This window comes from Biomphalaria glabrata, chromosome 12 (assembly GCF_947242115.1).
Source record: "Biomphalaria glabrata chromosome 12, xgBioGlab47.1, whole genome shotgun sequence".
Taxonomy (NCBI): Eukaryota; Metazoa; Mollusca; class Gastropoda; family Planorbidae; genus Biomphalaria; species Biomphalaria glabrata.
Window position 1 is genome coordinate 37,363,913 of NC_074722.1, and position 143,092 is coordinate 37,507,004.

Below are 143,092 nucleotides of genomic sequence, written 5' to 3' on the forward strand. Positions count from 1 at the left end.
CTCAGCCACTAAACATAGTGAGAGGCCGGAGTAGAGCTCCACAAAGGAGTATTCTTAAAGTATTTGTTTTCTATGGACTTGTTATCAGCTTATCGTACAAAAAATATAACGATTTTTTTTTGCCTGGCCACTTTCCTTGCAGACGTGTCCTGTTTGCTTGTAATGACGAGCTCCTGCTGGTATAGCTCTGAGGGTCCTTGGGGCACCAGGATGTCACACTGTGGCAAGGGTATGTGCACCAGGTGGCAGATAATTTATAATCGGCTTAAACGTACTTGAGGAATTTTATTCAGTCATGGAAAATAACATTTAAATTACTAATACTGGCACGCGAAATGGAGAAAGATGGACGACTGATCATGTGTGGTGCCCCAACGGTCCAACAGACTGAGAATAAGGAGAAGGTGAAGATAGTAAACCAAACATATTTAATTTCTCATTGATAAAATAAAGGGGAAAAAAAATTATGGTGATCGAACCCGAGACCTTCGCGATATTGGATCTGAGTACTGACTTGCAGCAGCGCCACCTGTGAGCAGCTTTAAACGTGACCACCGCGACCCCGTGTCCAAGGCGCCGGCTTGAGCCACTAGCGCGTTGCCACTTTGTGCAAGCCTGTGACGTGGCAACAAGCTATTGGTTGGTTTAAGCTGTCGACAGGTTGCGACGTTTCTGGTCAGTTGTGGGGCCTTGTATAGAACGGTCTCGATGTAATCCACAACAATCGCGTGTTTGGTACGACAATCCAACCATATTTATATATTATGTTATATATATATTTATTGGCTTTTATATAGCGCTGCTTTCATGCTTATAGCATGCTGGGAGCGCTTTGGTCCAACCTCATTTGTGGACGAGTTGGGGGGGGGGGTATCTAGGGGTTGGTTTTTCGTGCTGCCTTTGGGCGCTCGGTAAGCACAACTCTGCCCGAGTCGAGTGTCGAACCTCAAGCCCCCTTCTAGGTAGCCAAGCCAAGCTCGCATTTGGATGTTGTATGGTCTGGGACTACCGTTGTGCGAAATTTTGACTTTAAATAAATAATTAATATTTAGGTTTTTAATATGGTTTTGAGTTTTTGACTTGATTTGTTGTTTTCACTAAGACAAACGTGTGAGCTAAGAGAAGGAATGTAAAGAAATCAACCAACAACTCATGGCACTACAGGATTCATTCCGCTTCACTTTTTATTCATTTTGTTTTCTCCCTTTTTTGCAACTCTTACGTTGAACGCTGAAGACGTCGATTTGGCTAGACGGACGGACATAGAAAACTACACCACCGTTTCGGTTACTGCCATAGCAGTTCGGACAGTTACGTCCAGTATGGAATCCACAAACTCGTCTATGTAGTCACACAGGGAGAAGAGGGCAAGCATCGTGAGGCCTGTGGAGAAGTACACCGAGAAGGTGCGTGGGGCAATCCCTTGGAACGCCCTGCGGCTCAGCCTGGAATAGAGATGTGAGGCAACATGTTTACAAAGCTGAAACTCTGTCTGGTAAAAAGTTTGTACAGGTTATCTCTCTTTTTTTTTCAATGAGAAATTAAATATGTTTGGTTTACTATCTTCACCTTCCCCCTAATCTCAGTCTGTTGAACCGTTGGGGCACCACATATGATCCGTCGTCCATCTTTCTCCATTTCGCTTGCCAGTATTAGTAACTTAAATGTTATTCTTTACATGACAACACAAGAATCAGTTTAAAAAAAATTAACCAATTAGTTAATTAAATATTGGTAATTAATTATTTTTTGTGGTATCTCGAACAATGGAAAGAAATTGTACTTGACTTAAGTGTTGGTTATAAGCTGTTATATTCTTCTTTAAAGGTCGTCGTCTGAGTCTTAGTGACAACATGAAAAATGGGTCGAGACTATAGAAACGATAGATAACTCTACAAACTTTCGTATTTCATAACCTCTCCTCAGCAGAGTGGCTACCGTGTAGGCTTGAGAAGCCTGAGAAGGCTTCAACCATGAGTTCTAATTCAGGTCTTCCCCCACCCCTTTTTTAAAATAAATGCTTTTTTATTGTTAGCCTAGATCTATTACAAATTAAATTACATGACTGATCTAACCTAATTGATACAACTATGCTTAATGTAAGCTTTGTTTTTGTTTTTTTTTTTACAAATTTATTGTTTATAAAAACAGTCATATAAAGTGCTGGGATATAGATGTGAAACAACAGATGCATATAGTCACTTGAATTTTTAACAGAGTTTTGAGGCAACACATAAATACAAGCAGATAAATACAAGCACATAAATACAAACACATAAATACAAACAGATAAATACAAACACATAAATACAAGCACATAAATACAATCACATAAATACAAACACATCAATACAAGCACATAAATACAAACACACCAATACAAGCACATAAATACAAGCACATAAATACAAACACATCAATACAAGCACATAAATACAAACACATCAATACAAGCACATAAATGCAAGCACATAAATACAAACACATCAATACAAGCACATAAATACAAACACATTAATAAAAACACATCAATACAAGCACATAAATACAATCACATAAATACAAACACATCAATACAAGCACATAAATACAATCACATAAATACAAACACATAAAGCGCTGGAGTAGAGATGTGAGACAATACAGGCACTTAAATTTTTAATGAATTTTGAGGCAACACATACATACACGCCATACATACACGCCATACATACACGCCTTTCTCTCCTGTCCAATAACATTGCCATTTCCCTCTTGTTACCTACAGCCAGTTCCCCAGATAAAATTCTTTCCACCTATCAATCGGGATCATTTTTTCAAAGTAGAACCGTCCCTCGTTTCACGGCCCTACTGTCCTGTAACACCGCCCCTTTTTTACTTTAGGGAGCGTCTCGTTACCTGTAGCATCATCCTTTCTTACCTGTAGACTGATGATGTCAGAAGGGTGGGTAAGATCACTGAAGCGAATCCATCGAACAGAAAGGTGTCGGCAATACGGATGATACCGTTTTCAGGAGCTCTCTAAGGAAGGGAGACAAGAAAAATGGATCACATTAAACTATCACATGCCATGTAACACAAGACATTCAGCCTACCTCAAGACTAAGACTGAGACTATGATAAAGACTAAGACTGCTTTGTTGAACCTTATGGAAATTTATTGTTATTACAAGGACCTTCTTCTCATATAAAGACAACACAAGAGAAACAGACACATAAATAGAACAGACACAACATAAAGAGCTCATTCAGTGACTACACTCAGGCATCTTGGTCCTTTTCATGTTTCCTGATCAACGGCTGGCGTTGATATAGTCTGACCGAGTAAGGCACGGACGAGTTTTTGTAACGCTCGGTTCTAGCCTTGATAGACAGAAGTCGCCCACTTCGCGACGACTTGACGTAGTTATGATGGCGCCGGTGGCTGTTGTCTTCCAAGATTTTTTCCGATTTTTTCCTGAGACATTTTTATTCAAATAGTTCATTTAAATATGCATGTTTTGTGCGTGTGACAGTTTAGATGAAGCAATGCCTTGCCAAGTTATTCCCTATGTTTAGCAGATTTTGCGAAGCCGCGCAGTAAAAATTATCTTCTTATTTAGTTTAAAGCTATTGATTTGGTATGGGGAAAAATAACCGCTGGGATGTTTTCTTAGTCACATTTCCAAAAGCTTTTTATCAATGATGACGCCTATATATTTATACGACTTGACTTGTTGACGCTTAAGTCATAATGGGTTACTCTTTTTAAAGTAACGTCTGTATAACATAAGATAAGAAGATAGGTTAAGTCTTTATCTGCAGTTCATGTATCATTTGTTAAAAAAGGGAAGATAATTTTAAAACAAAAAATAACAAGAGAAGATAATTTTTACACAAAACAACAACGGAAGATAATTTTAAAACAAAAAATAACAAGGGAAGATAATTTTAACACAAAACAACAAGGGAAAGATAATTTTAACACATAAGATAGCAAGGGAAGATAATTTTAACACAAAACAACAAGGGAAAGATAATTTTAACCCAATGACAACAAGCGAAGAGTCCACTCAATTCAAAGGGGTACCTGACTTCGAGAAAAGGCGGATGGATCATTGTGCTGGCCACATTACAAACTCATAAACTGTGGCCCATAAATACAGATGAGCTTTACATCATCTGCACCATAGATCGCAATGTTATTTAACCTTGATTAGGCCAATAATAGAATATGCATCCTCCGTTTGGGACCCCTCAACTCAAGAAAACATTAAGAAACTGGAACAGACACAAAATAGAGCAGTGCGAATCATAACAAACGAATATTCACATTTGACTAGAGTATCACCTTTAGTAAAATCACTAAATTTAGAAAGCCTTCAGGACAGAAGGCTCAAAAGTAAAGTAGCAATCATACATAAAACACTGAACCATAATCTTCAAATACAAAAACAAAATTTAGACACAAAGATAAAGGCACATTCCTCGTCCCAAATGCTAGGACAAATTTGTACAAATACTCCTTCTTCCCTAGTGCTATTAGAGCATGGAATGGGTTGCCTGAGCTAGCCAGGAAAACCAGTGACTTGGCAGAATTTAAGTCATTGGTTAATATGCAGGACTAAATGCACGGCGCGTTGGACGTAATTATCTTCTTTTTTGAAGTAACGTCTGTATTATATAAGATAATAGATAAGATGACGCATAGGACGTAATCATCTTCTTTTTTTTAAGTAACGACTGTATTATATAAGATAAGATCTCAACTTACACCATGTCTCGTTCTAATACGAAGAACATGTGTGCCTGTTACTATCTGCATCTTTTGCACATTTTTTTCTTTCTTCTTAATTATAAAAGACAAGTACAAATGCTCCTTATTCCCTAGTGCCATTAGAGAATTTAATGTGTTGCCTGAATCAGACAGGAAAACCAACGACTTAGCAGAGTTTAAGTCATTGATTAACAAGTATGACTTGGCAGAATTTAAGTCATTGGTTAATATGCATGACTAAATGCATAGCGCGTAGGACGTAATCATCTTCTTTTTTGAAGTATCGTCTGTATTATATAAGATAAGATAAGATAATGTCTTAATCCTGAAAAAAAAAACCGCAATCGGTCACTACTTACAAAGCCGTTCCAGACTGCATGACTGACAACATAGATCCCTGTGACGACATAGCAGAAGTTGATGTGCTCAGGTAATATAATCTCTATTAAAGCCTCATTTATCGCCCAGGTATGACCTGTTGAAGAAATGCATGCAAAATAACAAACTTTTCGGTGTATCCGGTGCAAAGTGTTGATAAACTATGGTTTTTAAAACAACAGAATTATTATTTTTTCTTCAGTTTTATACCTACCAGGGACAGAAGAAGAACTAGCTGACCTGGTGATGCGCATTGACAAATACTTCCGCAGCATATGGCATGCAAATAAATGCCGAAAAAAACTCAAATTATGACCAATAGCCATCAGGGCTTTAAAAGAGGCATCAGTATTGGAGGTTAAAAGCTAACTAGTGTTAACAGCTTCAAATACCTCGGAGCTATTGTCTCAGATGAGGGAACAAAACCCGAACTATTGGCCCGAATAGCACAGTCCACAGCAGCCCTTTCAAAACTTAAAATAATATGGAAAGATAAGGGCTTAGCCCTCGGCACCAAAATCAGACTGATGCGCTCTCTGGTCATGGCCACATTTTTATACGCTTGCGAGTCGTGGACATTGAATGCAGAGCTTGAGAGGAGGATCCTAGCAATGGAATTGAGATGCTACAGAAGGATCCTTAGGCATCACATTCAAAGACCGCATCACAAACTAAGAGATCAGAGACAGGGTTACTGTAGCGATCGGAGCCCATGACGACCTGCTAACTATTGTAAAAAGACGAAAGCTTAAAACCTTTTGGCCACATTACAAGATCTACGGGGCTCGCAAAGACCTTCCTTCAGGGAACAGTGCCAGGAAAAGAAGAAGAGGCAGACAGAAAAAGTGATGGAAGGACAACATTAAAGAATGGACGGGCCTGCCATTGAGAGAGGTTCTAAACAAGTCAAAAAAAAAAAGGGAGGAATGGAGAAAGACGGTCGACAAATCTTGCCTGGTGCCCCAACGGTCCAACAGACTAAGGGATAGGTAAAGGTAAAATACCACACAATAATTTAGTTTAGTTGTCTACCATCAGTTTGGTACTTAAAAGTCAACGGCCGTCAACAATACTTAGTACAGGATTTGGTTTGCTGTAGAGCTAGAATAAAACAAGCACACCCTTTGTTTAAAGTACCGATGTGCTCCGAATAAAATCCGCCTAAACTCGGAAACTCTCCGAATGATTATGAAAACTATAAATAACATTAAGTCGTTTATTTACAGAGGAAAATGTTGAGTCAGTCATCTATTTTGAGGCTCCAGTCACTTCTTGTAGCGTCTCTAAGCTTGTTGTATTTCCTGTATTATTCTATCTACTTTTTTGGTTTCGAGATTACTACTTTTTAACATCTATTAAATGTCTCCTAACGGAACAAGCACACACCCTTTGTATAAAGCAACAGAGCCGTCTTTAGGCAAAGGCAAACTAGGCAACCGATATGGCGGGGGGTCTGACATAGGACTAAAAAAAAAATTTAGAGAAAAAACAGCCAAACTTAGGTCAAATCTCAAACATAGCAAAGCTCTGATGCTTGATGTCTGCTAGACTAGCTCTCCGTGTTTTTACCATGACTCAAGGTTTACTAAACAAGAGTTTAGATTTACTTGTCAGACTACAAATGGTAGAAGACCTTTTTAGTGAAAATATCCAGACTTTTTTTTGAGTCTATGCATCAAAAGCTTAAAAAAGTGGTCAACGAATCGACTATTTCGTAGGAAAAAGTCATGAACGCTTTCACAGGAGATGCTGGTTCAAGAGATGCAGATGAAAGCGTTCGATTTGAATGATCTAGGCGTATGGCCATCTTCAATTGGCAATAAAAGACGTATTGAAAACATATTGATTGATTTCGATATAGATACAAATATGTTTTTAATTAACTGAGTGATTTTGTTTTTCATTTGGGGTCACTAAATTCACTCCGCCTAGGGACTCCAATTACTTAAAGCCGGCCCTGAAAACACAGACAAAATTACACACTTACCTATATGGCGCACCGGAAATATCCGAAACCCATCCATCGGATGGGATGAATCACTTTCATTACAAGGTGCGTCGATCAGGCAGCGTTCTTGACATAGGGTAGCTTTTTAAGTCTGCTGGACAACATGTATACACAAGGTTAATCAGCGTCATATACATACATATGTACTTATGTATAGATTACATATAGAATGACAGCACTAGGGACCACCCTTGTTTTAATGAGAGAAAATAGAGAATTCAATTTAGCGAAATGTTGGACAGTCTTGACAAGAGCACGGACCCTGCGATTCGACAACTCCGCCTCGCAGCAACACAATAGCGGACCTACAAACCACTAGACTCAGACCTTACAGACCCCACTAATCTTCTAATCGGTAGTATTCGGTCAGAGGTCAACGGTCACAATTGCTGCCTTCACCAACAATCTTAATACAGCCAACACATAGCGTCATTGATAAACACGCATGACTAGATTGACATAGGGATACGCTTAGGACGTAATCATCTTATTCTTTGAAGTAACGTCTGTACTTTATAAGATAAAAAAAGAAGATAAGCACACACCATCCATCCGATATTCTAGACTCGAAAGTCCTACTCTTGAAATCAAAGTCTATTCTGGATTATTTCTCATTTAGACTTTTAGAATTGTATACAATAATGGGTCCCATGATATAGATAGTTCCCTGATCTACACATTAGTATTGCCTTCACATGGATGCTCGAACCATAATGGAATAAACAAAATTTGCTGGGTCTAAAAACAGAAAGACTCAAAAGTAAAGTAGCCATTATACATAAAACACTGAACCCCATAATCTTCAAATACAAAAACAAAATGTAATAAAATACTCTGAAAGACACAAAGATAAAGGCACATTCCTCGTTCCATGTGCTAGGACAAATTTTTACAAATACTCCTTCTTCCCTAGTGCTATTAGAGCATGGAATGGGTTGCCTGAGCTAGCCAGGAAAACCAGTGACTTGGCAGAATTCAAGTCATTGTTTAATATGCATGACTGAATGCATGACGCGTACGATAAGTTGGTTGCCGTTCTTGAAGTAACGTCTGTATTATATAAGATAAGAATTTGAATTACCTTTTAGTTTTTACCATTGTTTGCATGGTTTGAAACCTGCAACATGTCGGGTTGTCGCGTCATATTAGACTTCATAGCCTCAAAATCACAAATGACACGATACTTATGTATGTCATAGAACCCATTGCCAGCAGGGGCGTACAGTCTATATGGGCATTTTGGGAAAATGCCCGGTGGGCTGGTACTTACATGGGCCTAAAGGGCCTCATGAATGCCACTTTGGCACGCATTAAATTGTCAAAGGTTTAATAATATTCTCAAATATAAGGGGCTACATGGGCGTCATGTTAAAAACATCTTTTACAGACTACTGTGTAATACTAATTTAACCATAACACATTTTTTAAAAATAATGTATAACCCACATCCGTTGACAGTGCTATTAGTTGGCTTCATCCTTTAAGGGCCTACAAACATAGCGATTAAAAAGCAACATTAGGCCTATATTTCTTATAAAGCTATAGAGCATGAATACAGTTATCGATACATTATTAAAAAAAATAACATAATGATTTTGAGAACAGATAGGCCTATAATTAGAGGCCCATCATATGATATACAATTTATGGGCTGTACTATATAGAAATGCCTTGGCCTATTTTGACATCCATTCAGTCCGCTTCTGATTGCCAGTGACAGATCTTTGTGGAGACGGCTTGCCGCCCAATGCGCCAAACGGCGCGGGAGGACCTAAGACAAAGTCTAAGTACTCTAAGTCTAAGTAATTAAGAACTCTTTAACTTGATTAACATAATAAATTCATTTCTTTTCTGAAATGTAGATCTAAATCTCTAATTGGTGGTCTTAGCTTCATTTAAATCAAGACAGTAGGTGAGTGTAGAGTAAATATAGTTAGAAATAGACCCAGAGGAAGCATCCGAAAGAAGGCTCAAAAGTTTAAAATGAAACTCCAAGGAGGCTTACGTACCCTATGCTATTGCCAGAGACATGTTTCCACTTGTAGACATTGCGAGGCTGTTCAGAATTGATGCTAATAAGCTCATGACCAGCCTTTTGGTGCGGACAAAATTTAAATTATGTGTTATGCAAATGCTTGAATACTTTATTAGCTCCTCACTTTTTCAGTCCTAAAGTTAAAAAAAAACAGAAGTATGTATTCTGGCACATATGCATAAGGCAAAGCCTAATCCATCTGTCTGTCTGTCTGTCAGGTACAAATCTAATACACGTTATTTTTACTACTTATAAATCTTGCAGTTTCGAAATATACAACAGTAATGGTGTAGTTCTTTCCCTTAGATAAGCCTATGTTTTATGCTTACGTTTTTATAAAACGCATTTTTCTTTTGTGTTTGTTTTTGAATCGCTTTTGTAAAAGAGTGCGCCTTTCATGGTTACATCATGCTCACTGAGCCATGGTCCAATGTCTTTTGTGAGCCAGTGGAAGGAGGGAGGGGGCTATCTGGGAGAAAGCGTTCGTGTTGTCTTAAGACACTCAGCAGACAAACAAGACAGTTCAAGACAGGTTTCGAGCTCGACGACCCTTCATAGGTAACTTCTTGGTCTATGCCTTTTAACTGAACCCGATGTTATTTTTAGACACAGGGCCTGGCTGGCATCGATGTTATTTTTAGAAATAGGGCCTGGCATCAATGTTATTTTTAGTCCCAGGGCCTGGCTGGCATCGATGTTATTTTTAGACCCAGTGCCTGGCATCGATGTTATTTTTAGACCCAGGGCCTGGCATCAATGTTATTTTTAGACCCAGTGCCTGGCATCGATGTTATTTTTAGACCCAGGGCCTGGCTGGCATCGATGTTATTTTTAGACCCAGGGCCTGGCTGGCATCGATGTTATTTTTAGTCCCAGTGCCTGGCATCGATGTTATTTTTAGACCCAGGGCCTGGCTGGCATCGATGTTATTTTTAGACCCAGGGCCTAACTGGCATCGATGTTATTTTTAGACCCAGGGCCTGGCTGGCATCGATGTTATTTTTAGACCCAGGGCCTGGCTGGCATCGATGTTATTTTTAGACCCAGGGCCTGGCTGGCATCGATGTTATTTTTAGACCCAGGGCCTGGCTGGCATCGATGTTATTTTTAGACCCAGGGCCTGGCATCGATGTTATTTTTAGGCCCAGGACCTGGCTGGCATCGATGTTATTTTTAGACCCAGGGCCTGGCATCAATGTTATTTTTAGACCCAGGGCCTGGCATCGATGTTATTTTTAGACCCAGGGCCTGGCTGGCATCAATGTTATTTTTAGTCCCAGGGCCTGGCATCAATGTTATTTTTAGACCCAGGGCCTGGCTGGCATCGATGTTATTTTTAGTCCCAGTGCCTGGCATCAATGTTATTTTTAGACCCAGGGCCTGACATCGATGTTATTTTTAGACCCAGGGCCTGGCATCAATGTTATTTTTAGACCCAGGGCCTGGCTGGCATCGATGTTATTTTTAGTCCCAGTGCCTGGCATCGATGTTATTTTTAGACCCAGGGCCTGGCATCAATGTTATTTTTAGACCCAGGGCCTGGCATCGATGTTATTTTTAGACCCAGGGCCTGGCATCAATGTTATTTTTAGACCCAGGGCCTGGCTGGCATCAATGTTATTTTTAGTCCCAGGGCCTGGCATCGATGTTATTTTTAGACCCAGGGCCTGGCTGGCATCGATGTTATTTTTAGTCCCAGTGACTGGCATCGATGTTATTTTTAGACCCAGGGCCTGGCTGGCATCGATGTTATTTTTAGTCCCAGAGCCTGGCATCGATGTTATTTTTAGACCCAGGGCCTGGCATCGATGTTATTTTTAGACCCAGGGCATGGCATCAATGTTATTTTTAGACCCAGGGCCTGGCTGGCATCGATGTTATTTTTAGTCCCAGTGCCTGGCATCGATGTTATTTTTAGACCCAGGGCCTGGCTGGCATCGATGTTATTTTTAGTCCCAGTGCCTGGCATCGATGTTATTTTTAGACCCAGGGTCTGGCATCGATGTTATTTTTAGACCCAGGGCCTGGCATCGATGTTATTTTTAGACCCAGGGCCTGGCATCGATGTTATTTTTAGACCCAGGGCCTGGCTGGCATCGATGTTATTTTTAGACCCAGGGCCTGGTTGGCATCGATGTTATTTTTAGACCCAGGGCCTGACATCAATGTTATTTTTAGACCCAGGGCCTGGCTGGCATCGATGTTATTTTTAGACCCAGGGCCTGGCTGGCATCGATGTTATTTTTAGACCCAGGGCCTGGCTGGCATCGATGTTATTTTTAGACCCAGGGCCTGGCTGGCATCGATGTTATTTTTAGTCCCAGTGCCTGGCATTGATGTTATTTTTAGACCCAGGGCCTGGCATCAATGTTATTTTTAGACCCAGGGCCTGGCTGGCATCGATGTTATTTTTAGTCCCAGTGCCTGGCATCGATGTTATTTTTAGACCCAGGGCCTGGCATCGATGTTATTTTTAGACCCAGGGCCTGGCATCAATGTTATTTTTAGACCCAGGGCCTGGCTGGCATCGATGTTATTTTTAGTCCCAGTGCCTGGCATCGATGTTATTTTTAGACCCAGGGCCTGGCATCAATGTTATTTTTAGACCCAGGGCCTGGCTGGCATCGATGTTATTTTTAGTCCCAGTGCCTGGCATCGATGTTATTTTTAGACCCAGGGCCTGGCTGGCATCGATGTTATTTTTAGTCCCAGTGCCTGGCATCGATGTTATTTTTAGACCCAGGGTCTGGCATCGATGTTATTTTTAGACCCAGGGCCTGGCATCGATGTTATTTTTAGACCCAGGGCCTGGCATCGATGTTATTTTTAGACCCAGGGCCTGGCTGGCATCGATGTTATTTTTAGACCCAGGGCCTTGCCGGCATCGATGTTATTTTTAGACCCAGGGCCTGGCATCAATGTTATTTTTAGACCCAGGGCCTGGCTGGCATCGATGTTATTTTTAGACCCAGGGCCTGGCTGGCATCGATGTTATTTTTAGACCCAGGGCCTGGCTGGCATCGATGTTATTTTTAGACCCAGGGCCTGGCTGGCATCGATGTTATTTTGAGACCCAGGGCCTGGCTGGCATCGATGTTATTTTTAGACCCAGGGCCTGGCATCTGTCACATCCTTATTTAGTTGTATTGTGACATGGAAAAGCTGTGAAGTACGGAATACACTCTATATAGGTGCTTAGGATGTTTCACGTTGGAAACAAGCGTCCACAGTTGAACTGTGGGGGAAAAAAAATCTCGTTTTGGTGAGTTGACCACATGGTTAGAGAGTCAGTAGTCGCCATGTTCTGAAACTCTATGGATGTCTAACGTAGTTGATATTACCAGTTGTGTACTTACAATATTTCATTGGATATAAGTTAATTTGTGAAACATAATATGTATTTCTTTATGGCTAGATTTGCCAGTTTAATATGTATTCCTTTTATGGTCAAGTAAATATTCTGTCTGCTGATCAGAGACTTGATTGATTAATATTAGTAATTGTTGTTCTGTGATAATTAGAGTGGATGTACGAGTCAAAAAGTAGTAGAGCTACTTAAGTGAAGCAAGGCATCTTTAATTATTCTAATATACATAACTTCTTGTCACAATAAGAAGTGACAGCATCGATGTTATTTTTAGACCCAGGGTCTGTCATCGATGTTATTTTTAGACCCAGGGTCTGTCATCGATGTTATTTTTAGACCCAGGGTCTGTCATCGATGTTATTTTTCGAGACCCAGGGTCTGGTATCGATGTTATTTATAGAGACCCAGGGTCTGTCATCGATGTTATTTTTAGACCCAGGGTCTGTCATCGATGTTACTTTTTCGAGACCCAGGGTCTGGTATCGATGTTATTTATAGAGACCCAGGGTCTGTCATCGATGTTACTTTTTAGAGACCCAGGGTCTGGTATCGATGTTATTTATAGAGACCCAGGGTCTGTCATCGATGTTATTTTTAGACCCAGGGTCTGTCATCGATGTTACTTTTTCGAGACCCAGGGTCTGGCATCGATGTTACTTTTTCGAGACCCAGGGTCTGGTATCGATATTATTTTTAGACCCAGGGTCTTGTATCAATGTTATTTTTAGACCCATGGCCAAGCATCGATGTTATTTTTAGACCCATGGCCAAGCATAGATGTTCTTTTTAGACCCATGGCCAAGCATAGATGTTCTTTTTAGACCCATGGCCAAGCATAGATGTTCTTTTTAGACCCATGGCCAAGCATCGATGTTATTTTTAGACCCAGGGTCTGGCATCGATGTTACTTTTTCGAGACCCAGGGTCTGGCATCGAAGTTACTTTTTCGAGACCCAGGGTCTGGTATCGATATTATTTTTAGACCCAGGGTCTGGCATCGATGTTATTTTTAGACCCATGGCCAAGCATCGATGTTATTTTTAGACCCATGGCCAAGCATCGATGTTATTTTTAGACCCAGGGTCAGGCATTGATGTTATTTTTAGACCCAGGGTCTGGCATTGATGTTATTTTTAGACCCAGGGTCTGGCATTGATGTTATTTTTAGACACAGGGTCTGGCATTGATGTTATTTTTAGACCCAGGGTCTGGCAACGACGTTATTTTTAGACCCAGGGTCTGGCATTGATGTTATTTTTAGACCCAGGGTCTGGCATTGATGTTATTTTTAGACCCAGGGCCTGGCTGGCATCGATGTTATTTTTAGACCCAGGGCCTGGCATCAATGTTATTTTTAGACCCAGGGCCTGGCTGGCATCGATGTTTTTTTTAGACCCAGGGCCTGGCTGGCATCGATGTTATTTTTAGACCCAGGGCCTGGCATCGATGTTATTTTTAGACCCAGGGCCTGGCATCGATGTTATTTTTAGACCCAGGGCCTGGCATCGATGTTATTTTTAGACCCAGGGCCTGGCTTGCATCGATGTTATTTTTAGACCCAGGGCCTGGCATCGATGTTATTTTAAGGCCCAGGGCCTGGCTGGCATCGATGTTATTTTTAGACCCAGGGCCTGGCATCAATGTTATTTTTAGACCCAGGGCCTGGCATCGATGTTATTTTTAGACCCAGGGCCTGGCATCAATGTTATTTTTAGACCCAGGGCCTGGCTGGCATCGATGTTATTTTTAGTCCCAGTGCCTGGCATCAATGTTATTTTTAGACCCAGGGCCTGGCATCGATGTTATTTTTAGACCCAGGGCCTGGCATCAATGTTATTTTTAGACCCAGGGCCTGGCTGGCATCGATGTTATTTTTAGTCCCAGTGCCTGGCATCGATGTTATTTTTAGAACCAGGGCCTGGCATCAATGTTATTTTTAGACCCAGGGCCTGGCATCGATGTTATTTTTAGACCCAGGGCCTGGCATCAATGTTATTTTTAGACCCAGGGCCTGGCTGGCATCGATGTTATTTTTAGTCCCAGTGCCTGGCATCGATGTTATTTTTAGACCCAGGGCCTGGCATCAATGTTATTTTTAGACCCAGGGCCTGGCTGGCATCAATGTTATTTTTAGTCCCAGTGCCTGGCATCGATGTTATTTTTAGACCCAGGGCCTGGCTGGCATCGATGTTATTTTTAGTCCCAGTGCCTGGCATCGATGTTATTTTTAGACCCAGGTCCTGGCATCGATGTTATTTTTAGACCCAGGGCCTGGCATGGATGTTATTTTTAGACCCAGGGCCTGGCATCAATGTTATTTTTAGACCCAGGGCCTGGCATCAATGTTATTTTTAGACCCAGGGCCTGGCTGGCATCGATGTTATTTTTAGTCCCAGTGCCTGGCATTGATGTTATTTTTAGACCCAGGGCCTGGCATCAATGTTATTTTTAGACCCAGGGCCTGGCTGGCATCGATTTTAGTTTTAGTCCCAGTGCCTGGCATCGATGTTATTTTTAGACCCAGGGCCTGGCTGGCATCGATGTTATTTTTAGTCCCAGTGCCTGGCATCGATGTTATTTTTAGACCCAGGGTCTGGCATCGATGTTATTTTTAGACCCAGGGCCTGGCATCGATGTTATTTTTAGACCCAGGGCCTGGCATCGATGTTATTTTTAGACCCAGGGCCTGGCTGGCATCGATGTTATTTTTAGACCCAGGGCCTGGCTGGCATCGATGTTATTTTTAGACACAGGGCCTGGCATCAATGTTATTTTTAGACCCAGGGCCTGGCTGGCATCGATGTTATTTTTAGACCCAGGGCCTGGCTGGCATCTATGTTATTTTTAGACCCAGGGCCTGGCTGGCATCGATGTTATTTTTAGACCCAGGGCCTGGCTGGCATCGATGTTATTTTGAGACCCAGGGCCTGGCTGGCATCGATGTTATTTTTAGACCCAGGGCCTGGCATCTGTCGCATCCTTTTTTAGTTGTATTGTGACATGGAAAAGCTGTGAAGTACGGAATACACTCTATATAGGTGCTTAGGATGTTTCACGTTGGAAACAAGCGTCCACAGTTGAATTGTGGGGGAAAAAAAATCTCGTTTTGGTGAGTTGACCACATGGTTAGAGAGTCAGTAGTCGCCATGTTCTGAAACTCTATGGATGTCTAACGTAGTTGATATTACCAGTTGTGTACTTACAATATTTCATTGGATATAAGTTAATTTGTGAAACATAATATGTATTTCTTTATGGCTAGATTTGCCAGTTTAATATGTATTCCTTTTATGGTCAAGTAAATATTCTGTCTGCTGATCAGAGACTTGATTGATTAATATTAGTAATTGTTGTTCTGTGATAATTAGAGTGGATGTACGAGTCAAAAAGTAGTAGAGCTACTTAAGTGAAGCAAGGCATCTTTAATTATTCTAATATACATAACTTCTTGTCACAATAAGAAGTGACAGCATCGATGTTATTTTTAGACCCAGGGCCTGTCATCAATGTTATTTTTAGACCCAGGGTCTGTCATCGATGTTATTTTTAGACCCAGGGTCTGTCATCGATGTTATTTTTAGACCCAGGGTCTGTCATCGATGTTATTTTTCGAGACCCAGGGTCTGGTATCGATGTTATTTATAGAGACCCAGGGTCTGTCATCGATGTTATTTTTAGACCCAGGGTCTGTCATCGATGTTACTTTTTCGAGACCCAGGGTCTGGTATCGATGTTATTTATAGAGACCCAGGGTCTGTCATCGATGTTACTTTTTAGAGACCCAGGGTCTGGTATCGATGTTATTTATAGAGACCCAGGGTCTGTCATCGATGTTATTTTTAGACCCAGGGTCTGTCATCGATGTTACTTTTTCGAGACCCAGGGTCTGGCATCGATGTTACTTTTTCGAGACCCAGGGTCTGGTATCGATATTATTTTTAGACCCAGGGTCTTGTATCAATGTTATTTTTAGACCCATGGCCAAGCATCGATGTTATTTTTAGACCCATGGCCAAGCATAGATGTTCTTTTTAGACCCATGGCCAAGCATAGATGTTCTTTTTAGACCCATGGCCAAGCATAGATGTTCTTTTTAGACCCATGGCCAAGCATCGATGTTATTTTTAGACCCAGGGTCTGGCATCGATGTTACTTTTTCGAGACCCAGGGTCTGGCATCGAAGTTACTTTTTCGAGACCCAGGGTCTGGTATCGATATTATTTTTAGACCCAGGGTTTGGCATCGATGTTATTTTTAGACCCATGGCCAAGCATCGATGTTATTTTTAGACCCATGGCCAAGCATCGATGTTATTTTTAGACCCAGGGTCAGGCATTGATGTTATTTTTAGACCCAGGGTCTGGCATTGATGTTATTTTTAGACCCAGGGTCTGGCATTCATGTTTTTTTTAGACACAGGGTCTGGCATTGATGTTATTTTTAGACCCAGGGTCTGGCAACGACGTTATTTTTAGACCCAGGGTCTGGCATTGATGTTATTTTTAGACCCAGGGTCTGGCATTGATGTTATTTTTAGACCCAGGGCCTGGCTGGCATCGATGTTATTTTTAGACCCAGGGCCTGGCATCAATGTTATTTTTAGACCCAGGGCCTGGCTGGCATCGATGTTTTTTTTAGACCCAGGGCCTGGCTGGCATCGATGTTATTTTTAGACCCAGGGCCTGGCATCGATGTTATTTTTAGACCCAGGGCCTGGCATCGATGTTATTTTTAGACCCAGGGCCTGGCATCGATGTTATTTTTAGACCCAGGGCCTGGCTGGCATCGATGTTATTTTTAGTCCCAGTGCCTGGCATCGATGTTATTTTTAGACCCAGGGTCTGGCATCGATGTTATTTTTAGACCCAGGGCCTGGCATCGATGTTATTTTAAGACCCAGGGCCTGGCATCGATGTTATTTTTAGACCCAGGGCCTGGCTGGCATCGATGTTATTTTTAGACCCAGGGCCTGGCTGGCATCGATGTTATTTTTAGACACAGGGCCTGGCATCAATGTTATTTTTAGACCCAGGGCCTGGCTGGCATCGATGTTATTTTTAGACCCAGGGCCTGGCTGGCATCTATGTTATTTTTAGACCCAGGGCCTGGCTGGCATCGATGTTATTTTTAGACCCAGGGCCTGGCTGGCATCGATGTTATTTTGAGACCCAGGGCCTGGCTGGCATCGATGTTATTTTTAGACCCAGGGCCTGGCATCTGTCGCATCCTTTTTTAGTTGTATTGTGACATGGAAAAGCTGTGAAGTACGGAATACACTCTATATAGGTGCTTAGGATGTTTCACGTTGGAAACAAGCGTCCACAGTTGAATTGTGGGGGAAAAAAAATCTCGTTTTGGTGAGTTGACCACATGGTTAGAGAGTCAGTAGTCGCCATGTTCTGAAACTCTATGGATGTCTAACGTAGTTGATATTACCAGTTGTGTACTTACAATATTTCATTGGATATAAGTTAATTTGTGAAACATAATATGTATTTCTTTATGGCTAGATTTGCCAGTTTAATATGTATTCCTTTTATGGTCAAGTAAATATTCTGTCTGCTGATCAGAGACTTGATTGATTAATATTATTAATTGTTGTTCTGTGATAATTAGAGTGGATGTACGAGTCAAAAAGTAGTAGAGCTACTGAAGTGAAGCAAGGCATCTTTAATTATTCTAATATACATAACTTCTTGTCACAATAAGAAGTGACAGCATCGATGTTATTTTTAGACCCAGGGCCTGTCATCAATGTTATTTTTAGACCCAGGGTCTGTCATCGATGTTATTTTTAGACCCAGGGTCTGTCATCGATGTTATTTTTAGACCCAGGGTCTGTCATCGATGTTATTTTTCGAGACCCAGGGTCTGGTATCGATGTTATTTATAGAGACCCAGGGTCTGTCATCGATGTTATTTTTAGACCCAGGGTCTGTCATCGATGTTACTTTTTCGAGACCCAGGGTCTGGTATCGATGTTATTTATAGAGACCCAGGGTCTGTCATCGATGTTACTTTTTAGAGACCCAGGGTCTGGTATCGATGTTATTTATAGAGACCCAGGGTCTGTCATCGATGTTATTTTTAGACCCAGGGTCTGTCATCGATGTTACTTTTTCGAGACCCAGGGTCTGGCATCGATGTTACTTTTTCGAGACCCAGGGTCTGGTATCGATATTATTTTTAGACCCAGGGTCTTGTATCAATGTTATTTTTAGACCCATGGCCAAGCATCGATGTTATTTTTAGACCCATGGCCAAGCATAGATGTTCTTTTTAGACCCATGGCCAAGCATAGATGTTCTTTTTAGACCCATGGCCAAGCATAGATGTTCTTTTTAGACCCATGGCCAAGCATCGATGTTATTTTTAGACCCAGGGTCTGGCATCGATGTTACTTTTTCGAGACCCAGGGTCTGGCATCGAAGTTACTTTTTCGAGACCCAGGGTCTGGTATCGATATTATTTTTAGACCCAGGGTCTGGCATCGATGTTATTTTTAGACCCATGGCCAAGCATCGATGTTATTTTTAGACCCATGGCCAAGCATCGATGTTATTTTTAGACCCAGGGTCAGGCATTGATGTTATTTTTAGACCCAGGGTCTGGCATTGATGTTATTTTTAGACCCAGGGTCTGGCATGGATGTTATTTTTAGACCCAGGGCCTGGCATCAATGTTATTTTTAGACCCAGGGCCTGGCATCAATGTTATTTTTAGACCCAGGGCCTGGCTGGCATCGATGTTATTTTTAGTCCCAGTGCCTGGCATTGATGTTATTTTTAGACCCAGGGTCAGGCATTTATGTTATTTTTAGACCCAGGGTCTGGCATTGATGTTATTTTTAGACACAGGGTCTGGCATTGATGTTATTTTTAGACACAGGGTCTGGCATTGATGTTATTTTTAGACCCAGGGTCTGGCAACGACGTTATCTTTAGACCCAGGGTCTGGCATTGATGTTATTTTTAGACCCAGGGTCTGGCATTGATGTTATTTTTAGACCCAGGGCCTGGCTGGCATCGATGTTATTTTTAGACCCAGGGCCTGGCATCAATGTTATTTTTAGACCCAGGGCCTGGCTGGCATCGATGTTATTTTTAGACCCAGGGCCTGGCTGGCATCGATGTTATTTTTAGACCCAGGGCCTGGCTGGCATCGATGTTATTTTTAGACGCAGGGCCTGGCTGGCATCGATGTTATTTTTAGACCCAGGGCCTGGCATCGATGTTATTTTTAGGCCCAGAGCCTGGCTAGCATCGATGTTATTTTTAGACCCAGGGCCTGGCATCAATGTTATTTTTAGACCCAGGGCCTGGCATCGATGTTATTTTTAGACCCAGGGCCTGGCATCAATGTTATTTTTAGACCCAGGGCCTGGCTGGCATCGATGTTATTTTTAGTCCCAGTGCCTGGCATCAATGTTATTTTTAGACCCAGGGCCTGGCATCGATGTTATTTTTAGACCCAGGGCCTGGCATCAATGTTATTTTTAGACCCAGGGCCTGGCTGGCATCGATGTTATTTTTAGTCCCAGTGCCTGGCATCGATGTTATTTTTAGACCCAGGGCCTGGCATCAATGTTATTTTTAGACCCAGGGCCTGGCATCGATGTTATTTTTAGACCCAGGGCCTGGCATCAATGTTATTTTTAGACCCAGGGCCTGGCTGGCATCGATGTTATTTTTAGTCCCAGTGCCTGGCATCGATGTTATTTTTAGACCCAGGGCCTGGCATCGATGTTATTTTTAAACCCAGGGCCTGGCATCGATGTTATTTTTAGACCCAGGGCCTGGCATCGATGTTATTTTTAGACCCAGGGCCTGGCTTGCATTGATGTTATTTTTAGACCCAGGGCCTGGCATCGATGTTATTTTAAGGCCCAGGGCCTGGCTGGCATCGATGTTATTTTTAGACCCAGGGCCTGGCATCAATGTTATTTTTAGACCCAGGGCCTGGCTGGCATCGATGTTATTTTTAGTCCCAGTGCCTGGCATCAATGTTATTTTTAGACCCAGGGCCTGGCATCGATGTTATTTTTAGACCCAGGGCCTGGCATCAATGTTATTTTTAGACCCAGGGCCTGGCTGGCACCGATGTTATTTTTAGTCCCAGTGCCTGGCATCGATTTTATTTTTAGACCCAGGGCCTGGCATCAATGTTATTTTTAGACCCAGGGCCTGGCATCGATGTTATTTTTAGACCCAGGGCCTGGCTGGAATCGATGTTATTTTGAGACCCAGGGCCTGGCTGGCATCGATGTTATTTTTAGACCCAGGGCCTGGCATCTGTCGCATCCTTATTTAGTTGTATTGTGACATGGAAAAGCTGTGAAGTACGGAATACACTCTATATAGGTGCTTAGGATGTTTCACGTTGGAAACAAGCGTCCACAGTTGAATTGTGGGGGAAAAAAAATCTCGTTTTGGTGAGTTGACCACATGGTTAGAGAGTCAGTAGTCGCCATGTTCAGAAACTCTATGGATGTCTAACGTAGTTAATATTACCAGTTGTGTACTTACAATATTTCATTGGATATAAGTCAATTTGTGAAACATAATATGTATTTCTTTATGGCGAGATTTGCCAGTTTAATATGTATTCCTTTTATGGTCAAGTAAATATTCTGTCTGCTGATCAGAGACTTGATTGATTAATATTAGTAATTGTTGTTCTGTGATAATTAGAGTGGATGTACGAGTCAAAAAGTAGTAGAGCTACTGAAGTGAAGCAAGGCATCTTTAATTATTCTAATATACATAACTTCTTGTCACAATAAGAAGTGACAGCATCGATGTTATTTTTAGACCCAGGGCCTGTCATCAATGTTATTTTTAGACCCAGGGTCTGTCATCGATGTTATTTTTAGACCCAGGGTCTGTCATCGATGTTATTTTTAGACCCAGGGTCTGTCATCGATGTTATTTTTCGAGACCCAGGGTCTGGTATCGATGTTATTTATAGAGACCCAGGGTCTGTCATCGATGTTATTTTTAGACCCAGGGTCTGTCATCGATGTTACTTTTTCGAGACCCAGGGTCTGGTATCGATGTTATTTATAGAGACCCAGGGTCTGTCATCGATGTTACTTTTTAGAGACCCAGGGTCTGGTATCGATGTTATTTATAGAGACCCAGGGTCTGTCATCGATGTTATTTTTAGACCCAGGGTCTGTCATCGATGTTACTTTTTCGAGACCCAGGGTCTGGCATCGATGTTACTTTTTCGAGACCCAGGGTCTGGTATCGATATTATTTTTAGACCCAGGGTCTTGTATCAATGTTATTTTTAGACCCATGGCCAAGCATCGATGTTATTTTTAGACCCATGGCCAAGCATAGATGTTCTTTTTAGACCCATGGCAAAGCATAGATGTTCTTTTTAGACCCATGGCCAAGCATAGATGTTCTTTTTAGACCCATGGCCAAGCATCGATGTTATTTTTAGACCCAGGGTCTGGCATCGATGTTACTTTTTCGAGACCCAGGGTCTGGCATCGAAGTTACTTTTTCGAGACCCAGGGTCTGGTATCGATATTATTTTTAGACCCAGGGTCTGGCATCGATGTTATTTTTAGACCCATGGCCAAGCATCGATGTTATTTTTAGACCCATGGCCAAGCATCGATGTTATTTTTAGACCCAGGGTCAGGCATTGATGTTATTTTTAGACCCAGGGTCTGGCATCGATGTTATTTTTAGACCCAGGGTCTGGCATGGATGTTATTTTTAGACCCAGGGCCTGGCATCAATGTTATTTTTAGACCCAGGGCCTGGCATCAATGTTATTTTTAGACCCAGGGCCTGGCTGGCATCGATGTTATTTTTAGTCCCAGTGCCTGGCATTGATGTTATTTTTAGACCCAGGGTCAGGCATTGATGTTATTTTTAGACCCAGGGTCTGGCATTGATGTTATTTTTAGACACAGGGTCTGGCATTGATGTTATTTTTAGACACAGGGTCTGGCATTGATGTTATTTTTAGACCCAGGGTCTGGCAACGACGTTATCTTTAGACCCAGGGTCTGGCATTGATGTTATTTTTAGACCCAGGGTCTGGCATTGATGTTATTTTTAGACCCAGGGCCTGGCTGGCATCGATGTTATTTTTAGACCCAGGGCCTGGCATCAATGTTATTTTTAGACCCAGGGCCTGGCTGGCATCGATGTTATTTTTAGACCCAGGGCCTGGCTGGCATCGATGTTATTTTTAGACCCAGGGCCTGGCTGGCATCGATGTTATTTTTAGACGCAGGGCCTGGCTGGCATCGATGTTATTTTTAGACCCAGGGCCTGGCATCGATGTTATTTTTAGGCCCAGAGCCTGGCTAGCATCGATGTTATTTTTAGACCCAGGGCCTGGCATCAATGTTATTTTTAGACCCAGGGCCTGGCATCGATGTTATTTTTAGACCCAGGGCCTGGCATCAATGTTATTTTTAGACCCAGGGCCTGGCTGGCATCGATGTTATTTTTAGTCCCAGTGCCTGGCATCAATGTTATTTTTAGACCCAGGGCCTGGCATCGATGTTATTTTTAGACCCAGGGCCTGGCATCAATGTTATTTTTAGACCCAGGGCCTGGCTGGCATCGATGTTATTTTTAGTCCCAGTGCCTGGCATCGATGTTATTTTTAGACCCAGGGCCTGGCATCAATGTTATTTTTAGACCCAGGGCCTGGCATCGATGTTATTTTTAGACCCAGGGCCTGGCATCAATGTTATTTTTAGACCCAGGGCCTGGCTGGCATCGATGTTATTTTTAGTCCCAGTGCCTGGCATCGATGTTATTTTTAGACCCAGGGCCTGGCATCGATGTTATTTTTAGACCCAGGGCCTGGCATCGATGTTATTTTTAGACCCAGGGCCTGGCATCGATGTTATTTTTAGACCCAGGGCCTGGCTTGCATTGATGTTATTTTTAGACCCAGGGCCTGGCATCGATGTTATTTTAAGGCCCAGGGCCTGGCTGGCATCGATGTTATTTTTAGACCCAGGGCCTGGCATTAATGTTATTTTTAGACCCAGGGCCTGGCATCGATGTTATTTTTAGACCCAGGGCCTGGCATCAATGTTATTTTTAGACCCAGGGCCTGGCTGGCATCGATGTTATTTTTAGTCCCAGTGCCTGGCATCAATGTTTTTTTTAGACCCAGGGCCTGGCATCGATGTTATTTTTAGACCCAGGGCCTGGCATCAATGTTATTTTTAGACCCAGGGCCTGGCTGGCACCGATGTTATTTTTAGTCCCAGTGCCTGGCATTGATGTTATTTTTAGACCCAGGGCCTGGCATCAATGTTATTTTTAGACCCAGGGCCTGGCATCGATGTTATTTTTAGACCCAGGGCCTGGCTGGCATCGATGTTATTTTGAGACCCAGGGCCTGGCTGGCATCGATGTTATTTTTAGACCCAGGGCCTGGCATCTGTCGCATCCTTATTTAGTTGTATTGTGACATGGAAAAGCTGTGAAGTACGGAATACACTCTATATAGGTGCTTAGGATGTTTCACGTTGGAAACAAGCGTCCACAGTTGAATTGTGGGGGAAAAAAAATCTCGTTTTGGTGAGTTGACCACATGGTTAGAGAGTCAGTAGTCGCCATGTTCAGAAACTCTATGTATGTCTAACGTAGTTGATATTACCAGTTGTGTACTTACAATATTTCATTGGATATAAGTCAATTTGTGAAACATAATATGTATTTCTTTATGGCGAGATTTGCCAGTTTAATATGTATTCCTTTTATGGTCAAGTAAATATTCTGTCTGCTGATCAGAGACTTGATTGATTAATATTAGTAATTGTTGTTCTGTGATAATTAGAGTGGATGTACGAGTCAAAAAGTAGTAGAGCTACTTAAGTGAAGCAAGGCATCTTTAATTATTCTAATATACATAACTTCTTGTCACAATAAGAAGTGACAGCATCGATGTTATTTTTAGACCCAGGGCCTGTCATCAATGTTATTTTTAGACCCAGGGTCTGTCATCGATGTTATTTTTAGACCCAGGGTCTGTCATCGATGTTATTTTTAGACCCAGGGTCTGTCATCGATGTTATTTTTCGAGACCCAGGGTCTGGTATCGATGTTATTTATAGAGACCCAGGGTCTGGCATTGATGTTATTTTTAGACCCAGGGTCTGGCAACGACGTTATTTTTAGACCCAGGGTCTGGCATTGATGTTATTTTTAGACCCAGGGTCTGGCATTGATGTTATTTTTAGACCCAGGGTCTGGCATTGATGTTATTTTTAGACCCAGGGTCTGGCATTGATGTTATTTTTAGACCCAGGGTCTGGCATTGATGTTATTTTTAGACCCAGGGTCTGGCATCGATGTTATTTTTAGCCCCAGGGCCTGGCTTCAATGTTATTTTTATGTTATGTTTCTTTTAGACCAAATGCCTTGTTGGCCGAGCCTTGTACTTGTCTAGTCCTCTGCGGACACAGAGAGTTGGTGCCTGGTATAAATGTTTGAACTGAACAATAGTGATATACCGCATTCTATCTAATCTAATACTTTCTTTTTTCTTCCGAAAGACCTGAAATACTGGTGCGGCTAGCGCTCGAAGTATGAAGCAAAAATCTTGTGATAAGGTGGGCGAACCCATTGTAGGTTCTTCAAGATTTCAGGTCGTGGGTGAATTCAATATATCTGAACGTAGGTAGGTTCAAAGATTTCAGGATGTGGGTGAATTCAATATATCTGTACGTAGGTAGGTTCAAAGATTTCAGGTCGTGGGTAAATTCAATATATCTGTACGTAGGTAGGTTCAAGATTTCAGGATTTGGGTAAATTCAATATATCTGTACGTAGGTAGGTTCAAGATTTCAGGATGTGGGTAAATTCAATATATCTGTACGTAGGTAGGTTCAAAGATTTCAGGATGTGGGTAGGTTCTTCGAAATTTCATTTCTAAAGATAATTAGTGTCGTCAACAGCCAGACATATATTTTTATTTAAAGCCTATTTTATGCTGTTTATGTAATAAAATGGTCTTATCTTATCTTATATAATACAGACGTTACTTCAAAAAAGAAGATGATTACGTCCTACGCGTCATGCATTTAGTCATGCATATTAACCAATGACTTAAATTCTGCCAAGTCACTGGTTTTCCTGGCTAGCTCAGGCAATTTAGCAACAAGTAAGTCCCCCATTAACGCTAGGTACCTATAACACTGGGTGGACTCAGAGGCGCCTCCCCACAAAAAAAATCCTATAGTTCAAAATCCCAGTCTTCATTGAGATTTGAACGCGAGACCTTTCCTAAGCGCTTTACCACTCATCCAAGACAAAAAAAAGCAAAGTAGATGAATACAAGACACAAGGATTTGTGGTTTGTTATTTTATTGCCGCATGTTATTATATTTTTGTTGATAGAATCAGTTCAATGCGTGTAAAACATTTAGATGCTCGTAGCACTAACAGATGTGATGAGAGAGTGGACCAATGCAGACCCTTGACACTGCCTCTGCGAGCTGAACTTAGTACAGAGTGCGCAGTGTCTCATCCAGAATTTTGTTCACCAGCTCATCAATGTTCTTGGACAGGATCAAGAGGAGCGTCACGCCGACAACAAAGGGTCCCCACTTGTAGATGAAGCGCGGCAAGGTGTCGAGCTCCGACAGTAGATTGGCCGTCAGCCTAAATAGAAACATGTAGATTTAAAGTGTTATTTTTTTAAACACGGTAACGCCGGAGTATATTATTATAGCTTTTATATAGCACTACTTTCATGCTTATAGCATGCTCAGAGCGCTTTGGTCCAATCTCATTTGTGGACCGGTTTGGGGGGGGGGGGTAGGGGGTATCTGCCTTTAGGCGCTCAGTAAACACAAGTCTGCCCGAGTCGGATGTCGAACCTCGAGCCCCCTTCATAGATAGCCAAGCCAAGCCAAGTTCAAGCGTACTTGAACGCTTCCCACCATAACTGATTAAAAAAAAAAAGATGGTAATAGTTTAGATGCCCAGAGACATTTACTGACCACCATGTTGTTTCTAAGCATATTTATATCCCTTATCTATATTAAACTTTTTTAAAAGAGATTTTTGTTCTTATGCTGTCAACTTATGCATTTTTACTGAAATGAAGGTCTAAAAAAATGTTAATAATAAATTGATGAAGTTGTTTCTTCATTTTTTCAATAACTTTTTTAAAGTGAGTTTTTTGTTCTTATGCTATCATTTTAAATGAATTTTAATATTAGATCTAATAGATGCTAGAAAGAAAGACAAAACAGCAACAGAAAAATGTTGGCAAGTAATTCAAGGGAGATAGTCTAGTATTAAGCCTTAAAACCGAAATGGCTATTTCCAATGACAATATATGGTAATAAGAAATAAAACTTAAAAATTTATATTTTAAAAACTATTTATCTCCGAGGAAATCAAATTACATATTTGTAATCTGCATTTTTTTCTGCATATTCTTAAAATATAAGAGAAACCTGATTTAGCGTTTCTAGTCTCGTATACTAATACCAAAAAGATATATTGCTTTCGTTGCATGGTCTGTGCACACATTGTAAGACATATTTACCAACGATAATAAGGATATTATTATTATTTCTTAGAAAGGTTATTGTTGTAATACCGATGGTGACACAGTTGGGGGTAGTGCCGTGTGTTTTTAGCCTACCCAAATCGCCACAGTCCAGCGCAGGACGAGCGGTCAACCGTGACCAGTGGACAGTACTCGCCAGTTCGGCAAGGACCAATGTCGTAAATATTACGCACGCAAGTCACGGCGAAAGAGATCAACTGGAGTGGTCAAGAAGGTTCGAGGCCAGTAGAGACACTATATAAGAGCGAGTGTGTTAGAAAGACTTCACTTCACGTTACCTCGCAATGTGACCAGTACGAGGCGAGAACCAGCACGGTGTGTGAAGTCAGTGCGGAGCAGAGACCAGGTTTTTGTAAAGACAGTGTTAATGTTGTTGCCAATTGCGATGTATTTGAAATTAAACTGACTGATACTGAGTTGTGAGGTTCTTTAGGTTCGTTGTGTCGTGTGGTGCAGTTAGCAGACAGTCTGGATAGTAGGAGAGACGTAACAATATATATTTGAGACCAACCGAAAATAAATTGCCGAAGACAGGTTTAGGGAGAAAGGAGAATCTAAACCGACCACCATCAGACAACGGTTATGTCTCCGCTAGATGTGGCAAAAATATGTTCCCATCTTAAGGTGTGACCACTAAACAGTGTCGACATGCTGACATTACGACCGTACTGACTGGTCACCTGTCAATCAATGAACTTTATGTGATGGACTAAACAAATGAACAAGGGGGGTGGTAGTTGTTCATCTCTACCTCTGGAGATATACCCGCACAGCTAGACAGACGCCTAGTCAGCGTGACGTAGTCAAGGAATATCTTAACATGTTAACTAACCCACTCAAAGGTCAAGACAAGCAAAGCAAAAAAAAAAATGCTGCTATGTATGTAGGGCCCATTTATAATATAAGTTTCATTTCAAATTATATTAACACGCCATGTCTTGTAATAAAGATGTTTGGTGCATATTCATATATTTTTAAGCTCATTGTCTTGTTTTAAATATAAACATTAATATATTCCATAATAAACATCAATTGAAACAACTTTATACATATTAGTAGAAATGTAGGTACTACTGTGTACTTTTTACTATCCTATTAGCAATCGCGAATAGGGCCAAATGGCCGGATATTTGGCCAGACCCTGAGCTACGATCCGGTGCATCCCTAATTGATATATGGGTCACATCTTCCTAAATAGGTCACACGGTCATTCAGAATTGTCATCGTCAGTTAAAATATTAATTTGAAAAGTGTGAGCTAATAATGCATTATGGCAAAAAAAAAAAAAAAAAAAAAGAAAACAACAACAAAAAAAACTCAGCTGGCCAATCTTGGGATTCAAACTCGAACCTCTAAGTTCGGCAGTCAATCGTTTAATTGCCCTCAGCCACACATCCCATTTACTAATACAACCTGAGCCTTGTTAGGGATATACAGTGATACGAAATGACATTTTTAAATTGCCCAGGAAGAAAAAAAAAACACATCAAGAAAGAGATGTCTCATTACTACGCACACATCGAGTTGAAACCTATTGATAAGTAGACAATCTTACATACGAGAAATCAAATTTACTTCGAGTTGACAGGCTCAACCTTTCATGAAGTGGAAATCAAATCTTACACATGAAATTGACAGGCTAATACCGCTTCATTCAGTGGCAATCAAATATACATCCAGTTGACAGGCTAAACCTCTTCATAAGAACAGTGGCGTAGCAAGGTACCAGTGGGTCCGGGTGCAAGAATATGTTGGTGGGCCCTCTTCCCCAATAAGATGAATGTAAAGTGAGACAGAACAATTGAGTCATTTGAATGTATTGGTAAATTTAACAATAGATATTTCAATGCAAGTAGAGTAGCCTTTTTTTTTTATAAGTAATAATGTCGTTTGTCGTCACGTTTGATTCAGTCAGGACTCAGACAATTTCTTAACAAAATTAAACGACTTAAAAGATGTTTCAACTGTATAAAGAAGTGTTTTATGAGTTCCACATTCGACACATTTACATTCCTAAAACACTTCTAGGTGTAAAACTGTTAAATATTGATACAAACTATAATCTAATTGTACTTCCATCATTTAACAGTGTCACAGATGCCATTATAGATTTATTTGTATATTTCACATTTAAAAGCTTGTGTGTAAATAGAAATATAAACCCTTGACTGAGCCTCAGGAATTACCCCACAAATCTAGACCCTTGACAGCGCCTCAGGTTTTACCCGAGACGTAATTACGATGTTGCAAATCTATTGGTTGATTTGAAAATAAATAAAGACATTTTTTAAAAAAAGTTAGCGCCAGAGAATTGACGAGAGTAGAAAGAACGCCAGTCGATGAAAGAATTTCCTAGTAGACAGTCACGCTTTCTAAGAGCTCTGGTTTAAAGCCTTTGTAATATTAGTTATGCTTGTTGATCTGTAACTTGTACATAAGCTGTACTTACGTTTTATATTTAAATAAAGTTCCAGAGTTGTGTTTTGACAAAGAATCTTTTATTTGTGAATCCTAGATCGTCATTTATTCAACTATTTTAATTCAAGTAAAATCCCCGGCACCACAACACACGTTGTGACAAACAGTAACTAGATCGAACATTTTTCTGGCATTCTAAGTAGCAAAGTCAGTAACCTGTGCATCTATTTCTAAACTTTTAGCTGCTTCTTGCTCTATGGAAAATATACAAAGTGATATCAACCTGATCTGTGTCGGATCGGTTATAATTATTAAAACATGTCATAAGTCTGTCAAAAACTTGTGACTTCGGTAAATTACAAGTCACGGAATCAAAAAATCTTAAATTCACGTATATTAAATATAAAAAATAAAAGAAGCAGATTAAGCTTTAAAAAAATTGAATAATTAGTAGTTGTGTCGAAATATTAATTCTTGATCATCAGGACTATCTCACTAGACCTAATTGTCATTGTTACTCGCCCCTTTCCTTATTTTTTTGTACAACACATTATTATTATCTATATCAAACTCTCTCTCTCTTTCTCCCACTCCATTCATTCTAATAACAGCCTATTAATGCTAGCAATGACTTATGAACATACATAGAAGTCAAGGGGACGATCTGGCAAACACTTAGGGCTAGCCACCACGACAATAAACCTGATGGAGAACAGTTCCTTACAATTGAAATACTACAAGCTGCTGGTATATTAACTCTAGCTTCGAACACATGGTTCATGTTTTGAAAGTAATATAAAGTTTCGTTCCACGTTTTGGATATTTCCAGGGAGCTTTTCAGATTCTATATGTCATTACTTTTTACAGAAGTGCAATTTTTTTTTCTTTAGTGTCATCTCTAAGTTCTCACGTGGGCCCCAACTGGTGAAGAGTTATGGGCCCAAGTGCAATCAACCCCTTTGCGCCATTGTTGCTACACCACGGGATGTGGGCCCCTAATGGTCGTGGGCCCGGGTTCATTGAACCCCCTTCACGCCATGGATGCTACGCCACTGCATAAGAAGACATCAAATCTTGTATATGAGTTGACAGGCTAAACCTCTTCATTTGGTAGAAATCAAATCTCACACATCAATTTGTCAGGCTAAACCTCTTCATTTTGGTAAAAATCAAATCTTACACATCAATGTGTCAGGCTAAACCTCTTCATTTTGGTAGAAATCAAATCTCACACATCAATTTGTCAGGCTAAACCTCTTCATTTGGTAAAAATCAAATCTCACACATCAATGTGTCAGGCTAAACTTCTTCATTTTGGTAGAAATCAAATCTCACACATCAATGTGTCAGGCTAAACCTCTTCATTTTGGTAGAAATCAAATCTCACACATCAATGTGTCAGGCTAAACCTCTTCATTTGGTAGAAATCAAATCTCACACATCAATTTGTCAGGCTAAACCTCTTCAATGAGAGGAAATTAACTTGGGAGCACCTACCTGCAGGCATGGTAGCACATGAAACACGGAATGATGCAGGAGGCGATGCCATCAAAGATCAAGGTGTCCAGAATTCTCAGAAGTGGGTTGTCATTTCGCTAGAAACAAAAATAAATACATTTTTAAAAAGTCTTAAGGCTTGAACCACCTCTTATATATTTTCTTATCTTATTATCAGTTAGAATTCAGGGGTTCTCAACCTGTGGGTCGCGATCCCCTTAAGGGTCGATTGACCATTTGCCAGGGGTCGCTTAAGACCATCGAAAATATGGATTGTTATTGCCTACTCCTCTATTGCTGTATGTGTGTGTCGGGGGGTGGTGGTGGTGGTGGTCGCGGCAGAGTGGGGGGGGTTGTAAAAAGGGGTCGCCGAGCTTAAAAGGTTGAGAACCGCTGAGTTAGATAGTCCTGTGTACACGCTGTACTAACAGGTTACAGAAGTAAAAAAGAAAAGTCGGAGTGATTCTGTCATTTTCTCCAATTTAGTTTTAAGTTCCAAGCGATTGATGGTAGTGTGTATCTGTGTATTTTTTTCACTCTTTCTTTACGCTATTAATAGGTTATATTAATAGCTTATTTTGGTAAAGGGGGGGGATGTGGTGATTGTATTTGTATATAGCATTCTAAACAACACTTGATAGAATCTTGGGTGTAAGATTTAAGGAGTTCTATGTTTATTTATTATTATGTGATTGGTCCATTGGTTGGGACAGAGTGACAGCGCTTAGTGTTTTCTCTGGTAACAGTGTCGAGGCCGGAGTCTTGGCGCCTAGTCGTATAGTAGAAGTAATATAGAAGTCAGCTTTCATAATTATGCATATTTAGTAGTTAACATTTAATGCGTTGTCTACAACTCCAGTTATCCTGATGACTTTTATTAAAGTTATATTTTTGTTGTTAATTCATCACTGGCGTCTCTTTGAGTTATTGAGAGAAGTACGTTTATGTGTCATGTGTAAGCCAAGTTAGGAGTTCACAACAGTAGCGAAGGTTGATGCGGCCTTCCCTATGCGTACTTTTTATTATCTCCTCTTCTAGCGACATTTCTCTCTATCTTTTGCCTTGCAGGCCTCTTCATTCTTTTATGTTGTCTTCCCATCGCATTCTCTTTCTGCCTCTTTTTCTTTTTCCTGGTACTGTTCCATGAAGGAAGGTCTTTGCGAGCCCTGAGGACGTTGAAATATGGCCATAGAGTTTTAGTTTGCGTGTTTTGTTTTGACAACACTTAGCAGCTCATCGTGGGGTCCAATCGCTGAACTAACCCTGTCTCTAATCTCTTCGTTAGCGATACGGTCTTTGTATTTGATACCTAGGGTCTTTCCGTAACATCCAAATTCCATTGCAAGGATCCTCCTTTCTAGCTCTGCAGTCAGTGTCTAAGAAACGCAAGCGTATAAGAGTGCGGCCGTGACCAGGGAGCGCATCAGTCTGATTTTTGTGTCTAGGACTATGCCTTTGTCTTTCCATATTGTTTTGAGTTTTGCAAGTGCTGCTGTGGACTGTGCAATTTGGGCCAGTAGTTCAGGTTTAGTTCCTTCATCTTAGACGATAGCTCCCAGGTCAAATGTTGTTTGTTTTACATGTTTCGGATGTTCTCTTCAGAGTTGAAGATAATTACTTCCTAGTCCAAACCTCCCGCAGGACGACGGGGGATGGGAACTGGCAGGGTTTGAACCCTGGGCCATCGATAAATGTGAACGACAGTCCAGCGCGCAAACCGCACGACCAGGCAGTACTTTAAACTACTACAGCGAACACCCTACGCGTTCAACTTACAACTGGATTTAAAAAAAACAAGAAAGAAGGAACAGACGGTTTTTTTTTTTTTGGTTATAAAAGACTTTATTTTATACTTGTTCGGATCTTTCAACTACCTGCAGAGATACCAGAACGTTGTCCCTGTTCAGTCTAGAAGGTTAAACTCAAGTAAAAAACTAGAAAAAAAAATACTATAAAAACAAAAAGCTTATACTAGGTGTAATTGTATCAATTAGTTTGGATCAATCGTGTGATTACATTTGTGATAGATCTAGACTAGCAATAAATAAACCTGTGCAACCACCTGCCAACTAGAAATATTTGTATCTATTGTTTTTGTTTAGCGCGATTCCCTGCTTTTAGCTTTGATTCTGTCCACTTGTCTGGCGCACTTAGGGGAAGTGGGTGGGGAGGGGTATCTGACGGACGGCACTCAGGCCACTCGGGCTCAAGTCTCCTCAAGGGAACTAATTCAACTTAAACCGTCACATCTGCCATGTAGGATTTCTTTCCCTTGTTCGATACCACACAAAAAAATATATATATATACCAATTTTAAAAACTATTTTTTTTTTATGATTTTTTTTTCAGGTACAAGAAATACTTGAGTGAAATTTTAACTTAAAACGTGTACATACTTTTCACCAGACAGACAGACAGAGTGAGATGAGTAGGCTTTGCAGTCAAATATATACAACTGTTGGCGCAATAATGTAAAAAACATTCACAAAAAGATTTTCTATAACTTATTAACAATATACGTACAGAAAGTGACTTTACAATTGGCCTTAAAATTACATATTCGATGTCATCTTTTTTGTTATCTTATAGATTCATGACTTAGGAAACTGATTAGCTAAAAGCATCTCAGACAGCACAGACTTTCTAAACGTGAAGCATTCTAGACATTCATAAACTCATAAATTAGAGCGACCGAGAAATGTATAAATTACAGCATCCCAGCTATTGCAACCAACAGTCCACAAGACATCCTTAACTTACAGCATCCCAGCTATTGCAACCAACAGTCCACAAGACATCCTTAACTTACAGCATCCCAACTATTGCAACCAACAGTCCACAAGACATCCTTAACTTACAGCATCCCAGCTATTGCAACCAACAGTCCACAATATATCCTTAACTTACAGCATCCCAGCTATTGCAACCAACAGTCCACAAGACATCCATAACTTACAGCATCCCAGCTATTGCAACCAACAGTCCACAAGACATCCATAACTTACAGCATCCCAGCTATTGCAACCAACAGTCCACAAGACATCCATAACTTACAGCATCTCAGCTGTTGCAACCAACAGTCCACAAGACATCCTTAACTTACAGCATCCCAGCTATTGCAACCAACAGTCCACAAGACATGCATAACTTACAGCATCCCAGCTATTGCAACCAACAGTCCACAAGACATCCATAACTTACAGCATCCCAGCTATTGCAACCAACAGTCCACAAGACATCCTTAACTTACAGCATCCCAGCTATTACAACCAACAGTCCACAAGACATGCATAACTTACAGCATCCCAGCTATTGCAACCAACAGTCCACAAGACATCCATAACTTACAGCATCCCAGCTATTGCAACCAACAGTCCACAAGACACCCTTAACTTACAGCATCCCAGCTATTACAACCAACAGTCCACAAGACACCCTTAACTTACAGCATCCCAGCTATTGTAACGAACAGTCCACAAGGCATCCCTAACTTACAGCATCCCAGCTATTGCCATCAACAGTCCACAAGACATCCTTAACTTACAGCATCCCAGCTATTACAACCAACAGTCCACAAGACATCCATAACTTACAGCATCACAGCTATTGCAACAAACTGTCCACAACACATCCTTAACTTACAGCATCCCAGCTATTGCAACCAACAGTCCACAAGACATCCCTAACTTACAGCATCCCAGCTATTACAACCAACAGTCCACAAGACATCCTTAACTTACAGCATCCCAGCTATTGCAACCAACAGTCCACAAGACATCCTTAACTTACAGCATCCCAGCTATTGCAACCAACAGTCCACAAGACATGCATAACTTACAGCATCCCAGCTATTGCAACCAACAGTCCACAAGACATCCTTAACTTACAGCATCCCAGCTATTGCAACCAACAGTCCACAAGACATCCTTAACTTACAGCATCCCAGCTATTACAACCAACAATCCACAAGACATCCTTAACTTACAGCATCCCAGCTATTGCAACCAACAGTCCACAACACATCCATAACTTACAGCATCCCAGCTATTGAAACCAACAGTCCACAACACATCCATAACTTACAGCATCCCAGCTATTGCAACCAACAATCCACAACACATCCATAACTTACAGCATCCCAGCTATTGAAACCAACAATCCACAAGACATCCTTAACTTACAGCATCCCAGCTATTGCAACCAACAGTCCACAAGACATGCATAACTTACAGCATCCCAGCTATTGCAACCAACAGTCCACAAGACATCCATAACTTACAGCATCCCAGCTATTGCAACCAACAGTCCACAAGACATCCTTAACTTACAGCATCCCAGCTATTACAACCAACAATCCACAAGACATCCTTAACTTACAGCATCCCAGCTATTGCAACCAACAGTCCACAAGACATCCTTAACTTACAGCATCCCAGCTATTGCAACCAACAGTCCACAAGACATCCCTAACTTACAGCATCCCAGCTATTACAACCAACAGTCCACAAGACATCCTTAACTTACAGCATCCCAGCTATTGCAACCAACAGTCCACAAGACATCCTTAACTTACAGCATCCAAGCTATTGCAACCAACAGTCCACAAGACATGCATAACTTACAGCATCCCAGCTATTGCAACCAACAGTCCACAAGACATCCTTAACTTACAGCATCCCAGCTATTGCAACCAACAGTCCACAAGACATCCTTAACTTACAGCATCCCAGCTATTACAACCAACAATCCACAAGACATCCTTAACTTACAGCATCCCAGCTATTTCAACCAACAGTCCACAACACATCCATAACTTACAGCATCCCAGCTATTGAAACCAACAGTCCACAACACATCCATAACTTACAGCATCCCAGCTATTGCAACCAACAGTCCACAACACATCCATAACTTACAGCATCCCAGCTATTGAAACCAACAATCCACAAGACATCCTTAACTTACAGCATCCCAGCTATTGCAACCAACAGTCCACAAGACATGCATAACTTACAGCATCCCAGCTATTGCAACCAACAGTCCACAAGACATCCATAACTTACAGCATCCCAGCTATTGCAACCAACAGTCCACAAGACATCCTTAACTTACAGCATCCCAGCTATTACAACCAACAATCCACAAGACATCCTTAACTTACAGCATCCCAGCTATTGCAACCAACAGTCCACAAGACATCCATAACTTACAGCATCCCAGCTATTGCAACCAACAGTCCACAAGACATGCATAACTTACAGCATCCCAGCTATTGCAACCAACAGTCCACAAGACATCCTTAACTTACAGCATCCCAGCTATTGCAACCAACAGTCCACAAGACATCCTTAACTTACAGCATCCCAGCTATTGCAACCAACAGTCCACAAGACATGCATAACTTACAGCATCCCAGCTATTGCAACCAACAGTCCACAAGACATCCATAACTTACAGCATCCCAGCTATTGCAACCAACAATCCACAACACATCCATAACTTACAGCATCCCAGCCATTCTTGGCAGCGTGACAGACGATGTAGACACCTCCCATACAGTTCAACAGGTCCACGGTGCGGAAAGTGAAGTTGTACTTGGCACATTCCCCAAAAGCAAAGCCGTAACCTGTTAGAAATAGAATGTTAGGTGCAACTGACTGAAGTCAATGTTTAGTTGTCAAGTAATTAATTGTTAATGTTTAGTTGTCAGTCTTTACTTGTCAATGTTTAGTTGTCACTGTTTAGTTTCGATGATTGATTTAGAGTTTAGAGTGATGATAAATGGGAAAAGTTTAGGCAGTCAACCCTGGGTAATCGAAATTCAGGACCTCAGGCAGCTTGCTGCAACCTGGCAAAGTCAATTTATATTTTGTTTTTGTTTCTTTTAACTTTTTGAGGCTATGAATAGTAGAAAATTCTTAGCTTTTTTATATTATTGTAGCTTTTTTATATAGCGCTACTTTCAATCTTATAGCATGCTCAGAGCGCTTTTGGTCCAATCTCATTTGTGGACCAGTTTGGGGGGGGGGTATCTAGGAGTTGGTTTTCCTTGCTGCCTGTAGGCGCTCAGTAAACACAACTCTGCCCGAGTCGGGTGTCGAACCTCGAGCCCCCTTCTAGGTAGCCAAGCCAAGCCAAGTTCAAGCGCACTTGGCCTTCTAGGCCACGCTTCCCACCTTTAGGAGTGTGGTACTGTTGCTGACTTGCCACATCATACTTACATTTTTCAATAGCCTCCTTTAAAAAGTGGAGAATAGAATTAATTTTGTTTATTGAAATAATCGCGATCCACGCAAAGCAAAAGGATGACCATTAGATCATATTTTAAAAATGAAATAAAGCTTTGTTGTTTTTTATTTTGGTCCCTTAGTACAGTCTTTATAATAAAGAAATTTATTTTGAACAGTATTAAAATAGGCAAATAAATAATAAAACATTCCCCTATACAGCACAGTCAATATGTCAAAATACAAAGCCTTTTTACCATATTTATGAGATTCATAATCGCAGATCATTTCTACGTACCACAAAATCGCAGAGGAAGAGTGGCAAACACGTCAGGCATGTTGAAAGCTGGTCAGTTGTGTCTTGCTACCTGTAAAAGCCCAACTGACCGTTATAACAAAAGACATTACAACTACTAACGATTGACTGTCATCGTGAGACAAGACACGACGACACAAGTAATGTCAAATGACGATCACCTCATGACAACACAAGTACTGTCAAATGACGGTCACCTCATGACAACACAAGTACTGTCAAATGACGATCACCTCATGACAACACAAGTACTGTCAAATGACGATCACCTCATGACAACACAAGTACTGTCAAATGACGATCACCTCATGACAACATAAGTACTGTCAAATGACGATCACCTCATGACAACACAAGTACTGTCAAATGACGATCACCTCATGACAACACAAGTACTGTCAAATGACGATTACCTCATGACAGCACAAGTACTGTCAAATGACGATCACCTCATGACAGCACAAGTACTGTCAAATGACGATCACCTCATGACAACACAAGTACTGTCAAATGACGATCACCTCATGACAACACAAGTACTGTCAAATGACGATCATCTCGAGACTAAAAATCCTTTTTGACATGGCTCGTCTTAAAGCCAAAATGAAATAATAATATAATAATAATAATAATAATAATAATAATCTTTATTGTCCGTATGGAAATTTGTCTTACAATTTGTGCATTACACCAAACAAAAAAACATTATAACTATAAGAAACCAAAGTGTACATTCACACCAGACTCACTCATAATTTACATGTGACAAAGTTTATACCAGATTGTTCTTATTTAATGATTTGATTGCCAGGGGAACAAAAGAGTGTTTGTGTCTGTTTGTCTTTGCTATCGGTGTCTTGTATCTCTTCTGTGATGGTAAAATCACAAAATCCTGATACAAAGGATGACTCTTTATTTCGAGGACAGCATATCGAGATTAATGACCTATTTTTCGCAGACGATGCAGCACTACCATTCACAAGAAGGACGTCAGGGAGTCCAGAACTTTGGCAGCTGTATGTCAGAAGTATAGCTTTACAATAAGCCTCCTAAAGATTGAATTTCTGGCACATGATGTCACAGGAGAACCCGTGGTAAATATTGGAAATTACACCCTTACGGTGGTGCAGGAATTTACCTCCCTAGAGTCAACTATTGTTAGCAGATTTAAATTTAGAAATCAAGGGGACCAATAAGAGTTGGGAAAAGCTTCTGGAACAATGGCTGTCAATCGTAACATTTAAAGCAGTAGTGTCAGTAAACAAAGTGGGGGAGGGAAAGGTGGAGGGAAAAAAAACAACAACAACATATGCGTTGCTGAACCGTAAACATTTTGGGACAATTAAAATGCGAAGGCTCCTTTCTTGTGGTGTCGCCAGGGCAGTAGCCCCCACATGCCCTGCCCCTAAATCCAGTCTTATAAGTAGTGTTTATGCATACTCTCTATCTATACTATGAGGTTTCAATTATGCTTGCATATATGGCATCATTGGTTGGAAGCGTGGTCGAGAGGCCAAGTGCGCTTGAACTTGGCTTGGCTTGCCTACCTAGAAGGGGGCCCGAGGTTCGACACCCGACTCGGGCAGAGTTGTGTTTACTGAGCGCCTAAAGGCAGCACGGAAAACCAACTAGATACCCCCCTCCCCCCCCACCGGTCCACAAATGAGATTGGACCAAAAGCGCTCTGAGCATGCTATAAGCATGAAAGTAGCGCTATATAAAAGCTATAATAATTATAATAATAAGATAGGTGTATCTATGTTTTGGGTTTTTCTGAGTATTTTATTAGGTTTCGTTTTTTCTTCTAGTCTAGATCTAGGCTACATTAGATTAATCGACCTAAAGTCTAGATCTAAATCGTATCTTATATAATACATTAGAGACGTTACTTCAAAAGAGAAGATGATTACGTTCTACGCGTCATGCCTTTAGTCATTCATGTTAACCAATGACTTAAATTCTGCCAAGTCACTGGTTTTCATGGCTGGCTCAGGCAGCCGACCCATTCCATGCTCTATTACTAGACTATATCTAAACAAAAAACAATATTTGAAATAGACCCGTATCTTGAATGAGAAAGTTCCAAAATTTATTATTTCTTGCAAATTTTCATTCTGAATAAGGTCAAAGGGTTCGGGTGCACGAGACTTAATCATTCAGGAAGGATAACCCGTCTACCTCTCCTCAAAAGTTTCATTTTTAGAGTGACCTCTCTTTTGCACTTCTGGCCATTTAAAGCAATTTACTAAAGTTCAATGTGTAAGTCTTGTTTAAGATCCAGATCTATTTAAGAATAAGAGCGTAGGTGCCCCGCTCGGCGAATAAGCTTGTCTAATAAAGTTCATTACTACTTTAATTGTTAGAATTATTTAAGAAATTACCTTTAGATTGCTCCAGAAAGCTGATTCTCTGCTATTCGAAACGGTTACAAACATTAGGACCTCACGAGACTTCCTGTTTTTGGTTGCTACGTATGCGAGTTTGACATTGGTGCAGTATGGTGCATTTCTAGGAAGCTAGCAGTGCGTAGTCACGGGAAATTTCACACCTCGTGAAGTCCAGGACTGGAAGGGAATTTCATACATGGCGGAAAACCTAAAAATAGCCAGCCTTTTTGGTGTATTCGGTGTTTTTAAAAAGGTTACACGATAGTCTCTGTGCACAGTTTAGCACTACAGAATGAAAGTTTTGAAGTTCTTCAATTTGTGGCGCTTTTTTAGTTGGCAGGTTAAAGTTCAGTTTAGCGTCCTTGGCATTCTTTAGTTGATAGTGAAAATCTCCTATATTTCTTAACTAGTGCCATTGAAGAATGAAACGGCTTCATTGGTGGGGCGTCTGTAATTTGAAGATTTGCATCCGAAATTTGGATTGTATTTTATTTTGTGCCCATGGGGATCCCGTGTAGCAAATAAGTGACCGCGGGGGGGGGAGAATCCCGTGTAGCGAATAAGTGCCCATGGGGGATCGCGTGTAGCGATTAAGTGCCCATGGGGGATCCCGTGTAGCGATTAAGTGCCCATGGGGGATCCCGTGTAGCGAATAAGTGCCCATGGGGGATACCGTGTAGCAAATAAGTGCTCATGGGGGATCCCGTGTAGCGAATGAGTGCCCATGGGGGATCCCGTGTAGCAAATAAGTGCCCATGGGGGATCGTGTGTAGCAAATAAGTGCTCATGGGGGATCGTGTGTAGCAAATAAGTGCTCATGGGGGATCGTGTGTAGCAAATAAGTGCTCATGGGGGATCGTGTGTAGCAAATAAGTGCTCATGGGGGATCGTGTGTAGCAAATAAGTGCCCATAGGGGATCGTGTGTAGCAAATAAGTGCTCATGGGGGATCGTGTGTAGCAAATAAGTGCTCATGGGGGATCGTGTGTAGCAAATAAGTGCTCATGGGGGATCCTGTGTAGCGAATGAGTGCCCATGGGGGATCCCGTGTAGCAAATAAGTGCTCATGGGGGATCGTGTGTAGCAAATAAGTGCCCATGGGGGATCGTGTGTAGCAAATAAGTGCTCATGGGGGATCGTGTGTAGCAAATAAGTGCTCATGGGGGATCGTGTGTAGCAAATAAGTGCTCATGGGGGATCGTGTGTAGCAAATAAGTGCTCATGGGGGATCGTGTGTAGCAAATAAGTGCTCATGGGGGATCCAATGTAGCAAATAAGTGCACATGGGGGATCCCGTGTAGCAAATAAGTGCCCATGGGGGATCCCGTGTAGCAAATAAGTGCACATGGGGGATCCCGTGTAGCAAATAAGTGCTCATGGGGGATCCCGTGTAGCGAATAAGTGCCCATGGGGGATCCCGTGTAGCGAATAAGTGCCCATGGGGGATACCGTGTAGCAAATAAGTGCTCATGGGGGATCCCGTGTAGCGAATGAGTGCCCATGGGGGATCCCGTGTAGCAAATAAGTGCTCATGGGGGATCGTGTGTAGCAAATAAGTGCCCATGGGGGATCGTGTGTAGCAAATAAGTGCTCATGGGGGATCGTGTGTAGCAAATAAGTGCTCATGGGGTATCGTGTGTAGCAAATAAGTGCTCATGGGGGATCGTGTGTAGCAAATAAGTGCTCATGGGGGATCCCGTGTAGCGAATGAGTGCCCATGGGGGATCCCGTGTAGCAAATAAGTGCTCATGGGGGATCGTGTGTAGCAAATAAGTGCCCATGGGGGATCGTGTGTAGCAAATAAGTGCTCATGGGGGATCGTGTGTAGCAAATAAGTGCTCATGGGGGATCGTGTGTAGCAAATAAGTGCTCATGGGGGATCGTGTGTAGCAAATAAGTGCTCATGGGGGATCGTGTGTAGCAAATAAGTGCTCATGGGGGATCCCATGTAGCAAATAAGTGCACATGGGGGATCCCGTGTAGCAAATAAGTGCCCATGGGGGATCCCGTGTAGCAAATAAGTGCACATGGGGGATCCCGTGTAGCAAATAAGTGCTCATGGGGGATCCCGTGTAGCGAATAAGTGCCCATAGGGGATCGTGTGTAGCAAATAAGTGCTCATGGGGGATCCCGTGTAGCAAATAAGTGCCCATGGGGGATCGCATGTAGCAAATAAGTGCTCATGGGGGATCCCGTGTAGCAAATAAGTGCTCATGGGGGATCCCGTGTAGCGAATAAGTGCCCATGGGGGATCATGTGTAGCAAATAAGTGCACATGGGGGATCCCGTGTAGCGAATAAGTGCCCATGGGGGATCCCGTGTAGCAAATAAGTGCTCATGGGGGATCGTGTGTAGCAAATAAGTGCTCATGGGGGATCCCGTGTAGCGAATAAGTGCACATGGGGGATCCCGTGTAGCGAATAAGTGCCCATGGGGGATCCCGTGTAGCAAATAAGTGCTCATGGGGGATCGTGTGTAGCAAATAAGTGCTCATGGGGGATCCCGTGTAGCAAATAAGTGCCCATAGGGGATCGTGTTTAGCAAATAAGTGCTCATGGGGGATCCTGTATAGCAAATAAGTGCCCATGGGGGATCCCGTGTAGCAAATAAGTGCACATGGGGGATCCCGTGTAGCAAATAAGTGCACATGGGGGATCCCGTGTAGCAAATAAGTGCCCATGGGGGATCGCATGTAGCAAATAAGTGCCCATGGGGGATCGCATGTAGCAAATAAGTGCCCATGGGGGATCCCGTGTAGCTAATAAGTGCACATGGGGGATCCCGTGTAGCAAATAAGTGCCCAGGGGGGATCCCGTGTAGCAAATAAGTGCCCAGGGGGGATCCCGTGTAGCAAATAAGTGCCCAGGGGGGATCCCGTGTAGCAAATAAGTGCCCATGGGGGATCGCATGTAGCAAATAAGTGCCCATGGGGGATCCCGTGTAGCAAATAAGTGCCCAGGGGGGATCCCGTGTAGCAAATAAGTGCCCATGGGGGATCCCATGTAGCAAATAAGTGCTCATGGGGGATCGTGTGTAGCAAATAAGTGCTCATGGGGGATCCCATGTAGCAAATAAGTGCACATGGGGGATCCCGTGTAGCAAATAAGTGCCCATGGGGGATCGCATGTAGCAAATAAGTGCTCATGGGGGATCCCGTGTAGCAAATAAGTGCTCATGGGGGATCCCGTGTAGCGAATAAGTGCCCATGGGGGATCCCGTGTAGCAAATAAGTGCACATGGGGGATCCCGTGTAGCGAATAAGTGCCCATTGGGGATTCCGTGTAGCAAATAAGTGCTCATGGGGGATCGTGTGTAGCAAATAAGTGCTCATGGGGGATCCCGTGTAGCGAATAAGTGCACATGGGGGATCCCGTGTAGCGAATAAGTGCCCATGGGGGATCCCGTGTAGCAAATAAGTGCTCATGGGGGATCGTGTGTAGCAAATAAGTGCTCATGGGGGATCCCGTGTAGCAAATAAGTGCCCATAGGGGATCGTGTGTAGCAAATAAGTGCTCATGGGGGATCGTGTGTAGCAAATAAGTGCCCATGGGGGATCCCGTGTAGCAAATAAGTGCACATGGGGGATCCCGTGTAGCAAATAAGTGCACATGGGGGATCCCGTGTAGCAAATAAGTGCCCATGGGGGATCGCATGTAGCAAATAAGTGCCCATGGGGGATCCCGTGTAGCTAATAAGTGCACATGGGGGATCCCGTGTAGCAAATAAGTGCCCATGGGGGATCCCGTGTAGCAAATAAGTGCCCATGGGGGATCCCGTGTAGCAAATAAGTGCCCAGGGGGGATCCCGTGTAGCAAATAAGTGCCCATGGGGGATCGCAAGTAGCAAATAAGTGCCCATGGGGGATCCCGTGTAGCAAATAAGTGCCCAGGGGGATCCCGTGTAGCAAATAAGTGCCCAGGGGGGATCCCGTGTAGCAAATAAGTGCTCATGGGGGATCCCGTGTAGCAAATAAGTGCCCATGGGGGATCCCGTGTAGCAAATAAGTGCACATGGGGGATCCCGTGTAGCAAATAAGTGCTCATGGGGGATCCCGTGTAGCAAATGAGTGCCCATTGGGGGTCACGTGTAGCCAATGAAGTGAATGTATATTTTGGCTTTCTATAGTTATAATGCTTTGTTTGGTGTGATGCACAAATTGTGAGACAAATTTCCTTATAGATAACAAAGATGATTATTATTATTATGTTAGAAACGAACGAGTATTCATTCTCTAGGGCGCTGCCAGGGTCGAGTTTCGTTAAAGGGAAACAAATTTCAATGTAGTCCTTTTGTCCGTGTCCACTGAAGAATTATCTGGTTATCTACTCATCTCGCTTAAAAAGTGGCCGAGATGAACTATAGTCGTCTAACGACAGAAGAGTAGCAAGTGTTCCAAAATAAACGGAATCGCTTATTTCTAAAGTATACAAATGAATCGTATTAAAACAGGTAATATGATAATGGCCTGGGGATTAAATGTAGCGAATAAGTATCCTGTAATAGGTAACAGGAATGAGAGATCTGAGAATCACGAGTAGAGGAATTTGTGGCTGTTATATATATATATATATATATATATATATATATATATATTTATATATATATATATATATATATATATATATATATTATAGAGAGAGAGAGAGAGAGACAGATAGATATATAAAAAAAAAAGCTTGTCTTCGGGTCCAAAGATTAGTGAGGAATGCAGTATTTCCCGTGGCTGCGCAGCCCCAGCTGTGACCTACATATTGTTACGATTCTCTCTTCTAATCAGGCCTTCTGTAAACACTTCTAAACACACAACACATCAACATATCAAAAACCTGACAACAAGAGCTCCACAATAATCTGGTACTTTAATAATAGTCAAGTAGATAACAGCCAATACTAGACAATGGACCTCATTCACCAATCGTAAACAAACAACATTTGTCACGTGATCTTATTGATAAAACAATGAAAAAACTGTCACGTGGCAACCATCATGAATTAAACATGAGAACGTAAATTATATAGAAGAGATAAAGCACCACGTGGCTAAATGTTGTTTGTTTACGATTGGTGAATGAGGTCCAACAAACACATCAACAACTAAAATGTTACTCTGTACATCAACGTACAAAACTCTACTGTCTCTATCTCGTACATAACACTTGATGACTCAACCAGGACCGACTTCATAGCCAGACTAACAGTCCAGGTCTCCTCTATCTCGTACATAACACTTGAGGACTCAACCAGGACCGACTTCATAGCCAGACTAACAGTCCAGGTCTCCTCTATCTCGTACATAACACTTGAGGACTCAACCAGGACCGACTTCATAGCCAGACTAACAGTCCAGGTCTCCTCTATCTCGTACATAACACTTGAGGACTCAACCAGGACCGACTTCATAGCCAGACTAACAGTCCAGGTCTCCTCTATCTCGTACATAACACTTGAGGACTCAACCAGGACCGACTTCATAGCCAGACTAACAGTCCAGGTCTCCTCTATCTCGTACATAACACTTGAGGACTCAACCAGGACCGACTTCATAGCCAGACTAACAGTCCAGGTCTCCTCTATCTCGTACATAACACTTGAGGACTCAACCAGGACCGACTTCATAGCCAGACTAACAGTCCAGGTCTCCTCTATCTCGTACATAACACTTGAGGACTCAACCAGGACCGACTTCATAGCCAGACTAACAGTCCAGGTCTCCTCTATCTCGTACATAACACTTGAGGACTCAACCAGGACCGACTTCATAGCCAGACTAACAGTCCAGGTCTCCTCTATCTCGTACATAACACTTGAGGACTCAACCAGGACCGACTTCATAGCCAGACTAACAGTCCAGGTCTCCTCTATCTCGTACATAACACTTGAGGACTCAACCAGGACCGACTTCATAGCCAGACTAACAGTCCAGGTCTCCTCTATCTCGTACATAACACTTGAGGACTCAACCAGGACCGACTTCATAGCCAGACTAACAGTCCAGGTCTCCTCTATCTCGTACATAACACTTGAGGACTCAACCAGGACCGACTTCATAGCCAGACTAACAGTCCAGGTCTCCTCTATCTCGTACATAACACTTGAGGACTCAACCAGGACCGACTTCATAGCCAGACTAACAGTCCAGGTCTCCTCTATCTCGTACATAACACTTGAGGACTCAACCAGGACCGACTTCATAGCCAGACTAACAGTCCAGGTCTCCTCTATCTCGTACATAACACTTGAGGACTCAACCAGGACCGACTTCATAGCCAGACTAACAGTCCAGGTCTCCTCTATCTCGTACATAACACTTGAGGACTCAACCAGGACCGACTTCATAGCCAGACTAACAGTCCAGGTCTCCTCTATCTCGTACATAACACTTGAGGACTCAACCAGGACCGACTTCATAGCCAGACTAACAGTCCAGGTCTCCTCTATCTCGTACATAACACTTGAGGACTCAACCAGGACCGACTTCATAGCCAGACTAACAGTCCAGGTCTCCTCTATCTCGTACATAACACTTGAGGACTCAACCAGGACCGACTTCATAGCCAGACTAACAGTCCAGGTCTCCTCTATCTCGTACATAACACTTGAGGACTCAACCAGGACCGACTTCATAGCCAGACTAACAGTCCAGGTCTCCTTCGTGTCCTCTCTTGAACCGCCGCCTTCTTACACACTGTGCCTCTAGTCGGCGTCTTCGGGGTCACGGAGGTCACGCTCTAGTCCACGCAGGCTTTCGATCACATAACCATAACATTGATCATATTTGCGTGTAACCGTAGTACTGTCCCTCTCTCCATCGCCTGAGTTCACGTGTGTCATCTGACCCTACAGTTAACCCTTTCGCGCCGCCAATAGGGTCATAACAATATTAACCACTGTCCGCAGGTGGTCGATTTAGATTTTCTTTTCGCCGTCTGCGTTTGTCCTCGGCAGCGGATTTTCCTTTGGTCTCAAATGTGTATCCCGCGGCCTTCGTGAGTGACCTCCAGCTGTCTCGTTCTGAGGCCGCATGCAGCCAGGTGCTCTCTTCTATGTCAGCCAAGGAAAGTTGACGCCTAAGTTGGTCTCTGAAATGTTTCCGTGGGGTACCTCTGTTACGTCGACCACCTTTTAGCTCACCAAAAAAAGACTGCCTTTGGCATACGTTCGTCTTCCATACGGGATACCTGCCCCACTTAGCGTAACTGAGGTAACATTATGCTAATTACTTACAGTAAGGTCACATCAATTCTCTCCCTTAAACCATAACTGAACAATAACTGCAAATACAAAAATATAACCCAATAAAGGCACATTTCTTATTACAAAGCTTATATCAACTCTGTCCGTCCGTCTGTCTGTCTGGTACAAATTTTGAACACGTTATGTCTCCTACTTCCTATTCTCTGATCAAGTTGAAACTTTGCACAATTATTCATTGTTTCTAGCCAAACATGAATCAATAAAAAATTTAATCACTTAGTTAATTAAATTATTTTAATCAATAAATTAATTTTGTTTGATCTCTAAAAAGGAAGTAAATCTTACAGTATTGAGAGCTAGGCTTTTTTTTTTTGTTTAATATTAAAGTATTTTTCTTTTATTCCGCTTGTTTCATATGCAAAGACAATAGTACACGTCTTCCTTTCCTAGTGCTATACTAGCATGGAAGGGGTTGCCTGAATCAGCCAGGGGAACCAATGAGTAGCATGTACAACTAGCCTAACACATTGATTCGTGTAAGACGTCTGTAAGATAAGATAAGATTCCTATCAAAAAGAAACACAGCGCTTCTCTTTTAGTTTGGGTTAGGCACCGTTCAACACCACATTAACACAAACAGCCTCACAGGAACAAGTATGGCAGAGCTTCTATGGACGACACTGATCGTGGAAGTTCTTGGAGCTGACTTGCAGAAAGCAAGTCCACGCCCTGATGGACAGAACTGACAGGCATCGGTCAAAGCATGTCGGACATCTTCAGGGACTACGAGTTCGTCCGTATCATAGGTATGTGTGTGTGTGTGTGATGCGTCCAGCGCTAGACGTGTACATCAAGATTCTAGATCTAAGTCTAAATATTCGGCTGTGCAGTCACCTATTACGAGTTGAGTTTTACATGATCAAAATGTACGTATCATTGGCTATCGTGATTACACGGTAGTATATAAAGCCAGGGGCGGACTGGGTGTCAAAATCGGCCCGGGCATTTCTATTCAATCAGGCCCATAAATTGCATATTATATAATGGGCATCCAATTATAGGCATGCATGTCCTCAAAATCGGTATGTTGAGTATGAGTATCGATAACTGTACACATGCATAAAATGAGCTCTATATTTTTACCAGAAATATAGGCCTTATGTTGCTTTTTAATCGCTAAGTGTGTAGGCCTTAAAAGGATGAAGCCTACTTGTAGCACTGTCTATGGATGTAGGCTATTACATTATTTCGGAAAATGTGTTAGATCAAATTAGTATTACACTGTAGAGAGATTTCTTTTAAAAACGATGCCGCTTTTATAAGATTATTTATAAGAATATTATGAAACCTTTGACAATTTAATTCATAGTGGCATCCATGCGGCTCTTTCGGTGGCCCACTGGCCCATTTAGGTACCGGCCCACCGGGCATTTGCCCAAATGCCCATATAGCCAGTCCGCCACTGCCTTAAGCTATCAAACTATCAGAGATTTTGGGGCCCCTCTTTGGTCATTTTTTCCTTCGCTCTTATTTCAAAATGATTGAAAATATCCCTGTAAGTATTTTGGGGGCCCTAAGCTATAGTATTTCTTTTGCTGCCTATATGTAAATCCATCACAGTATGGATACTATGGCTTAAGGATATTATGTTTGTCTAGGACTCTAGATATTGGATCATATAAATTAATTGTTCTAGTATTTTAGATGTGATGTTGGTGAGCAATACTTGTCTATAGTTTCGTAGATCAGATTTATCTCCTTTTTTAAAATAGGGGAGTCAACTACACTTCTTTTCCGATCCTTCGGTTGTCTACCCTGATTAAGTGATGCCTGAAAAAAGTATTTTGAACACTGTTGTTAGTCTGCTGCTTATTTCTTCCAGCAATCTATCTGGAATACCATCAGGCCCGGAAGCTTTATTTGTTTTTATGCTAGCAATTAGTTTTTCTTGTATAACTATATCTCCTATGTTTTCGACTAGGTTTAAATTTAACTGCGTGTCTTGGTTTATTTGGGCAGACGTTAGAAGTCCCGTGTCCGAGACAAGCGGTTCATCAAGTTGAAAGGTTATTAGGTGGTCAAAGAAAACATTCACTGTTTAAACGTGTTAGAAGGCAGACATCTTGGACAGGAAATGACGATCTAGGTTTGAACAAGTCGTCGATGATTGGCCGATAAACCTGTTGCTTGGATAAAGCGACCATCGACCAGCTCTAAGCCTCGAATCCTCGCCTGAGAGATATAAAGAAATACTATTGTGATGAAAAGAAAGTGGAAGCCAGATAAGCTAGCTAAAATAAGCCAAGATCGCCTAACTGGTATAACGAAGATAAATATCTTATAAGATCAGAGCTGATAGGCTTTCTCTGAAGTCCATAGTTATAAGTCGAAGTAATAGTGGCGTCCACGTTGTAGAGGATGGGGGCAACGTAACTAGACACGTGACATCTCAGCTGGGGCAATTGTTTCGAACAAGTTTCTTATAAACTACATACAATCCCCTAGGGCACTTTTTTGCTACACACTTTTATCATGGGTATGTTAATCATGGGCACTTATTTGCTGCACATGTTTACCATGGGCACTTATTTGCTGCACATGTTTACCATGGGCACTTATTTGCTGCACATGTTTACCATGGGCACTTATTTGCTGCACATGTTTACCATGGGCACTTATTAGCTGCACAAGTTTACCATGGGCACTTATTAGTTGCACATGTTTACCATGGGCACTTATTAGTTGCACATGTTTACCATGGGCACTTATTTGCTGCACATGTTTACCATGGGCACTTATTTGCTGCACATGTTTACCATGGGCACTTATTTGCTGCACATGTTTACCATGGGCACTTATTTGCTACACACGATTCCCATCGGCACTTATTAGTTGCACATGTTTACCATGGGCACTTATTTGCTGCACATGTTTACCATGGGCACTTATTTGCTGCACATGTTTACCATGGGCACTTATTTGCTGCACATGTTTACCATGGGCACTTATTTGCTACACACGATTCCCATCGGCACTTATTAGCCACATGTAATGCTACCTACATGTAATCCACAAGTCACCTTATTTCTCTGCTAGTTATTCCCCATGTCACTCATTCCATTTAGCCCCTGGCTACTTATTCGCTACCTGTAATCCCTAATTCATTAATTCTCTACACATTATCCCTAGATCATTCATTCCATACCTATCATTCCCATGTCTTTTATTCTCTATTTCTCGTCCACAGGACACTCATTCGCTATATCCGAGGCACTGGGCTTCTCAGACATAACAGAGGACACAACATCGATGCTAAACAGTCTGGCCTGCTCGTACATACTCTGCCACGCAGCTTACAAGGGATATAAAACTGTAAGGAGTTTGACTGGCTTTTAATATTGTAGCATGTAGCGCCGTTGTTATGTAAAACTATGACTATATGGAGGTGACTGAGCCTATCCAAAACAAGCTACTAACAAAATTAAAAAAAAAAAAATTTAAAGGGGCTAATAGAAAGGGAAGAACTGCAAAATAAATGTCATATATCAATACTGCATGATTAAGCTCCTTTTTTTCTTATAATAATAATTAATTACCTCTAATTGATGTGCTAATTAGTATTTTTTTTATTGATTAATGTTTGGTCGTCGACTATGAATAATTTATTTTGCCAATGTACATTTTGTACTACTGGCCAGACACAAAAATGTTTATTTTAAAATATCTCGTTGCGCATCCCCAAACAGGCTATTAGCAACACAAAACTATTCAAAAAACAGAAATGGAAAGGGGTTTGAGTGCTGGGACAAGTCTCAAAAAACCCGTGGAGTCTGGGAGCGCATGAGGCGCCCTGACCGCACTTCCCCGTGGTGGAGGCTGTCCAGGCCTGAGCAAGCTATTATAGCACAGTGCAGGACAGGCTACTGTCCTGTTGGCTCATATTTCTCACGACTATGGCCTAATTTCGATTCACGGTGCCCCCGCTGAAGGGGAAGAAGAGGAAACCGTGCCTCATATTCTGTTTGACTGCCCCAGACCTGCTAATCTCCGCCTCGATAGGTCTGAAAAAAACAAAAATTCTCTCTCTCTCTCTCTCTATATATATATATATATATATATATATTTAAAATAGTTTACTGGATATGTGAAGGCAACTGTACATTATGTGTAATTTTGTGTCTATTTCTAGAGACGTGGGAATATTGTGATGAGTACTGTGTTTGACACACTCATGTTTGATGGTCTGGCCTCTGCACTGATACCCAGGATCTTAGTCCATTGTGTCTGTAGGTATGACTTACCAGTAGGTCTGTTAGTCCATTGTGTCTGTAGGTATGACTTACCAGTAGGTCTATTAGTCCATTGTGTCTGTAGGTATGACTTACCAGTAGGTCTGTTAGTTCGTTGTGTCTGTAGGTATGGCTTACCAGTAGGTCTGTTAGTTCATTGTGTCTGTAGGTATGACTTACAAGTAGGTCTGTTAGTCCATTGTGTCTGTAGGTATGACTTACTAGTAGGTCTGTTAGTCAATTGTGTCTGTAGGTATGGCTTACCAGTAGGTCTGTTAGTTCGTTGTGTCTGTAGGTATGACTTACCAGTAGGTCTGTTAGTCCATTGTGCCTGTAGGTATGACTTACCAGTAGGTCTGTTAGTCCATTGTGTCTGTAGGTATGGCTTACCAGTAGGTCTGTTAGTTCGTTGTGTCTGTAGGTATGACTTAGTAGTAGGTCTTGTTAGTCCATTGTGACTGTAGGTATGGTTTACCAGTAGGTCTGTTAGTCCATTGTGTCTGTAGGTATGGCTTACCAGTAGGTCTATTAGTCCATTGTGTCTGTAGGTATGATTTACCAGTAGGTCTTGTTAGTCCATTGTGTCTGTAGGTATGACTTACCAGTAGGTCTGTTAGTCCATTGTGTCTGTAGGTATGGCTTACCAATAGGTCTGTTAGTCCATTGTGTCTGTAGATATGACTTACCAGTAGGTCTGTTAGTCCATTGTGTCTGTAGGTATGACTTACTTGGTTCATTGTGTGTTTTAATCGACCTCGAAAGGGGAAAAGACCCTATTAGTTTTGTGTGGAATGTCTGTCCGTACGTCCCGTTTAGATCTCATAAACTAGAAAAGATAATGAAAATCCGACATCATAATATTTTAGACCATTCAAAGTCATGGATTGAAGCTAGCTCACTTCTAGTCCTACGCGCTGGTTACTTTGGGGGAAAGGGACAATTTATGTCTATTCAAGCAAGTTTTTATTATAGTACTTGACTCTTAGCATAACAAAACATCTGTAATATTTTAGTTTCAATATCGTATTAACAAATGCTCTGCCATTGCAATTTATTTTAGGGTTACAGCCATCGTACTTAATGAAATCACTGCCGTTCCGGACATGATCAGAACTTGGGGCCCTACAGTGATTGGTTTGGGCGCTTTGCTGATTTCATACAACAGGATTGACTGGGAGGTATCAACTCTCATGAACGAATCGGTCAGACGGCTTTATTGAAGCGACTGGAAGCCCAACTTGAAGTTGTCCAGAGGTCAACAGTCCAGTAGTTTTATCGTGTCTCCCATGTACTAAATACATCAGAAATGTACCCCCAACAACTTAGAAGCTGGGTTTTATTTATTTACCTTACCGTTCTAATGTCAATAAATGTTAACTACGATGAAAAGAAGTAATGTCCTAAGAGATGTGTCTGTGTTTGAATATTCGGCTTAATTCTGGGTTTTTTTCATGAACATGAAATAAAATCACATGTCTGTACGATTTGGCAAACAGCTATTGGTCTAAACTGCCCACAGGTTGTGACGTTGCAGGACAGTGTTGAGGCCTTCCATAACGAATGGTCTCGGACAAGGTCATGAACTGCCGACCTTTAATCCGGAAATAAATAGTTTCATTGCGGATTTACTACACTGCAAGACTGCAGCTGCACAGAGTCTCAACCTTAAACATTTCAAAAACTATAACATCTGAAACAAGATTCGCGTATTAAATATAAGAAGGTAAATGAGACTAAATTTATAAGCAAAGCGAGTTCCCATTGCAGACCTTTACAATCCATGGGCCAGATGATATAAGGGTCATCTGTTTCTGTGGTCGACGGTTAACGAGGGTCTCATGTGGCCAGCACAACGACCAACCGCCATAACGTTTCCCCAACTAATGTCTGGGCTGGACTCAGAACTGCCATAAGGATCCAGAAATTAAAAATCCCAGGCTTTACCAGGATTTGAACCCGGGACTTGGAAGCCAAACGCTTTACCACTCGATCACCGCGACTACAAATGTGCGAGTATGTCATATTCTATTTCTTTCTTCACAAATATGATAAGCCTATAGATGTATTCATAAAGGAGTAGTAAATTTTCCCCTTTCAAACCTAGCAATCTATTTGGCAGATGATGTTAAGGTCATCTGTTTCTGTGGCCAGCGGTTAACGACAAGGGTGTCATGTGGCCAACACAACGACCAACCGGTCTTTACTTTCCCCAACTAAAGAAAGGTAACCATTTGAGTTGGGCGGACTCAGGGGCGCCCTAAAATTTCCTATAAAATACCGAAATTCAAAATCCCAGTCTTCACCGAGATTCGAACCCATGACCCCCAGGTTCGGAAGCCGACCGCTTAACCACTCAGCCACGTATTCATAGATAAATGCAGCTATATTGAAAAAATGGACGGGCCCGCCATTGACAGAGGTTCTAACTAAGGTAAAAGACAGAGAGGAATGGAGAAAGATGATCGACGAATCTTGCATGGTGCCCCAACGGTGCAATAGACTAAAGGATAGGTAAAAGTAAAGGTAAAAATATTGAAGCTTGAAGAGGCCTCCATAAAACTTCTGACCAGGGTCTCAACTTATTAAAATCTGGCACTGGCTTACATGTGCTTTATCTTCATCTCTCCGCTGAAAGAAAACCTTGTTATTTATATTTATAGGTTAGTGAACAAAAAAAAAGCCAATCAACATTTTTCATTTAGATTAGCCTCCCATTCCTTTCTTCGCCGGAAGTGAATGGAAACAACAGATGCCATCAATTAGATTGCACATTTGGCATTGTTTGCTAGTAACAGTAGTAACTTTCCCGCCACATTTATTTAAAGATTTAAGAATTTGTCATTTTAAGATTTCCTTTCGTTATGAAAAAAACATTGATTTTTCCTGTGCCCGCACTAGCAGCGCCATTTAAGAATGATCTTAGAAGCTTTATTTTGAGATTACCTCCCGATTATTTCCGTAGTTTGCCGTTTCGTTTTTTGGGTAAGTTTAATAAATATGTTATCTAATTTTGTATCTAGTTTAAATGTAGATCTGTCTTTTTGTGTTAAGTTATTCTTGGCTAGATCTACAACCTCATTCGCTGCGTACAGCTGTTAGTTTGATTGTTTTAAGTAATTTATTAGGATTCGTCTATGTTTGTACTAACGCAAATTGAAATTCTTCTTATCTTATGAAGTTATGCATTGCAGACGCTACTAACTAAATAACACACTTTTTTATAATATAGGCAAAATCAAGTTAATATGAAATTAACTAGGTGCGGATTTTAGTAATAATAGTTCTTTAACAAAATCTAACTCACTAGACTAATACAATCGTTCAGTCTCACGTTCTGGAGTCGTCTGCCCTAACTAAGACCAAGTGACGACAATGCCACCTATGTTGCATCATTCACAACCAATCGCAAACCTCTTCCCACCGTCACCATTTAAACACACACACACACACACCATAACAGGCAGTATAGAATATAGAAGCTCTAATTACCATTCGACAGCTGCGCTGGGTCGGACACTTATCCCGCTTGGGAGACGACAACATGCCATAGGCCAGCGGTTCTCAACTTTTTAAGCTCGGCGACCCCTTTTTTACAATCCCCAACTCTGCCGCGACCCCCCCCCCCCGCTCACACACACAGCAATAGGAAGAATAGATAAAACAATCCATTATTTCGATGGTCTTTGGCGACCCCTGGCAAATCGTCAATCGACCCCCAAGGAGATCGCGACCCACAGGTTGAGAACCCCTGCCTTAGGCGATCTTCTTTGGCGAGCTGAAAGGAGGACGGCGTATATGAGACTTTACGAAATTAAGCGCTTAGTGGATTCTATGTGTATAGGTTTGAATCGCATGAAGCTCAGAAACTATACGGAGAAGTGGGGGAGCCGTTCAGGCCCCGTGCCCTGCTAGGGCCGCCTATGATTACTGGTCTGAACTCTCCAACATGAAAAATGAGGAAAAAAGAGGAAGACTGAACTCTAGGGTTCCGCGGAACAAAGTTTGGAAAACACTTCATTATGCGGTGTGGGCACTAGTTTCAAGGGAATGAATCGCGTTGTTGTACCGGTCGTTGAATTTTAGCCCCAAACTGCTGGTAGACAACTAAACCGCTGTAGGCGTAATAGATCTTAACCAATAAAACTTCTAATAACTTGAATAACTTCCTTGAGAACAAAACTAAATATAAATTTATTTATAATATAGACAAAGTGGATGTGAAATCAAGTAAATGTAGTAGACTTTAGTAATAATATCTGTTAACAAAACATACTTCCTATAAAGTGCTTCCAATGGCATGCGTCTCAGATAGCCCCTGACAACCAGTCCAACTCCTGGCCTTCACGTGTGGCTTCGGGAGACAACCCTGAGGAAAAATCAGGAGCTGGTGACCCTTAGGCAGACTGTGGCACACCGTTCTACAGCCTGTCAGAGCCTGCGGCGCTACTGATCCCAAACTGTATTGGATATTCCGTTCCTTTGGTCACATCAGCTACGCGGAGAGGGGGGAATACTGTGTGGGCGACATCGTTCCGACCATAAACAATACAATGCCCAGGCTTTCATCTCACTATTTGCTCTGAGATGAACCATAGTCGTTCTACGACTGAAGGAGGCCAATGAATGAATGAATGAACAAAACACACTACAATAACACAACATTTCTGTTACACGTTCTGGAGTCGTCTCCCTTAATGCCACCTATGTTGCATCATCCCGCCGTCAGCATATAAACACACACAGACACACACACTCACTCCATAACACACGTCACAAGGGCCGCAGGTCGTAGTTTGGTTTCACTGGCATAGAAAAAAAATGATTGATCATCAAGTCACTATTGAAGACAGGTTATTGCGACACAGTCAACAAGTGTGATAGTTTAAAGAATAGTGTCTTGAACGCTAATGGTTCTTGTCATTCGATCCTAACAGGGTACGGTTTCGCCGTCGGGCACGCTCTCAATTACCAAAACTGGTGCAAAGAATCAGAACCTTTCTACATCATGGGCTGGACTTACTTCATAGGGCACTCACTGTATAAATTCTATCAAGTTATGGGGGTAAGTGATGACATTCTTTATATAAACCCTATCAATCAAAGTGGTAAGTGATTCTTTGTATAAACTCTATCCAAGTCATGGGAAGGGGGGGGGGGAGTATGTTGTGCTGGTTCCCGGTCATTTCATCCCCGGTCACTTCATCCCCGGTCATTTCATCCCCGGTCACTTCATCCCCGGTCATTTCATCCCCTGGTCATTTCATCCCCGGTCACTTCATCCCCGGTCACTTCATCCCCCTGGTCACTTAATCTTTAGCTAAGTACACACCCAGATTTACAATAGACTATAAGATTTCTCATTTAGAATACAAACTGAAAGAGGAAACACTGTAAACGCATTAGTAACAAGTCATAAAATGGCAAAAAGCATTCTACATAATCATATTTACATATAAAATATTTAATTGGGGATGAAATGACCGGGGATGAAGTGACCGGGGGATGAAGTGACCAGGGGATGAAGTGACCAGGGGATGAAATGACCGGGGATGAAGTGACCGGGGATGAAATGACCAGGGGATGAAGTGACCAGGGGATGAAGTGACCAGGGGATGAAGTGACCAGGGGATGAAGTGACCGGGGATGAAATGACCGGTCACCGTTGTGCTACATAATGACAATCTTAGTAAAAAAAAATGAATCAAGATATTGGGGTTAAATTACGACATTCTATGTATAGATTCTATCAAAGTAGATATCCGCAGTTACTCTGTAGACTTGATTGTGGTAAATAGAAATAAATGTTTCTTAAACTATATCTTTCTTTGTGTTGTTATGTAGGCCTACTGCAAAGTTCTTCTTTCAGACCTTGTGGTCTATAGGGCAGATGATGTAAACGTCATTTGTTACTGTGGCCCACTGTTAAAAAGGGGGTCATGTGGCCAGCACAACGACCAACCGCCTTTACTTTCCTATAAAGATATGGAGAATAAATCAAGCGAGCCCATTGAAGAAGTCTATCCTTTATTACATTAGTGGATATTTAGACTGTTGTCTTTAGCACTTGTAGAAGCTTGTTCATTTGTTCTCTGGAATTCGAACGCTCCTTAAAAAAAATAAAATTGCATCCTGGCTCAAGCCTCCTGCAGGACGGCTGGGGATGATTACAAGCGGGATTCGAACTCCGGACCTTCGTGGTAACAATTGGCTGCCTGGCTGTGTGGTATGTGCTATGGACTGTCGTTTGATGGTCTCACAGTCCTGCAGGAGGTTTGGGTTACGATCTTTAAGTCAGAAAGAACATCGTATACAACAACGGCGTTAAGGGCATACCATTTGACCTGGTAGCACTCGATCTGGTAGCATTTGACCAGGTAGCACTCGACTTGGTAGCATTTGACCAGGTAGAATTTGACCTGGTAGCATTTGACCAGATAGCACTCGACCCTATAACACTCGACTAGATAGCACTCGACCTGGTAGCATTTGACAAGGTAGCACTCGACCCTATATCACTCAACTAGATAGCACTCGACCTGGTAGCACTTGACCAGGTAGTAATTTGACCTGGCAGCACTCGACCTGGTAGCACTCGACCAAGTAGCACTTGATCTGGTAGCACTCGACCTGGTAGCAATCGACCTGGTAGCCATCCTGTTTATTTTCCTATTCTGAAGTTGAAAAAAAAAGAATGATCAACCTAGGAATGGATTAATTGCCCTAATATATAATGATTTGTTTTTCAATGATCTGCTTCAACTCCAACCTTGATGCCACCTCCCCTTTAAGACCTGTCACCTGTTTCTGTGGCCTTCAGTTAACAAGGGTGTCATGTGGCCAGCACAACGATCAACCGTCTTTACTTTTCCCCCAACTAATGTCAGGTACCCATTAGAGCTGGGCGCACTGAGAGGCGCTCAAAGATCCAAAAATTAAAAAGTCTTCACCAGGATTCGAACCCCGGACGGCTCAGAAGCCAAGCGCTTTACCGCTCAGCCACCGCGCCTCCTTACCTTGATGCTAGCTACATCCTTACGTATTGAATGAAAAGATGTATTAGATCTAGATCTTTAAACCGAGTTCGTTTTTTTGTTGTTGTTTTCAGCCCTTCTTGGAAGATGAACTTGGAGTTGTGCCTAGACCAGAATCTCGTTACTGCAACGTTGTGCTCTACGATACCCTCATATGGGACTTATTGGCCTCATTTCTAGCACCTACAGCCATCGCTTACTGGCTTTGCTGGTATTGATTTCATTACTACACAATTAACTTATCTGGTCATTTTATTGGCTGCCACAATCCTGAACTTGGAGTTGACGCCTAAAAGCCTACATTTTCATTTGCAGCCATAAGCCAATAATGCCTTTTTTCTGCCAAAAGCCCATAACCTCATTGGCTGCCCTTAAACCACTCATCTCACTTGCAGTCATAAGCCCATAATTTCATGGTCTGCCAGAAGACCATTAATATCATTGGCAGAAAGAAGCCCATAATCCCATGGTCTGCCTGAAGACCACTAATATCATTGGCAGAAAGAAGCCCATAATCCCATGGTCTGCCTGAAGACCACTAATATCATTGGCAGAAAGAAGCTCATATCCCATGGTCTGCCTGAAGACCACTAATATCATTGGCAGAAAGAAGCCCATAATCCCATGGTCTGCCTGAAGACCACTAATATCATTGGCAGAAAGAAGCCCATAATCCCATGGTCTGCCTGAAGACCACTAATATCATTGGCAGAAAGAAGCCCATAATCCCATGGTCTGCCTGAAGACCACTAATATTATTGGCAGAAATAACTTGCAACTCATACTTTATTAGTTAACTAAGTGACCTTATGTAGTAAAATCTTGTAGTATTAAATTATTTTTCAATGGTAGGCCTACATAGATCTAGATAGTTTACATAAATCTAGATATAGTACATAGATCTAGAATTCTCCATATAGTACATAGATGATAGATGTAGATATAGTACATAGATGATAGATGTAGATATAGTACTTAGATGATAGATGTAGATGTAGTACTTAGATGATAAATGTAGATATAGTGCATAGATCTAGATATTCAGACAGGCTCATAAGTCGAATTGATAATGATAGTTAAATACTGTCGACTGACAGTGTCACGTGACCGCTATTAATTTAAGACAAATACTAAGACCGCTATTGGAAATGTGCTGTAATAAGAAAGACCTTTTTTCAACTAAATACAATAAAAGAGAACAGACACAAGACACAAAATCGAGACACAGACGTCTTGATTTTTTAAAAAATATTTCCTTGTCCTGAGGTTATCAAACTTTCTAGACCCGGGGACCCCTTTAGTCAAAAACTTGCCCACGGTAAAAAAAAAAGAAGCTTTTAGCGAAGAAGTTATTTTAATTGCACATTTTTTTTTATCTTTCTGCTCTCTTCAGTAGTCTGGTGGACCCCTGGGGGTCCGCGGACCATAGTTTGAGAGACACTGCCTAAGCTAGCAAGTAGCACTGATACAGCCTGACAGAACAAGAACAAATGTGTTCGGTTCAAGCCTTAATGGACAAAGTCGCAGTGATGATGGAGCAGGTGACGCAGAGGCGTAGCTAGAGTGGATGGAGGGAGGGGGAAAATATGTAAATTCCCCTGGCCCCAAATTGAGGGGGGTCCCCAAATGAGTGTTTTTTTTACATTAAATATTACGCAAAATGCAGCAGCCCCCAAAGAGGTCGAGCCCCTTGGGCCCCCAAATGGGGGCAAATTTCTAGCTACGCCACTGGGGTGGCGGTTGTCTTCAAAGATCTTTCCGACTTTGCTGAGACATCTTCATTGAAAAATTTCATTCAAATATTATAGGGTTGTGGCTTTGGTATTTGATGCTCTTTATAAGCTAAGCGTCTAAGCGAAGCAACAGTTCGAATATGTCGCATAGTAAAAATTTATTTAAAGATATTCTTTTGATATTTAGGTATTACCCACTCAGGACCCCTATGTTTCCTCTTTGTTTCCTCTTTGTTCCCTTACAGGGCGACAGACTGTATCTTAAATGTCTTCATGGAAGAAGACAGAGACTCAATGATCCGCAAGTGGCTTCCTTTGCTGGTCAGCCTTGTGACCCTGCCTCTACTGTCTCATCAAATTGACAGCACCGTTGACCTCTTCATGACTTCGATAATTCGGCCACTCTATGAAAACTATGAGAACATAGTCTACTCCATGGTCCACGGGTCACACTGACCGAAGTTTGACTCACTGGGTTTCCCATCTTGCGCCAAGCGTTACCAAAAACAGGAAGGTGAATTAACTCGAACTGGACTTCAAAGCTAGAGACATTGTTCTAAGCAGCCGCTGCTAATCTGTAGACTTGAGTGTGGAAAATTAAAATAAATATTTCTTAAACTATGTCTTTCTTATTTGTTCTTATGTACTGTAAAGTAAGATTCTCCTTTCAGATCTTGTGTTCTATAGGGCAGATGATGTTAAGGTCATCTGTTTTCTTTGGCCAACGGTTTACGAGAATAGTGTCATGTGGCCGCACAATGACGAATCGCCTTAACTTTCAGGAACCCATTAGAATTGGGTGGGCTCAGGGGCGCCCTAAAAATACACAAAAATTCAAAATCTCAGTCTTAATTGAGACTCGAACCCAGGATTCCAGGTTGGGAAGCAAAGCCACTGTGAACTGTTCTGCAGAAATTGAAAGTAGGCTTTTAAACGCGTTTTATTTTGCTTTACTGTAGCACTATATCTTTCTATATCAGGTTTTTAGATAGACACTGCGCCCACGCTTAGGAAACCATAAACCATATCCTCTTTGAATGCCCCTTCCTTATCCACATTAGGCAGACCCTATTACCTCTTCAGTAAGCGTGAGTTTGGTGGCTGAGTGGTATAGCGCTTGCCTTTCTAAACGAGAGGTCTTGAGTTTGAATCTCGGTAAAGACTGGTATTCTGAACGTCATGATTTTTAGGACATCACTGAGTTCACCCAATTGTAATGGGTACTTGAAATAATGTGGGAAGCAAAAACGGTTGTTTGTTATCCTAGCCACATGACACATATGTTATCCTGGCCACATGACACATATGTTATCCTGGCCACATGACACATATGTTATCCTGGCCACATGACACATATGTTATCCTGGCCACATGACACATATGTTATCCTGGCCACATGACACATATGTTATCCTGGCCACGTGACACATATGTTGTCCTGGCCACGTGACACACTACTTTACATTATCTGCCCCATCAGATCGCGAGGTCTGAAAAGAGTAGCTTTTTTTTTTCTTTTTTTTTTTTCTTTTTTTTTTCTTTTTTTTTTTTTTCTTTTTTTTTTTCTTTTTTTTTTTCTTTTTTTTTTTCTTTTTTTTTTCTTTTTTTTTTCTTTTTTTTTTTCTTTTTTTTTTTTTTTCTTTTTTTTTTTCTTTTTTTTTCTTTTTTTTTTTTCTTTTTTTTTTCTTTTTTTTTTTTTTTCTTTTTTTTTTCTTTTTTTTTTTCTTTTTTTTTCTTTTTTTTTTTTCTTTTTTTTTTTCTTTTTTTTTTTTCTTTTTTTTTTTCTTTGTAGGAGATTAGCGACAAGAGAAAATAAGATTAAAATCTCCAGAGAGTAAAAAAAAAAAATGAAACTAAAAGCCGTTTATTCAAAATTGATATTAAAGGGCCTAGATCAGCGGTTCTCAACCTTTTATGGTCAGAGACACCTTTTTAGAATCCCCCACTTTGCCGCGACCCCCACCCACACACACATACAGCAATAAAGGAATACACACTAACAATCCATATTTTCGATGGTCTTAGGCGACCCCTGGCAAATAGTCATTCGACCCTCAAGAGGGTCGCGACCCACAGGTTGAGAACCCCTGGCCTAGATCAAGAAGGTGGTTAAGTCACAATTTGGTCAATTTAAGAAAAAATTCCCAAAACTCTATTTTTTTAATGTTCCTGTGATATTTGGTTCTTCTGGGCTATGAACTAAAATTGAGTGTTTCCAGTCCTAATTGGCAATTTTCCACTGTGCTATCTAGCGGCAATTTTCCATAATTTCATGACCTCCCTTCTTTCATTCAAAAAAATAGATTGGACTTGACCCCATTCTCAGATTGACAGGGAAAATATGCTTTATTCTTATTCTATGTCTACTTTGAGCTAAACTATTGTAACATGCTATGCTCTGTTATGTAATGTTATGCTATGCCAAGCTATGTTATGTTATTATGTTTTGAGGCTAAGACCAATATAGTAGTTTGACAGGTAACAGACAGGTTACAGACAGGTTTGACAGGTTACAGACAGGTTTGACAGGTTACAGACAGGTTTGACAGGTTACAGACAGGTTACAGACAGGTTTGTCAGGTTTGACAGGTTACAGACAGGTTTGACAGGTTACAGACAGGTTTGAAAGGTTACAGAAAGGTTCGACAGGTTACAGACAGGTTTGACAGGTTACAGACAGGTTTGTCCGGTTACAGACAGGTTTGACAGGTTACAGACAGGTTTGACAGGTTACAGACAGGTTTGTCAGGTTACAGACAGGTGCTTCTTTTGTTAGCACCATTCAGTGCAACAAGCTGGTCGTGTCCATGCAGTTTCATCCATTAAGTGGTTATGGATGGATATATCTCCCACCTACCACCAGTACAGTTCAATGGGACTATGTACTGTAAACTATCTACACTTGAACACACGTGAAGTCTTGTTAGAAGGCACACAGAGCATCCTGGTGACTAAATTTGTCAAAAAAAATTTTTTTTCATATAAATGTGACTTAACCACCTTCTTGTACAAGTGCCTTTGATTTTTATCATTTGTCCTACACGGTCAACGTCCAAGACTGACCAATCTGCATACCAACAAGCTGAACACTAACCTCATTCACCGAGGCGAGAAGGAGTAAAGAACATAGGCTTAGTTAGAACCAGAATACCAACGATTCTGATCGGTCATTGCTCAACAAGAAATGTTACATTACCAGGGTCAATCATTAATTGTTAGCAAATCAGACCGTTGCTGAGGCAACCATCAAAGTAAATGACCAAAGAAAGACAATTCAGGTATTTCTTAGCAAATCACAGTTGACGGATTTACTTCCCCTAGTTTATATATATATAAGTATAATGCAGGTTCTACAATCTTTACAATGGAAGATAACGTCAGATTAGGGCAGGGGTCGGCAACCTGCGGCTCTCGAGCCACATGCGGCTCTTTGGATGTTAAGCTGCGGCTCTTTAGTTCCATACTCAAACATTATTTATTTTATCGAAAATAAATTGAATCTATTAACTAAGATTAGGCACCGATTCAATCTCTCAGCCACTGGTACTTAATTTTCACCGCTCACCTCCCCATGTCTTCAAAAGTAAAATAGAACTCAACATTTTTCTGCCTTATCGATGATATAGATAAGTCTTGCGACATAAAAGACATGGCACAAGTTGGTTTTCTGTCAGGTACATGTCTTCCCAAGGATTGCTAGCGCTCTCGTGACAAACTAGAGGAAATAGTTTAGAGAATGCCGTGCAAAAATACCTTAAAGACAATAAGATTGATTTAAATAAACTCGTTTCAATAGCAACTGATGGAACCAGAAGTATGAAAGGAAAAAATAAAAGAGAATCTGCCTTCTCTAGCAAGAAGTGCTAGTTAAAATCACTCTACCATCGTCAGTTTAAAGAATTCTTAAACGAAATGGAGACCCAATATTCCAACCTTCTTCTTCCCAATAAAGTGCGATGGCTTACTACAGGTACGCTGTTGAAACTTGGAGCTTTGTGCTTGAATGAAATATATACATTCCTAAATAAGGATGGTATTAATCACTCTGAATTAGAGAACGACAAATGGTTGCAAAAATGTTACTTTATGATGGATATATCGGGAAAAGTAAATGGGATGAATCTAAAACTACAAGAAAATGAAAGCCCAGCCGATGTTTTAATAAAAGATAAGAGCTGTGGCTGAGCAGTAAAGAGCTTCTCTTCCAAACCGGGGTCCCGAGTTAGAATCGTGGTGAAGATATTGATTTTTAATCTCTGGATATTTTTTAGCGCATCTAAATCCACCCAGCTTTAATAATTATCTGGCATTAGTTGGGGAAAGTAAATGTGGTTGGTTGTTGTGCTGACACCTTCGTTAACCGTGGTTCACAGAAAGAGATGACCTCTACACCATCTGCCCTAAAGATCGCAAGGTCTGAAAGGGGAACTTTACTTAATGAGAGCGATAAATGACTTCATTTTCACTTTCTAAAGCAATACCGCGATAAAAACAATGCAACTGTTAACAGGAATTACTTTATCACAGTTATTTAAAAAAATTACAGATGAATTTGTTGAGAGATTTTAGCATTTCAAAACCATCAAAACCATTCTAGCATTCATAGTAAATACCCTCAACACAAATAGTAACGAAATCCATATTGAGCCGTTTGGAATTGATACTGGAGCTTTCTGGAGTGGATAATTTACAGATTTGAAAAGCAAGTTGGAAGAGTTGGAGGTCCAGAAATGTACGTACGTAACGCAACAAAAGTGGACAGCTTTCAAAGAATTGCCTCGAGATGAGGCACTTATGTTCGACGCATGGGATTGTCTTCCAGACTGCTACAGTGAAGTGAAAAGGTTGGCAATTGGAGTTCTAACTATTTTCGGATCGACATATTCATGCGAGCAAGCGTTCTCTTGCATAAATAGCCAACTAACAATTGAAAATTTAGAGTCGTGTTTAAAACTAAAAACAACAAGTTATGAGCCAAATGTATCTAAACTTTCTAAAACCAAAGCCAACGCTCCATTGAATTTGGCAAGAAAAAACTTTGTGGCTCTTTAAAAACTGAAATTTAGTAAATTGTAATTTTTGGCTCTTCAAACTCAAAAGGTTGCCGACCCCTGGATTAGGGGTCGTGGCGGCTGAGTGGTTAAGAGCTCGGCTCCCGTACCTGTTGTCCTGGGTTGCTCTGTTTTTTTCAATAAGAGTTCATCTCAGGTGTCATGGGTTCGAATCTCGGTGAAGCGTGGTATTTGCAATTTCGGGATTGTTAGGGCGCCCCCTGAGTCCATCGAACTCTAATGAGTACCTGACTTTAGTTGGGGAAAGTAAAGGCGGTGGTCAGTGTGCTGGCCACATGACACCCTGTTCGTAGACCGTTGGCCAAAAAGAAACAGATGACCTTAACATCATCTGCCCCGTAGACCACAAGGCCTGAAAGGAAAATTTTTTAGACTCAACCTAACTCTAATTGATACCGGACATCAGTTGAGGAAAGTTAAGCGGATAGATACTTGTGCTGGCCACATGACATCCTTGTTGACAGTCGGCCTTAGAAACAGACGACCTTTATATCATCTATCCCAAAGGTCGGAAAGTTTCAAAGGACTACTTTATTTATTTTATATAAAGAAAAGTAAGTGTATTTAACCCGAATTCGGACAATGAGTGCGCATGTTAATGTCAAACTTCAGAATTTTTTGGTTATCTACATCGGACATTCGTTATCAGTTCTGTTTGTTTCTAGTAGCCCAAGGTCTGACTAGAGTGGAACCAGTGGAATTTATATCTAGGTCAGAGGTTCTCACTTGAGAAAAATAGCCCATCTGGGGAACTTTGTGATCAGTATGAGGTGAAAATATTTTTTTTTTTTTTGTAAGAGCGTTTAGTGATCTCCCAATAACTAATGATTAATTAAGAAAAATTAAAAAAAAAAGCGTCCTTGTAATCACAACAAATTTCCATAAGGATCAATAAAGCAATTTTAGTCTTAGATCTTATAAGTCAATATGTGTGTGATGTGTGTGTGCATGTGTGTGTTTCCCTTTGTGTTTAGAGCAGTAAATAAAAGAGTTATATATAACTCTAGTAGAACACTTGGAGCCTAAATACATGCTTTAGGCAAAAAATGTTTGTAATATGTAATCATTTTCAGATAAGCTTTTAACTATCACATAGCTCTGGAAATACAAAAAAAAATATTTTTAACAAAAAAATAGAATATAAATGAAAAAAATAAACTGTCACGCAAGATTATTTAAAGAGTTGTAGAACTTTGCATTGGTGTAGTTAATTTATCGAGTTGTGGAACTTGGCTGAGAATGTTACTTCTTGTTTTGACCCTCTTCGTGGCACGTAAGTTTGTAAGACATCAATATGTGACAAAGACATATCAGACATCAAACAACTAGTGTTGAGACAAGTGTCTCGACTAGTCACATCAGTAATCAAATAAATAGTGTTGAGAGAAATGACTAGACCAGACATATTAAGCGTCTTATATTGATACATGTGACTAGAGACGAGACCATGCGTCATGGAAGGCCTCAAGATTGACTTACAGCGTCACAACCAGTGGGCAGTTTAGACCAATAGCTCGTTGCCACATCACGTGGCAACGAGCTATTGGCCTAAACTGCCCACAGGTGGTGACGTCGCAGGCCAGTGTTCAAGACTTCTATAACGACTAGTCTCGCTAGATACATCAAACATTGATCAACTTAATTAAAACGTGTATCTGTACTCATTAACCGATATCCTATTCTAGTTCCTTTCAATACTTGTAGTTCCTGGAGCAGAAACACTTGATCAAAAAGTTAGCAGTCGGAGAGATAGAGAGAGAGAGAGAGAAAGAGAGAGTGGGAAGGGAGAATAAAAGAGGAAAGAGGTAGAAAGAAAGATAAAAAGAGAGCATGGAAATATAGAAGAGACAGACACAAAGAGGAGGTCAGAATATAAATGAGACAAAAAGAGAAATATTACTTAGTATCGGTTATGAGTGTTTGAACGTTTCTATGGTAACAATAAGGGAAGAGAATCATTGGTGTAGACTGTAGAGTGATGAAACAACGGCAGGTTCTGTCATAATTAGTTAGGAAATCACTTGGGTGATAGTTAACGACAGACGACTCAGAGACGCGAAACCGTTAAGACGTGTATATGTAGCATGTTATATATTGTTTATAAATATTATTATTTCATTTCAATACCATTAGATCTATATCTCGTTTTTTTTTTCAAAAAGATACATTGCAAAAAAAAAAAAAGAATTTTATGGTATCACAACAAATGTAAAAATTTGTTCAGAAATTGTTCACAGTTCTTGCTTTCATTTGCTTGTCCTTTTTCCTGCCCAGACGCATGAAAGTCCGCATACAACCCGCATGGGCTTACATCTCAAGTTCAAATTGCGTATATTGTTAATAAAAGATATATTGAGTGTTTGTTCTAATGTCTACGTTGTTTGGTGTTATTTTAAGTTAATCCCAGTAAAAGTATAATACGCTTAGATGGGTTTAGTTGTGGTGGTCATCTGGAGCTATTATTCAAAGACCGACTAACTAAAGTACCTTTGTGTAAAATTTATAATTTCTGCCAATTATCATGGTTTTGGATCGACTGTTATCTATCAATAAATTCCTCTAGAGAGTTTTGTGATATTTCGTGTTATAGTTAATGTTTAAATATTAAAAATTATAGCGTCCACTTTCCTTTAATTAAGGTTGAATACACATTAGCACAAATTACATGGTTATTTCCCTTAAGTTTTCAAAGACATTGAAAAACAAAGTAAAATATTTTGTTTCTGTTTCAGGGGCGGCGACTTTACCAGCCCACAACACCAGCCATGGGTTCTCTACTGGAAGACTCGCCCCTGAAGACTACGCCTTTATCCGCACCCTCCCCAAGTCCAGGGCGGCTGGCAACCTCCCCGGCTTTAAGTACATTTACGTGGACGGGAGCGGAGCCAAGTCCTACAACTTCGACCCCTCCAGGTACCAGCTCCAGATCGCTGGCTCCCCACTCACCTCATGGGAAGGCCTGAACGCCGCCGCTGATGTCGTCGTCTTGATGACCCGCTACATGCCGCCGCAGATTTTCAACAACGTGGCGGCGAAAGCGTCCGTGGGCGTGTTCACTGCGGCAGAGAAACTGATCGTATACCCGGAGTACGCTCACATGGCCAACACTTTCTGCGGCTCCTCCTGCTCAGGTCAGTCTGTACTTAGTTTTAACCGGCCACAGTTTAAAAGTGCACTATTTCGTTTGAGCATAATCAATTAACTAGGAGGCGCGGTGGCTGAGCGGTAAAGCGCTTGGCTTCCGAACCGGGGACCGGGGTTCGAATCCTGGTGAAGACTGGGATTTTTAATTTCGGGATCTTCGGGCGCCTCTGAGTCCACCAAGCTCTAATGGGTACCTGACATAAGTTACGGAAAAGTAAAGGCGGTTGGTCGTTGTGCTGGCCACATGACACCCTCGTTAACCGTAGGCCCTATAGACCACAAGGTCTGAAAGGGTTACTTATAAACAATTATTCTTAACTAGCCAAAAATAACTTTTAAGCTTCCAATACAGAGGTGCTATGATCGAGATCTAAAAATGTATTGACCAGAATATTTATATAAGCATTTAATACGAAGTCATTTCTGTAGTCTTTAACTCTCGTTCTGAGTCTCTTATTAACTCTTACACTCTTAATCACCTTCGCCTATCCCTTAGTCTGTTGAACCGTTGGGGCACCACACAAGATCTGTCGAACCATCTCTCTCCGTTCATCTCTTTCTTTTGCCTTGAATAGAATTTCATTAAATGACAGGCCTGACCACTCTTTTATATTGTCTTTCCATCGCTTTCTCTGTACACCTCCTCTTCTTCCTCCTGGTACAGTTCCTTGAAGGAAAGTCTTTGCGAGCCCTGAGTACCACTTGATATGGTAACACTCTAAAACAATCACATTGTTGCCGAATTCTTTAATATAGTTTTATCATTGATGTTTATATTCTTGTAGTCTGGTCTAGTCCAGTGTGTCCCAAATTGGTCTAGTGCAGTCTGTCCCAAATTGGTCTAGTGCAGTGTGTCCCAAACTGGTCTAGTGCAGTGTGTCCCAAATTGGTCTAGTGCACTGTGTCCCAAATTGGTCTAGTGCAGTGTGTCCCAAACTGGTCTAGTGCAGTGTGTCCCAAACTGGTCTAGTGCAGTGTGTCCCAAATTGGTCTAGTGCAGTGTGTCCCAAACTGGTCTAGTGCAGTGTGTCCCAAACTGGTCTAGTGCAGTGTGTCCCAAACTGGTCTAGTGCAGTGTGTCCCAACCTGGTCTAATGCAGTGTGTCCCAAATTGGTCTAGTGCAGTGTGTCCCAAATTGGTCTAGTGCAGTGTGTCCCAAATTGGTCTAGTGCAGTGTGTCCCAAATTGGTCTAGTGCAGTGTGTCCCAAATTGGTCTAGTGCAGTGTGTCCCAAATTGGTCTAGTGCAGTGTGTCCCAAATCGGTCTAGTGCAGTGCGTCCCAAATCGGTCTAGTGCAGTGCGTCCCAAATCGGTCTAGTGCAGTGCGTCCCTAATCGGTCTAGTGCAGTGCGTCCCTAATCGGTCTAGTGCAGTGCGTCCCAAATCGGTCAAGTGCAGTGTGTCCCAAATCGGTCTAGTGCAGTGTGTCCCAAATCGGTCTAGTGCAGTGTGTCCCTAATTGGTCTAGTGCAGTGTGTCCCTAATTGGTCTAGTGCAGTGTGTCCCAAATTGGTCTAGTGCAGTGTGTCCTAAATTGGTCTAGTGCACTGTGTCCCAAATTGGTCTAGTGCAGTGTGTCCCAAACTGGTCTAGTGCAGTGTGTCCCAAACTGGTCTAGTGCAGTGCGTCCCAAATTGGTCTAGTGCAGTGTGTCCCAAACTGGTCTAGTGCAGTGTGTCCCAAACTGGTCTAGTGCAGTGTGTCCCAAACTGGTCTAGTGCAGTGTGTCCCAACCTGGTCTAGTGCAGTGTGTCCCAAATTGGTCTAGTGCAGTGTGTCCCAAATTGGTCTAGTGCAGTGTGTCCCAAATTGGTCTAGTGCAGTGTGTCCCAAATTGGTCTAGTGCAGTGTGTCCCAAATTGGTCTAGTGCAGTGTGTCCCAAATCGGTCTAGTGCAGTGCGTCCCAAATCGGTCTAGTGCAGTGTGTCCCAAATCGGTCTAGTGCAGTGTGTCCCTAATTGGTCTAGTGCAGTGTGTCCCTAATTGGTCTAGTGCAGTGTGTCCCTAATTGGTCTAGTGCAGTGTGTCCCTAATTGGTCTAGTGCAGTGTGTCCCTAATTGGTCTAGTGCAGTGTGTCCCTAATTGGTCTAGTGCAGTGTGTCCCAAATTGGTCTAGTGCAGTGTGTCCTAAATTGGTCTAGTGCAGTGTGTCCCAAATTGGTCTAGTGCAGTGTGTCCCAAATTGGTCTAGTGCAGTGTGTCCTAAATTGGTCTAGTGCAGTGTGTCCCAAATTGGTCTAGTGCACTGCGTCCCAAACTGGTCTAGTGCAGTGCGTCCCAAATTGGTCTAGTGCAGTGTGTGCCACGAACACTTTGCACATTCTGAATATTTAACGGAACGCTTTGCTTATTTTTTTTTAGAGAGATCAGTTCACTTGGTGGCCTACTGGTTAATTATTAACCCTAACCCTACTAGTTGATTATTTCAGTTGTTCCTGGAACACATATTTCATGCCTCGTGGAACACTAGGGTTCAGCGCAACACAGTTTGGGAAACACTGGTCCAGTGGTATTGATGGTGACTGATATCTGAAACTTGATACGAGCTGAACGTTAATACTTCATGTAATGGACCTCATTCACCAATCGTAAACAAATAACATTTAGTCACGTGACCTTATTGGTAAAACAACGGAAAAATGCTGTCACGTGACAACCATCATGAATTAAACATGAGATCGTAAATTATATAGAAGAGACAGAGCACCACGTGGCTAAATGTTGTTTGTTTACGATTGGGGAATGAGGTCCATTGGTTTAGCTTAGTCTTAACTTAGATCTAGATCTAAAAATAATCTAGAACCAAAGAGATTAATCTCGATCTACTTTCCAGGTCAGTGTCAGCAGACATGTACATTTGATGGCCGCAAGTATGAAGACATCGCTGGGGTCGGAGGTCAAAGGGCAGTTATTTTGGACGACAACGTCCTCTGCACAGTCAATGACCCCTACCGCGGTTCCGAGAACATCCTGGCCCATGAGTTCACGCACACCATTCACGAGCAGGGCCTGTCCGGCGCGGACAAGGCCGCCGTCCACGCGGCGTACACTGCAGCCAGAGCCCGCCAGACCTGGACGCTCAGCTCCTACGCCATGCAGAACGAGCAGGAGTACTTCGCCGAGGCGGCCACCGTCTACTTCGGCATCAACTACAGCAACATTAACTCCGGCGGAATGAACATTTGCGCCCCGGGCGCCTTCTGCTCCGGGGAGATGGCAGATAGGTACCACCTGTATCAGACGGACACAGCCCTGTACAACATTCTGACCTACGTGTTTACCAACAACCGTCCAAATCTGGCCAGTGGTCTGACTGTATGTCCGGCAGGACACTCTGTTGTCGGGTAGAGTTTTTTGAAGGATGGAGTTCAAGTTTTTTAAATAAATTGTTTGTGGGCTTGTAGTAAGACTTTATTGTGTTGTTATTGAAAATATCAGTGTATGTAAACTGTCCACAAAAAAAAAATAATGTTAATTTGTAAAGAATTTTTAAAATACATTACAAAAAAACACTGTATTATACAACTTAAATAAAATAAATAAAAAGGCCTATAAAATAAAATAAATTTAAAAACATTATTTGGTTCAAACCAGGTATCGAACCCATGATTTTGACACCGTCAGATGTACTTGAGCTATTACTTATAGGTAGAATCATTTTATTGACATCTAAATCTAACACTAGACCTAGACTTCTGGTTTAGATCTCTCTAGTCTAGATCTTCTAGATCTAGAATCTAGATGTACTCTGTTTGTAAAAAATGTTTTGTAAAATGTTTTACTTGTTTCGGATGTTCCTTCAGAGTTGAAGATAGTTTACTTCCTAGTACAAACCTCCCGCAGGACGACGGGGGATGGGAGCGGGCAGGGTTTGAACCCTCGACCGTCGATAAATCCGAACGACAGTCCAGCGTGCAAACCGCACGACCAGGCAGCCTTCTGGTTTAGATCTCTCTAGCCTAGATCTTCTTCTAGATCTAGAATCTAGATGTACTCTGTATTAGATTAGATATTCTTACAATAAAATTGAAGCAACTATCAATTTACCCTGCTATCGTTTAATTTCGGAACACTATGGCTGAAAACGCCATGTTTTTTTTTCTCTTAAGTCTAATCAAGCCAAAGTTGCATTTATATATTTTTTACTTTGAAAAATTATAACGGTCAAACTAGAGTTTTCCCCGTGTGGCTAACTGTTAAATTTATAGGGAAAATCGTTAGAGCTGTTTTTGAGATCAGCTGTCCAGGTTCCTGCTGGGTCCAGGCTCCATGAAGGAGTGACTTGAATAGAGGTATCGTTAAAACCAGGCACCTTCGTGCTTATAATAAATAAATGACTCACTGGTAACAATGTAAATATTTAATGATATAAATATAAGTATGACAGCTTTTCCCCTTGTTTTACCAATAAGTTTTGACTTAGTGACAATGACGTGACTAGTAAAAACAAGGAAAGGGTTTTTAGAGTTGGAACGAAATATCAGTCGACGTAAACAGACTATTTCCATGACAACGTAGAGATATGGGGCATTTTATGAACGTCTAGAGTTAGCCGACATTCGGTGGTTCCCTTCATAACTATTAAACTTGTTCGACATTCAGTATCAGCGTCGACACATTTTTATTACATGTTCGGCCTTTCGCGAGTGTTATTGGATGACGTATTACGTTGAGTGTTACCTCCATTGGGTTTATTTGCATTAGACTCTGTGGAAGTGCCTAACACATATCCAACCTTCTCAGTCAAGTAATATTTCGTTCCCTTGTTCGAGATACCAAAAACAATAATTAGCTAGTATTAGTTAATTAACTCGTTGGTTAATTATTTTTTAAATTGATTCTGGAGTTGGCAGCAAAAGCAAAAAAGCAAAATTTCATCTTGATCCGAGAGTGCGTATGGGAGAAATAAAGTGTACAAACTATTTACCAGATAGACAGAAAGAGTGAGTTGATATATGATTTATCAAAAAAAGAATGGTGCTATAATTTTATCAACATCTCCATGCATGGTAGCTGACCTTGTATCAACTGTCATATATTACCGCTAGTTTGTTTCCCTTTTTTAAAATATCAGTTTAAAGTTTTAGAGTGAACGTGTGATAACTTCTTTCTATTGAAATTATTTAGTTCGTCTTATCTTATACAATACAGACGTTACTTCAAAAAAAAAAAAAAAAAAAAGAAGATGATTACGTCCTATGCGTTAAGCAGAAGAGCTGAGAAAATTTGATTCTGAAGATTCACATTTTGCGTCTCGAGAGACGATCTTTTCCCTTTGCAACTTCCTGTGTGACTAAAAGAGGCTGTGAAGAAACAAGACCTTTTTAGTATAAACTGCCTTTTATTGTGCAGCATTCAAACCTAACATATTTACAATGCGAACATTATCTACAGATAACCAGATAACTCTCGGATAAATGCCTGGTCGTGCGGTTTGCACGCTGGACTGTCGTTCAGATTCATCGAGGGTTCCGGGTTCAAACCCTGCCCGCTCCCATCCCCCGTCGTCCTGCGGGAGGTTTGGACTAGGAAGTAATTATCTTCAACTCTGAAGGAACATCCGAAACATATAAAACATTTTACGAATAACCAACTCCACTAGATGACTTCCTCTCTTCTTGTTTTCAATTCACTCGTCACTTCTCGCAGGTACCTAACACTTGACCGTGTGTCACGGTTGACCACACATAGTAACCGTGTCACAACAGAGGCCAATCCTTGATACACAGCTGCAGTCACAGGCTGGGGATATGTAATCTCCAGGTGCCGCTGCACTTTCACCCTTCTTTCTACTACTGTTGTGTAAGGCATCTCCGATTCGAGACCCTTCCTTTATGCTCCCTCTCCATGTGGATCTATCCAGTACCACTTTTTCCCATCTGCTAGTGTCTATTTTGAAGAGCTTCAGGTCGCGTTTGCTAAAAAAAAAAAAAAAGTAAAGTTCCCCTTTCAGACCTTGTGGTCTATAGGGTAGAACAGATGATGTAAAGGTCATCTGTTTCTGTGGCCTACGGTAAACGAGGGTGTCATGTGGCCAGCACAACGACCAACCGCCTTTACTTTTCCGTAACTAATGTCAGGTACCCATTTAGAGCTAGGTGGACTCAGAAGCGCCCAAAGATCCCGAAATGAAAATCCCAGTCTTCACCGGGTTTCGAACCCGGGACCTTCGGTTCGGGAGTCAAGCGCTTTACCGCTCAGCCACCTGCTTATATATACCATTAAAAAGCTATAGCTTATTAGTTCTTCCTTTATTCCTTTATCTAGCTGTCTTTAGCTTTTCCGGCGTTTATGAAAAATCCCAAAAAAACACTTCCGCTTGAGTGCTGGAAACATTATCCTAAATTTGAAGATTAAAACATTTCTTTTACCCAATCAATACAAGTTTGTGTTTAGCGAACTTTCGCCTTTCTGACTTCACCATTCTGATTTTCTCGTGTCAATTTAGATAAGATTTCTTTGTCATTTTTTAAAATTGTTTTATTGTAATCATTTAAATCAGTTGTTTAAGCCAAATGCATATACAGTGAAAATGTATTTAAGTTAATATATCTAAAGGAGATTATGTACAAAGTTGTGGATCTTTTAAAGAGTTGTAGAACTTACTGTAAAATGGTACTTTTTATTTTAGCTTTGGTCGTGGTAGGTAAGTTTGAGTTGAGTTTAATTTAAGGGCTTAAGTGTAGTGTTAGTTTTTATTGTAGAGTTATGTTGAAAAGTAATCTTAGATAAGTTTACTTTTAAGTAAGTTTACTTTTAGGTTAGTTTACTTTTAGGTAAGTTCAATTTTAAGTAGGCATCCGATTAAATGTTTGTAAAATGTTTTACATGTTTTAGATGTTCCTCCCGAGTTGAAGATAATCTTCTTCCTTCTCCAAACCTCTCGCAGGGGGACGGCACGGGCTGGATTTGAACCGGGGACTATCGAGAAGTCCGAACGATAGTTCAGCGCTTACCGCACGACCAGGCAGCCATCTTAAGTAAATTTATTAACTCTAAACATTAAAAAAACTAACATTTTATACCGACGCACTCAAAGTCTTGTTGTAAGAGTCTTTAGTAAAAAGTTCAACTCCTTCCATAAGCATCGGTTCACAGAAGGTGAAGTCCGACTGTTGCTGCGTCTAGCAGTTTACAATAGTCTTGTAAGACTAAGACTAAGACTAAGACTGCTTTATTGATCCTTAAGGAAATTTGTTGTGATTACAAGGACTCTTTTCTCATATAAAGACAACACACCAGAAAAATACACATAAATACAACAGACAACATAAAGAGTTCATTCAGCGACTACACACAGGTAAAAAAATGAAAAAGATTAATCCGACTGTTACTTTAAAAAAAAAATTTATAAAGGTGCCAATGTTGAATTCATCTTAACTTTATAGAGAACAAGGTTACAAAAGACAGTTTGTGTGGAAACACAAACTCAAAATCGGCCCCCGAAGTGGTCCACCCAGGCAGGCTTCAATATTTTCAGAAAGAACATCCGAATGAAATTATATCAAAGACAAATGAGAGATAAGAATGGAGAAAGAAGGTTAACAGATCTTGTGTAGTGCCCCAACGGTCCCGCAGATCAAAGGATAGGTGAAAGTGAATGTAAAGTTAGATGTGAACCTGGCCTAACTAGTTCCCCTTTCAGACCTTGTGGTCTATAGGGCAGATGATGTAAAGTTCATCTGTTTTTTGTGGCCTACGGTTAGCGAGGGTGTCATGTAGCCAGCACAACGACCAAACGCCTTTACTGTTTTCTAGACGTCGCAACAGTTTAGATGAGGCGTTGCCTTGCCAACAAGTTATTCCGTATGTTAGCAGATTTTGTATAGTCGCGCCGTAAAAAGTGTAGCCAGCACAATTATGGAATCAGAGGCGCTGCGCACCCCCCTTAACGTGTCCACTTTGGCAACGGTCACTAAGTTGCACAATTCATTCTGTAGTGTCTTCATATAACGCTTCGCTTTATAGTCCAGCGGTTCTCAACCTTTTAAGCTCGGCGACCCCTTTTTATATTCCCCCACTCTGCCGCGACCCCCCAACACACACATACAGCAATAGAAGAGTAGACAATAACAATCCATATTTTCGATGGTCTTAAGCGACCCCTGGCAAATCGTCAATCGACCCCCAAGGGTTGAGAACCCCTGCTTTATACAGTTAAACTACAATGAACCACACTCTTGTGTTTCTTCGCATCTCTTTCTTTGTAAATACAGTAACGGACCTCATTCACCAATTGTTAACAAACAACATTCAGTCTCGTGATTCTCTATCTCTTCTATACAAATTACGTAATACACACAGGCTGTCACGTGATACGTTTTTTTCTCTCCTTGTTTTATCAATATTATCACGTGACTGAATGTTGTTTGTTTACGATTGGTGAATGAGGTCCATTGTTTGAACACAAAAAGTAATGACTTTATCAGCGACTTCCTAGATTTTTGAAGAAGCGATATAAACTGATATATTAAGTTATTTTTCAGGGGTGACGACCATCCCTGCCAATAATGTCAGCCAAAGGTTCTCAACCTGGAGACTTTCGCCTGAAGACTACGCCTTTATCAATAACCTCCCCAAGCCCAGAGGAGCTGGCAACCTGCCAGGTTTTAAGTACATTTACATAGATGCCAGTGGAACCAAGTCCCGCAACTATGACCCTTCCAAGCAACAGATTCAGATCGCTGGCTCCCCCCGCACCTCCTGGGAAGGAGTCAACGCCGCCGCTGATATAATTGTCAAGATGACCCGGTACATGCCGTCGCCGATCTTTGACAACTTGGTTCTAAAAACATCTGTTGGGGTGTTTACAGCGGCGGAGAAACTGACAATCTACCCGGAGTACTACAACTTGGCCAACACTCACTGCGGCTCCTCCTGTGCAGGTTAGTCTTCACCTCGTTTAGGCGTCCTTTTTCACACAATTAACTCTAATTCGTTTAGAAATATTTATATTACTTCTTAAATTAGAATATTATTATTATTATTATAGCTTTTATATAGCGCTACTTTCATGCTTATAGCATGCTCAGAGCGCTTTTGGTCCAATCTCATTTGTGGACCGGTGGGCGGAAGGGGGTATCTAGGAGTTTGTTTTCCGTGCTGCCTTTAGGCGCTCAGTAAACACAACTCTGCCCAAGTCGGGTGTCGAACCTAGAGCCCCTTTCTAGGTAGCCAAGCCAAGTTCAAGCGCACTCTCGACCACGCTTCCCAGCGCAATATTACTTACTTATATTATAAAGAGGCAAAGCACATTAAAAGCTATTCTATGAATCACTCTTTCTTCTTTATACAGCCTGCATGCATATCATTTGTATTTATGGTATGGGGGGCGCGGTGGCTGAGTGGTTAAGCGCTTGGCTTCTGAACCTGGGGTCCTGGGTTCGAACTTCGGTAAAGACTGGGATTTTGAATATCAGGATTTTTAAGGGCGCTCATGATTCCACCCAGCTCCAATGGGTACCTGACTTTAGTTGGGGAAAGTAAAGGCGGTTGGTCGTTGTGCAGGTCACATGACATCCTGCTCGTTAGCCGTTGGCCAAATAAACAAATGATTTTTTTTCTGCTTTATAGATCGCAAAGGTCTGAAAGGGGAACTTTATTTCTATTTGTGGTATATATGAATTGCTAAATATGATCAATACTAACATAGTTCGTAATTAAAGCATGGAACGGGGTTGCTTGAATCAGCCAGGAAAACCAATGACTTTGCAGGGTTGAACTCTTTCTCTCCTGACGATACCAGCGTTGATTCCACCAGAATGTGGTAAATAAATAATTACGGAGAGAAAGAGTACAGTCTTCGATTAACCTGTATGACTAGATGAACACGAGTCTCGATAGAATTATCTTATTTTTTCGAATGACCGTCTGAAGCTTATAAGATAAGACAACAAAACCTGTCTTGTAAATTAGAATGCTTCACAAAAAGTAATGTGAGGGATTTGATTTCGTTTGCATTTAACTTGCAAATTATTCAAGGGAATTTATTACATATGAAGACATAGGAGAATTAGAAGAGAGAGAATGATGAATGTTTTAAGCTTGAATCCAAAAAGGTTGAATATATTTGAATAATTTAAATTTATAATATGATATTGAAGTGAAACTGTGGTTTGTTCTTTTCACTAGCACTTCTGTAATGTTTTGTCACTTTGGATAGTTCCCGTGTCCTACCATGAGATCTATACGGCAGATGATGTTTCTTTAGCCACTGTTAAAATTAAAATCAGGGTCTCATGTGGCCAGCACAACTACCAACTGCATTTACTTACCCCAACTTTAAGTCAGGTACAAATCAGATTTGGGTACTCAGGGGGCCCTAACAATGCCGAAATGCAAAATCCCTGTCTTCATCGAGATTCGAATTCATGACCATCCGTTCGGAAGCAAAGCGCTTAACCACTCAGCCACCGCTCCCCTTGAATGCAGTAATTTAAAACCAAAGCTAACCAACTGATCATTCGTATTCTTATTATAAAAAGCTTAGCGATTAAAAAGTCTAGAAATGCATTTCGTATCTGGCACATAATGAAATTGAGCCAATACCTGGTCAATGTAGGAGGAAACAAATTATTTAGTAAGGCCTGGTCTGTCTGGCTAGTGAAAGCTAATGTTGTATTAACTAGTTTATCAATAAGGTGCTATATATATTGATAGATGTTTTTACCATTACCTTTACCTATCCCTTAGTCTTTTGGGGCACCATGCAAGATTCGTCCACCGTCCTTCGCCATTCTTCTCTGTCTTTTGCCGTAGTTAGAACCTCTTTCAGTGGCAGGCCCTTCCATTATCTTCCCTTCGCTTTCTCTGTCTGCCTCTTATTTTTCCTGGTACTGTTCCCTGAAGGAAGGTCTTTGCGAGCCCCGAAGATCTTGTAATATGGCCATAGATTTTCAGCTTGCTTTTTACGATAGTTAGCAGGTGATCATGGGGTCCAATCGCTGCAGTAACCCTGTCTCTAATATCTTGGTTTGTGATGCGGTCTTTAAATGTGATGCCTAGGATCCTTCTGTAGAGTCTCAGCTCCATTGCTAGGATTCTACTCTCTAGCTCCGCAGTCTGTGTCCAAGACTCACAAGCATATAAAAATGTGGCCATGACCTGGGAGCGCGACAGTCTGATTCTGGTGCCGAGGGCTAAGCCTTTTGTATTTCCATATTATATATATATATATAGATAGATAGATAGAAAGATAGATATAAAACTAAGATTTTGAGTGAGTCTGGCGTGAATGTACACTTTGGTTTCTTATAGTTATAATGTTTGGTTTGGTGTAATGCACAAATTGTAAGACAAATTTCCGTACGGACAATAAAGATTATTATTATTATTAAGATAGAACAGAATGCTAGAGTTAACAATGCACGTGATAATAATAATAATAATAATTTTATTTATAAAGCGCTGTTAACAAACAAAATGTAGGCTCAAGGCGCTGTAACAACATTACAAACAAAAACACGAGAGCTAAAATGACAGTTAATCTAAAAAAGTTTTAAACAGATAGGTCTTAATGTTTGTAATAATTAAATAATAAAATAATGTAATAATCAAAACTGATGAAATCCTCAGGTCAGTGTGACATAACGTGTACATTTGATGGCCGCAAGTATGAAGATCTGGTCGGAGTCGGGGGTCAAAGGGCAGTCGTACTAGAGGACAACGTCCTGTGTACCCCCGGTGACCCATTTCATGGAACGGAGAACATCCTGGCACATGAGTTTACACACACCATACACGTCCACGGCATTTCTGCTATGGACCAATCAAACGTCTACGCAGCCTATCTGGCAGCCAAGAACCATCAGATCTGGACACCGAGTTCCTACGCCATGACCAACGAGCAGGAGTACTTCGCCGAGGCGGCCACGGTCTACTTTGGCATTAACTTCAGCAACGACAACTCCGGGGGGATGAACATGTGCCGCCCCGGCGCCTTCTGCTCGGGGGAGATGGCTGACAGGCAGCACCTGTACCAGACGGACACGCCCCTGTACAACATGCTTACCTACGTGTTTACCAACAACCGGTCGCAGCTGGCCAGTGGTCTGACTGTTTGTCCATCAGGTCACTCTGTCATCGGGTAGAGGTATTAGTGGTTCGTATGAGGCGTAGGAAAAAAATAAACACATTTATGAGAAACTTTTTTGTTTTTAACCAAGCGTATTACAAAACTCACTCCGTATGTCTGTCTGTCTGTCTGTCTGGTACACATTTTTTTACGTTATTTCCCCTTCTATCCATTCTCGTCAAGTTAAAACTTTGCTCAATTATTCATTGTCCTTAACAAAACATGAACCAGTTTAAAAATTAACCAATGAATTAATTTATTTTGTTTAATATAGAAAAAGGAAAATAAATATTATAGTATTGAGATAAATGTTTCTAAATGTGCAGTTCTTACGCTCATATAAGTCTTTATTTAAAAAAAAAAAGCGTCTGTCTGTCTGTCTGTCAAGTAAAACGTTTGTACACTGTATTTCTCCGAAACCCACTCTCAAATCAAGTGGAAACTTTGCACAATTATTTATTGGCATAGACAAAACAAGAATCACTAAAAAAAAATTAACCTATCAGTCAATTAATTACTTGTAATTAATTATTTTGTTGGATACTAACTAAGGGAAATGTATCCTTCAGTATTCACGGACAGCTAAGTATGTAGGGTTTCGTCCCCTTAGATAATTTAAAACGTTATTTCCCCCCCACACTCACTATTGGATCAAGTTGAAACTTTAAACAATCATTTTATTGTACCTAACAAAACACGAATCAATAGAAACAGATTAATAGTTTTGTCTATTGATTGTTGGTAATTAGTTATTTTGTTTGATATAGAAAAAGGGAAATAACTTCTACATTATTAAGAGATACTGTTGTAAGTGCGGAGTAAAGTTGAAAGTTTCAATTTGATCCGACAATGGGTGTAGCAGAAATATCGTGTTCAATTATCTAATGGGATGAAATCCTACATATTTAGACAGAGTGAGTTGATGTACGCTTTGTAACTACTGACCAGCACTCCAAGAGAAATTAGCCATTGTGTAGTGTCACCAGAGAATGTCATGTCATTCAAAACTGCATTATCCATCAAGAGGCCCGAACAAGACACTGGCCCCAAAACATCCATTGAAGCAGTGGCGTAGCTAGGGTGGGAGAGGTGAGGGTGAGAATTGGAAAATTTCCCCGGGTCTCCACTTGAAGGAGGCATTAAATTGAGTGGTTTTTACATTAAAAATTAAATATTACGCAAAATGTAGGGGCCACCAAAGAGGTCAAGCCCCCCCCCCCGGGCCCCCAAACGATAAAAAAATTCCTAGCTATGCCTCTACCTTGAAGAATAGCTGCCTGATCTGGAAACCACTGCGCAGTTCATTTAAAATTTTGGTCTAGTCATCTGAACCCTCCAACTGACCAACAGAATATTTGTAACGCAAAAAGAAGCAGATCAAGCCAGAAAAAAAGTAAAAGCTAAGTCGGTAAGAAGAAGATATCCTTGCACTGGTCCCTATAAGGCGTTGTAAACAGAGGCAGATCCTTTGGGGCTCTAATATCAAATGCTAATTCCTACATCAACTAATAGAATCAATGAGACTTGGGAAGCTGCTAATATGAAGTGTAATATAAGAAAAATTGGAGTCGAAGGAAATAGCTGGTACTACCCCCTGCTGATGTCTGTCTGTCTGTCTGTCTAAATCCAACTTTACGTACGATTCGCTAGAGCTGCTTACGGCGTATTCAGAAGAACGCCTCACGAATAGTCCTAAGAAAAACAAGACGTGATTCTGCTACTACGCTCTTGAGCACGCCCCATTGGCTTCCCGTGAAAGCGAGAATCGATTACATGGTGGCAAAACTTTGTCATCAGTGTATCTATAATAAAGAAATGCCCTTGTACCTTTGAGAACTGATCACTCCATATGTCCCCCAGAGAGCCCTGCGCTAATGGACTCAACGCTTCCAGTGGTGCCACGTTTCTCCCTCAAAAGCTACGGTCTGCGGGCTTTTTCAGTTCATGGACCAAAGGTTTGGAACTCACTCCCCATTGATCTCAGACACACATGCTACACTACTTTCAAGAAGAACATTAAGACCTACCTGTTTAAAACTTTTTAAAATTAGTTTATCATTTTAGCTCTCGTGTTTATGTTTGTAGTGTTATCACAGAGCCATGAGCCTACATTTTGTTTGTTAACAGCGCTTTATAAATACAATTATTATCATTATTATTATTATTAATATTATTAGACGCAAGCTGTGTTAAACTTCCGGCATCATCGAGTCTCGTGATGATGAGTTGATGATATGATATAATATAATATTATTAGTTGTCTGTAATTTATTGATCAGATGTTCATGAATATTAGGATTACCGATTTTGATTAGAAATCTTTTTTTTATTTTTTATAAGTAGTTTGTGTAACCTACTTTGTGACTTTATGAGTTTTGGTGTCATTTCAGATAAGTCACTTTTTTTTTCTTTTTAATCATTATATCTTTTATCTAACAAATGGCACAAGGGAAGTAAGGAACGTAACTTCTATTCACCACGGGTTTTTGTGTCAATAATTTCAAGAGTTGTGTAACTTGGTCTATGGTGTTGTTTTTAATGTTCGCTTCTGTGGTGCTAGTAGGTGAGTATAGTTGAAGTAACTTCTGTTTTAAATTGATTTTTATTAGCGGCCCCGGAAAGGGGAAAAGCCTCTATAAATTTTGTGTGGAGTGTCTGTCCGTCCGTCCGTCCGTCACGTTTAGATCTCGTTAACTAGAAAAGATAATGAAAATCCGACATCATAATATTTTAGCCCATTCAAAGTTCTGATGCAACGGCTACATTTTTCTTTTCTGAAAGTGAAAAGTGACACCACACAAGATCTGTCAACCTTCTTTCTCCATTCTTCTATGTCATTTGTCTTTGGTAAAATTTCATTCTGATGTTCTTTCTGAAAATATTGAAACCTGCCTTTTTACCTGCCTGGGTGGACCACTTCGGGGGCCGATTTGGAGTTTGTGCTTCCACACAAACTGTCTTGTTACAAAACTTCGATTTAACTCTTACCTTTTTGGAAACTTCTCGGTGGACACGGATCTCGAAAACGGATCCAACAATTTTTCCTAGAAATTTGACAGTTGATGTCTTTCCGTTGGAAAAGAATTACTAGCTCTCTGGCCACACTGGGAAAACTCTAGTTTGACCGTTAGAATTTTTGAAAGTAAGCAAGAAATAAATTCAAGTTTGGCTAGAGAACTAGAAAATATTTATTTTGAATGGACAATACGTCTTCGGGTATTTCCGCTATTATTCGCGTTCTTAATAAATTAATGTTCAGGGACATTTCGTGCATTGTCTTCTAAGTCTAGATCTTAATGCCTATCAATGGAATATTATAAAGTTGAGTAGATCTGTTCATTCACTTAACCAGGATTCTTTCTCTGAAATGGGGGATGAGGCGAGGTAACAAAATGTTTCCTTTTTTAAAAATCTACCATTCATTAGTTATTAAGAGAAAAATAATCACTCTACACGTGGTATAAAGGAGGTATTGTCTTTTGAACAAGTAATTTATATCAACTCCATCTGTCTGTCTGTCTGTCTGGTTAAATGTTTGTACACGTTATTTCTCCTACACCCAATCTCGGATCAGGCTGAAGTTTTGCACAATTATTTCTTTTACCTGACAACACTAGAATCAATTAAAAAAAAAGACAAATTAGTTAATTAACTATTTTTAATTAATTATTTTGTTTAGTATCTCGAAAGGGAGAAAGAAATTGTACTTGACTGAAATAGTGGTATAAGCTGAATTAGTCCCCTCTATGCGTCGTCGACTGAGTCTTAGTGAACACATCATGAAAAATAGGATGAGACTATAGAAGCAATAGAAAGCTTTATAATCTTCCTTGTTAATAAGCTCTCCACTAGCAGAGTGGTTAGCGTGTTGTCTTGAGAACCCTGAGATGGCTAGAGCCGTGAGTTCGAATTCAGTTAGTTCTACCACTTTTTTATTTTTAGAAATGTTTGTTTTTTATAAATAGTTAGTCAAATTTAATTACAAGACCGATCCAAACTAATTGATACAACTATGCTTAATATAAAGATTTGTTGTATTTTCATGCTTAATATTTTTTCTCATTTAAAGGTAGGCATACTTTTCTTGTTAGATGTTTCCCTAGTAAAGAAAATATACAAAAGTGCAAGGATTTTTTAACCAAGAAGGGTCAAATTCTTTCAATTAAATAAAAGAACATTAATTTAATAATTTGGTCATTATCTAAGTGAATATTTCAATTCTTCATAAATTTTTTTTTGGTCGTTGATTGGAAAAAAAAAGTATATAAAACTTACCATAGTAAAAACTTAGAATTTGAGTTGGATTATATTTTAGGAGCGACACATTCATCTGGAGATAACGTCAGCCAAAGGTTTTCAACCTGGAGACTCTCGCCTGAAGACTACGCCTTTATCAATAACCTCCCCAAGCCCAGAGGAGCTGGCAACCTGCCAGGTTTTAAGTACATTTACATAGATGCCAGTGGAACCAAGTCCCACAACTATGACCCATCCAAGCAACAGATTCAGATCGCTGGCTCCCCCCGCACCTCCTGGGAAGGAGTCAACGCCGCCGCTGATATAATTGTCAAGATGACCCGGTACATGCCGTCGCCGATCTTTGACAACTTGGTTCTAAAAACATCTGTTGGGGTGTTTACAGCGGCGGAGAAACTGACAATCTACCCGGAGTACTACAACTTGGCCAACACTCACTGCGGCTCCTCTTGTGCAGGTTAGTCTACACCTCGTTTAGGCGCCATACTCTTTAAAAATACATTCACTTCATTATTCACACCTAATGGCTACTCCAGAGTGAAATGTTTACTTGGATTTCAAAGGTATATTTTTTTTGTTGCTATTTACACAATCTTTGTTTGAAATAGGCTTTGAAAATTATAGCGTTAATTTAACCCCCTGATTATTTATCTTATCTTATCTTATCTTATCTTATCTTATCTTATCTTATCTTATCTTATCTTATCTTATCTTATCTTATCTTATCTTATATATTACAGATGTTACTTTAAAAAAGAAGATAATTACGTCCTACGCATTTCATGTGTCAATCTAGTCATGCATGTTTTCAATGACCTAACTCTGCCAAGTCTTTGGTTTTCCTGTCTGATTCAGGCAACCCATTTCATTCTCTAATGGGCCCAGGAAAGAAAGGTCACATGTACGAATTTGTCCTAGCGTTTAGAAAAAGAAATATTTAGTATTTAACGAATCTCGGTTTGCGATAGTGTAAAGAAAACTAAAAGCTATGTGTGTGTGTATTGTACTGTGTGTTTGTGTGTGTGTGCGCGTGTTGAAGTAAGAAACTAGGTTAAATACAAAATATTCAGTTCTTACAAAATACCAACTTTTAACGAAATACGAAATCTAGCAAGTTTCACAAGTCTAACAAAATATCCAATTATAACAGATTTCCCGCGGCCTCCTGTCGATTTAACAGGAGGTCCTGGAAATATTCTGAAATTGCAAAATATATGAAAAAGTCCTGGAAATATCCGGAAATTATTAAAATCTTTTGAAAACTTATACAAATCTCATGTAATATATAGACGAAAATTGTCATTTTGGAAAACGCCAATCCTACGCGCGATAAAAAAACAACAACACATAATGCAATACCCGCAATTGTGGAATCTAGTGAAAGAAGCTTCTCGCGCCTCAAACTAACGAAGAATTAGTTGAGATCAACAATTCTCCGTAGATAGATTGAAACATTTGGTAATTCTTGTATTAAACGTGATCTATGTAGGAAATAGAATTTTTATGATGCACTCATGACTTCGCTACACGCAAGGCTCGTAAAGTAATTCTGTACATAGTAAAGAATGAATATAATGCAAAGACGAATTTATTTTCTAATACAAACTCTTAATTTTCACTTATTATCCGTATCCCTACCCAAACTTGGCCCGCGAAATCGGTTTTACATAGGGCTCTACAATTGTTAAGTCCGGTTCTGCTATTTATGGACGGATTAATAGTACTTCCCCCCCCCCCCACCCCGGCCCTTCTTTTTTTTCGCCTCTAGAATAACTCCCTCCATCCGACTTGCAAAAATAAAAAAGTGATCTTTCCATGGTGTCCAAACTCTTGAGCGTGCTCCGTGTCGCCTCGATAGCTACTACAGAGTAGATTACTCCCCCCCCCCCCTTTTTTTTTTTAACGTGATGTAGAAATAGAAAAAAAAAGGTGATATTTCAACGGTCCGGCCCTGCTATTTTGTGTTCTACCCCCCCCCCCCCTTCTTGTTTCCTAGTGGACTATCCGCAGAAATAAGAGAGTGATCTTTCCTTCACTTCTTCTTCTCGTTTAAACTGTTGAGGGAAGAAGAGAATTATATATATAGATGAGACAATCCAAGTAGCAGTGCATGAGGCAGGGCAGTCCTTGGGGCGATTCGTGGGGCAGTCCGTGGGGCAGAGGATGTTTTGATGTCAGAAGCTTAACACAGCTTGCGTCTTGCAGTACTTCAGCCTAGGACGAAATGCATCATTCCTGAAATAAAGTATGACACTCCATTGTGGTCAAATACAAAAAAAAGTTAGTGATAAATTGGATACCGCGCTTATGAAATAGACTCATCTGGCGCGTAAAAGCCACTTTTTAAAATACTTTTCCATTCATCCCAGTGGCGCTACAGCCCATGGAGGGCTATGACTTGTTTCAACAAATCCCTCCATACAGATTTCTCCTGGGCCTTTCGTCTCCACGCCCTAACCCCAAGCTGTTGCAGATCTGCTTCCACATCCATCGCATTCGCGGTCTGCCTTTGGGTTGCCTGCCTTTTGGTTTTTGCCTGTACACAATTTTCGCTCCTCTGTTATCTGACATTCTTTCAAGGTGGCCTGCCCAACGAAGTGGGTCTCCTAACAATTGATATATTTCATGGTTAGTGCGTGTCCTCAACCCTGTTTCATCTTGTATAGCACCATAGATTTTCCTAATAATTTTTTGTTCCCAAGTATTTAGTTGTTTTTTTTAAAATACGCTTACGCAAATCATTTAATTACTGATAGCATTAATATTATTAAAAGAAAATGAAATAGACAAATGAAATGGAAAAATTTAAAACTAAAAAAAAAAACAAGTTTAGAAATAATAATTGTAAAAAAAACTAAGATATTTATTTCTTGGGGATTAGATAATATTAATTTTTTATTCCTCAGGTCAGTGTGACATAACGTGTACATTTGACGGCCGCAAGTATGAAGACATTGCAGGGGTCGGGGGTCAAAGGGCAGTTGTCTTAGAGGACAACATCCTCTGCACGCCCAGTGACCCTTACGGCGGTTCCGAGAACATCTTGGCTCACGAGTTCACGCATACGATCCACATCCACGGCATTTCCGCCATGGACCAGTCCGACGTGTACCTGGCTTACCTGGCAGCCAAGAGCCGTCAGACCTGGGCGCTCAGCTCCTACGCCATGTCCAACGAGCAGGAGTACTTCGCCATGGCGGCCACCGTCTACTTGGGCGTCAATGACATCCAAGACAACGCCGGGGGGATGAACGTGTGCAGCCCCGGCGCCCTCTGCTCGGGGGAGATGGCTAGCAGGCAGCACCTGCACCAGATGGACACGCCCCTGTACAACATGTTGACCTACGTGTTTACCAACAACCGGTCGCAGCTGCTCAGTGGTCTGACTGTCTGTCCTCCCAGTCGCTCTATCATTGGCTAGTGGAATGGGATGAGTACGTAGCATTAGACCGCTTGCACACTACACGGTTATGGCATTTGGCAAAAAAAAAAAAAAGAGCTTTTCCTGTGTCGTTGTAGTCGACGGCAATCCATTTAATTAAAAAAAAAAGCTTATATCAACTCACTATCTGTCTGTCTGACTTTCTTTTGTAAAATTATTTCTTTTACCTGAGAATGTAAGAATCGATAGATAAAAATTAATCAATTAACTTATTAACTATTGGTAATTAATTATTTTGCTTGGTATTTTGAACAGGAGAAAGATAATCGTACTTGACAAATGTGTTGGTATAAGTTGGATTAGTCCCCTTGAAGAATCTTGAGACCAGAGTAATCAGTTTTTTTTGTGTGTGTGTTTTTTTTTTTTGCGTTTAAAACAAAACGATCATGTAAACATTCACCAAGATACCCCCTCCTTCCCCCGTTCCCAACTGGTCTAGACAACCGATAGGATCATACCGCATTGAGAAAGCTGAAAGTTTAAACAAGATACAATTGGTAAAAAATATTTCTGTCGCACGGATTTATATGACAAAATTACAAAATAAGGGAACTACATAACCAAATTGGACCTCATTCACCAATCGTAAACAAACAACATTTAGTCACGTGATCTTATTATTAAAACAACGCAAAAAAAAAAAAAACGGTGACGTGACAGCCATCATGAATTAAACATGAGATCGTAAATTATATAGAAGAGATAGAGCACCACGTGGCTAAATGTTGTTTGTGTACGATTGGTGAATGAGGTCCTTTACACTTAATATAAGCTTGGCGTAATATTTGCTTTTTTTTTTTTTTTTTTAAATATTTTGTTTTTCTTGTTTGTTTGACTTAAAATTACTCAGGGTACCATGGCTCTTATTCACATCGACAAACCTACGTTGTTTTTTTTTTCAATACGGTCCTAAACCGTTGAGTGTGCAAGCGACTTAACAGAATTACCCAAATACCAAAATATGGATTTTTTTTTCATTAAACTCATGCATCGTGGAAATGTTGGCAAATGTGAAAGAGTCAAGGGAGCTAAACACAGTCCTTTGAAACCGACGTTATCTTCTCTTGAACAGTTTCACGACATTTGAGTGTTGGTTTCTGCTCTAAACGTGTGCTGCAAACCTCTTGAAAGTAGGTCAACACAGTTCGAAACTGTGTTGTCACACACACCAATAACGTCTAATGTTTAACCCTTAAAGTGCTGAGCCGTTTTACAATGATTGCATACAAAATGGAATTACAATTCTGACGTTTAGAGGCTAAGCTACCACACGCGTTTTAAGGGTTAATGAATGGATAAATCAATCTTCGTGGAAGCGTTTCTTTTTTATTTTACCAACCAATAAATTGATGCTAAGTTGTATTGTATGTTTGTAAAAATGTTTGTTTGTAAAATGTTTTACATGTTTCGGATGTTCCTTCAGAGTTGAAGATAGTTTACTTCCTAGTCCAAACCTCCCGCAGGACGACGGGGGATGGGAGCGGGCAGGATTTGAACCCTCGACCATCGATAAATCCGAACGACAGACCAGCGCGCAAACCGCACGACCAGGACTTTAAAGTTGTTTTTTTTACAAGTCCTACAGTAACACCTCAAAACGATTTACGTACAAATTTGACAGCTTATGTATATACTTGGGAAAATTGCCTAATTGGCCTAATAGTAAAAACTCTTGTTTGGCCGTGTTTTTTTTTTTTTTCAAAATATAATCATCTTAAAATTAAATTTGGCTAGTTCGATCATGAGGTTTTTTAATTTTACATGTTTCGGATGTTCCCTCGAATTTGAAAGTAGTTGTATCCTGGCCCAAATCTCCCGCAGGACGTCGGGGGAAGGCGGCCAGGGTCCATCGTGACCACCAGAGCGCGAACCACACGGCCTTAGAAGAAAAGATTTCGACTTTCGTTTTCGGAAAACAGAAATGTAAACATCTTGTAAACTTCTTTTAACCCTTAAAGTGCTGAGCCTGTTTTACAATGAGTGCATACAAAATGAAATTACAATTTTGGTGGTTAGAGGCTAAAACACCACACGCATCTTAAGGGTTAACTGAAAACATCGTGATAAAATAACAAATATATAAATAAATACATTTTCTGTTGAAATATCTATTCTAAACAAACAATCAGGAAATCTCGTCTAGGTAATGTGTGGTCATTACGCTCCCATCTCTCTCCCCCCCCCTCCCTTTACCAGACCACTTCTTTTACTACTTCTCTCTGCCATGACTGGTTTCCCCGCTGTGTTCACGTCTGCTGAGTTCAGAGTGTCTAGCTTCGTGTCATGATGATCTTCCATTCACCCACAGGTCACACTATGCGTAAGGTTTCCGATGTCACTTCCTGTCCTGCCAATCGTGTATCAGTGGAATGGCCTCTTGATGTTCGTCCTTGAACTCTGTTCGTCTTTGCTGCTCCAATCCAGACTCCAAACCCGAAACCCCATAAGTAACGAACCATGCTGAGAATTACTCCCTCAGAGCATGTGAAAGGAAGCGGGCAGTGAGTTTTTAAGGTCGCCTTGTTCCCCGTACAAGGACAGCCCCTAATACCGCACACGAACCAGTTCTCTCTCTTTCCAATCCTTGTCCCGATCGCCCTTCGTGCATAACGCGACATTCATACAGAAAGTGGTGTACTGTCTCGTCATCCTCGATACAGTGGCGACACACCGAGTGTCACGATTCATTCGTCCGAAGTAAGCACCTATTGTTCACGTCACACACATCATCAGTCTCATCACATATCATCCGTTCACGTCACTTACATCATCCGTTCACGTCACTTACATCATCCGTTTACGTCACTTACATCATCCGTTTACGTCACACACATCATCAGTCTCATCACATATCATCCGTTCACGTCACTAACATCATTCGTTAACATCACACACACATCATCCGTTTACGTCATACACATCATCCGTTAACGTCATACACATCATCCGTTTACGTCACACACATCATCAGTCTCATCACATATCATCCGATCACGTCACTTACATCATCCGTTTACGTCACACACATCATCAGTTTACGCCATACACATCATCCGTTCACGTCACTTACATCATCCGTTTACGTCACACACATCATCAGTTTACGTCAAACATCATCAGTGTACGTCTCATATCATTCGTTTACGTCACACACATCATCCGTTTACGTCACACACATCATCTGAATACGTCAAACATCATCAGTGTACGTCTCATATCATCCGTTTACGTCACACACATCATCCGATTACGTCACACATCATCTGCTTACATCAAACATCATCCGATTACGTCACACACATCATTAGTTTACGTCACACATCATCAGTTTACGTCACACATCATTGTTTACATCACACATCATTGTTTACATTACTTACATCATCCGTTTACGTCACACACATCATCCATTTACGCCACACACATCATCATTTTACGTCAAACATCATTGTTTACATCACACACATCATCCGTTTACGTCACAAACATCATCCATTTACGTCACACATCATCGTTTACATCACACACATCATCATTTTACGTCTTACATACAATTCGTTTACGTCACACACATCACCAGTTTACATCACACATATCATCAGTTTACGTCACACATCATCGTTAACATCACACACATCACCAGTTTACGTCTTACATATAATCCGTTTACGCCACACACATCACCAGTTTACATCACACATCATCCATTTACGCCACACATGTCTTCCGTTTACGTCACACATCATCGTTTACATCGCACACATCATCTGTTTTCGTCACACATATCATCAAGTTTACGTCACACACATCATTCGTTTACGCCAAATACATCATCCGTTCACATCACACACATCATCAGTTTACAGCAACCCCCACCACCATCCTTTAACGTGACACAAAGTGTCGAATCGTTATGAACGGCTTGAAGTATTTGTGAAAATTTCAACAAATTGGTTCAACAAGTTGGAAGTAAAGTTTTAAGATGTACTTTTTTTTTTCTATTTCCCTTTACATGTTTCCATTTGTTGCAAATGTGTACATCTATACTTCAAAGTATAAATCAGAATCTAAAACAACTGATGAACACATCAGTTCAAATAACAGAAAATACATTTCAGCTTAACAGCAAAGTGACTGTGTTGGCCTTCTTTACTCGTACAACGACTGTGGTTCATCTTTGGTGGTAGTTTTTGTGTGATTGTAGAGCCCTGTTCAGGGGAGACACTCCCGTCCTACAACACCACAGATAAAGTGGTATTTGCTTTGGTTATTAACTCTTTCTCTCCGCAATTATTTACCACATTCTGTTGGAATCAACGTTGGTATCGTCTGTTAGGAGAGAAAGAGTTAAAACAAAAAACACACCACTGCTGCAGTGAAATAAATACACAGAACTTCGACAAAATAAAACACAAGAAAAAAAAAATATACGAAAAGTAGAAATAAATTAAACTGAAACAAATCATTAGTATTATAATTGATCTATTTATAAACATGAAAATAGTTTTGGGCTTATGTCACAATAAATGTCAGGGATATCACAGATGTCATTTGACATGAGCGGTAATACACACAGGATGCAAATATTGATTTCAACTAAAAATATTACAATGATCAAACATTTGGTCCATACATAGAAACAACAACTAAACAATTGGTCCGTACATGTTTTTAACAAACTAAACAATTGGTCCATATATAAGCAACAAGGTCGGCAAAACTTTCATTGTTTTCAAAAAAAAAAAAAAAAAGAAAAGAGAAACAACTATTAAAATTAGTGACTAAATGTTTACATTTGTTTGTGAGATGTCACGTGATACTCAACAGCTAGGGATGACAGGTATCATATTGACATTATGATAGGACATGAGAAAACCAGGAGAGACAGGGTTAATGATGACATTGTGAAAGAGGCACTGGGTTATGTACACAAAGAAATGAGCATTACATTTGGACATTGACTCTATGCCACCTAGGTGCTTATTTTCTTTCTCTAGTGTTGTTGTCCAAAAAAAAACAAAATCTATCATTAAGCAAGATTACAAAGAGAGTTTGTGTTACCACACTAACCCAGAGGAGGCCCCCCGTCGAATTCACCCATGAAACAGAAAATTTTGAAGCCATATTAAATAATTTAAAAGCAATCACAATTGGAGCACAATTGGAGATGTTTACGATAAACTAAACAAGGTCAAGGTTGCCAACTAAATTAAAAAAAAAAAGTATGGATCTGTAATTTTAACAATGTCTCAAAGCGTTGAAGTCGGTCTCCGCATTGTAATCGCGGCTCGCAGAAAAATTGTAGCCAATTTTGTTTTATAAATACCGTACGTTTTAAGTCATAGAACAGGTCTAATTCTTCTTGCATATTAAATTTATTTTTCGTCTACAAAAAGACGCGCTTAGAACATTTGATTCTGCCGTGCTAAAAAAAAAACAACTATCTTTTAAAAGGCCTAGCTTATCAACACTTCCTTTATTCTTTACACCGGATACACCAAATAAACTAATTATTATTTTTTTTTCGCCATGTTTCAATATCTCCAATAAAATTATGATTAATTTTTCGCTTCTAAACAGTGTCAAGGAAGCTAATTTTTAAAGTTCACAGCTGCCAACTAAGAAATATAAAATCACTGTGCGCTACAAGCGAATGAGCTAAGAAATTGTGCTAAAAGGTGCCAAAAAATGTATGGTATAATTACACACACACACAAATGTCTGTATGATTAAAATGTTAAAATGAATCCCAAATTACTACCTCACTACCAGAGACGTGGCAACGAGGTGTTAGTCTAAACTGCCCACAGGTTGCGACGTCACAGGTCAGTGTTGAGGCCTTCTGTCAAGATCGGTATCGGTAAATATCGCTCGTCTGTTGTTTCAGTTTACATTCACGCTTGGACATTGGTAAATTAAAAAAATTATATTGGAAACTAATTTCTTAACGAAGCTAAACATTTAAAAGTTTATATTCCGTTCTTAGAAGATGCTAAACATGCTGAGTCAACAATTATTCTAAACAAAAATAAACATTTTTTTTTAACGCAGTGGTAAACATATCGATTTAGTATCGATTTTCGTACACTCATGGGTTATAATTATGTACATAAATTAATTATCGAATCAATGGCATCTTTTAGCTTGCTCCCAGTTTTATGACGTCTAACAAAAGATGGCCGTGCGTGACACACGAGCCAGGGGCAGTAACTAGAAACATCCTTTAGCACTCAGTATTCAGACAGTATTCTTGAAGCATGCAATCATCACCGCGAAGTAAATTATAGACTGGGGGCTTCACCTGGTCTACCACTTTTATTTAGCCTGTACTTAGTACATAAACTTGTACCTAGTCTGTACTTAGTACATAACCTTCTAGCTAGTCTGTTCTTAGTACATAAGCTTCTATCTAGTCTGTACTTAGTACCTAAACTTCAATCTTGGCTGTACTTAGTATTTCAGATTTTTTCTAGTTTTGCACTTAGAACTTTAGCTTCTATCTAGTCTGCACTTAGTACTTTAGCACCTGTCTAGTCTGTACTTAGTACTTTAGCTTCTGTCTAGTCTGCACTCACTACCTAAACAGCATAGTGGTGACGTGTGTACGTATTGAATGACAGTGATCTTTGCACTGGCCCATGTCTCAATAAAATCTTCCAGCTGCTTCAATATTTCATTGACTTTAAAGCGACTTCCTATTGGACATAGTTCACTCTTTCATAAGTTTGCTTTATTAGTGACAATGATTATATTACATCGAGGCTTTTAGCGACAAACGTACTTCAATCTTATAAATGCAGGATGTTTTTTTTTTACTTCGCAATGACCTCATAGGCCGTTTTTTTTTCAGCTCCATACGGTGATTTCCGGTTCAAGTTTTACTGAGACTTCGTTGACCAAAAGTGACCTTGACATCAAAGTAAAATGTTGATCCATTTTTTTCTCATATTCAGCAAGGTCATAGCAAATAGCACAAGATTTTAGTTTGTGTTTTAATACAAAATATCGCCAGGACAATACAAACAATAATACTAAATAATACATAGATCAACGGCTATTACACTGCTAATAAAGTAAGGTAAATTAACCCTTTCGGACCTTGCTATCTTTAGTACAGATGATGTTAATTCATCTGTTTCTATGGTCTAGGATTTACGAGGCTGTCATCAGGCCAGCACAACGACCAACCGCTTTACTTTCCCTAACTTATCTTATAAAATACAGACGTTACTTCAAAAAAGATAATTACGTCCTGCGCGTCATGCGTTTAGTCATGCATATTAACCAATGATCTAAATTCTGCCAAGTACTGGTTTTCCTGGCTAGCTCAGGCAACCCATTCCATGCTCTAATAGCACTAGGGAAGAAGGAGCATGTATACTAATTTGTCCTAGCATATGGAACGAGGGATGTGCCTTTATCTTTGTGTCTTTCAGAGTATTTTATTAAATTTTGTTTTTGTATTTGAAGATTATGGTTTAGTGTTTTGTGTATAATTGTTTCCTTACTTTTGAGTATTCTGTCCTGAAGGCTTTCTAAATTTAGTGATTTTACTAAAGGTGTTACTCTAGTCCAGTGATGCCCAGCATAATTGGACCTGCGGGCCATTTGAATTTCCGACACTCGTGTCGTGGGCCACATGACCGAAAATGTACAAAACGAGATGAAATTGACCTAATATATATATATATATATATATATATATATATATATATATATATATATATATATATATATATGGGGGATAACCCAAGAATTGCTCAACTTGGTTACTATATTTATAATGTCCCTTTGTTTATTTCGATAATTTTTTTTAACTTAAGCCAGTGATGCCCAGCATAATTGGACCTGCGGGCCATTTGAATTTCCGACACTCGTGTCGTGGGCCACATGACCGAAAATGTACAAAACGAGATGAAATTGACCTAAAACAAATTTATTAGAAACTTGTGGATCTAGTACTTACATTAATTAATGAGATGTTGGAAGTTTATCTTTTTTAATGTCAGAAACTGACTTTTCTCTATTAAAATGTGAGCAACATTGTAGATATAGCTTTACCAGCGACTCATATTCTTGTCTCTTGTTGGTAAATATTCCCATCGGTCCTTCAGGCGTAGTTGAAAAATTTTTAATTCGCAGTCAAACTTAGAATGTTTTATCTGTTTATATGTTGTGCTTTAAAATAGCCACAGTTTACAAAACAAATTTGTTGGTTCCACAAAAAAAGTAAAGATCCGTTCACTTTTCCTGCTAGATTCTAAATTCAGAGTCCACTTTTAGTTTCTTCGGCTCTCCCATTTTATAAATCTACACATTTTCAATGTCATGGTACCAATCCATCAGAGTAAAAGTCAAGGGCCTAACGTAGAAAAAGGAACATTTTCTAAACGCGGGCCGTATTTTGGGCATCACTGCTCTAGTCAAATATGAATATTCGTTTGTTATGAATCTCACTGCTCTATTTTGTGTCTGCTCCAGTTTCTTAATTTTTTATTTTTTTTTTTAGTTGAGGGGTCCCAAACGGAGGATGCATATTCTAGTAGTGGCCAAACCAAGGTTAAATAACATTTTAGTTTTATGTTCTTATTTGAGCTATCAAAGGGAGAGAACTCACGGTATCAAAAAATAAATAAATCCCGAGGCTAAAAGTCCAGTCTTTACCGAGATTCGAACCCGATATCCCTATGTTCTAAAGCTATGCGCTTTGCCACGTCCTATAACCACTTCCGAAACTCAGCTTCCCCCCCCCCCCCCAAGAAACGTGGTAGCTTCCCCTCCACTCATGACAAGAGAACGTACAGCTACACTCACGAATCACACACACACACACACACATAAATTAATAGCACACAGACACGAAGCACACACACACTCACACATAAAGCAATGTCGCACAGACACGAAACGAACACACACTCACACACGAAGCAATAACGCACAGACGCATAACAAACAAATTCACAGTCCCATCAAGCCGTATTTGCCCGTGTTGCTGGCAGGCCCTCGGGGGAGCACTGGGCGCCGAGCGCCACTGTCAACACTTTAATCTTCCATCGTTGGCTACAAATCTAAATATTTTTTTTCCCCTCGTGAATTTTTTTTTACCCCCCTATCTGGAACCTCTCAGAATCGAAAAGGGGGGGGGGGTCAAGTTAACCTTTATGCATTCGCCTCTCAGACCGTCCGTCCAATGTTGATTATGTATTACATAGAACTCCAGCGTAGACACAAGTTAATGGGCCCTCAAAGTGTTTGCGATTCACACAGATATTGATTTCAATTTTCTGAAAAAAACGTTTTTGTTTTGCTTGATATATCCTGTATCAAGTTTTGTTTTTTCCCTCGCGTATATAAATAAAACCCGGAAGAGGAGGTGTCATTGACAGATTTTTAAATGCACTTGAAAAGAATCTTCCGATAATGAAGAGCTTTTAGAAATGGAACACACAAAAAAAATCTGGGCGTATGTTCTAGGGAAACAAAGAATGGAATGGGGGGGGGGAGGGGTAAATTAACAGGGGAGGAGGGGGGGAGATGTTGGAGGTTGGGGAATGTATTATGTATTATGTATATGGGCCTCAAGTACAAACAAGATCATAAGTTGGACGCTGTTACTGAACGAAGATATCGTGTCTTTAAAAACAATACTAGAATAAATCAAGTCTTTGAAAACATTATGGGGTAGAAGAAGTCTTTGAAAACATTGCTAGTTAGAAGAAATCAAGTCTTTGAAAACATTATTGGGTAGAAGAAATCAAGTCTTTGAAAACATTATTGGGTAGAAGAAATCAAGTCTTTAAGAACATTGGGTAGAAGAAATCAAGTCTTTGAAAACATTGCTAGGTAGAAGATATCAAGTCTTTGAAAACATTATTGGGTAGAAGAAGTCTTTGAAAACATTGCTGGGTAGAAGAAATCAAGTCTTTGAAAACATTGCTGGGTAGAAGAAATCAAGTCTTTGAAAACATTGCTAGGTAGAAGAAATCAAGTCTTTGAAAACATTATTTGGGTAGAAGAAGTCTTTGAAAACATTGCTAGGTAGAAGAAATCAAGTCTTTGAAAACATTATTGGGTAGAAGAAATCAAGTCTTTGAAAACATTGCTAGGTAGAAGAAATCAAGTCTTTGAAAACATTGCTAGGTAGAAGAAATCAAGTCTTTGAAAACATTGCTAGGTAGAAGAAATCAAGTCTTTAAAAACAATGCTAGGTAGAAGAAATCAAGTCTTTGAAAACATTGCTAGGTAGAAGAAATCAAGCATTAAGAACGCTACCAAATAAAGCTACCAAACAAAGCTACCAAATAAAGCTACCAAACAAAGCTACCAAATAAAGCTACCAAACAAAGCTACCAAATAAAGCTACCAAACAAAGCTACTAAACGAAACTTCCAAACAAAGCTACCAAATAAAACTACCAAACACAGCTACCAAACAAAGCTACCAAACAAAGCTACCAAATAAAGCTACCAAACAAAGCTACCAAATAAAGCTACCAAACAAAGCTACTAAACGAAACTTCCAAACAAAGCTACCAAATAAAACTACCAAACACAGCTACCAAACAAAGCTACCAAACAAAGCTACCAAATAAAGCTACCAAACAAAGCTACCAAATAAAGCTACCAAACAAAGCTACCAAACAAAACTACCAAACACAGCTACTAAATAATGCTACCAAGCAAAGCTAACGAAGTTACCTAACAACCCCAAAATCTCTGCCTGAAGTCAGCATTATAAATAAAAGCAATTAAATTTTAACATAAAGGTTTACATTACACTGACATATTTGCTATGTTGTAACAACCCTCAAAAGGAGTGTTTTGGTTGAGGGGTAAAGTGCTTGGCTCCCTAACCGAGGGGATCTCGGGTTCAAAACTCGGTGAAGACTGGCATTTTGAATTTCTGGATGTTTAGGTCGCCCCAAAGTTCATATAGCTGTAATGGGTACCTGACAATAGTTGGGGGTGGGGGGGGGGGGAGTAAATGCGGTTGGTCACCGTGCTGGTCAGATGACACGCTCGTTAACCGTGTCATAGCTTAAGATGACTTTGACCTTAACATAATCTGCCCTGTAGATAGCAAGGTCTGAAAGGACTACTTTACCATACTTTTAACTATCTTCGTCTTTAACTTCTGACACCAATGATTGTTTCATTCAAAACAAGACGACAAACAAGGTTAATTCCATCGATTCAGGTAGAATAGAATTGAACAGCTTAACGTCATGTCAATGCTTCAACTACACATTGTTTTAACTATCTGTGAGACAATGATCACCCATGGAAAATAAATATTCGGGCATATTATCCATGACATATATATATATAATACAATAACAAATATTAAAAAATAACTTGTTAACATCCAGAGTCTATCAAAGAGACAATCGGTAGAAAGTATTAAAAACACAGATCTGAGTTAAAGCAATAACTATCATCTATTGGCTATAAGCGTTTTAGACACAGATCTGAGTTTAAAACCACAGCATATATCAATACGCTGTACGTATTTTGAGACACTGATCTTAAGTGAAGCCGCTGTCTCCGGCTTAGAGTATTCTTAACACAAAATTTGTTGAGCTTGGTCTTCTGGTGAATGTGCAGATAAAAACAAGCAAGGTAAAGTCACAATGAATATTTCAGTTCAAGCAGCATAATTAAATTTACTAAGCAGTTCACCTCTTTTACAACCACATTTGTGATGCATATATTCTTTTGAGGATTATAGATGTTGGTGCAGATTACACGTTATAGTAAAATACTATCACACCATTAGGTTTACTACTTATACATAGACTATAAAAACAGTAACATTTTCGTATCATATCGTTAAATGCGTAGCCTAACTCTTTTTCAAACTGAATGGGAATTCGCCATGAATCTAGGAAATCGCTTTTCTGTTTCAGAAAAGAAATTATTCTAGTTTTCAAAGTTTAGAAACATCCCATTGCGCGGATGCTAAATATCGATCACAGAACTATGCATGATATAAAGTTTATTCCCTTATAGTCTTTCATTGTTGTTGTCACGTGACGACAATCCTAGATCTGAATATTTCAAGCCTGTTGATTTTAATCATTTTATGAATGCGGTTTGTACATTTAAAAAGATTTGTCTAGAGCTATATCTAGATTCTGAATCTAAAAATTGAACAGCTTTATAGTTCTTGCATAACTTATGCATTTTGTATGTTATATAGGTAAAAAAAAATTACTTCTTTTAACTACTTTACAGACCAACACCCCGTTTCAGGACATTGTTGTGTAGTGTACAGATATCTGCGCGTCCTGTCATTATAGAAGGCCTTAACACTGACCTGCAACGTCACATCATATGGGCATTTCAGACCAATAGCTCGTTACAACGTCACGGGTCTGTACGACGCTGAAACCTTCCACGACGAATAGTCTCTGTCCTGTCGAAATATAATTTATGCAGGTCTGCGGTTTACTATTAAATGATTTGGAAGAAAATACGCGAAAACGCCAGAAAATATTCTACAATACTAATGTGACAAGAAAGGCTTAACAAATATTTCCATTCAGTTTGATGTCAATTCTGTACATTTGGCAAGCACAGGAAAAAAAAAGGATTAAGTGTATAATGAAAAAAAAAAATAATAATAATTTTTATATGGAATACAAAAAAAAATGTTGCAACTCCTCCTGAATATGTTTAAAACCTATTTTTATGCATACAGCCATACAGCTAAAGCGACAAACGATTCCTTTGAACTTGGCTTGACTTGCCTACCTAGAAGGGGGCTAGGAGCCTGCACCCCGACTCGGGCAGAGTTGTGTTTACTGAGCGCCTAAAGGCAGCACGGAAAACCAACTCCTAGATACCCCCTCCCCCCCCCCCCCCCACTGGTCCACAAATGAGATTGGACCAAAAAGCGCTCTATAAAAGCTATAATAATAATAATAATAATTATAATAATTATAAATTGTGAGCACTGCTTCTTAAAAAATAATATTTGTATGGTGTGAGCTCCAAACAAACAAATTCAAAACCATTCATAAAAAAATTCATCATTCAAATGTACAGATATTGAAAAATGATGTAGCTGAGGCCAGCAGTCAACCCTAGACAGTGAGGTAGATGCTAGTACGCATGAGCACAAAAAAAGTTAGTAATGACGTCATTGAAAAGTGAGCCAGAAGGTTGTAAACATGAGCAAGAAGTCTTAAGGATATGATGAGCGTACTTCTTACATGGGTCAGGCTCAAATGGGGCAACATTCCAGAGTCCTAAAAAAAGCTAGATGTACATATTCACCAATGTGCACAGAAGACTGTTCAGAGATGTGCACACAAACAGAGATGTGCACAAAGGACTGTTCAGAGATGTGCACAGAAGGCTGTTCAAAGATGTGCACAAAGAACTGTTCAGAGATGTGCACAAAGGATTGTTCAGAGATGTGCACAAAGGACTGTTCAGAGATGTGCACATAGGACTGTTCAGAGATGTGCACAAAGGACTGTTCAGAGATGTGCACAAAGGACTGTTCAGAGATGTGCACAAAGGACTGTTCAGAGATGTGCACATAGGACTGTTCAGAGATGTGCACAAAGGACTGTTCAGAGATGTGCACAAAAGACTATTCAGAGATGTGCACAAAAGACTGTTCAGAGTCCTAATAGGACTGTTCAGAGATGTGCACACAGGACTGAGCAGAGTAGTTATAACCATGACTCAAAATGTCCTAAAGACTGGAAATATTTAGCATCATATAAAACACTTATACAAATCATATCGTTTAACCCTCAAATAAAATATCCGTCTGAGCAATGTGACTGTCTGACAATTCACATTTACAGATATAACAGTATTGGCCTGAAAGGGTTAAATAGCAATGACACAAAAAATAAAATAAAATCAAACTAGTTAGTCAATAGATACATTTAATCCGAAGAACCACTAAACAGTGACGTCACGTCCCTACGGATACGTGTGTGTGTGGGGGTGCTGGACGCACCGGGTGACACCCACCCTAGTGACGCCACTGCCGATAAAGACAATGTTCAAAATTTTTCTACAATACAAAAATTGCGAAATGTAAAAATATTATGTTCTATGTTGACAACAACAAAAGCCCAATGAACTCAAATTATGCAAAACAGCAGGTCAAAGGTCAGTACACTGACGCTAATGTAACCCGAGTCAAAGGTCAGTACCATAAAGCAATTGTAACACAATATCCTCCGGCTATCAAACTATTCCCAGTAGGAAGCTCCAGTTTGAAGCGCGAACTTTTTTTTTTTTTAGTTCCAATGTTTATTTTGCGCTTGATGGGTCTACCACACAAGCATGGCGAGCCTGCCCTAAAGACTTGAACTCGTGTCGCCTGGTTGTCATCGTTGGTGTTGAAAGTTGATGATGTATTCTTGCTAAGGACTATTGTCTTGAATGCTAGGCATGGAATGGTAAGTTATCGATGTCACGTTGCCTGGCAACGATCTCCTCTCTAACGTCAGATTGGTGGATGCTGGGAGTGACGCAATTTCCGGCGATGACGTCGACGGTGGAATTTCTTCGAAAGCGTTTCTGACTAGCGAAACGTCATTAAGACAAGTCACTTGAACCACCGCGGGCTCGTTGGAGATCGATGTTGACGGGAGCGCGCCCCGGGTGTCGGACTCCTGGCGCATAGCGGTCAACTGGAGGCCGAACATCTCATTGGCTTTGTGGATCACGGAGAATGATTTTTTTGACACGGCGCCCGTGCTCGTGGAGGGTGATATAGCGCAGGGCACCAGACATGACGGGGATGTGGCCTGGGGAGGTGATCTCGGCCCTGAGGTGTCGTCCATCAATCCTCCTGGCCGTTTTTCTGCTAGATCCATGTCCTCGTCACAAGACTCCAGCCCGTCGTGTGCGCTAGGCCCAGCAGACGATTGGTCTGGCGGGAAGACGAACGAAGACGCCGTCAGCCCATCCGACTCCGGTCCCTGGTCTGACCCAGACAACGGCTCGGCGTGACCCTCAGGGCACAGGGGATGCGAAGAGTCCGGAGCGCCCTGACCCGCCTTCATTTTCCCGCCCACAAAGCGAAACACGCTAAACAAAGACTTCAACCCAAACCGCCGCTGATGAGCGTTCGTTGCTAGCTCTGGCTCTATGGCCACTGTTTCGATGATGACCTTGGCGTGACCAGGGGCGATTCTGGTCACCAGTGAGAGCCTCTCTTGGTGGTCCCTGACCTTTTTCTTCCGCTTTCTAAATCGGTAAAAATCATATGGTATACAGGCAAGGAAGACAGCAACAGTAGCGCCCACAATGAGGATCACAAGATACGCCTTTGGCATGACACCTGTGTAAATATAAAAAAAATGTCTCAAATAAAATGAAAACAAAAAACATGTTTCAGTGTGAACTGCATGAGATATAAAACCCCATTTTTATCCACACAATCCATCACGTGATCATTTTTAGATGAGCCAGATTATTTAAATAAGTAATACAAGAAAAAATAATGACCATAACCCGTGGCCGATGAGACTAGTCAGTGATAAACCATGTTACCATATGGGGCTGTTCTATGACGTAGATATTATGCTTCACATTTGGGGCTCATAGAAGGGCCCTTTCCGATAAGCAGAGGAAGAAAAGACAACAGTGGACTTCCTGAAGACTACGGCTTGGGCTGCGTTACATGTGGCAAAATATGCAGATCGGAAATGCGTTTGCGTGCAGGGCCGGCTTTAAGCCACTGAAACCAATGCGATCGCAGTGGGTACTAATTTTAGGTGTAAATTTTAAAATTAAACCATTATAATTTTAACTTATATAATAAGGGTTCTAGCGGTCTCCTGATTTTCCAGGAGCTCGTGGAAATCTCCAGAAAAATCATTAAAAATCTACTGAAATAAAGACGAAATTGTCAATTTGGATTGTCATTTTATATGGAAAACGCCAATGCTACACGCAACAAAAAAAAAAGGCATTATACAATACCCGTTACTGTAGCAAATTGATGAAAGAAGATTCTCGGGCCTCAGTCTTATCAAGAGTTCATCAATTCACGAAGATAGATTAAACAATTAAGTAATTCATGCTATTGGGCATGACCTATTTAGGAAGCAGAATTTTGATGATATACTGTATGACCTCGCTACACGCAAGGCACAAAATTTAATCTGATCGTAATTGTGTACTTAGTAAAAAATGAATAAAATGCAAAGACGAATTTATATTCAAATACAACATCTTAATGTCCACTTATTATCCATATCCCTACCCAAACTGGGTTCCGCGCAATCCGTTTCGCATAGGGCCCCGCCATTGTTAGGGCCGGCCCTGTTTGTGTGTTTACTTCAATGCTTCACAGCCACGAGAAAGTTTGACGGAGATTAACCTAGTTTGCAACGGTTAAGTATTGGACATACATTTGACAAAAACACACTTAATGGTTGACTTACTATCTACTACACAGACAGGTGGGCTCCCTGACCAAGTACCATTAGCGTCACATGATCTCTGGAGGTCCCCTGACTCTATTCTGTAGCCTGCCCGGCAAGTGTACTGAGCAAATGTTCTATTTATATCCACCAATTGAGTTGAAGGGTCAGCCTCCGGGGTCAAACAGTCTGCGAGAAAGAAATGTCAATAAGTGTGTAATTTAGTAACATTATTTACAGCATTCTTTGTTACAAGTCAATAACAAACATTAAATTTTGTTACAATTCAATAAGAAACATTAAATTTTGTTACAAGTCAATAACAAACATTAACTTTTGTTACAAATCAATACAAACATTGACTTTTGATACAAGTCAATAACAAACATTGACTTTTGATACAAGTCAATAACAAACATTGACTTTTGATACAAGTCAATACAAACATTGACATTTGATACAAGTCAGTACAACATTGACTTTTGATACAAGTCAGTAAAACACAAGCGAAACTTTATGAACAACTAAAGTCACAGCTTAGACGAAGCAGACTTTACACTTGACTATCAGAGGCGTAGCTACGGTGGGGGGGGGGGCGAGGGGGAGAATGATAAAATCCCCAGGGCCCCAACTTGAGGGCTCCCCCAAAAGAGTGTTTTTTAAATTAAATATTAAATGTTAAGCAAAATGCAGGGGCCTGCAAAGAGGTTATGTCCCCCCCCTGGGCCCCCAAATGATAGCAAAATTCCTAGCTACGCCACTGTTGATTCTATTTCACGCAATTTGAATGGTGTAGCAAGTGTCTTAGGAGTCTGTATTGGAAATGAACCTGAGAATATTATAAAGTTTTCTTAGAAAAATATACTAAACATACATCTGGGAAACCCCGTTGGGCCAACTTAAAATAAAAAACAAACCAGAAACTCGGGCCAAGAGGCCTTCGTCAGCTACAAACAAACAAAAAAGACAAACAATTAGCACAAAATACACATACGTAGATGATGTGATCAATGAAAAAGTTCAAAGACTGAACAATAAAAACGAAAACAAAAAAACTTTTACATGTCAATAAAATACTTAAAAAAAACAAAAAATAAAGAATACTTTTACATGTCAAAAAAATACTTAAAAAAAAAACAAAAAATAAAGAATACTTTTACATGTCAAAAAAATACTTAAAAAAAAAACAAAAAATAAAGAATACTTTTACATGTCAAAAACATACTTAAAAAAACAACAAAAAAAAAACTTTTACATGTCAAAAAAAAATACTTAAAAAAAAAAAAAGAATACTTTTACATGTCAAAAAAATACTTAAAAAAAAAATAAAAATAAAAAAGCTCATACGAAGCGTAATTGTGTCAATGAAGTCGTGTAATTAAATTGATTTAACCTTTTAAAAATATGTATATGTCTACAAGAGGAATTTTTAAAAAAGTATTTTGGGTTCAATGAGCTCTTTCTGTCCATTCACACCAGGCAAGGGCCTGCATAGGAACCTATTTTCAATAGTCTACAACAGCGGTTCTCAACCTTTTAAGCTCGGCGACCCCTCTTTACAATCCCACACTCTGCCGCGACCCCCCCCCCTGACCCCCCGCTCAGACACACAGCAATAGAAGAATAGACAAAACTATTCAAATCGTCAATCGACCCCCTAGGGGGTAGTGACCCACAGGTTGAGAACCCCTGGTCTACAAAGTCAGCTACTATAAGTTCTGTTCATACTTTAGCTGACAACATTTCTTTCAGTCACCCAACATTGCAACAATTATTAGGCCTACAACTTATCCGGTAGCGCCTTACAACACCAACGAAATGTAGGTCATAGTAGACAAGCAGTGGCGTAGGCAACATTTTTTAAAATGTGGGAGAAGGATAACAGTTTATAGGAAAATTCGCTCTTTATAGTAAAAAAGACTACCCTTTTAAAACATATCCCCTACCACCACGAAAATATCCAGCCCATCTCCCTTCGGAAAACTCAGATTTCTTTCATATTGAAATCCCCCACTCTTCGACCGGATACGCCGCTGATAATAAGTCCTAGACATTATTAAGGATTCCTTATTCTCATGTGGTGACCTCTCGTTGTGACATAATCAAATCAAAAGTGACAGTTGGAGACCCGAGACGAGATAAAAAGTCAAGGCAAGACAAGAACTAAAATCTTGCATCAGGTCAGCCTTTAACATCACAACAGACTGGCAAGAATTCTGGTATTTATTAGAAGTATTTTATTTCTCTTCTAAAACACTCTGTTATAAAGTCAACCCAATCAGTCAAGCTTGTATCAATATCTTATAAGATTGGGAAACCTGGCTACATACGCAGAGACAGACGTGTTGACGTGTCGATAACAAACTCCAAACAGCTGAATGTTCCCAAACTTTATCTGCAGTTGTTGCCCTTGTTCCAGGGTCGGACCAAACCAGTCACTAAACACCGCCGGCGTATCCAATCAGAAGTCATAGTGGCCTGCTTCATCAAAGCAGACGTCAGAAACACTTGCTCTTAAGTCACATAAACATTGCTTTCAAAGGTCAGGCCAAACAGCGCAGGTCACCCTGACACATATATGAACCCACTTCTGCTCATATCATTTGTGTTTCTATAAACCTGATTCGATCGACCCGGAGATGAAGATCGATGAAAAACAATGATGTAGTGGTCCTCATTAAGTTTTTGTATTGACAGCAACTAAGCCACACACAAACTAATATTGCATTCTGAAATCAGCTTGATGAGTGATCATTCTAATGTCATGTAGCCTCAGTTGCCAACTCTTCTATTCTCTGGCTAAATCTGGACAGCTTTTGACTTTCCAACGTCTTGTAGCCAACTCATTTGTTCTCTTGCTAAATCTGGACAGCTTTTGACTTTCCAACATCTTGTAGCCAACTCATTTGTTCTCTTGCTAAATCTGGACAGCTTTTGACTTTCCAACGTCTTGTAGCCAACTCATTTGTTCTCTTGCTAAATCTGGACAGCTTTTGACTTTCCAACATCTTGTAGCCAACTCATTTGTTCTCTTGCTAAATCTGGACAGCTTTTGACTTTCCAACGTCTTGTAGCCAACTCATTTGTTCTCTTGCTAAATCTGGACAGCTTTTGACTTTCCAACATCTTGTAGCCAACTCATTTGTTCTCTTGCTAAATCTGGACAGCTTTTGACTTTCCAACGTCTTGTGGCCAACTCATTTGTTCTCTTGCTAAATCTGGACAGCTTTTGACTTTCCAACGTCTTGTGGCCAACTCATTTGTTTTCTTGCTAAATCTGGACAGCTTTTGACTTTCCAACGTCTTGTAGCCAACTCATTTGTTCTCTTGCTAAATCTGGACAGCTTTTGACTTTCCAACATCTTGTGGCCAACTCATTTGTTCTCTTGCTAAATCTGGACAGCTTTTGACTTTCCAACGTCTTGTAGCCAACTCATTTGTTCTCTTGCTAAATCTGGACAGCTTTTGACTTTCCAACGTCTTGTGGCCAACTCATTTGTTCTCTTGCTAAATCTGGACAGCTTTTGACTTTCCAACGTCTTGTAGCCAACTCATTTGTTCTCTTGCTAAATCTGGACAGCTTTTGACTTTCCAACGTCTTGTAGCCAACTCATTTGTTCTCTTGCTAGATCTGGACAGCTTTTGACTTTCCAACATCTTGTAGCCAACTCATTTGTTCTCTTGCTAGATCTGGACAGCTTTTGATATTCCAACATCTTGTAGCCAACTCATTTGTTCTCTTGCTAGATCTGGACAGCTTTTGATTTTCATCTTAGCCTTATTAACCATCCCTAGGAAATCTGCACAACAATATCCCACAATACACATCCCTAAGATCTCTATTAAACATCCCTAAAAAGTATCACTATTATACATACACCTATCAAGAGATAATTATATATACTCTTATCAAATCTTTCAATCAACTATTGCTATCCAACATCTCCATAAAATATACCTTTGAAATAACTTTTAGATATATCTAAAAAATATCTCAATTATCTCAATCTCTGTTACAGATCCCTATCAAAGTCAATGAAATATTTCTATCAAATATCTCCATTAGATATTCACATCAAACGTATCTTATAAATTACAGACGTTACTTCAAACGAGAAAATAATAACGTCCTGGGAATATCACGTGACAATCTGCATGTTAATCAGAAACTTAAACTTTTCAAAGTGTTGGTTTTCCTGGCTGATTCAGGCAACCCTGCATGCCATTGTAGCGATTTGTCCTAGCATATGGAATAAGAAATGTGCCTTTATCTTTGTGTCTGATTTTTTAAATTAGATTTTGTTTTTATATTTGTAAAAGTTGTATGTATTATGGCAACTTTACGTTGTAATCTTTCGTCCTGAGTCGTCTCTAAATTTAGAGATTTAATTATTAAATATCTTCATTAAATATTTATATCAATATCTCCATTAAATATTTCTATCAATTTCCCCATTACATATTTCTATCAATAACTCTATTAAATATTTCTATCAATTTCTCCATTACATATTTCTATCAATATCTCCATTGCATATTTCTATCAATATCTATTAAATATCTCCTTCAAATGCTTCAATTAAATATACTATCAAATTTCTATCAATAATCCCTGTCTAATATTTCTGTTAATAAATATCCATAAACATCTCAATATCCATAAACATCTCAATATCCATAAACATCTCAATATCCATAAACATCTCAATATCCATAAACATCTCAATATCTATAAACATCTCAATATCCATAAACATCTCAATATCCATAAACATCTCAATATCCATAAACATCTGAATATCCATAAACCTCTCAATATCCATAAACATCTCAATATCCATAAACATCTGAATATCCATAAACATCTGAATATCCATAAACATCTCAATATCCATAAACATCTCAATATCCATAAACATCTCAATATCCATAAACAACTCAATATCCATATGAAACGCCTCTATTTAATATCCCTGTCAATTGCTTCTATTAAATAAACATAATTGGTAATATTTCGATGTTTAGATGTTTGTTTTGTTAGTAAAATGTTTACCATGTTTGGACGTTTCGTCAGAGTTGAAGATATTCTACTTCCTGTCCTAACATCCCCGCAGGACGACGGGAGATAGCAGCAGGCAGGGTTTGAACCCGGGATCCTCGAGACGAACGACAGTCCAGTGCGCATTCCGCACGACCAGCAGCCATCCTCGTTTTAGACTTCATGGCAATGCCTTTTTGATTCGGAAGATTAAAGATGAGTTCAATGCTCCACATGACTAATCCAGGTGCGACCTACATATTTAGTACTACAAATATGTCTATCAGAGTTTCAAAAGATTCTAAGTTCAATTTAGTGGTCTTTAAGAAACGCAAAGTCAAAGTTTCTTGTCACTGCGGTTAGATTACTCCTACTGGAAGAGCGAAATGTCTATCTACATGGTAAGCTACATTCGCCTCACATTTCCAAGTATGTGTTATGTAACTCTATTACGGAAGTTACCAAATGTCTATCAGGTAGTCATCGCATCGTAAGGCATCCAGTTTTCTAAATATCATCTCCTGTTTGAACGTACTTGTAATGAAATAGGCTTCATCATCTTCTTGATATGTTGAGTCATATTTGTTTTAAAATGCCACCCCCTTCACCTCTTTAGTCTGTTAAACTGTTGGGGCACCACACTAGATCTGTTGACCCTCTTTCTCCATTCCGCTCGGTCTTTTACCTTTTCATTGAATGCTAGGTCTGTCCATTGTCATTCTTTTATGTCGCTGTCTCATCACTTTCACTGTCTGCCTCTTCTTCTTTTTCCTGGTACTTTTCCCTGAATGAAGGTCTTTGGGACCTTGCGATGTGGCCATAGAGATTAAGATTTAGAGATTAAGTTTACGCTTTTTGACAGTTGTTAGCAGATCATGGTGAAATCCTATTGCTGTATTAATCTGTTTCTAATCTGTTCATTTGTGATGTGGCCTCTGTAAACAATACAAAGGATTTTTCTGCAGCATCTTTCTTTCATGGCTAAATCCTCTTCTAGAGATCTGCAGTCAGTATCCAAAAATGGAAAGCATATAAAAATGTGGCAGTGACCAGGGTGCGTATCAGTCTGATTTTAGTGTCGAGGGCTATAAAAAAAGACAATGAACCATAGCTTACTAATTTACAAAAAATAATGCAATATTCAGAAACGGGTAGCCTGAATACCCATAAAAACCCAAGACCTACTATCTTCTTATCTTATATAATACAGACGTTACTTCAAAAAAGAAGATGATTACGTCCTACGCCTCATGAAATTCAGTCATGCATGTTAACCAATGACTTAAATTCTGCCAAGTCACTGGTTTTCCTGGCTAGCTCAGGCAACCCATTCCATGCTCTAATAGCACTAGGGAAGAAGGAGTATTTGTACAAATTTGTCCTAGCATATGGAACGAGGAATGTGCCTTTATCTTTGTGTCTTTCTGAGTATTTTATTAAATTTTGTTTTTGTATTTGAAGATTATGGATTCAGTGTTTTATGTATAATTGCTACTTTACTTTTGAGTCTTCTGCCCTGAAGGCTTTCTAAATTTAGTGATTTTACTAAAGGTGTTACTCTAGTACTATACTTAAGTCTCTAATTAACACGCACGACTAGATTAACACATGGATAGGCGTAGGGCGTAATTATCTTCTGGTAAGAAGGAACATCTTCAACTATAAGAAGATATATATTTAAAAAAAAAAGAGTTAAAAATAAACTTTTATTAGACCTAGATCGAATGAACTGTCAAATCGCTGACCTCCACTTGGACTACACCTCTGTGACTTAAAAAAAACTAAAGCTAGGTTTAAAACCCAGCCACACAAAATGTTACAGAACCAGGGTGCACAACAGATTCTACACTAGCTCTGTTGACTTCAACGGTCTAAAGACCTAACAACACGCCACCATGCTCAAGTTCCTGTGTCTGCTTGTGTGTTTGGTGACTTGTACACTAGCGTTCCGTGAGTACAAAATATAGTTTAGTACTCACTTACTACATACTCTATAAGTTTCTTGTTTTTATGTCAAACTTTAATAAACACCGCATTTTTTTTCGTGTGGATACATTCAGAATTCAATTGTACGTTCTATGGAAGCCAACAACCAGGGCCGGCTCTAGGTCTTTCGATGTCCTGTGAGATAAAAAAAAAACTTTCATTGTATTCTTCTTTTAAAGAGGCGAACAGCTAAAGAGTTCAGCTCCTCAGCCGAAAGTTTCAAATCTTGGGGAATTAGCTCAACTTTGCTAAATATCCAACATTGGTTCCCTAGCCATATAATACCCTTTTTAACAGTTTCACCACAGAATTAAATAATATTAAACATTTCCGACATAAGCTACATTACTTCACCAAATTCAATCTAATAGAACCAAACCTCTACAGGTTCATTTTTGACCAGAACCTTCTATGGTCTGATGTGGTCTTAATTAAGGCAGTATTTAGTGAATATATATTTTCTTCTTTCGAGTCTAAGGAGAATTTATTCTCTTTTTTTTTTTTTAGTACTGAAGAGATTACATTGGCAACAACACATAAGACACTAACGTAATTTCACGGTTTACACAACAATTCATGTTAACATTGTTCATAAACTGTCCAAACTTGACGATATATATTGTTCATAAACTGTCCAAACTTGACGATATATATTGTTCATAAACTGTCCAAACTTGACGATATATATTGTTCATAAACTGTCCAAACTTGACGATATATATTGTTCATAAACTGTCCAAACTTACGATATATATTGTTCATAAACTGTCCAAACTTGACGATATATATTGTTCATAAACTGTCCAAACTTGACGATATATATTGTTCATAAACTGTCCAAACTTGACGATATATATTGTTCATGAACTGTCCAAACTTGACGATATATATTGTTCATAAACTGTCCAAACTTGACGATATATATTGTTCATAAACTGTCCAAACTTGACGATATATATTGTTCATGAACTGTCCAAACTTGACGATATATATTGTTCATAAACTATCCAAACTTGACGATATATATTGTTCATAAACTGTCCAAACTTGACGATATATATTGTTCATAAACTGTCCAAACTTGACGATATATATTGTTCATAAACTGTCCAAACTTGACGATATATATTGTTCATAAACTGTCCAAACTTGACGATATATATTGTTCATAAACTGTCCAAACTTGACGATATATATTGTTCATAAACTGTCCAAACTTGACGATATATATTGTTCATAAACTGTCCAAACTTGACGATATATATTGTTCATAAACTGTCCAAACTTGACGATATATATTGTTCATAAACTGTCCAAACTTGACGATATATATTGTTCATAAACTGTCCAAACTTGACGATATATATTGTTCATAAACTGTCCAAACTTACGATATATATTGTTCATAAACTGTCCAAACTTGACGATATATATTGTTCATAAACTGTCCAAACTTGACGATATATATTGTTCATAAACTGTCCAAACTTGACGATATATATTGTTCATGAACTGTCCAAACTTGACGATATATATTGTTCATAAACTGTCCAAACTTGACGATATATATTGTTCATAAACTGTCCAAACTTGACGATATATATTGTTCATGAACTGTCCAAACTTGACGATATATATTGTTCATAAACTATCCAAACTTGACGATATATATTGTTCATAAACTGTCCAAACTTGACGATATATATTGTTCATAAACTGTCCAAACTTGACGATATATATTGTTCATAAACTGTCCAAACTTGACGATATATATTGTTCATAAACTGTCCAAACTTGACGATATATATTGTTCATAAACTGTCCAAACTTGACGATATATATTGTTCATAAACTGTCCAAACTTGACGATATATATTGTTCATAAACTGTCCAAACTTGACGATATATATTGTTCATAAACTGTCCAAACTTGACGATATATATTGTTCATAAACTGTCCAAACTTGACGATATATATTGTTCATAAACTGTCCAAACTTGACGATATATATTGTTCATAAACTGTCCAAACTTGACGATATATATTGTTCATAAACTGTCCAAACTTGACGATATATATTGTTCATAAACTGTCCAAACTTGACGATATATATTGTTCATAAACTGTCCAAACTTGACGATATATATTGTTCATAAACTGTCCAAACTTGACGATATATATTGTTCATAAACTGTCCAAACTTGACGATATATATTGTTCATAAACTGTCCAAACTTGACGATATATATTGTTCATAAACTGTCCAAACTTGACGATATATATTGTTCATAAACTGTCCAAACTTGACGATATATATTGTTCATAAACTGTCCAAACTTGACGATATATATTGTTCATAAACTGTCCAAACTTGACGATATATATTGTTCATAAACTGTCCAAACTTGACGATATATATTGTTCATAAACTGTCCAAACTTGACGATATATATTGTTCATAAACTGTCCAAACTTGACGATATATATTGTTCATAAACTGTCCAAACTTGACGATATATATTGTTCATAAACTGTCCAAACTTGACGATATATATTGTTCATAAACTGTCCAAACTTACGATATATATTGTTCATAAACTGTCCAAACTTGACGATATATATTGTTCATAAACTGTCCAAACTTGACGATATATATTGTTCATAAACTGTCCAAACTTGACGATATATATTGTTCATGAACTGTCCAAACTTGACGATATATATTGTTCATAAACTGTCCAAACTTGACGATATATATTGTTCATAAACTGTCCAAACTTGACGATATATATTGTTCATGAACTGTCCAAACTTGACGATATATATTGTTCATAAACTATCCAAACTTGACGATATATATTGTTCATAAACTGTCCAAACTTGACGATATATATTGTTCATAAACTGTCCAAACTTGACGATATATATTGTTCATAAACTGTCCAAACTTGACGATATATATTGTTCATAAACTGTCCAAACTTGACGATATATATTGTTCATAAACTGTCCAAACTTGACGATATATATTGTTCATAAACTGTCCAAACTTGACGATATATATTGTTCATAAACTGTCCAAACTTGACGATATATATTGTTCATAAACTGTCCAAACTTGACGATATATATTGTTCATAAACTGTCCAAACTTGACGATATATATTGTTCATAAACTGTCCAAACTTGACGATATATATTGTTCATAAACTGTCCAAACTTGACGATATATATTGTTCATAAACTGTCCAAACTTGACGATATATATTGTTCATAAACTGTCCAAACTTGACGATATATATTGTTCATAAACTGTCCAAACTTGACGATATATATTGTTCATAAACTGTCCAAACTTGACGATATATATTGTTCATAAACTGTCCAAACTTGACGATATATATTGTTCATAAACTGTCCAAACTTGACGATATATATTGTTCATAAACTGTCCAAACTTGACGATATATATTGTTCATAAACTGTCCAAACTTGACGATATATATTGTTCATAAACTGTCCAAACTTGACGATATATATTGTTCATAAACTGTCCAAACTTGACGATATATATTGTTCATAAACTGTCCAAACTTGACGATATATATTGTTCATAAACTGTCCAAACTTGACGATATATATTGTTCATAAACTGTCCAAACTTGACGATATATATTGTTCATAAACTGTCCAAACTTGACGATATATATTGTTCATAAACTGTCCAAACTTGACGATATATATTGTTCATAAACTGTCCAAACTTGACGATATATTTTGTTCATAAACTGTCCAAACTTGACGATATATATTGTTCATAAACTGTCCAAACTTGACGATCACTGGGTTGTCCATTGTCATCTGTTGTGGACGAACGAAGATATTGGGTGAGGTTCGGAAGGATCTGTGCTTATTACGTATGGAAGCCCAAAGGTTCCAAAAGTTAAATTTTTATGTTAAGAAAGTAGAAAAGAAAGGAAAGATGGTTTTCCGGAAGGAATATATCTCATTATGAACACGTTTAATATAGTTTTGCATATTTGCATATTTTTTTTTTATGTCTATCCGTGGCAATGAGGAGACTTAAACAACAGCTTCTTGTAAACAAACTTTGTTTTTTCCCAGACGAGAAGGCGAATTGAATGATATCTGTTTGTTCTCAGAAAGTCTTCAGTCCAAAAAAAAAAATAACACATTCTACTTCTGGTGTGTACGCCGTCTGCAATCTAGGATCTTTACTTTATGCTAGCTCTCCAAGTGAACCCATCCCGTGTCTCTTTCTGCTAACCGTTAGGGTTTAGCAGCCACAGAATGGACGTCATTCACCAATCGTAAACAAACAACATTTAGCCACGTGGTGCTCTATCTCTTCTATATAATTGACGATCTCATGTTTAATTCATGATGGTTGTCACGTGACAGCTTTTGTCGTTGTTTTATCAATAAGATCACGTGACTAAATGTTGCTTGTTTACGGTTGGTGAATGAGGTCCATAGAGAGAGAGAGAACTGCATTCTTGAACAAAGGATTCGACTACCGCGGATTTGTATCTATGGCAGATGATTGTAAATAGCTTTTTGGTCTATCGGGTGTGAGGAATAAAGGAAGTGTTAGTCAACTATGCTTTTTTTTTAAATTAATGTTAATTTTTTTTCTTTCGCATTTTTAGCAAAATCAAATATTCTAAGCCCTTCCGTTTCAATCTCTATGTATGTATATAGATATATATCATCTCATCTCTGTCTGTGGTTACGTCTGGGGCATAGGCCACCAACCAGCTTCCTTCAGACATCTCGCTTCTGGGCGAGTCTCTCCAACTGTCGCGACTTGCCCATCCGCTTGGCATCTGCTTCCAAATTACAGCGCCGTGTATTCCAGGACATTCGCCTTTTTCCTCTTCCCTTGGGGGTTCCAGGTTAGGGCTTGCCATGTTATGTTGGATGCAAGCTTGAGAATATATATATATATATATATATTTATATATATATATATATATTTATATATATATATATGTATGTATGTATGTATGTATGTATGTATGTATGTATGCATGCATGTATGCATGTATGTATGTATGTATGTATGTGTGTGTGTGTGAGAGAGAGAGAGAGAGAGAGAGAGAGAGAGAGAGTGTGAGTGTGTGTATGTGTGTGTGTGTGTGTGTGAGAGAGAGAGAGAAAGAGTGTGTATGTGTGTGTGTGAGTGTGTGTGTGTGTCGGTATGTGTTTATGTATATATGTGTGAGTTTTGTTACTGGAAAAAAGTAGAATCTGAGTATTTTACCAGAAATGTCTTTTTGTTTTGCGTTTTGCGAAGAAATAACATCTCCATACGAGCCTAGCTCATTGGCGGATCCAGAACTTTGGAGTGGGGGGGGTGATCGCCCCTACCGCCCCCCCTCCCTGGATCCGCCAGTGGCCTAACTACGTTACCTCGACAATCTCTAGAATGTCTACATCTAGAAGTAAATCTAGGTCAGGCAAAGAAGGAAATGTCTTATCTAGAAAAAATATTCAAACATAAAAGATAATTGAAAAGAAATGAGATACCAAACATACTATCTCTAGATCACGTGTTTGTCTTTAGAGCATGTCTTTTTTCCCTCTAATTTCAAGTGATTCTTCAAAGCAATGTTTCCCAAACTGTTCCGAGGAACCCTAGTGTCCAGCGTGGCCTGAAATAGGTGTTCCGCGAACCACTGGAATAATTAACTAGTGAATTAATCTCTCTAAGAGGAAAAGTGCTCCAGTTGTTAATAATAATGATTATGATGCTTCCAATAGGGGATGATTTAGTCACTTACTTGCAAGTAATTGTATGTCTTTTGTTGTCAGCTATCTGGTGGAAATATAGTCCGAAATAGGAATATCAAAAGACACATGAAAACTAGTCACATCAGGATTGGAAAATTCGGAAAACAAAGGCATCCGGCTACTAATACAATTGACAATGAAGTCGTTGCTATGATGTGTAATGTACTAGTTTAGAGAGTAGGTTAGTTTTGTTAGACAAATATATTGTGTATAGTTTTAGCGACGGTAAAAGTAATGACGTAGTAAGACAGACTAATAACGTAGTAGACTTAGGCGAACAAGAGACGAACATGGCGTTATGTTAGGAGTAGGCTGTGTTTTGAATAGTAGTTGAATAGTAATTAGACGTTTTAGGAAGACTGGAAGGATTTCCCAGTGGTTAATAAAGTCTCATTTTATAGAACTGAATGTTGTTATCAACGATAGTCAACTTGTAATGTTCTGTGGCTACTGTTAAGTAATAATTGATACATAGTCGAAGTCAGATTAGATTAGCCCACAACATTATTTTGATGTCAAGAAGAAAAACAATGGAAGGATGAATTGCACAGATTGTTTCTGTAAAATTTGACATTTCGTGACCTGATTAACGACGAGTCTTTATTTCTTCTTCTTCTTTCTCATTTTATATGTCGGAGAGTTCAGCTCGCTAATCCTATATCTGAGATGAAAACCGCGCAGTGGTTTCCAGATCAGGTAGCTCTCCGTATAGTTTTTGTTCTATCGGAGGGTTTTGGGGCCATAGTCTTGTTCGGGCCTCTTAAAATAGTATGTATCTTTGAAGGGTATGGTCAGCATTCTCTGGTGATGCCCCACAGGGGCAGCTTTCGCTAGTCCCGACTTTTTAGTTTCGGGAACAAATGTTGTCTGTTTTCTGTTTTACATGTTTCGGATGTTCCTTCAGAGTTGAAGATAGTTTACTTCCTAGTCCAAACCTCCCGCAGGACGACGGGGGATGGGAGCGGGCAGGGTTTGAACCCTCGACCGTCGATCCGAACGACAGTCCAGCGCGCAAACCGCACGACCAGGCAGTCTCATTCTGCTGTGTCCGGTTGTGAGTCGAAAAAATTATGGGATGGTCATGTCGAGATGGCTTATAATTGGCGTCCTTTTTCTTGTAATTGGGATGTGAGCTGGTCCGAGTCTCAATGAATCAGTCTTGATTGAAAATAGAATTTCCGTAAGATGATGGGAATTTTTTGTGAATAAAACCCATAACTAAAAGTGTATCTTGAAAAGTGTATACACGTTTTAGAAAACCACGTAAAAGATATATTTATAAGAATTAAGATTAAAAGAGTTAAAATTACCGTAAGCACGTTTGTATTTTGTTTGACAGCACACCTGACACGCCACGTTAAACATATATTTATAAGAGTTAAGATTAAAAGAGTTAAAATTAAAAGAGTTAAAATTAAAAGAGTTAAAATTACCGTAAGCACATTTGTATTTTGTTTGACAGCACACCTGACACAGTGCACACTGATCAGATTCATAAGTTATAAGATTTTAGGCAGTGGCGTAGCATCCATGGCGCGAAGCGGTTCAATGAGCCCGGGCTCACGACCAATAGGGGCCCACAGCTGTGGCGTAGCGTGGCGCGAAGGAGCTCATTACGCTTGGGCCCATGGCTCCTGGCCAGTTGGAGCCCACAACTTAGGAAGAACATATGTTTGTTCATTTGAAACACCTTTAAGTCCTTTAACTCTGTTGTAAAAACATTGACTTTTAAGACATTATTACTTTTATGCAGTCCTAACTGAATCAAACGTTATGACATAATTACTTTTTTTTTTCAAGTAAAAGGTACGATCTTTACATTGGAATGTCTTTATATTTAGATTACTAATTTTTTGTCAAACACTAAATTTGTCTTATTGGTTGGAGGGGGGCCCTAACCCCACCAAGATGTTCTTGAACCCTGGTCCACGGGTACTTTGCTAAGCCACTGATTTTAGGTGAGAAAAAAGCTAGTGATATTTACTTAGTTACATTGGTTAAAATATGTAGAAGGGAGGTTAGTTTGATTTATGATTTGTCTAGCTCAGGAATATAAAAAAAAAAGCTTCGGTGTTTGGAGCCATAAAGGAGTACAGGAAATTGTAAGAACCAACAGAAAAGCTGTTAAATAGATCGTGTATAGCATTCACTTAAGCTATGTGGTCAACATTCTATTCAGAAAATGTTTCTTGCCTAAATTTTGGCACAATGTAGATATGTTTTTTGGTTCTAAAATTACAGCCTGTAGAGGTGCAGCTAAAGATCTGTAGCCAGATGTCTTTTATTTTACCTATCTTTGCTTTATTTTTTTGAGGGGGAAGGTATACTAGAAGGCAAAGATACAGAAGAGAAGGCTGTGTCACGGTTGACCACACATAGTAACAGTCGAGGTCGTCAGTTGTGAAGAAACAAGTCCTTTTAAGTATAAACTGCCTTATATTGTGAAGCATTCAAACCTAACATATTTACAAGGCTCACATTATCTACAGATAACCAACTCCACTACATGACTTCCTTCTTCTTGTTTGCAATCCACTTGTCACTTCCCGCAAGTCCCTTAACTCGTATGTCTCCAACACTTGACCGTGTGTCACGGTTGACCACACATAGTAACCGTGTCACAACAAAGGCATACAAAGTGGTGGCTAATTAAACTTTTTCTTTACCAAAAGCATAACACGTTTGACGATGAACAGACGACACATTTACAACGGGCACATTTATTAAAAATGTAATCGTCAATTTTAAGTGGTTGATACGTTTTCAAGTTTGAAATCCAGAAAAGAAAAAAAAAAACATTGTAATTTACTTAAGGTTACATTGTTGCAAAATTGAACTATAGATAAATTGTCATTTATAGACGTTAACAATCAATTAATGTAGTTTATTACAAATTATGTGCATTATAGCATAAAAGAAAAAAAAATATTTTTTAGGGCGGCCGGGAGGGGGGACACCCACCCTAGTGACGCCACTGGCCTTACTTTCTGCTTTATATATATGTTTATATATATATATGACTTTTAAACAAACACAGTAATTAAAAGTAATGTTAAGTCACTGTTTGACCTAAAGAGACTAACTCTAATGTCCATTTGTTCTTGTTTACAGCACACTCGGTACTATCCTAGACAATAAACAAAATTTTACTGCAAATACTGATTATATCAGCAAAAAAGGGCAGCAAAGATTACGATTACTAAGAAAACTGTCCTCGTTTAATGTTAGCGAAAAGGCCTTGGCTATGTTTTATCACGCTCACATCTGCAATATTTTAAGTTTCAATATCACTGCCTGGTATGGCAATCTGAGCATTAAAAATAAAAATAAACTTTATAGAATCCTAAATGCTGCTGGTAAAATCATTGGCAAAAAACAAACCCCATTTGGGCAGCTGTTTGAGACAAACATCTCTAAAAAAGCTAACAAGATCCTCTTCTTTTTGAAGTAACGTCTGTATTATATAAGATAAGATAAGATAAATAAAGAATCACCCTTTGTGTCAGGATTTTGCGATTTTACCATCACAAAAGAGATACAAGACACCGATTGCAAAGACAAACAGACACAAACACTCTTTTGTTCCCCTGGCAATCAAATCATTAAATTAGAACAATCTGGTATAGACTTTGTCACATGTAAATTATGAGTGAGTCTGGTGTGAAATTACACTTTGGTTTCTTATAGTTTTTTGTTTGGTGTAATGCACAAATTGTAAGACAAATTTTCATACGGATAAGAAAGATTATTATTATTATTATTATTATTATTATTTCCTCCACAGCCTCCCTCATCCAGAAGTTTTTTGACTGCACAAACGACATCCGGCAAGACTGCGGGGACCTGAACATGGACGGCGACTGCGACAGTGTCTTCTACCAGATCGGTTGTGCTAAGACCTGTCAGGCTTGCTTCAGATAGAGGCTCTGACCCAGACACAGCACAGCATTCAAAGTCACATCAAGGGGCCGTCACTCTCAATAATTCTGACAATACTTTGTGTTGAAGACTCGTACAATTATGTTTCTTTGTCAATACGAGTTGATTATTAATGAACAATACATTTGTTTCATTTGATATTTTGAGTTTTAGTCTGCGAAATGAAAGTATTCACTAAATTTATTAATCACAAACCTTGCAGTGGCGTAGATAGGAATTAGCCATCATTTTGGGGGCCCCCCCGGGGGCTTGACCTCTTCGGGGACTGTATTTTGCGTAATATTTAATGTTAAAAAACACACTAATTTGGGAGCCCCCCCCCCTCCAAGTGAAAGCCCGAGGGGTGGGGGCCAAATTATACCTCTCTCTTTCCCCACCCAAGCTACGCCTCTGCAAATCTGATATGTTGGAGTGAAAACTAAAATGAAGAAACTGCTTTTAAACGACTCGAAACATTCATCTTCACCTATTCCATAGTCTGTTGAACCGTTGGGGCACCACACAAGATCGGTTGACCGTCTTTCTCCATTCCTCTGCGTATTCTTTATTTACAAGCCTTACAAGGGATAGAAGGTGGTGGGGTGAACTAAAATAGTTGGGCCGCCTTTGAATGTGTTAGTCCGTTGGTCAACAAACTCCAAGGCCTGGGAACAAACTTTGTAATGCCGTATCGTACTGAAGAAACATTCATTAAGATTGTTCAAATCAAGCCTTAACTCTTTCTCTCCGTAATTATTTACCACGTTCTGGTGGAATCAACGTTGGTATCGTCAGTTAGGAGAGAATGAGTTAACAAAAGATTTTCGAGGCTCAACGGTAAACTTGACTATTGTGGGAAAACTTCCCCACCCCCCAGGCGATACCAGATCTGTTGATTGGTGAACTAACTTTGCTGAATAATTTACATCTCCATCAACCTGGATTTGAACCAAGGGCCTTTAAACAGAAGGCTAGAGCATTGTACAGGAATTTCAAGCATTTTTGACTATTATAAAATTACAAAGAGGAAAAAAACAATTTTTTAATTGAAAGCAAACAAACATTGATAGAAAAACACACACACACACACTGACACAATCACACATACCTTTGCAAACAACATACACACTCACATTGAAACAAACACTCACACACAAGGAATCAAACACTCATACACAGTACTACAAACACAGCCACATGTACAGGCGAAATATTATCTAAGAATAACAGCATCTGTAAGTTCCCAAATCCTAATCTGGAGCAATGGATCTCAAAATAAGAGGTAGATACAGACACAAACAACACTGTTTAGTCTGTTGGACCGTAGGGGCACCATGCAAGATTCGATGATCGTCTTTCTCCATTCCTCTCTGTCGTTAGCCTTAGAACCTCTTTCAATGGTAGGGCCTACCTGACACTATTTGAGACAAAATAAAAATCCACTACCGCGGACAGACGCAGACGGCGAAAAGAAAATCTTAATTCGACCACCAGCGGACAATTATTATGCTTGCCCTGGATGTGGCAAAATATGTAGGTCAAAACTGGGGCTGCGTAGCCACGGAAAATACTGCATTCTTCATAAATCTTCTGACTCGAAGACAAGCCTTATTATTGTATGACACAGTTTATCGTTAAAAAATACCCACTACTGGCCAATACAAACACACTGTTCATTGTAACATGCTGTCCATTGTAACATACTGTCTATTGTAACATACTGTCAATTGTTTTATGCTTTATTTTTAAAAATTCGGGGACCAAAACTGAAAGTTTTGATTTAGTTGAGATAAACAGTTGGCTGTGAATAGCATTATAAAACATTTTTTCCAAGTTTAAAGTTGAAAGATGATTTAAAAAAATGTAATGGTATTAGGGTCATATCTGGTAGTCATAGGAGACATATATGAAATTACATTAGTGTCAGAATTTTCTTACATTCTTTTTTAGTTTCCCCCATTGCAGCAGCACTTATGAAAAAGAATCCGTTGCATCGGGCTCAAAGTTCAGCCGCAATCAATGCCATTGAAACTGAGAGAAACCAGACAGGCAGAAGTTTGATTATAAAGTGAAAGTACCGGTACCTGGCACCATGCTGAGGCTTATCTGTTTACTTGTGTGTTTGGCAGCCTGCACTTTAGCTTTCCGTGAGTAATGATGAACTAATTAAAAGCTTAACAATGTAAATGTTCTTACAACAGTCGTTGGTGGAAGAGCTCATTGAGTTATGGTTCAAACCCAAGTTCGTGCGATAAAAAAAACTTGTTTACTGTATTGAACAGGTGCTTCACTGTGAGTCACTTCACATCCTCATGTGTTTACCTGTCAACTGATTCATCTATCGGGTGTTTAACTGTCAAATACTTGATCTATCAGGTGTTTAACTGTAAACTAGTTGCTGTTTTTAGCTGCGAAGTATTTCATCTATCGGGCATTGAACTGTAAAGCACTTCATATATAGGTTTTTACCTGTCAAGTACTTCATCTATGGGGTGGGTGGCTGAGTGGTTAAGCTCTCGGCTTCCGAACCTGGTGTCCTGGGTTCGAATATCAATGAAGACTGGGATTTAGAATTTCGGGATTGTTGGAAAAGCAATATAAACAAGTCTCTTTTGATTGCTACAATAAAGTAACATTAAGTGCGATTAAAAGCCTACTATAAAATTTTTTTTACAGTACAGAACACAGTTGCTGAGTGGTTAAGCGCTTTGATTCCCAACCTGTTATACTGGGTTCGAATCTCATTGAAGACTGAGATTTTGAATTTGAGTAGTTTTAGTTTGTCCTTGAGTCCACCCAACTCTAATGGGTAAAAACAAAAAGTAAAGTTTCCCCTTTCAGACCTGCCATGTATGGGGGCAGATGATGTAAAGGTCATCTGTTTCTGTGGCCCACGGTTAACGAGGGTGTCATGTGGCCAGCATAACGACCAACCGCCTTTACTTTTCCCCAACTAATGTCAGTTACCCATTAGAGCTGGGTGGACTTAGAGGTGCCCAAAGATGGGTACCTGAAAAAAAAAATCTTACAAATTTTATAAGAGTAAAAACTGCTCAAAATGCCTGTACATTGGAAACAGTACCAGGAAAAAGAAAAGAGGCAGACAGAGAAAGCGATGAGAAGACACCATAAAAGAATGGACGGGCCTGCCATTGAATGAGGTTCTAATCCAAGGCGAAAAAGGCCGAGAGGAATGGAGAAAGACGGTCGACTATTCTTGTGTGGTGCCCCAAAGGTCCAATAGACTATGGGATAGTTGAAGGTGATATATTGATCAGACGCCAGGAAATGATTAGTGCTAAAAAAAAAATAGTCAGTCTACTAGAAGCTCATACATCTACAAATAACCTACATCATACATACTGGCCACAAAAAAAAATGATTCCTTGTTCTAATTGTCCCGCGGACCTTTAACTACAGGCACAATTGTTTTGTGTTATAAAGAGCTAGAACAATAACACTACCCTACATACGAAATGTCATCAACAGACCTAGAATTCAACAATGCCCATAAAACATTCAACTATTCTAATACCACATAAGAGTTTAAGAAAATATTGTTTTACTGCATTAAAATTCACACAGTTTTTACTGTCTTTACACTTTTGTATCATAGAAATAACTCTACTACTAACTCAATAATGGCTCTGGTATTTTACCCTTGAGGTTATGTTTGTTATGGACCCTAACCCATTTTTGAGTTACCCGCGTACCAACACGATAATTTCCTTGTACTTTCAATTGCCTATTAATTAATCCTTACAATAGAAATTGTATTTCATTAATGACATGGACCAACCATTTAGAGACCTTGAAATCACTCGCTCTATAAATATGAAATCTTGAAAGATTCCAAGGTCGTGATTTTACATCAGCGTTTATTCAAAGACAAAAACTTTAATCTGTTAATTAGATACGGCGTATATCTAGGCCCAGTCGGATTGCACTGAAAGATATAATGCATAGTGAGAATCCCTTAAGTCACATTTAATGGTATAAAGTTTAGCGCTTGGTTTGAGAATTCATTAACTGAAACATATCAATATATAAGCATCATGGAAAGATAACTCTTTTATTTTCGTAAGTCGGACAAAAGTTTGTCACAAACCGCTGTGAGCCCACACCCGTTTGTGTGCGTGTGTAGCAGAACAACAGCAGTCCACATACGGGCCTGGCTAAGAAATGTTGACCTAGCTGACCCCTTACCCGCCATCATGGCCTTAGTTATTGTGGAATGTTTTATTTATTTTTTTACTATTATTTCTATTTTAAATCTAATGTAATTATTTATGTTTTTAATATAATTTAATTAGTTGAATTAGATTTGTTTTGGTATTGGAAGGGGAAATGAGTATTTGTTTGTGCTTTTAATGTTTATTTTGTTGTCACGTGACCAGGTGACCTAGTCTACAACGAGGGCGGGGTGATCTGGGGAATTGTTTGTTTGTTTTACATGTTTCGGATGTTCCTTCAGAGTTGAAGATAATTACTTCCTAGTCCAAACCTCCCGCAGGACGACGGGGGATGGGAGCGGGCAGGATTTGAACCCGGGACCATGGATAAATCTGAACGACAGTCCAGCGTGCAAACCGCACGACCAGGCAGCCATCCGCACGACCAGGCAGAATTTGGGGACAAAGGGGCAGTTGGTGTGGGTTTTTGTAGAGCGGACGGTCGCTTTCCCCGCTTCTTCTTGTTTTCATAATATTATTCTATATTCTATATTAATAAAGTGAGACGCTACATGTTGTAACTATTATACAGGTGTTGAGTTTTATATGTTAATTGAATAAACAAACACCTAAATCGCGACAGGGCTAAAGCCACAAAAGACCACTACACAGTTCCAGCGTCAACAGTCGGGCCTCCAGAATCACCCTAGACCACGCCCAGTTAAAGCAGGCGCCTGCACTCTGCTAGCGTCTTGTGACAGAGTTATCCCACGTAATTTTCCGTAATTTTTCCCTAAAGTCTAATTTTTTTTAATATGCCTACGTCATTTACTCTTCCTTGTCATAACCCTGCATAAATTAGTGTATAAGTATAATATTATTGCTACTTTAATCTTTAGTCTTCTGTCCTGAAGTGTCTCTAAGTTTAGTGATTTTACTAACGGTGCTGCTGTAATCAAATGTGACTATTCATTTGTTAGAACTATAATTATAGCATACAGCTTGTGGTCTGGTTTGAGACTCATTATAATTTAGTACATTCCTTCACTTTTGGGTCAGTCCTGTGACACTAATTGTCCAGCTAATTGCAATAGTTGACTACACTTGTAGAGACTGCTGCAAACTCTCCAGAAATGTCACAAGACCAAGCTTGTTGGAATCAACTTCACTCCGAATCTTCATCTAAACCTATGCCTTAGTCTATTGAACCGTTGGGGCACCATATAAGATCCGTTATTGTCTTTCTCCATTCCTCTCTGTCCTTTGCCTTGGATAGAATTTCATTTAATGACAGGTCTGTCCATTCTTTTATGTTGTCTTCCCATCTCTTTCTCTGACTGCCTCTTCTTCTTTTTTCCTGGTACTATTCCCTGAAGGAAAGTCTTTTCGAGCCTTAAGGACCATAGAATCTAAAGCCTTGATACTAAAATATGAAAGAACCTGCTCATTTGACAGCGCTGACAATTTAACCATTTTACAAACTAGACTAGACCCTTGGGGCAAAACTGAAATATGAAAGAACCTGCTCATTTGACAGCGCTGACAATTTAACCATTTTACAAACTAGACTAGACCCTTGGGGGCAAAACTGAAATATGAAAGAACCTGCTCATTTGACAGCGCTGACAATTTAACCATTTTACAAACTAGACTAGACCCTTGGGGCAAAACTGAAATATGAAAGAACCTGCTCATTTGACAGCGCTGACAATTTAACCATTTTACAAACTAGACTAGACCCTTGGGGCAAAACTGAAATATGAAAGAACCTGCTCATTTGACAGCGCTGACAATTTAACCATTTTACAAACTAGACTAGACCCTTGGGGGCAAAACTGAAATATGAAAGAACCTGCTCATTTGACAGCGCTGACAATTGAACCATTTTACAAACTAGAATAGACCCTTGGGGGCAAAACTGAAATATGAAAGAACCTGCTCATTTGACAGCGCTGACAATTGAACCATTTTACAAACTAGACTAGACCCTTGGGGCAAAACTGAAATATGAAAGAACCTGCTCATTTGACAGCGCTGACAATTGAACCATTTTACAAACTAGAATAGACCCTTGGGGGCAAAACTGAAATATGAAAGAACCTGCTCATTTGACAGTGCTGACAATTTAACCATTTTACAAACTAGAATAGACCCTTGGGGGCAAAACTGAAATATGAAAGAACCTGCTCATTTGACAGCGCTGACAATTGAACCATTTTACAAACTAGAATAGACCCTTGGGGGCAAAACTGACTGCGTTCTATGTTTGTCTATTGATCGTAAGACAGATGAGACCGAGGCTGAACAAACGAGCTATTTGTGCTCTAGTGAAGACTTTTTTTTTCTTTATGCCCAACGTATGCTTGACAGACAGATGTCTGTTTTGATGTGTCCCCACAGACTTCATCATCGACACATTTAAATATACAACTAATTCTACATTTGGGAAAAAGCTTTTTTTTTTCTTTAAATCTGTTTCTAAAAGAAATTCCAGAATCTAACAAAATAGAAACTAAAACCATCTGTTATATTTTTTTAAAAACATAAATGGGGTTTAAAACTTTTAGTGCTGATTAAAGCTATAAATAAACATAAACATGACATGTAACATATGTCCCGAGACATGACGTTAAACTGCGCTCCTCTTTGTTTGGCACCTTTAGAGCTTAAAAGTGCCTTTCTTCTTTTCCATCCTGAGGCGCGGTGGCTGAGCTGTAAAGCGCTTGGCTTCCGAACTGGGGACCGGGGTTCGAATCCTGGTGAAGACTGGGATTTTTAATTTCGGGATCTTCGGGCGCCTCTGAGTCCACCCAGCTCTAATGGGTACCTGACATTAGTTAGGGAAAAGTAAAGGCGGTTGGTCGTTGTGCTAACCACATGACACCCTTGTTAACCGTAGGCCACAGAAACAGATGACCTTTACATCATCTGCCCTATAGACCACAAGGTCTGAAAGGGAAACTTTTTTTTTTTTACATGTAACATATGATAATAGCAGTGTCACGTCCCTGGTTACACCTCATTGTTCACAAAATGAGGACAGTTTACCTAGCTCAAATTAGGTCACGCGTTATCACACTTAGATGCCAGAGAGACGCCAATCAAAACTTAGTTCAAGGCGGCTACAGCAGGGAAATATAATTAACATAGGTTAAATTAAAAAAAAACAACAGACGAAGAAAATTAAATTTAAAAGGTCAAGGGTATTGAGATGCCATGGTTCTAGATTCTAGATTATTCTAAAGAAAGATATAAAAAGAGGAGTGGTAGCTTGGGACGAGAGAGAGAGAGGGAGAGAGAGAGAGGGAGAGAGAGAGAAGGAGAGAGGGAGAGAGAGGGAAAGAGAGAGAGAGGGAGAGAGAGAGGGAGAGAGAGATGGAGAGAGAGGGAGAGAAAGAGAGAGAGAATGGGGACAGAGGGAGAGGAGACAGAGGGACACAGAGAGAGAGGAAGAGAGAGAGGGGGGAAGAGGGAGAGAGAGAGAGAGAAGGAGAGAGAGAGGGAGAGAGAAAGAGAGAGAGACAGAGGGAAAGAGGGAGACAGAGAGAGAGGGAGAGAAAGAAAGAGAGAGAGAGGGAGAGAGAAACAGAGAGAGAGGGAGAGAAAGAGAAAGAGAGAAAGAGAGAGAGGGGAGAGGGAGAGAGAGAGGGGGAGAGAGAGAGAGAGGGAGAAAGTTAGACCTAGAAGTCGCTAGTTTAAAAGTAATTAGTTACTCATTTTTTTATCGTCATTACTGTATCCTGTATCTGCTTTTTATATCTTTCATACATACATTTATTATTTCAAGACTGGCAACACAATCGCAGACTCTTTGGCCCACCAGGGAGGGCAAATTCCACCCACTGATCAGGCTGTAAGCTTTCATCAAGCCCTGGCTATAATACAAAAAAAACAGAAATGGAAAAGTGGTTTGAGTGCTGGGACAAGTCCCAAAAAGCCCGTGGAGTCTGGGAGCGCATGAGGCGCCCTGACCGCACTTCCCCGTGGTGGAGGCTGTCCAGGCTTGAGCAAGCTATTATAGCACAGTGCAGGACAGGCCACTGTCCTGTTGGCTCATATTTCTCGCGGCTATGGCCAAATTTCGATTCACGGTGCCCTCGCTGCGGGGAAGAAGAGGAAACCGTGCCTCATATTCTGTTTGACTGCCCCAGACTTGCTAATCTCCGTCTCGACAGGTCTGGGAAACCCAAAATTCTCGACCTGTATGGCGACATTCATGCACTACGCAAGACAGCAGGGTTTCTGTCCAGGGCTTTTGCAAGAGAGGATTTGAGCCTCTCAAGCCCTCACTCAAATGGAGTTTGATGATGATGATGATGATGATGATTATTTCAAGTTTGAGTTTTAAAAGACTTACACTTTTGAAAAGCATATCAGCACTTTGTTACTTCATTGTTTAAGAAAGTGTTTTGAACATTAATTAAGGCACCTCCGAATCCGCATGTGTCACAAGTTTATCTCATCAAGTCTTACAAACATAATAAACACGTGACAAGCAGCACTGAGGTCCCAAGGTTATTTAGAGAAGAAAGTGAAGAAAAGAGGGCGAAAAAATAGACAGCCCCAGACGAGGATTCGAACCACTGATCCCGACCCGGCGCTATCGCATGAAGGCGACGAGGTACCAAACTAACATCGTACCTAGTACTTCGTATGTCCTTGTATCCTTTGAGACGTGAACACAAAATTAAGTTTAAATAATGATAGAATTAAGATTTTAGTGAATGAATGATATATATGCAAATATTTAACACCTAGTTAACTCCAGCAATGCTGATTGTTTTAACATCTTGTCCCCAGCCACATTGTTGGGCAAATTCATAGACTGTAGTGTAGATATCCGCACAGACTGCGACAAGCTCAACATGGATGGCGATTGCTCGGCAGTTTTCTACCAGATCAGTTGCGCCAAAACATGCAACGCCTGCTTTAAATAAAAAGAAACAGGCCGTCACGTGACTACATCATCGCAACGCTGGACAGTGGTCATTTCAGGACAACTCAAGGTCTTGAATCACTTCAAATTAAAACCTTTGATCTCAAATAATTTTTTATATTTGCATATGTGTAGAAATTTTTTTTTGTTCAGTCATGAAAGAAAACTTTGAGTCACTGTATAATAAAAAAAAAATTATCACAGATGTAAAGTTGGTGAATATATGAACGCATGAATGTACAATAAACAATTCAAAACATAATTAAAACGCATTCGTCGAACAGTTTGTATGTCACAGTGTTTCTTAAAGAATCCACCAGTTTGAACACAACAGCTCACAACGTAGCTACCAACAACCTCACAACGTAGCTACCAACAACCTCACAACGTAGCTACCAACAACCTCACAACCCTCTTACAACAACTTTACAACATCATATTATCCTGATATCAACCTCACAGTAATCTCACGACAACCTCATTACAATCTCATATCCTTTTTTTTTAAGTACATCTTTCTCTTCTCTTTTCTTTTTTTTTTACAGTCAACTTTATATCTTGTATCCTACTATCAGTTGTTGTCCTTGTATCCTACTATCAGTAGTTGTCCTTGTATCCTACTATCAGTAGTTGTCCTTGTATCCTACTATCAGTAGTTGTCCTTGTATCCTACTATCAGTAGTTGTCCTTGTATCCTTGTATCCTACTATCAATAGTTATCCTTGTATCCTTGTATCCTACTATCAATAGTTGTCCCCCCCATTCATTCCCTATGATCATACTATCAACTCAGAGCCACGCATCAACTCACATCCACAATATCAACTTAAATGCCATCAACTCAGAGCCACGCATCAACTCACATCCACACTATCAGCTTACATGCCATCAACTCAGAGCCAATGCATCAACTCACATCCACAATATCAACTTACATACCATCAACTCAAAGCCATGTTTTGTTAGAGACAATGAATAATTGTGCAAAGTTTCAACTTGATCCAGAGAAAGGGAAGTCAAAGAAATAACGTGTACAAAATTTGTCCCAGACGGACAGACAGACGGACAGACAGACGGAGTGAGTTGATATAAGTTTTGTAAAAAAAAAAAAAGTCCTCAACAAGACGTCTTATTTATCACGAAGATGATCTCGTCACGTCACGCCCATTATTGACGTACGTGCGCTGTATTTAGATAATATACCTGCAATGTAAAACATTTTATTGGCTAGTTCTGACTCTACTTGACCTAATTCAACACACGTATTGGCCTCGATTTTAATTCAAACGTTCTTGAAAAAGTTTGAACATTTCTGCCTGGCTAGTTCATCTTAATATATTTACAAAAATGAATTTAACTAGACTTTTACATTCTTGTGTCGGCTTGGCAATTTCAGGTGCCCAGAACATGTTTTTTTTTTCTTAATAGGTGTTACATAGTGCAACTTTCGCGTATACTTATAGCATACTCTATGGTCCAATCTCTTTTTTTTTTTTTGGGGGGGGGGGGGGGGGGGGGCGGAGTCCGTGCTGTCTAGGCGCTCAGAAAACATGTTCAGCTCGAGTTCAAGTGTCCATACTTTTTTTTTTTTTTTTTTTTTTTTATATTTGATAATATATTATCATTTATTTGAGATCAGCAAAATATGTAAAATATTTGAAGTATCACATATATATTTCAATATTATATGAAGTATATTTTCCTTAACTTTACCCATTGAAATATAGTCATGCCATCTAAATATGTGGATCACTGGTATATCAGTAGCAATGACTAAATTGCTATATATATACCATTCATGATCTATCTGTGTTGTGATACTACGCTGTCGGTGTATCTAAACTTTTAATATAAACTTTTAATTAAATTTAACAAATGAGTAAATGAAATTCGAGATTTGAAGAAAAAAAAATCGCAACATAAAGTCCGACAATTGTACAAATTGGATTAATGGAATGCACAAATCACGTTACAAAAGATTTTTTAAAACTTTCTCGTTCAATTGTCTCCCTTGTTTTAGTTCTCTCGTACTCCCTAGCCTGATTTCTTGTCTTGGTACATTCATCTTTGTGTCTTCTCTGTACTCTCTCTCTCTCTCTCTCTCTCTCTCTCTTTCTCTCGCACACACACACACAACATACTCTCTCATACACACATACTCTCACACACACATTCTCTCTCACACACACACATACTCTCTCTCTATTCTTCTTCTTCTCTTTTACTTCATTTCACGTGCGTCATTTTCTCTACTCTTTCCAAATCCATTCATTTAAGTGAAACCATAATTGATGCTTTAAATTGTTGTAGTGACAACAGGCAGGGTCAAAAAGGAACGTATTCAGCCGCAGTTTGTATCAGTTTGTTAAACTCTTTATTTCCCTTGAAAGGCGGCTGTACATTAAATCATGACAGGCTTTCAATATATACTGTCATTACTTAACAAATAATACACATTTTGAATTCACAAATTCTCTAGACAAAAATCGTGTGCTGACTGCAGAGTTTAGGCTGAAGGTGTTCAGCAGACGACTGACTTAAGTACCAATATTAGTAGTGACCTCTTACAAAACGATCGGGATCCTTAGGTAAACCTATATATGAATTAATGGTATAAACGATACGAGACTTAAAGATACGATACGAGACTTAAAGATACGATACGAGACATAAAGATACGATACAAGTCTTAAAGATACGATACGAGACTTAAAGATACGATACGAGACTTAAAGATACGATACAAGACATAAAAATACGATACGAGACTTAAAGATACGATACGAGACTTAAAGATACGATACAAGACTTAAAGATACGATACAAGACATAAAAATACGATACGAGACTTAAAGATACGATACAAGACTTAAAGATACGATACGAGACTTAAAGATACGATACGAGACTTAAAGATACGATACAAGACTCAAAGATACGATACAAGACATAAAAATACGATACGAGACTTAAAGAAATGATACGAGACATAAAGATACGATACGAGACTTAAAGATACGATACGAGACTTAAAGATACGATACGAGACTTAAAGATACGATACGAGACTTAAAGATACGATACGAGACTTAAAGATACGATACGAGACTTAAAAATACGATACCAGAATTAAAGATACGATACGAGACATAAAGATACGCAACGAGACATAAAGATATGATAAGAGACTTAAAGATACGATACGAGACTTAAAGATACGATACGAGACGTAAAGATGCGATACGAGACTTAAAGATACGATACGATTCTTAAAGATACGATACGAGACTTAAAGATACGATACGAGACTTAAAGATACGATACGAGACTTAAAGATACGATACGAGACTTAAAGATACGATACGAGACTTAAAGATACGATACGAGACTTAAAGATACGATACGAGACTTAAAGATACGATACGAGACTTAAAGATACGATACGAGACTTAAAGATACGATACGAGACTTAAAGATACGATACGAGACTTAAAGATACGATACGAGACTTTCGATATCATACATGTAACGAAACTGTCAGAGACCACAAACTACTCGAGTAGTGACCACGTTTGACTGTAACTGAGACAACAGTCTATTAGTGACTACACATTTAAGGGGCAGAGATCACTAATAAAACTGTGATTAGAAACATTTGTCAAAGCTGTCTGTCTGTCTGTCTGTCTATCTGGTTAAACGTTTGTAGATGTTATTTCTCCCACAACCAATCAAGAATTATTTCTTTTACCTAACAAAAAAAAAAATATCAATACAAAATTTACCAATTAGTTAATTACCTATTGGTAAGACCTTACTTCAGGGAACAGTACCAGGAAAAAGAAGAAGAGGCAGACAGAGAAAGCGATGGGAGGACAACATAAAAGAATGAACGGGCCTACCTTTGATAGAGGTTTTAAACAAGGCAAAAGACAGGGAGGAATGGAGAAAGACGGTCGACAAATCTTGCTTGGTGCCCCAACGGTCCAACAGACTAAGAGATAGGTAAAGGTAGAGGTAAAAAAAAAAATATTATTTCGTTTGGTATCTTTTCTTATAAAATACAGACGTTACTTCAAAAACGAAGATGATTGCGTCCTATGCGTCACGCATCTAGTCATGCATGTTAACCAAGGGAAAGAAATTGTACTTGACTAAAGTGGTGGTATTTTAGATGTAATGACCACATACTTTTGATGTAAAGACCACACACTGCTCTACAAACTACACAGTACACACCACCATTCATGTGTATGGAGCGAGGAAAACAATAGGAGATAATGTTTATATGACATTCACTAGTTTATATTGACATCACTGAAATGTGTAGTTTAGCTACGCACTTATTGCTGGTGTGGTCATTTTACTGCTTTAGCCACACAACGACCTACACTGACCAGACTCTAGGAGAAAAGAAAGAACTTGAAGTAGCGAGACCGAACGAAAACAAAAAACTGTGCATGTTTCTATCTGTGGGTGTATGTGTGTATTTATACATGGATGTGTGTGTATCATGTAAGTGATTCGTTTCTCCTTGCTACGGGAAGTAGCTCTCGCGTTGCAATAAATCTAATTACCGAGATCTCGTGTTTGGCCTTCGGGACTAACATGCTCCCTAATGGAATCAAATCTATTGCGGAACTTGACACTTCCCGGTCTGTTCAATCCGTTTTCTAAAAGTTCCTATTACAAGTCAATAATTTGTCTTTTTAAAAAAAGTAGTTCCCTTTAAGATCTTGCGATCTGTAGGGAAGATTGTGTAAATGTATTTTGTTTATGTTGACAACGGTTAACGAGAGTGACGTGTGGCCAGAACAACGACCAACCGCCTTTACTTTTCTATCTAGCCCTGACCTTAGTGAAGTCAGGTACTTATTAGAGTTGGGTGGTGACCAGGGGGCGTCTGAAACATCACGAAATTTAAATACCCGTCTTCACAGGGAATCGAACCCGGGACCCTAAGAACATTTGAAGACACTTAAAACTGATGGCATATAGAGATACATATACAAACATATGAAGAGATACGTTATACAAACATATGAAGAGATCCATATGCAAACATATGAAGAGATACGTTATACAAACATATGAAGAGATCCATATACAAACATATGAAGAGATCCATATACAAACATATGAAGAAATACATATACAAACATATGAAGAGATGCACATACAAACATATAAAGTGATACATATACAAACATATGAAGACAAAAATCTGATGATGTCACAAACATCTGATGATATACAAACAACTGATGACACTCACACATTTGATGACATACAAACATCTGATAATAACAAATGTCATAAACATCTGATGATATACAAACAACTGATGACACTCAAACATCTGATGACATACAAACATCTGATAAGAACAAAACATCTGATATCATAAACAACTGATAATCTGATGTCATACAAGCATTCGATGACAAACAAACATCTGCTAATCTGCTGATGACAAATATCTGATAATCGGCTGACAAACATTTGATAACATAAACAACTGATAATCTGTTGACAGACAAACACCAGAAATGACACACACACACACACATCTAATCACAACAAATTTCCATAAGGATCAATAAAGCAGTATTAGTAATGACGAATAAGCCTAGCTATCAATGACTATATGCAGACAAACCAATAACAAAATACCTATTCACCACTAATGGACCCACACTTAAACTACGAGCTCCTGGTAGACAGGATCATTTCAACCTGCCCCGATGTAAAACAAAGTCCGCCTACACCTGAGGGGGTAGCTAGGCTAAATGAATGGCGAAACATAACTCCCGTGGGGATGCCCACGGGTAGACGAGAGTCCACTCATTGCACGGGCGGGGTTGCAAAAGAGTCCCCACAAGCCTGTCACACATCTATGCGCTGTCCCTCAAGGGACCGTTACACAAATGGCGTGTCCCCCACGGTCAGCTTTGTATAACGATGGAAAATGGCGGAGGCTCCCGTTGTCCTCGGCCTTCGGCCATGTGCAGCCAAGCATGCGTCGGGGGCCAAAGGCATCGGAAAAAGCAATGCTTTACATACGCATCGACTCGGGTCTCTCTCAAACAGAACTATGTTCTCACAGGTTTTTTTTTTTACTGTTTGGCGTCCAAACAGGTTTTTTTTTTCAAACTTAGAACTCGAAGAGCCTTCGGCTCAGCTCTTTAGACCAGTGATGCCCAAAGTACGGCCTGCGGGCCAGATCCGGCCCGCGACGTGAGTCCATCCGGCCCGCCGAAATGTCGGCACAAAGTGTAAAAAATCTCCCCTTTTTCCAACAAAATTTTTAAAAATGTATCTTTACTTACGTTAGGGGCTTAGGGCCCTCAATTTCTCTCCTGATGATAAGTTCCATGACATTTAACATTAGTGCGTTTATGAAATAGGTATCTGAGTGTAGAATGTACGTTTTCTACCAGGAAAAGTGACACGGTTCTTTACTTTTTTGTGGAACATGATAATAAACCAACATATTTGTTGTATAGTGTGGCTATTTAAAAAAACAACAACATATAAACGACATTTTGAAACAAATATGACGCATTCTTGGTTTGAGCCGCGAATAAAAGATTGTTAAACTAAGCCTAGAAATTGGAGGATTGATGGGAATATTTACCAAAAAGAGAGACAGGAAAATGACTCGGTTGTAAAGCTAGCTACAATGTTGCTCATATTCTAAGCATAGAAATGAAGCCCAACCTTGCTGATATTTTAAGTAGAGAAATGAAGCCATCTTCTGACGCGGGGAAAAAAAGATACATATCAAATATCCCATTAATTAATGAAGCACAAGATATACTGGTTTCGGTCAATATCGTTTTTGTAGGCCTACTTTTTTTTCGTGTGGCCCGCGACACGAGTGTCGGAAATAAAAATGGCCCGCAGGTTGAATTAGGTTGGGCATCACTGCTTTAGACGATCAAACGGTGATATACTTGGCATTATTTTTTGGAGTGCTGCTAATTCAGCTCATCTTTTGGACTCCACACTGAGACAACACATTGAATTCCTTTAAGAAATTAATGGTACACGAATTTTAATCTTAACAACTTTGATTTAGTTTAGTGTTGGTAACAACAAGCCACCCCCCCCAAACCCCTATTTCATGCGACAACTGAAATCTTGTCCATAAGATCTGAGAAAGAGAGGGGGCCGGGGGCTACAATGAATTTTGTTTCCCCTCAACGAAGCTCAACCCTGGCAGTGCCAGAGAATGAAAATATAGTCTATTTCTACAATAAAAACGAATATTCACATTTGACTAGAGTAACACCTTTAGTAAAATCACTAAATTTAGAAAGCCTTCAGGACAGAAGACTCGAAAGTAAAGTAGCAATTATACATAAAACACTGAACCATAATCTTCAAATACAAAAACAAAGTTTAATAAAATACTCTGAAAGACACAAAGATAAAGGCACATTCCTCGTCCCATATGCTAGGACAAATTTGTACAAATACTCCTTCTTCCCTAGTGCTATTAGAGCATGGAATGGGTTGCCTGAGCTTGCCAGGAAAACCAGTGACTTGGCAGAATTTAAGTCATTGGTTAATATGCATGACTGAATACATGACGCGTAGGACGTAATCATCTTCTTTTTTTGAAGAAATGTCTGTATTATATAAGATAATTATTTAATTTATATAGCGCTGTTAACAAACATAATGTAGGCTCAGGGCCCTATGGCAAGATGACAGATATAAACACAAAAGTTAAATGACAAAATAATATCTAAATAAGTTTTGAACAGATGGGTCTTAATGTTCTTGAAGTGAAGCATGTCGTCTGAGATCAGTGGGGTCTCTGAACCTTTGTTCATGCACTGTAATAGCCCGCAAACTGTAACTTTTGAAGGAGAATTGCTGTACAACTACAAACGTGTATTCCAGTGAAATATAATACTGTCTCTTATTCTCTTATCTTATATAATACAGACGCTACTTAATAAAAAAAGAAGATAATTACGTCATACGCATTTTATGCGTCAATCTAGTTATTTAGTGATTTAAACTCTGCTGAGTCGTTGGTTTTCCTAGCTGATTCAGGCAACCTTAATCCATTATCTAATGGCACTTAGGAAGAAGGAGCACTTGTTCTAATTGGTCCTAGCACGTGGAATAAGAAATGTGCCCTCCATCTCTTGTTTGAAATAGTGTAGAGAGTATCTTCTTGGGACTATTTGTAAGATCCAGACTTGTAAGTAGGACCACTAGATAGGACCACTAGGTTGGACCACTAGGTAGGACCACTAGGTAGGACCACTAGATAGGACCACTAGATAGGACCACTAGATAGGACCACTTGGTAGGACCACTAGATAGGACCACTATGTCGGACCACTAGGTAGGACCACTAGGTAGGACCACTAGGTAGGACCATTAGGTAGGACCACTAGGTAGGACCACTATGTAGGACCACTAGATAGGACCACTAGGTAGGACCACTAGATAGGACCACTAGATATGACCACTAGGTAGGACAACTAGATAGGACCACTGGATAGGACCACTAGATAGGCTACTAAGTAGGACCACTGGGTAGGATCACTAGATATGACCACTAGGTAGGACCACTAGGTAGGACCATCATAAGGACCACTAGCTAGGACCACTAGGTAGGACGACTAGGAAGGACCACTATGTAGGACCACTATGTAGGACCTCTAGATAGGACCACTATGTAGGACCTCTAGATAGGACCACTAGGTAGGACCAATAGGTAGGACCACTAGGTAGGACCACTAGAGAGGACCACTAGATAGGACCACTAAGTAGGACCACTGGGTAGGACCACTAGGTAGGACCACAAATAAATATGGTCAATTGATAAGACCACTATGTTAGGCCAATCGATATCACAGACTATATTGCACAAGAATGAACAAGGTCTTAACTTGTTAAAAAAAATGCGTTGAGTTTAGGGGAGGGACTTCAAGCGTTTGAATTAACTAGAAAAAAACAAAACATCTCCATTCTTCCCCTTTAAAAGCAATCTTCCATAAAATAAAAAGGGGGATTATGACAATGCCTATACAACCATTGTCTCTTTAGTTGCCATGGCGTTTATAGCCCTTTAAGATGTGTGGAATGGCCGCCTTACAAGAGCCGAATGACGTCATCAGATCCTGAGTAAAGCTCTTATGTCATTGTTCGCAGTGCGACCACATCCGGTCTTCAATGCCCTACCTCCGTGGGCTTGTTGGACTTGGCGGAAGGAGATTTTCAGACCAAAGTGATGACGCAATTGGTTTCCATGTGTCCTTTAATTAAGAGTTTGTGTGTGTGTTTGAGATTATGTGTGTGTGACTCGTGAGTTAAGAGCTATGCAGCTGATTGAATAAAACTAAAGTGAAATATTTTAATCACATTTAATTCAGTTCATAGAGAATTTAAAACATCTGTCATCTTTATTTTTTTTATTATTCAACAGTAAACGCGAGTGGTGTCCCTTTTTACCTAGTGCATAAATTGATGTCTTTGTTTAATTATTATCAACCAACTGATACAGTTCCTCTTTTAAAGAATTTCAACTTTTAACATCGATTGACACTTTCATCTCAATGTGTAGACTCATACATTTTTTTCGCTTAGTGTGTTATGGGCAGAACATTTTTCATCTATACCCTCGCTTGGGGCACCACACATAATCTGTCGACCGTCACTCTCCATTCCACTCTTGTCTTTTGAATAGAATCTCTTTCAACGACAGGCCCGTCCATTCTTTTATGTTGCCCCCCCAGACTTTCTCTGTCAGACTTTTCTTCTTTTTCTTTGCATTGTTGACTTGTTGCGCCATACTACTAGTAGACAACTAGACTGCTGTAGGCGAATTATATTTTAACTTGTAAAACTTGAAATAAGTTGAATAACGTTTTTGTAAACAATGATATATATATATATAGCAATATAATAATAACAATAATAATAATAATCGATAAAAAAGAAAAAACCGCTACCATTATCGATATCGCCGTACCACTGTCTCATAATTTAAGAAAAACTGAGATAGAAAAACAAAGAAAATATGGGAACCTGGGCTTGGAGATTAAGCGTCTATGGAAATTGTCCAAAATAACAATATACCCCATTGTTATATCAACCGAGGGGATAATAGCAATTGACCTCACAGACACCTTCAAGGCCCTTAACATTCCTAGGAACATCTTCGTTGCCTGTCAGAGGGCGGTACTGCTGTAGACCTGCCACATCACCAGAAAATTCCTCAGTGGAAACTGTTAAAGGGACTACGATTAATTTTGTTTCTCTTTAGCGAAACTCGACCCTGGCAGCGCCAGAGAATGACTATTCGTTCATTTCTAACATAATAATAATCTTTATTATCCGTATGGAAATTTGTCTTACAATTTGTGCATTACACCAAACAAAAAAACATTATAACTATAAGAAACCAAAGTGTACATTCACACCAGACTCACTCATAATTTACATGTGACAAAGTCTATACCAGATTGTTCTAATTTAATGATTTGATTGCCAGGGGAACAAAAGAGTGTTTGTGTCTGTTTGTCTTTGCTATCGGTGTCTTGTATCTCTTCTGTGATGGTAAAATCACAAAGTCCTGACACAAAGGGTGATTCTTTATTTCGAGGATCTTGTTAGCTTTTTTATAGACGTTTGTCTCAAACAGCTGCCCAATTGGGGTTTGTTTTTTTGCCAATGATTTTGCCAGCAGCATTTAGGATTCTATAAAGTTTATTTTTATTTTTAATGCTCAGATTGCCATACCAGGCAGAGATATTGAAACTTAAAATATTGCAGATGTGAGCGTGATAAAACATAGCCAAGGCATTAATACATTAATAAATAATAATACAATAAAATAAAAAAAAATAATATATATATATATACGTTTTTTATTGCAATGTAAACCAATTTAACTTGAGATGAAATGAGATAACTGTAGTAGACTTCAGTAGTAATATAAAAATGATATTTTGAAAAAAAAATCTAACTCACTAAAAAAAAACACGTCTTTTCACTTTAGCAATCTGGAGTCGTCTGACGTACCCAAGATGGCTTACGACAATGCTTCTTATCTTGCATCATTCAAAATGCAAGCCGCCAACCAATCGCTAACTACGTCTCAGCATCACCATAGAAATTTCTTTTAATAAACCCTAATGCTTCGTTTGATGAAACTATAAAAAAAATCAAAGCATTAGGGTTTATTAAAAGAAATTTCTATAAATCAAATAAGAACATAAAACTAAAATGTTATTTAGCCTTGGTTAGGCCAATAATAGAATATGCATCCTCCGTTTGGGACCCCTCAACTCAAGAAAACATTAAGAAACTAGAACAGACACAAAATAGAGCAGTGAGATTCATAACAAATGAATATTCACATTTGACTAGAGTAACACCCTTAGTAAAATTACTAAATTTAGAAAGCCTTCAGGACAGAAGACTCAAAAGTAAAATAGCAATTATACATAAAACACTGAACCATAATCTTCAAATACAAAATTTAATAAAATACTCAGAAAGACACAAAGATAAAGGCACATTCCTCATTCCATATGCTAGGACAAATTTGTACAAATATTCTTTCTTCCCTAGTGCTATTAGAGCATGGAATGGGTTGCCTGAGCTAGCCAGGAAAACCAGTGACTTGGCAGAATTTAAGTCATTGACTAAATGCATGACACGTAGGACGTAATCATCTTCTTTTTTGAAGTAACGTCTGTATTATATAAGATAAGAAGAAACACACACACACTCCATAACACCCTTCCGAAAAGTCTTTGCGAGTACTGAGGACCTCGTGATATGATTATACAGTTTAAGCTTAAGTTTTTTTGTGTTTTTTTTGACAATGGTCAGCAGTTGTCAGCGGGTCATCTTAGGGCTCTATTAGTGATCCTGTTTCGATTTTCCTCATTTGTGGTGCGGTCTTTGTAGGAGACACAGTCATCCTAATACATTCCATGGCTAAGATCTTTTCCAATTCTGCAGTTAGCGTCCAAGATTCACTAACATACAAGAATGTGGCCAAGATTAGGAGAGCCTCAATTGGACTTGAATGCTGAGGAGGGAGAGGTCTTTGTCTTTCCAGATTGCCTTGAGCTGCGCTAGTGCTGCTGTACACTGTGCTAATTCTCACCGGTAGATGGCGCTTGCTTTCTTCGTCTGTGCCAATTCTCACCGGTAGATGGCGCTTGCTTTCTTCGTCTGTGCCAATTCTCACCGGTAGATGGCGCTTGCTTTCTTCGTCTGTGCCAATTCTCACCGGTAGATGGCGCTTGCTTTCTTCGTCTGTGTTAATTCTCACCGGTAGATGGCGCTTGCTTCCTTCGTCTGTGAGATGTGACTTCACGTGCCAATACTGATGTCTAACTTTCAGTTCTGATGGATTGGTTGACATCTTTACGGTGTCGGCATGACTAAGTGTGATTTTGCCGTCTGCTATTTTTCTCCGACATCGTATTTCACATGAGGCTAGTATTTACTCTTAAGTGATACGATACAACTGGTTAGGGTTAAGTTATCTAGCTATCTGTCTGTTGAAAAATAAGCACTTAATTAGCAGTACTCTAAAAATAGTTTCAAGTATATCATCTGAATCATGTAGACAGACCTTGTTTTACT

General features: G+C 39.7%; 8 protein-coding genes and 1 long non-coding RNA gene across 11 annotated transcripts in view; 6 read left to right on the forward strand and 3 right to left on the reverse strand.

Moving 5' to 3' along the window:
• Positions 1-1,159: 1,159 nt before the first annotated feature.
• LOC129921994 (uncharacterized) lies at positions 1,160-9,278 on the reverse strand. Of its 2 annotated transcripts, none has more exons than XM_056005668.1 (5): positions 9,152-9,278; positions 7,122-7,233; positions 5,116-5,231; positions 2,921-3,021; positions 1,160-1,445 (listed from the first exon to the last, which is right to left on the reverse strand). In XM_056005668.1, exons 2-5 carry the CDS (start codon positions 7,156-7,158, stop codon positions 1,271-1,273), a joined length of 429 nt encoding a protein of 142 aa, XP_055861643.1. In that variant the 5' UTR covers positions 7,159-7,233; positions 9,152-9,278; the 3' UTR covers positions 1,160-1,270. The 2 variants fall into 2 exon arrangements, with proteins under 2 accessions (XP_055861643.1, XP_055861644.1); XM_056005669.1 differs by having other exon boundaries at positions 7,122-7,236; positions 9,152-9,188.
• Positions 9,279-25,882: 16,604 nt separating this feature from the next.
• LOC106050108 (uncharacterized) lies at positions 25,883-40,082 on the reverse strand. The gene is made up of 5 exons (XM_056005674.1): positions 39,955-40,082; positions 37,556-37,625; positions 36,535-36,656; positions 31,031-31,128; positions 25,883-26,196 (listed from the first exon to the last, which is right to left on the reverse strand). The coding sequence occupies exons 2-5, from the start codon at positions 37,593-37,595 to the stop codon at positions 26,037-26,039; spliced, it is 420 nt and encodes a 139-aa protein (XP_055861649.1). The 5' UTR covers positions 37,596-37,625; positions 39,955-40,082; the 3' UTR covers positions 25,883-26,036.
• A 7,694-nt stretch (positions 40,083-47,776) lies between these two features.
• On the forward strand, positions 47,777-52,846 carry LOC106064294 (uncharacterized). Of its 2 annotated transcripts, none has more exons than XM_056005671.1 (4): positions 47,777-47,959; positions 50,401-50,525; positions 51,343-51,439; positions 52,503-52,846. In XM_056005671.1, the coding sequence occupies exons 1-4, from the start codon at positions 47,917-47,919 to the stop codon at positions 52,547-52,549; spliced, it is 312 nt and encodes a 103-aa protein (XP_055861646.1). In that variant the 5' UTR covers positions 47,777-47,916; the 3' UTR covers positions 52,550-52,846. The 2 variants fall into 2 exon arrangements, with proteins under 2 accessions (XP_055861646.1, XP_055861645.1); XM_056005670.1 differs by having other exon boundaries at positions 47,778-47,959; positions 51,343-51,443.
• Positions 52,847-54,166: 1,320 nt separating this feature from the next.
• Positions 54,167-60,828, forward strand: LOC106064293 (mitochondrial fission process protein 1-like). Its single transcript, XM_013222783.2, has 4 exons — positions 54,167-54,424; positions 56,377-56,504; positions 58,548-58,684; positions 60,452-60,828. The coding sequence occupies exons 1-4, from the start codon at positions 54,304-54,306 to the stop codon at positions 60,660-60,662; spliced, it is 597 nt and encodes a 198-aa protein (XP_013078237.2). The 5' UTR covers positions 54,167-54,303; the 3' UTR covers positions 60,663-60,828.
• A 5,569-nt stretch (positions 60,829-66,397) lies between these two features.
• LOC106064292 (uncharacterized) lies at positions 66,398-71,829 on the forward strand. The gene is made up of 3 exons (XM_013222782.2): positions 66,398-66,551; positions 68,011-68,409; positions 71,260-71,829. Exons 1-3 carry the CDS (start codon positions 66,518-66,520, stop codon positions 71,772-71,774), a joined length of 948 nt encoding a protein of 315 aa, XP_013078236.2. The 5' UTR covers positions 66,398-66,517; the 3' UTR covers positions 71,775-71,829.
• Positions 71,830-74,934: 3,105 nt separating this feature from the next.
• On the forward strand, positions 74,935-80,572 carry LOC106064288 (uncharacterized). The gene is made up of 3 exons (XM_056005658.1): positions 74,935-75,072; positions 76,913-77,311; positions 80,001-80,572. Exons 1-3 carry the CDS (start codon positions 74,991-74,993, stop codon positions 80,513-80,515), a joined length of 996 nt encoding a protein of 331 aa, XP_055861633.1. The 5' UTR covers positions 74,935-74,990; the 3' UTR covers positions 80,516-80,572.
• A 2,343-nt stretch (positions 80,573-82,915) lies between these two features.
• On the forward strand, positions 82,916-88,685 carry LOC106064291 (uncharacterized). Its single transcript, XM_013222781.2, has 3 exons — positions 82,916-83,062; positions 84,815-85,213; positions 87,663-88,685. Exons 1-3 carry the CDS (start codon positions 83,023-83,025, stop codon positions 88,175-88,177), a joined length of 954 nt encoding a protein of 317 aa, XP_013078235.2. The 5' UTR covers positions 82,916-83,022; the 3' UTR covers positions 88,178-88,685.
• A 12,432-nt stretch (positions 88,686-101,117) lies between these two features.
• Positions 101,118-143,092, reverse strand: part of LOC106064290 (uncharacterized) — a 114,580-nt gene continuing 72,605 nt past the window's right edge. The window contains exons 3-4 of the mRNA XM_056005657.1: positions 104,622-104,789; positions 101,118-103,513 (exon numbers count right to left, since the gene is read on the reverse strand). Of these exons, the coding sequence (XP_055861632.1) occupies positions 102,591-103,513; positions 104,622-104,789 (1,091 nt within the window). The 3' untranslated portion in view covers positions 101,118-102,590. The remainder of the gene's footprint in view (positions 103,514-104,621; positions 104,790-143,092) is intronic.
• Positions 111,429-130,751, forward strand: LOC106064289 (uncharacterized). The gene is made up of 3 exons (XR_001217169.2): positions 111,429-111,588; positions 121,224-123,504; positions 130,330-130,751. It is a non-coding gene; the product is annotated as an uncharacterized LOC106064289 (long non-coding RNA).

What these genes read in the sequence shown, in the direction of transcription:
- LOC106064291 (XM_013222781.2), top strand. Translation starts at nt 83,023, where the DNA reads ATGGTGTTGTTTTTAATGTTCGCTTCTGTGGTGCTAGTAG. An exon ending in CGCTTCTGTGGTGCTAGTAG is followed by an intron (nt 83,063 to 84,814) that starts GTGAGTATAGTT and finishes ATTATATTTTAG; the next exon opens with GAGCGACACATTCATCTGGA. An exon ending in CTGCGGCTCCTCTTGTGCAG is followed by an intron (nt 85,214 to 87,662) that starts GTTAGTCTACAC and finishes TTTATTCCTCAG; the next exon opens with GTCAGTGTGACATAACGTGT.
- LOC106064294 (XM_056005670.1), top strand. Translation starts at nt 47,917, where the DNA reads ATGTCGGACATCTTCAGGGACTACGAGTTCGTCCGTATCATAG. An exon ending in CGAGTTCGTCCGTATCATAG is followed by an intron (nt 47,960 to 50,400) that starts GTATGTGTGTGT and finishes TCTCGTCCACAG; the next exon opens with GACACTCATTCGCTATATCC. An exon ending in CTTACAAGGGATATAAAACT is followed by an intron (nt 50,526 to 51,342) that starts GTAAGGAGTTTG and finishes GTCTATTTCTAG; the next exon opens with AGACGTGGGAATATTGTGAT.
- LOC106064293 (XM_013222783.2), top strand. Translation starts at nt 54,304, where the DNA reads ATGAAAAAAACATTGATTTTTCCTGTGCCCGCACTAGCAGCGCCATTT. An exon ending in TTTGCCGTTTCGTTTTTTGG is followed by an intron (nt 54,425 to 56,376) that starts GTAAGTTTAATA and finishes CGATCCTAACAG; the next exon opens with GGTACGGTTTCGCCGTCGGG. An exon ending in AATTCTATCAAGTTATGGGG is followed by an intron (nt 56,505 to 58,547) that starts GTAAGTGATGAC and finishes TGTTGTTTTCAG; the next exon opens with CCCTTCTTGGAAGATGAACT.
- LOC106050108 (XM_056005674.1), bottom strand. Translation starts at nt 37,595, where the DNA reads ATGCCTGACGTGTTTGCCACTCTTCCTCTGCGATTTTGTG. An exon ending in TCTTCCTCTGCGATTTTGTG is followed by an intron (nt 36,657 to 37,555) that starts GTACGTAGAAAT and finishes TATTTCTAACAG; the next exon opens with GTTACGGCTTTGCTTTTGGG. An exon ending in ATGTGCTACCATGCCTGCAG is followed by an intron (nt 26,197 to 31,030) that starts GTAGGTGCTCCC and finishes GTTTCTATTTAG; the next exon opens with GCTGACGGCCAATCTACTGT.
- LOC129921994 (XM_056005668.1), bottom strand. Translation starts at nt 7,158, where the DNA reads ATGGATGGGTTTCGGATATTTCCGGTGCGCCATATAG. An exon ending in ATTTCCGGTGCGCCATATAG is followed by an intron (nt 5,232 to 7,121) that starts GTAAGTGTGTAA and finishes TTTCTTCAACAG; the next exon opens with GTCATACCTGGGCGATAAAT. An exon ending in ATGCAGTCTGGAACGGCTTT is followed by an intron (nt 3,022 to 5,115) that starts GTAAGTAGTGAC and finishes TCCCTTCCTTAG; the next exon opens with AGAGCTCCTGAAAACGGTAT.
- LOC106064288 (XM_056005658.1), top strand. Translation starts at nt 74,991, where the DNA reads ATGTACAAAGTTGTGGATCTTTTAAAGAGTTGTAGAACTTACTGTAAA. An exon ending in TTTAGCTTTGGTCGTGGTAG is followed by an intron (nt 75,073 to 76,912) that starts GTAAGTTTGAGT and finishes GTTATTTTTCAG; the next exon opens with GGGTGACGACCATCCCTGCC. An exon ending in CTGCGGCTCCTCCTGTGCAG is followed by an intron (nt 77,312 to 80,000) that starts GTTAGTCTTCAC and finishes TGAAATCCTCAG; the next exon opens with GTCAGTGTGACATAACGTGT.
- LOC106064292 (XM_013222782.2), top strand. Translation starts at nt 66,518, where the DNA reads ATGTTACTTCTTGTTTTGACCCTCTTCGTGGCAC. An exon ending in TTTGACCCTCTTCGTGGCAC is followed by an intron (nt 66,552 to 68,010) that starts GTAAGTTTGTAA and finishes TTTCTGTTTCAG; the next exon opens with GGGCGGCGACTTTACCAGCC. An exon ending in CTGCGGCTCCTCCTGCTCAG is followed by an intron (nt 68,410 to 71,259) that starts GTCAGTCTGTAC and finishes TCTACTTTCCAG; the next exon opens with GTCAGTGTCAGCAGACATGT.